General features: G+C 25.7%; 3 protein-coding genes across 3 annotated transcripts; 1 reads left to right on the forward strand and 2 right to left on the reverse strand.

The window, feature by feature from the left end:
- Window positions 1–33,249: 33,249 nt before the first annotated feature.
- LOC111679153 lies at window positions 33,250–55,894 on the reverse strand. Its single transcript, XM_023440666.2, has 8 exons — window positions 55,394–55,894; window positions 48,872–48,997; window positions 36,187–36,392; window positions 35,928–36,063; window positions 35,638–35,771; window positions 34,120–34,242; window positions 33,867–34,062; window positions 33,250–33,772 (listed from the first exon to the last, which is right to left on the reverse strand). Exons 2-8 carry the CDS (start codon window positions 48,933–48,935, stop codon window positions 33,603–33,605), a joined length of 1,029 nt encoding a protein of 342 aa, XP_023296434.2. The 5' UTR covers window positions 48,936–48,997; window positions 55,394–55,894; the 3' UTR covers window positions 33,250–33,602.
- Window positions 55,895–61,486: 5,592 nt separating this feature from the next.
- Window positions 61,487–67,799, forward strand: LOC111679106 (protein bicaudal C). Its single transcript, XM_023440615.2, has 13 exons — window positions 61,487–61,583; window positions 63,091–63,461; window positions 64,216–64,265; window positions 64,329–64,398; window positions 64,468–64,547; window positions 64,603–64,929; window positions 64,990–65,115; window positions 65,176–65,286; window positions 65,346–65,453; window positions 65,540–65,702; window positions 65,771–66,660; window positions 66,723–67,050; window positions 67,108–67,799. Exons 2-13 carry the CDS (start codon window positions 63,218–63,220, stop codon window positions 67,347–67,349), a joined length of 2,739 nt encoding a protein of 912 aa, XP_023296383.2. The 5' UTR covers window positions 61,487–61,583; window positions 63,091–63,217; the 3' UTR covers window positions 67,350–67,799.
- Window positions 67,800–71,586: 3,787 nt separating this feature from the next.
- On the reverse strand, window positions 71,587–121,120 carry LOC111679258. The gene is made up of 8 exons (XM_046956608.1): window positions 120,466–121,120; window positions 103,724–104,449; window positions 81,837–82,048; window positions 79,350–79,485; window positions 78,272–78,405; window positions 73,681–73,803; window positions 73,343–73,520; window positions 71,587–73,262 (listed from the first exon to the last, which is right to left on the reverse strand). The coding sequence occupies exons 2-8, from the start codon at window positions 103,902–103,904 to the stop codon at window positions 72,073–72,075; spliced, it is 2,154 nt and encodes a 717-aa protein (XP_046812564.1). The 5' UTR covers window positions 103,905–104,449; window positions 120,466–121,120; the 3' UTR covers window positions 71,587–72,072.
- Between the last annotated feature and the right edge of the window lie 13,870 nt (window positions 121,121–134,990).

Below are 134,990 nucleotides of genomic sequence, written 5' to 3' on the forward strand. Positions count from 1 at the left end.
TAAATATGATTTTAACACTATTTTATAATCCGCATGTAATCCATCAATTAAATGGAAAAAAATATAAATGCTGTTAAATGTGTAAGTATTTATTTATGTATGTAAATATTATAAAAACGTATTTTAAAATATAATTTAATTATCATACCATTGTCAAGAGTACTTAAAAATATGCATATAAATATTCGATATATAAATAAATACAAAATTAAATATTGAAAAAAAATCTCAGCAAAAAATAAAAATTTAATTAACAATAAATAATGAATTCGAATTAATTCATAATTTTCATTTTTATAATTATTATGGTAGTTTTTTCTTTACTCTTATTTATATATTTGTGATGATTGATTAATTTATGATTTTAATAATATGTGTTTGATAGAGTTTGTATATAAAGGGTTGTGTAATTATTTTGTAGGAATTAAATGATACTTTTATAATCAATATTTTAGTATTAAAAATTTTAAATAGTAAAACTCCCAATTACAGTTTAAAAAAAATAAATTATTTTAACAAGTAGAATATCTAGTTACTTGTTAAACGAAATTGTGATAACATACCTATGATAATATAAAAAAGTATAAATGTATAGTCAGGCATAGTCGACCATATTATACACTGCACTATTTATTATGTTAAAAATGTGGATTATTTTCTAAAAAAAAGCATTAACTTATCTTAGAAATTGCGGTCTATAGCATGCACAAAATATTTCCAAGGACACAAAGACGGACGGACATAGCAAAATCGATTCAGGAAGTAATGGTAGTCAATTGGTATATTTCAAGATGGGTGTAGGACCAATGTTTTTGGGTATCACAAACGCTTTATACTCTCCCTATTATTAATTTTACATGCAAATATATTTAAAAAAATAGTAATTTAAATTTTCTTATAATATATTTTTAAATCCGGATATTTTATTAAAAGACCTTTTCACTTTATTCTTGTTGTTTTCAAAGTGTTTTATATCACAAAAATAATTACATATCAATTTCAAAAAAGTAAAATAATTAAATTATGTTTATCGAGTAAAATATAATGTGAACCTTTTATATGTAATACATACATAAGTATGTATATTTGTAGGTATCTGTAAATAAAAAGGTTGTGGAGTATTTATAAGCATTTTTTTGTTTTTTCATCATTCGTTACTTAGAATGAAATACCATTTTTATTTTTTTATTAAACATATAATTATTCCATCAAATCATATTATACTATAAGAAATTTGGAAGATAAGTATAAAATGCAACAAAAGGTCATTTAATATATACATATAGATATAAATATTTTTTGTTCAAATTTACTTTGATAGACTTATTTAATTGATGATAATTGAATGAAAGATATGTAGACTAATTGACATCTATATAAAACATATGTGTCATCCTTTTATCCTTTACAATTTAGTGGCCAAATTAAAAGGATTTTAATTAGTTTTTAGAAATTCGTTGGGAAATGTTTTAACATTACTTAGAAACCTTACTTAGAAAGTTGGATTTTTTATAAAATATTAATATGTCAACAAAAAGAAAGTAAAAAAAATCAAAGCAACATTGTTGTTGTTTAAAAAAATCCTCTTACCAACAATTATAAATTTCAACTAATGTAAACATTGTTGCAACAAAATAGTTTGTTATTGTTTGTTACCACATTATAATATCTAATAACTGCAATAATTGAGGTTGTTATCAGCAATTGTTATGGTCATTATTGTTTGTTGTTGTTTTCTCTCAATAATTGTTATTGGCTAAAGACTGTTACTTTTACTGGAATGCATTTTATAATTGTATTTTTAATTTGTTTTTGTTGTCTTTTTGGCCACATTCAAAAACCACAATAGCTAAACAATAGAAAATTATAATTCGAATGTATTATGCAATATGTATTGCTTTAAATAATAATTAAATACGTTATATAAATTTTAATGTATTTACAAATGTACAAATTGTTATTAATTAAGCATTAATTTTCTAGAAAGTATTTTTATTGAAAATTCCTTAGGTTTAATTTTTATATAATATAAATGGTAAATTATCTAGTTTAATTTTTTTAATTATTGTAAATATTTAGATTAATAACAATTTGTGGTTATAAATCGTTATGGCCATAGATTGGTTTTATGTTTGGTTACGGTTAACCAATAACAACTCCTTTTTTGTTATTTTCATTTAGAAAAATATTGCACACTTTTAAAAGATTTACTTTTTAATAAAGTAACAATACATTTTTCAAAATGTCAAAAGCATTATCACTTAAAATCTACAACTAAGCAGATGCTTTTCTTTGTGGACCAGGAAATGATTAAATAATTTATATTACTTTATAAGCTAAATTTTCTAGTTCCTAACATCCTTCATGTGTCTATTAGCCTTCTAAAAAAAGATAAGAACTTTATTATGTTTATAATTATTTTTAATTGTTAAACAAACCACGTGTTAAACACCAACAGTAGGCACATAAACATGTCAACACTTGTGACAATATCTTAACACATACTTTACATTTATATACATAATTAAAAATACACACACCTACATAAAAATATATATATACAAACATAATAACATTAACTCACACCAACTAACCACAATATAAGTTAACAGCAACAATACACATTTTATACCTACAACAAAGAGGGATTTATATTTAACCATAATAAGTACAAAAATATACATGCTAGGATATATACATATACAAGTTTTGAACGTATGTAAAGTAGACATACATACAGATATGTACGTACTATGTCTTTGTTTATTAATATAAAACATAATTTACAAAAAAAAAAAAATAAATAAATAAATAAATAAATAACTGTGTAAAGTATGTAGAAAGTGAAAGTTTAAATAACTAACAAGCATTTATTTATTAAGGATAGTAATGCAAAAATAGCAATCTCCATTTGTTTATGTCCTTGTATATAATGCTATTTTAAAATTTTCAAATTTCTAAGAAACGTGTGAAACAATTTTAAAAAATTCGGATTGGATGGATCTATAATTTATTCAAACTAGGCCGCAAGATAATTGCGAGTTTTAAAAAGAATTGGTTGCTAGCATTGTCACACCCTCTGAAAATGTTGCTATCATTGCGAATTCGGCTTTATATACTTTGACTGTATTTAGAAAAGTGAATTTTGTAGACATGAGTATGAGTTATACATATTTAGAGTTGTGTAAATACAGCACATGTCATTACTTCAATTGCCAAGACGATTAACACCATTTTTCAGATTTTTTTATTTTTATTGTCTTTTTCTGTCAGTAATAACTTTAAAGCCCATAAATACGGGTTTTTGTTGTTAGAAAACCTCTTATAAGAATCAATTTTCAATATTTAGACAATTTCTATAACTTTAAAATCTGTATTTCTAAAGATTCTATTTCTAAAGTTATTTGGATATATTTATAACCAAAGCTTAGCAGTAACATAGAAAGAGTTCAAGGTGTCACTTCACATTTTTGGAATTGGTTGTCTAATTTTAATAGGATTTTAGTGGTTTTACACACCATTGTATTATTCCAACTTTTCATATTGATTTCTCTCTTTCTTTAAAAAATGAATTATTTTTTAATTTAAATGATTTCGTAAGTTAATCGTTTTTGCAAATAAAGTGTCCATATATATGTATATACACATATGTTAGTACATACATACACAAGTATGTGTTGCTCTTTAGAACTAGCTAGCATGTTGTTTTTAGAATTGTAAGAGTTTATTATAAAACAAACACAGCACTTGTGAAGTAGTCATTTCACACATGTCAGTTTGATGGAAAAAATAAACTGTTACCACTCACACTCATACAAAGCTTGTACAAAAAAGCAAACAATTTCACAAAGGTAGTCAGTTAGTCATTGTGTTGAAGAATTACTTTTTTGTGTTTTATTGTTTATTATTTGAGAACAAACCATAGACAAGAATTCTTTTATTTCTCTTTCTGTTTATGAACACTAACATATAAGCTCTCAAACTGACAAACACTCTTACATTCTGAGAAATCCTCAATGAGTCGAGGTGCTTTATTTTCATTTCAAGTGTTAACTTGTCAAAATAAAGCCAATAAAAAGAATGAAACGTAATAAAAACCATAAATGTTTAAACAATACTGACAAAAATGAACAAAATAATTATGTTTAACCGTAAAAAGACATGTTCAAATATTATTTCAAGGCATTAAGATGTTGAAACTTGTGAATTGCAAAAATATTAATATTTTCCTTTTTTATTTTGGCTTACAGTCGTTTTGTTATGGCTTAAGTTTTTTTATAAATGCATGTATTTGTTTTTGTAGTATTTGTCATTTGAAAACGCATCTTTGTCAGTCGAGGCAACCATTGACAGAAATAAACCGCCACCGCATTTACCATACATTATTATATACATACAAGTGCAGACAACGTAAAAAGCCTCAAACCGTTTTGAATGGTTTGGTATGAAAAGTGGAAAGTATGTTTATAAGCTGCAATATGTACTTTTTCTATTTAGACTATTAAAGATTATCATTTAAAACATAAATATATATTTTTAAAAAGTCATTTTATGAAACTTTAAATAATTTTAATGTAAAAATATACAGGTGTATACCGATGTGAAACCATCTGTACGTATGTCTATTTTACAATTTAGATATTATGTATACGCTAAGACTACCCGATTATATGTAATTACAATTGTAGTGGAAAAAACTTTGTTATTTAGCTTAAAATATGTAATAGTAATTTATTTAAAGTGAAATTTATTAAAAAAATTTAAAATGAAGTAGTCTGTAGAATTTTTATTGTTGTTAAAACTCTAATATTTATTTGTTGAAAAATGATTGTCTAGTTAAATGAGCACAAAATTTTTTTATTATTTTATGTTTGATCAATTAAAATTAAATAGATTAGATTAAATAAATAGTTTTTAGGTTGTCATAAATTTTTTTAAAATTTTTATAATTGGTTTAAATGAATTGTTTTATATTATTATTTATATTTAGTATAAAATACACGAACTTTCTAAGGAGTCTAAATACTTAGTTTTACATTTTTCACCATACAAGTGTAAAAAATAAATGTTTGTGTGAGTGTTAATAAAATCTAATGTATTTTATGTATCAATTAAAGTATTTGTGGTAACTAATACAAAGTAAAATCAATAAATACCAAGTTCAAAGGTTTTGATAACAATTGAAGTCATAATAATAAAATCTGTCAATAACATAGTAAACACGTTGGGAAAACATAAAAATTAAACGAATTAAATAAAAAAATGTTTAAATTACATTTTGTGAAACAGTTGTATAATGCAAAATATTTGAATAAATGGCTAATTGGCTATTGAAATGAAATATGTCTTTTGGAATTTGACAAACTTTTAATAAGTCTCTACAAATAAACACAACCGGTTTGATTTCAATCTATGATAAGCTAAGATTCGTTTTAATATGAGCTACAATAATTTGTTTTTTTTTATTCTATATTTCGTTTGTTTAATATTTTTGTGCTATTAATTGCTTAAGTAATTTCAAAAGAGTGTCCTGTATTTTTTATAATTATTTAATTTTACATTGTTTTATTTGATACTAAAATTATAAAAATTAATGCACTATTATCAATATGTAAAAGCTAATAAGCTGCTTTTAATATAACGTGACCGAAAAATCAGATAAGAATTACTAAATATTAATTCAGAATTAGATTTATCTCATGGGAAAATGTCCATATATAATAATAATATATTTTGATATTTTTTTATATTAATATATGTAATTTTAAAATTTTCTTGTTTCAAAAACAGTCTAAGTCATATTTTTATATATAAACTTATTGTTTTATTACAATCTACATAAACTTATGCAGTAACTAGATTTACAAAAAGATCTCTCATAAAATTTAATGCTGGTCACCTTATCTTAAGCTAGCTGTTAAATTTTTTGTTTTATAAATGTGAAAACATAAGCTAATCCTTATTTTAATACATTGCTTTATTTGTCTTCAATAGCATTTTCTTTAACGAGGTTCGGAGTAGAAGATACAAGTAATAATGCTTTATTCGGCTGTGCCGAATGTTAAATACCCTCCACCAGTAATTTTCTTTTTATTTAAACCTATTAAACTATCTAATTTTTTAACTAACTCCACAAAAGTTGAATGTGTGGAACTAATTTTGACAAGCTCCAGAAAAGATACAAGTAATAATGCTTTATTCGGCTGTGCCGAATGTTAAATACCCTCCACCAGTAATTTTCTTTTTATTTAAAGCTCCAGAAAAAATTGTATTGTGGATTTAGGTAAATTTGGTTGATATCATTTAAGCAGTTCTAACGTGATATAGGGACATAGCTTAATCGACTCAGAATTTCACAAGGACCCAAAATATATGTACTTTGTAGGATCTAACATGAATATTTTGTGTATATTTTGTTTTTGTTACACTAATAAAAAAGAATTAAAATATTTACTTAAAATAATAAAATGTTTTCTAGAAAAAAACATATTAATATAGAATTTGTTTACATTTAAAAAAATTAAGATAATTTTCTATAAAACCCCCGTATATATTTTTATATGCAACACAATGGCAATTTGTGGTCTTTTATATTCTTTAATGCTTTTTAAATGCCTTTATCTTGCTATTACTTTCATTGTAGTAGTTGCTATTTTTTATTATTGTTTTTGCTGTTATCATTTTACTGTTGTACTCTGATACAATTGAGTCAAGAAATTAAACTATTACTATAGTTTTTGTGGTTTAACTTTTGTGTTTTACTTTATTAAATCACACAAGAAAAGTCAATTACATGCAGATGTCCATACAATACAAAATCCAGCAAAATGGCAACAAATGGAGCTGGATAGCTGCTGCAGCAATAACAACAGCAGAATAATATAAACTGAAAAAGCAGAAGCATTCAAACTGATACAGGGAAAGAAAAGTTGCTGTTTACGTAGTAGTTGATCCAGAAACAGTATCCTCATCAACAACAACAGTAGCACACAAATACAAAATACCACAAATATAACTGTTAACATTTTTTAGACACACAATTAAATATACATACAGATACTTCTTAGTGAGTGTGTTAGAAAACACTTTGTTTATGTGTGAAAGAGAGAATTAAAATTAGTTTTACATAAATACATACATATTTATGCCTAATGTTTATGTGTTATTGTGTTTGTGTGTGTGATCATTTATCCAAATTATTTGTATGCATTGTATAACGGTTCAGTGAACTATTATTTCGAATGAATAATACTCAAATCTTCTTTTGTACAGATTTTATTTGGCAAATTTAACCAAAATTTACTTGTGTTTTGTTTTAAGCATATGAATTCATTATAAAGTACAACAAATGAATTTTTGTGCAAATTAAAAGAAAATAAAAAACAATTTAAAATCTTCAATAATATAAAATAGATCTTATACAAACCACACATAAATACAACACAAAAACAATAAAGAAAAGAATAATAGTATAATGTTGTAAAAAATTCAGAAGAAAGGCTTGTTGTGGTTTCAGCACAGTAAAGATTAAACATATTGTGAATGTAAAGTCACCATACTATATGGACTGCTCATTTGAAAGACTTGATTAACATATCTGATTAACCAGATAAATTATTAGTGAATTAAACATGTGTGTTTAATAAAGCTTAAATAATTGCGAAGAAAAGATTTTTTAACATTACATAATTTGGAGTCAAAACTTAGCTTTTCAATTTAACGGTTAATTATTTCCATTAAACGTAAACACTAATATGAATTTAATTAATTTTTATTTTTTATATGTTTATGTTTTGTTTGTATATGTATTATATTCTTTATAAAAATAAATTGAAACAAACTATTGTCTCTAATAACTTTTTGTATTATTTTTGAAAAGAAAATTGTTGCGCTTACTGAAAATCCTTTACACTTTCGTTGTATTGGCCATAAATCTAAAAACAAAATACTTTGTAAATAAACAACAAATGCAGCTTCACCAACAACAACTACGACCATATATTTGTGTACAATTGAAATGCTCATATGTTAAGCAGGAAACGGACGGGAGCAGTAAGTAGTTTACAAAAAACTATAACAAGAATAAAAAAATGAAAAACAATAAAAATGCATAAAACAACAAGAAACCATTTATGGTTAAGCTTAAATGTTCAACACAAGTTGCAAATAACAAAACAAAACACACGATACAAATAGAAAAAAAATGAAAAGATAGACGTTATAAAAACGTATAAAAAACAATAAAGGCAACAGCAACAAAACCATAATAAAAATGTCAAATAAATAAAACAAAGATTTATGGAAATGAAACAAGTAAGTAGCAAAGTCAAGCAAAAAATATTCAAGTGAAAATAATTTAAAGCAAAATATTATTTATATTTTTTGCGGTCAGGAAAGAAATATGTTAAAAAAAAATCTAATAAAGTTGAAAGCTTTTAAATGTTTATTTAAAGTTGTAATGCTAATGTTGATGATATCTTTTTAAGCCTTTGAATGTGTGATTGGTTGGTTACGTGTTTGTGTTTGTCTTAAACACTTGCTGTATTACTGTTTGAATAATTAACACATTCTGACAAAAAACCAAGTTGTTGTCTCATTCACAACATACGATCAGTTTTAAGACAACACTCATTTAAGAGAGTATTGGTTTATTAATGTGCCTTGTTTTTTAAGTGTTTTTGTGTTTTACTATTTTCCTTCCTTCTTATATTCAACTCTATTACTTAACAGCTTTTCACAATAACATCAATTCGGAACAAATTTCATTTCCCAAGTCCAATACGAGTTTTTTTGGTATTATAACTGCCTGACTACTAATACTTGCTGATATTTTTGTTGTTCCTTCCATCCATTCATTCCTTTATCATTTTATCGTTTTGTTTGGCTCTAAAGATGCATGTAGAGTTGCTACCACGAACACGTGTGTGTCTACGAGTGTGAGGGTGTCTTCGTGTCCATGTGTGACTTCTAATTTGTAAAAAAGAAAACAATTTTCATGTAAGGTTATGACTAGCCTTAGCTCAGAACAACAAATACTACAACTCAAAATGTAAATATGTATGTGTCGTAACCATGTATGTGTCAGTTCTGATATGTATTTTACGCCTTGGTGAATGCTTTCATTTGAGTGTGGGTTTGTTCGTGTGTATTTAAAAGCTTTTGTTTTCATTAGTACATGGAGAGAAAAAAATCAAAATTACGAAAAAGGAAAAGTTATGATCAGCACAAAAATGTTTTGGATTTTATTTAACTCTTTAATTTATCACAGAAGAGCTCGCGGAATTATTCTTCCTAATCATAAGCTAAATATATTAAAACAGATTGAAACACGTTCAAAGTGTTACATAATTTATTTGTCATAATCATCTTATCATTATAAAAACAACAAATAAAGTATATTCTTTCTTTGTGTGTAGTTGCAGTTAAAAATTTTTGCACTGTAATTGGACACGAAAAGTACTTTGTCTTACATACAAATAAACATGCATTCTATGTATATTAATACACAATATCAGCAGTCCAAGGAACAAACAAGCAACCGTATGAAATATGACATTTTTGCTAAGAAGACGATATGGCAGTGGTTTCTAAATTGTCATAATTATACCCTACACCACTATAGTGGGGAGAGTATTATGCGTTTGTACTGATGTTTGTAGCAAACAAAAATATTGGCTCAGGATCACTTCTGAGTCGGTTAACCTTTGTCGGTCTGTCCGTCTTTCTGTGTGTTTATATAAACGTTGTGTACTGGCTATAGGTCACAATTTTCAAAATTAATTAAGTCCAAGTAAATGGTTGAAATTTGTCCACTATTTCGCCTAGCCCCCATAGAAGAAAATAAAGAGCGAAGAACAAAGTTAAGCAAAATATATATTATTGACCGATAATTTTATAGCTTTGATTTTCATAATACTCTAAAAAAAACTTTATTTCCAAATTTCCATTACACGTATGAGTAACTTATATTCGATATTTCATATTTCATATTACTTATACGTCTCGTTATATTAACAAATACGTTTGAATAAATATCTATTGCTCATTTAAAATAATAAATTTTCGTTTTTGTTTATCAACAACCACATGGATTTGTTTACATTATTTTAAGTCTAAAAAATATATCTAAAAAAACATCTGTATTATTAGAATCATTAAAAGGCTTTAATATTTAATATGAACATATTTAAATAAGAGTACAACAATCGCGTGTTAAATTTAATAATGTCCAATGAACATGTAATTATTTAAACACGTACATAATAAATATATTAATTTTTCTGTAACATGCATGTTGTAAATTATTTCGTTTTACTTTTTTTACCTAAGATCCTTATACAACCTACAATGGTAAAAAATAACATGATAATTATCACTATTAGGGTAAATGGAAAATAATCAAAAAGTATAACAAAAGTAAGTTTAGAAGGACAGTCATAAATGTAAAGTTTTTTAGTCTGTTTACTTTCTCTTGAGTATTAAAATGTTAAACATTTATGATGCATTCTTTAAAATGTTTTCATATATCTTAATATATGTTGACACCCTGGTTTGTCCCAAATTAAATCATATTGGTGGATTCCATTACACCAGGCCGTTTAAAATATATTTTATTTGTGGTGTACAAATGTCAAATAAATAAATATTTTCAGTTATAAAGTTTTAATAATAAACTTTTTAACATATTTGTATAGTTACATTAAATATTTAACAATTGTAAATATTCTCGCAGGTATTGACTAAAAAAATAATTCATTTTGTTTTGTTGCTCTTTCATTTAGAATATTTTCTTCTTTCAAACAAATCTTTACCAAACTGTTTTCTCTTAAGGGAATGGTAGTTGCCGTTAAAGTAAATGCAAATCTAGTAGTGTTTCAACAGCAGCATTATATAACTTAAGTGTCAGAATATTAAAAGAATTAAATAAACTGTAAACTGTAAACTATTGTTAAAATATAAATGTTTTGAGACTTTTACATTGTATAATGTGGGTATAAATATTTTTTTCTTTTTATATTATGTGTAATGAAAAAAGAAAGAAAAACAGCAAATATATAAACTTTTTGAATTGTTGCAAAACAAAATTGTCTCCAAGTAGAAACAACAAATACAGCCAAAGAAAAGGACACAAAACAAAAAAACATGATATATCCCAAAAGGCCAACATCTTAATGAAAAAGATATATAGATATTATGGAGAAAATTAAAACAAGAAAAGTTTCTTGTGCCCATGGACATTTAAGGGAATTATTAAATGAAGTAGGTTAATTTGTTTTAAATGAAATTTAATTAAAAACCTTCAGACAATTTAAACAAAATTATATAAATTTCAAAAAAAAATTAAAATAAAATCAATGTTTAAGGTACACACAATACAATTTTATATTCATACTTACCAATAATCACCTGTTAGTTGGTAGGCTATACAACTCTGTCCTGTTACAATTAAAATTCATCCCCCCAAATACATACATACCTTCCAACATCCTTAAACTCATATAGATACATAGATAGATAAATGGTTACATACACTGTTTATGTCGGTTGTTATTGGCGCCGTCATGGTAGTGTCATTGCCTTAACAATGTCGCTTTTCAATATGAATTTGTTTTTATTTGTGTCTGTAGCAGGAAAAAAAGTATGCAAGATATTTGGCGTCACTTTTTTGGCGTCTGTTGCCAAACTAACAAAACTTTTTTTGTTTTATTTGGAAATCATACATATTTTGTGTTGAGGTTTTAATGAGCATTTCATAAAAAAAATATGAAACGGAAAAAAGAAACCTTTAATTTTTCCTATTTTAGCTATTTGGTAATCTAATAAAATATTTCTGTAATTTTATGGAAAATATACTTAGAAACTAATATTAAAATATGGATAACACTTATACTAAAATAATTAAAAGGGTCGAAAGTTGTCATGACCTATGTTATAAGTAAATTTAAATCGAACTGAAATTGAAAATCATTCAAACTTATTCAAAACAATATTACAGAATTTTTCTTGCCTTTAACCAATCAATAGTTTTATAAAAACTAAGTACATTGTTTTCATAGTAATAATGTAAATTTTTAATTACATTTTCAGTTTTAGTATAAACTTTACTTAAATAAATAATTTTTGTAGCCAATAAATCACAGTATGAAAACTGATTTTATCTTGATGCCAAACGTACTTACTGATGATTTTATCACACAGAAACCTTGACACGATTTTAATTAAGTATAAGAATGATTTCACAGTAAATTTAAAAAAAAAAAAAAAAAAAAAAAAACAAAAAATAAAATTAACCTTGAATTTAAAGTTAAAATAAAATAAAACAAAACGTAAACTAACAAAAAAATTTAATTGGAAAACATATACAAAGATAGATTTCATTAAATTGAAATATTGTTTATTTCATGCTTATTTGCAATCAGTTTATTTTTATTTGTAAATGTTGTAGCATATTTACAAATAATTGTTCTGTGATACTTTTTTACATTTGCAGTATATGAGTAAAAGCATTTATGTGGTTTCATTCTTAATTGAACATAAATCAAGTTAAACAATGAGATTTTATAAATCAAGTATTTAAGTGAAAAGACAAAAATTTATGAAACCACATACAAAGACACCCACAGAAACACTTATATATAATAACACTTGTGTAAGTAAGTATATCACATAGAAACATTTTTATAAACATTTTGAATAAACACCCAAACAGACAGACAGACAGACAGACAGACAGAGAAACAAACAAACAGCAGTTAAAAAATATAAAACAGACCACCTGTGGTGTAATGTTGTCAAGTAGTGAAGACTGTTGCATAAACATTTATTGTTCTTTATATATAATGAAAGAAAATAATGAATAAATAAAATATAAAAGTTTTGAGTTTTTTCGTTAATGTTAACGAAAGAAAAAAGATATGCAGGAAATTAAATAATTTAAATTTAAATAATGACATTAAAGATATATGTTATTAAATATTTTCTATATAAAAAAAATTAAATATTAAAAAATATTAAAATGCAAATAGGAAAAAGAGAATGAATATATTGATAAAATTATGTATATACATATTGCTAGCAATATTTGCTTACTATAGAATTTTTATACTCATCATGAAAACGATAAGGGGATCACTCGATTTGCAACACATTGAAATTCAAAATTCTAAGGCGATCTAGCCATGTCCGCCCGTCTGTCTGTTGAAAGCACGAACGGAAAGATTTAGCGAGTTAAAATTTACCACAAATATTCCTTATAGGAAATGTCAAAATCTTTTAACTAAATTTTATGGGAATCGTTCCGTAGTTGATCCTACCCTCCACATAATGTATCCTTCAAAAAATTACATTTATACTAATTTCCGGTTTAAAAGTACAAATACCTCTCATATATGGTCAAGGTTAAAAAATTGGACAAAAATATTTTGTTTTTAAAAATTAATATTTTCTTAATTCGATTGACTTAAGATTTATCACCCTGATGTTTACAGAGGAGCATTCCTTTTACGGCATACGGCACTCTTACTTGTCTTATTTAAGTTTAACATTTTGTTAAAATACAAAATTTGTTGGAAAATCTCTTTAAAATACAGTTACTTTTGTTCATCTCTCAATTTTGTACTTTCAATAGCCTTTTGTTTATACATCTATGTTAACATGTTTTTATTAAGCTTTATATCTAACGTTAACACTTTTCAATTTTGTTTTATTTTTCTAACAAAGTTTATCTTTTACCTTAGAATTTGGTATACTAAAACTTTTTAAGTGTTTAATTAACAAGTTAAATTGGGAATTGTTAGGAATTTGATAAAGGGTTTGTTTAAATTTCTACAATGTCTATATAAAAAAATAGACAAATATTATTGTTTTAACCAGGATAAATGTGACCGAATAGTGTTAACTGTTGAAGGATAAGATTTGAGTTTTTTCAAAATTAAATTTTTGTTTTGCGTGTAAAGCTTAAAAATGCAGGACCATCTTTTGTGAAGCCCAGCCAAACAGCAGAATCGACTTCAAATATACAGAAGAGGAGCAAAGATACCAAAAATCAATTACTTTAATTTGTTTTGTTTACTTAAAATTTGTATAGAACTTAAAGCTTTAATTTTGGTATGGCCTTTAGAAAGGTGTAGACGTGAAGTTTGGCTGACCCTCTTATAATTCAGATCTTGTGCCGATCGAATAGTATTTGTTGCAAAACATATACTCTCTACCTGCCTGGGATAAACGTTTTTGAAATTATTAACGGATAAATATTTAATTTTCTATAATGTTCCAAAAATATAAAATATAAGTCCTTTTGTTTATCTCCGCCGTTATATTTCCGTTTCTTTAAACTTTGATAATATGGAACAAAAACACATTGTCCTTCGAAACATTAGAATGATATTTTTGGTAATTATTCAATCTGCAAATGACACTTTTTAAAGAGGCCCCTTCCTTCAAGTACCATATTCAAAACTTACATTAAAATGTTGCACTTTATATAATAAAGAGAAAAAATCTTTTTAATTTTTAAATAAAAGAAACTGTAATGAAATTATAAAAATTTAATTAAATAAAATTCTTTGAATTACTTATATACATACATATACTCATATATAAAAATAAGTAAAAAACTCTCTTTTGCCTTATAACGCATACGTATGAAAAATATACATACATATGTATGAAAATACGTATACGTAATAGTTTTGCATATAATTCCTAAATATTTTTGGGATTGTTCTTAAATAAAATTAAGAAATTTAAAAAAATATGTTTGTTATGCAGTAAAACATTACGTATTAGAATTTCTATATTTATTTTTTAATTGTTTACATTTCTACAAATATTTTATTTTTGTTCGTACATACATATGTATGTACATAATAAATACTGAAATTGAAATGAATTAGGAGTAAATATATATATGTATATAAACAACTGTTGTTAATTTTTTACTAACAAAATATATATACAATTTAAATAAACTGTTATAAGTACAAATTTAATTTTGCACTTTTCAAGGTTTAAAGATATTTAATGATTTTGTATTTTTTTTATCTAACTAATAAATTATACAACAGCTGCATTATAAATACTAACAGTGATGATGACAATAGTGTTCCAGCTATTGCTGGTGGCATGTGTAAGTTAAACGTGTTGTCAATGTTAAGTACATAATACAAAACTTCTTAGAGTTCAAATTAAGGTGACTTAAATGAAAATTTATGCAAATTACTTTCTTATTTATATGTTGATTTTAATTTTCAATTATAGAAACACAAGAAAGTTTTTAAACTAGTTGTCAAATTGAACTTGATGAATGTACTTGCAGACAGTCATGATAATAAAATTAATTTATGTAGATGTAGAAGAAAATTAAAGTTAGATAAAAACAACTATTTTAAATTAATATCAAATATGGGTCATATACAAATTGTAAATGGAGAAGTTAATTTATTAATAAAAATGTTTAAAATATTTTTAATAATAGTTATAAACTATAAATATATTTGTTTCTTTTAAACACAAAAAAGCTAAATTGTTAAATTTACCTTCGATTGTGTGAATACAAATTTTACATTTATTTTTTACTTGCAATTTAACTGAAACTAATTTATTTTTCACACATTTTTTCATTCCTTGTTAACACTCATAAAGTCATTTAGTGTATTAACCACAAAAAAAAAGCATCTAAAATTTATATTGCCCTCTTTTGTCTGCCTTCCTTTTTTTGGAGTTGATGATGACTTTGGGGCAATCATTTTAGTCTAAAATACTTTAAGCTCATTTACGAATCAATCATCCTAAAGGAAACTGACTGTTGACCTTCCCCAAGTCAAACATCATGTTTATCTGTTATTTTTTTTTCAGAGCTTTTTATATATTTCTTTTTCTATGGTTTATCATTTTTTTATATATTTTTTTTTTGGTCGGAAATAGAGGTATAGTTAACAGTTAAGCTGCTGCTTTGCAACAAACTGAATGAATACATAACATTTTGGTTACAAACAAAATTTAACCTCAAAAGACCTAAAAACCAAAAATAAATTACATTTAAGTATTGATACTTAAAGTCCTTTTTTACGGCAAAAGAAAGATTGTTAAACGAGTATAAAGAAAACAACATTGAAAATAATTTCCTTAAAGTACTAAAGATAAAAACAGAAAATGGTTATGTTGCTAAATATAGCAGTTTAAAGATAAATGATTTTTTATAAAAACTTCATTACCAAGTAAGGGGTTTAAATACTAAAATTGTCTTGTAAAATAGCATTTTACGTGATTATTTTAACACAGTGATATCATTGGAGGCAAGTTAAGTTGTATAATTACATTTGTCTTATAAGCAAGAGGACTAATGAGTAGAAAGAATTTATACACATTACTAGTAAGAGCTTATTAGATTACTTCTAAAAGTATGTTCTTATGAATGGGTGTGTATTTATGTGATGTAGAGATTCTTACAAGTAAGTTTCCAAAAATAATTATTATATGAATTGTAAACCAATAGTTTTCATCAAGATATTCTTTAATGGTTTTTACAAAACTGTCGCTATATTTCTTAGCTTTCCTGTTGTGGTGTTTATTTTATTTTGGCAAACCCTAGTTAAAATCACATGCCATTTTCATTCAAGTAGGTCTCAAAAGCGTGTTAAATAAATACATACTTGTTTGAGTATTGTTCGAGTACACTAAGGAACGAAAGGACCAATTTATTTGGTATTTATATTGAAAACTATATATATATATGTATTTGCTTTTACTTATTTTCTAAATATATGATCTTAAATGTAAGTATGTATATTTATAAATATATTTATCTAAATATATACTTGTGTTATTCTATAAACCTTTTTATGGTAAATTTTTGTATTGGGTTTGAAAAGTTTTGAAACCTTATTTCCTTTTGTCTACGAAATCTTAAGTATTTTTGTGGTCAAGTGATAAACTTTCATCATCTGTTATGGCCATGGTTGCTGCTTATTTTGACCAGAAGCTTAAGGTTATTTGGTTGAATGACTTTCTATAAAATATTTACTTACGGCTTATTGAGAATGGTCATGAATTAAATTGACCTTTTATTTATGAAATTAAAAGATCAAGAAAAATGAAAAAATGGAAATACTTATGTTTATCAATAAAGTAAAATATGGTTAAATGAACAAAATCAAATTTTAAGTATGTTTTAAATACAAACTTCAACCATGTTTTGTCAGAATAAATAAGCATTTGAAATGATATTTCGGTAAGAAATAATGCAAATTTGTCATAAAGAAGTTATTGGAACTAGTTAATATCTGTCTTCTATGAACATATATTTCTGTTTTGTCGATAATATAAAGGATCCACCCTACTGTATATATGCTTTTAGATTTTGATTAAAAATCTCTTTCCATAAGCCATATAAAATATCAGAATATTTTTCCGTTTATGGTATTAATTACCATCATTGTCATTCATTCACTCCATCATTAGTCTGTCTATTATGCCTCATAAAAACTTCAACATTGTATATTGTATTGATATAGCAACTCCCATCATACCATGTCACAGATTTGGATCAAACAATAAGCAATCGTCATTAAATTTCGATAAATTCCGATAACTTGTTGTTTCAAAGTATTATAAAATTGTTGTATTTTATCTGCAGAGTAAATCACCAACCATCACTATTTTCATGTTTCGTATGAATATTTGTTCTGTAAGTTGTAATAGTAGTTTTTTCTTTTGTATGGTTGATATAATTGCTGTATATACGTTGATTTGACTTTTTGCAGTTACAACTTTTACTATGTGCTCTGACATCGAACATTCACTCAAACAGCAACTTCATGTAACGTATTTTAAATATACATGGGTGTATTGTTTTTTCTCCTTTTTCTGATGTTATTGAAGTTATATGTACAAAAGATACAAAAAAAAACTAAAGATCCAATATCCCAACACAAATGACATTGATGATGCTTTGTCATGTATGGGGATTTGATTTTTATCTAAAAGAAAAATAAATAAAATGAACAGATGAAGAACAAAATGATGAATTCACATAAACATACACATACAAGAGTAATTTTCTACTTCATAAAAAATATTGAAAATTTCCATCATCATTTGTTTGAAATGAAGATATTTTCCGTATTAATTTTTCTTTATTCTCATATTTAGGAAACACATTTTCTATGGCAGTTATATTTACAAACGACGCTTGAATAATTCTATGAGTGGTTGAGGGTTTGAATAGATTATCTAGTAAAGAATAGATATTTTACTTTTATTTTTTCTTAAAGCTATTGGTTGGGTAGAAATGACTTTTTAAATTAACGACTCACTGACGTTTAACATAAGGAATTGTTTTAAAAAGTTTTTTTTTTAATTTTTATTTAGAAAAGGTACAATTGCTGCAGGGAAAAAGAACACATGATGACAAATTTTTAATAAAATGATTTTTAAGATGAGATTAAATTGTCGATAAATTAATGTTGATTAATTGATATTGTTTTCTAAAAATAACAAAAATAAAAATTTATTTTAAATATGAGTTAATTTAATATAAAATCTACCTTTAAATAACAAATACTTTTAAACTTTTGTGGCATTTTTTCATGATAAGAATGTGTTGTTATTACTTTACTGTTGTAAGGATTTGGGTTTCCTTTTAGCTTAGTTAAGTTAGTAAAATAAAATACAAAACGTATGCGTATGGCCAACCATACGATACGTTAACCAGCTATATGTATACATATTAAAATATATAACTTTCTATAAAAATAGTTTTTATATTTTATTTTACCTTTTTAAGCGATCCACATAAAATTTTGAATTATTTCGAAATAATGGTTATAAGTTAATTATGAACGTTTAAGTTACTTTCTAAGCAGAATTTGTATTCAACTTTTTTTTTTTTGATTTTGTGAAGCTATTAATATGTTTGACACAACATGTAAATTAGTTTACTATAAACAACAATTTATAAAACCAAAACGTGTGAGTATTTCTTTTGAGTTTTATTTGTAAAAAACAAGAATAAGAATACATAAAGTAGTTGCATTTTTTTTTTTTTTTTGCATAAAATTTTGCGTGTCTTTATGCATAAATTGCAGGATATTTTAAAATACATTCTTTTGTTGTATAAACAACTGTTTATACATTTATTATAGTTTACGAGTATGTTTGAAGCAAAAAAGATGTAAAACTGCATAGATTCACATACAATGAGATACATGAGTTTGTGTTTGTTTATTGTTTGTTATTGTTATTCTCCTAAGTATTTGTTTACCTAATAGTAAACACAAACATAAACAACAAAACAACTGTATTTTGCTTTATATAGTATGCACTCTAATATTTAGATACAAATTAGACTAGCCCCGTTTGCTATCATCTTCAAAAAGACTGCTTTCATGCTTCAAATCTATTTTTGTTTGAGACTGTTCTAATTATGTTGCATCAATTTCGACTATAATCCACTTGCCTATATTTATTTTACTAAAAATTTCCTTGTTAGATACATGCATAGTCCATGATAGTTTCTTAAAAAATTAAGAAAAAAATTAGAAATTTTATTTAGTCTTCATAAAACATTAGCCATACTAATGTATTTGTATGTACGAATGAATATTTGCCGTTTTTTAAAGGACGTGTTTGCATGTGCGTTTATTTGTATTAGTATATAATAACTTTATAGTTTTAGTCATACATGCATATACGCAAACATACATACATATATAAAGACATGCCCATACATGTACAAGTACATTGTTCGTGTTTGTGTTTTAAGAATTTACTTGTTGTTAAAACGTGCGTAAAATTTTAATTAAAAACTTTTTCTTTCTCTAGTTTCTGCAGATCTTTTTTTTACCATTTTTTATTATTCTCCCATTCTTTTTCTTTTTATTTTATTTATTATAAATATACAAATAGTTATTTGTCTACATCTTCTGTGTGTGTATATGTAATATCTTTATGTAATTTTTTCACATGTAAGTAAAATACAGGAGTTACATGTATAGTTGTTAGTATAAAAGTGATTCTAACTGTAAACTTGTGTGTATATTTTAGTAATGTTTGAGATTAAGTTTAACTGAAGTTAGGTAAAATCACCACTATCATTTTATTGCTAAAGTACTCATAGTTATTGTATCTTGTTGAAAAAGAAACTCTGTACTTTGAAGAGTTTTTTCTTAGAACTGCAATTTGTTGTATTATTTTGTTATTAATTTCTTATTTAGAAATATTTTGTTATTTTGCAATTATTTCATAGAAAATAAGTTAGTAGAGAGTAATATGACAAAAAGTTTTTAAATTGTTTTTAGATCTTATTTTTGTAGTTTTGTTTTGTTGTTGTAAACACGATTGAAAAGTTTTACAAATATTTTACTCAAAAGGTTAGAGATGATTGAATTAATTACGAAATTTAGTTTTCTTATAAATTTTATAGAAAAGAAACAAATAAAATTAGTTATTGAGTATATTTTTAATTAAAAGTTATATAAATATAAATACATATGCTATTTTAATTATTAAAGGTAAATATAAAGTTTGGTGAAGAAAGAAATAATTTGCAAAAGAAATATTTATAATGGATAAAGTTTATACAGATTAAAAGTTTTTGAAGATTAATTTTCATACCATAGTGAAAATTTTAAACATATTGGCTTATTGGATTTCTAATTTAAAACTTAGTTACTATTTTATATTTCATATTTATAATATAAAATTATAACTAATATAATTTTTATATTATTGGATTAAATCCACTACATTTCTTATATTATTTGGTATAAAAATCTTTAATTTTGTTTGACTTTCTTTCCTAATAAAAACCACAAAACTGTAATATTAATTAATTTTAATCATATAAATGACTTTCAAACTAATCAAATAAGAAATCATAAACATGTTCATGCTTGTGAAATGAAATCATAAATATATAATTATATATAAAAAAATTAACATTATTGTTAGCATGTAGTGTACAATATCCTTTTAATCATAACAACCATAAATTTAATACCAACATACACACACACTTTACGTTTAATACTCACATGCAGTTAAATTAAATCATATTTTCTTATATACACATATCGCTCAGTTATTTTCAAATCTTCGTAAAACAGAGTTTCTAGGAAAAAATATCTTTTCAAATTTAAACAAAGTTTCTTTTCAAAACCTTGGCATGTCTTATATGCAATAGTGTCATGTTAAAATTTTTGTGTAACAACATTCTGAAAGAAAGCAGGCGATATGTACAGTTCTTAACTTATTTGTTATTTTATTTTATACATATGTATATGTACATAGTTTTATATCATTAGTCGTATTATTATTATTATTAACATTATTGTACGAGACTCTCATTAATATGTGAGACACATAACTTGCAGGTCATTAGTTGTCATTGTTTTAATAAAATTTTCAAAATATTTAATTAATTTTAGACATTAAGAAAATCATAAAAAAGAACAGATAAGACTAGAAATATATATGTTACGATGAACATAAAGTTTTTGTTGTCATCATCGCTTTTTCATTAGTTTCAAATAGGAAATGACGGAAACTATAAGATGATAATGATAGTAATAAGAGTTATTAAATTAAATGCTTCTAAAAGTTTTTATTTTTATATGTATTCTTAACTTAGTAATAGGTGAAAGATCTTATTTTTATATTTACAATAGAAAAGTAAATTTACTTTTAAATATTAAAAATGTTAGTTATGAAAATATTTGTATGTAAAAAGTTAATGTAGTATTCAAAAATTAACACCAAACATTAAAGTTCATAGAAAATGTCTTTTTAAACAGAATTCAGTGCAAAATAATTTTAAAGAAAAAAATGTCACGCCATTTTTTCATCAACTTTGTCATAATTTCCTTTTATCTTAATGAACAATATTTTTTATATGGAACATTATAAATTTACTGTATGAACAAGTACAAGTAAATATAGTTCATAAATGACAAAAACTTTTGTCAAACATATTGTATAGAGTTTTTCATATTTTGTTTTTCACATTTTCATCTACGAACATTAAAGTCGAACTTATGAACACAACAGTGAAGTGCTGTAGTAGTAATAGTTGTAGTATGTAATCATAATCACTAACATTGCTGGTATATGTAAAGAAGTATGGGGTGTGTAATGTGTTCTCTAGATAGACACCTGCTGTTTTGTCACAATTTTCAAACTATGCATGCTTTTGCATGAACCAACAAAAAGAGTAACATCAAATTACAAAGACATTTCAGTTTTCTTCTCTCTTTTATTTAGCTATGAAATATGAATCAAAACTTTTTTTGTTCTTTTTGTCTATATATTTTAAAACAAATGTTGTCTCTTGTTGGAATACAAAACAATATTTCATTAAAAAAGTTATCGTAACTCTTTTGAAAAATTTTAAGCCTTTAAGTTAAATAACAAGAAAAAAATACAAACACTAAACTATAGACATTTATCAAGACAATTATAGCTTCATTTGAAATATTTCAATAAAAGATTTTTTGTAAAACTCTTTTTCCATTTTTCTTTCGTTATTTTGAGTATTTAAAGTTTTTTGCTGGTTTGTTTTCTAAGCCACAAATCAATCAAGATTTGATTTTTTTTGTCTGCTTTTCTAGGTTTAACTGCCACTAAAATTCTTGTTTTTTTCCAACATCTCTTTTAATTTCGTCCCAAAAGATACATAAACACAAAAATTGCTATCGTTTCTACCTCTAAGACAGTTAGTTTCCTTTACAATAGATTTACATATTTCAAAAATTTTGAAAAATACCATAAGATTTTTTTCTTTTATGTGATAGAAATTAAGGTTTACTGGATTGCTTTTTTTATTTGTGGTTTGTGTTTTTCAATTTTAATTTTGAATATTTTGGGGTGATTTTTTAAGCCACACAAGATACCATAGAAAAGTGTTGACAAAAAATTGTAGAGTTGATTAACTCCTTAAGATTTGTGTGTCAGTTTTTTTTGAGTGTTTAACTATATTGCTATTTTATTTACTATTTACTATAAACAATATTATGCCCAATCATAAAAAGATTTTGATGTTGGCACATTGTTTTTAAATGAAATGGGAAATTAACTCTGGAACCTTATCAACAGTAGATTTTCATGGAATTCTAAATCATCTTCTATATCTATAATGTCGCAAATATATCTAAAGGTGCATCCTAAATGAGAATTTTGCAAATTTATTTGTATTTATGAACTAATCAAGCAAAAACCAAGTACATAGTAAGTTAGAAATTATTTCCGGGCATTATCTATTAATAATTTATTATTGTTTAAACAAAAATTAAAAATATATATTTTTTATCACTACAAAAATGTCTATAAAGGTAGCAAATTTCACACATTTGCTACAACTTTAAGCTATGCTGGCTTAGCAATAAATACTTAAATAAGTCTTAATAAATAAGGAGTTGAAAAGATATTATGTTTTACACAGAAAAAAGATGCCGATCTGGAATATGTTTTTATTTCTGATTCTCTTGCGGTAAACGAGTATTATGATAAACAATATTCAACAAAGTCAAATATATTACCTTTACTGCTTTTCAATTCAACTCCCAAATCACTTTTTTGTGTTTTCAAAAACTTTTCTCAAACACGTTTCTGATTTCCGCACATAAAAGTTTTGGGTATTGAGACAACAAATATGAAAAAAATACCAAAAAAAACAAATAAAAGTTGACCGCTTTTAACACTTTGGTTTATGCTAGTCAAACGTTCATGTTAAAAAAGTTTAAAAGTCACAATTTTACCAACACTTTTCACATGGTGGTTATGATTTTAAATGAAACTAAATCCATGAACGAGCTAAGTATACGTGTTGTTTAGAAGTTTTATTGGTTGGCGTTTGATTAGACAGATATTTAAAGGCGTTAAGTTAAGTATACAAGGAAGACTGTTGAATATATGCCAGAGTATGCATATATATTTTTTAGTGTTATTATAAATATAATTGTAATGTATGTATATTGCAATTTATAATATTATTTACATATATAGAATTTTTTTAAAACGATAGTAGCTTGATAGTAAAAATTTAAAATTCTATTTTACCTGCCATTTTCTAGGTTTTAGCAAAACATTTTCTTAGTTTTCTTTTCCTATTTTTTATTTTTTTTTTGTTTTTAGTTTCTTGCATTCAGTTATTCTTCACTAAGGCCAACTACTTTAAGCAAGCAACAACACCTACTTATCATTTATTTTACTCACGTACAACATGCATTTGAAAAGCAAACAATCATGAATATCAACTTTACCATGCAATCTGCATTAGAATTCACAATAGATGAAAAAAGAAAAAATAACTACGATTGAAATTTATTGAAAGCATTAATGATTTATAAAAGCCCCTAAGCTTAAATTACAACAATGAAAAAAATGCTGGACTTTAATTGTTCTTCCTATATACATATATTCAAATACTGTTAAATACATTTACACAGTAAAACTGATAGTAAATGTCTAACCAATGAACTTTCATATATTTAAATCATATGAGGAAAATTATTTATTCAAATTTTAAGTTGCAAAAGTATTTTGATCTCACATATGCTTTCTTTAGGGCAAGTATCATAAAATAAGTATAAAAATCATAGCACAGGAAGAAAAAATACATCAACAATGCTAACTGCAACATATATTTATAAAGGTACACATGTACATAAAATGTACATGTATAGTTACTTATGTAGGTGTGTATGCATTTACATTTACACTGTGAATAAAATGATAACTACTGCACTTAAAGATTTTCTTGAATTAACAAACTCAACCTATTAAAACAAACGTTCTTTTTTCAAAATTTTATTGAATTTATATTTTTTTTTCATTTATGTGACATTCAGCAAAAACGTTAATGCTAAACACAAAAATTATTTTTTTATTAATTAACTAACTTAAATCAAATTTCCCTCATAGAAATATAATTTTCTATTAAACTATTAAGCGCCTTATGCAAAAACGATTATGAAGTCAACAATAGTTATGAAGTTTAGTATATAATAAAAACTACATATTTTAAAAGTCGGTAAAAAATAATTTCCTTTTTTATTTATTTTTTTTTTGTATTAAAAATATTTTATTAAAAACTCGTATTCTTTCTGTGTAGGTTTGTAAGTTTGCAATGTTTGTCAGAATTGAAAAAAATGCAACTTACTTCCCAGTAGATGTGTGAACATTATATAAAAAGTATTAAAAGTGAAAAAAATGAGTGAAATGCATAAAATAGAATGAAAGAAAAAAATATTTCAAATCGTAATGATGTGTTGAGAAATCAAAATTGTTAAGCAGATGTTAGAAGAGTGATGCTAATTTCCAACAATGTAGTGATGAGATGAATTGCAAAATGTGTTATTGATTTTGCAGCCATTAGAATCTGTTGAATTTAAGTACTCTTTAATAATTTAAAAGAACTATTTATTGGGAGTAATAAAAACACTACGAAAATTGCTAACCATTTCGAATAAAGAAAACGTTAAGTTCTCTTCATCTTTTATATATAAATATCAAATAGAACAAATGTTATCAATTCTGTACTTTTAAAATTCGAATAATTTGATTATCTATTTAGTTCAGTACTTTATTGGATATTTTATAAACTACTGTAGGGACTTGTCTTTAGATTATCCCTTCTACCGAATATATTTTTACTAGTCTATGTAATGAACTATATATTAATTATTATTATCTATTTTAAAGAATAGTCTTTTGTCTATAGAAAAGTAAATTTGCTAGTCTTTGAACCACACAGGCCGACAAATTTTTAACCCTGAGTTCAGATTAAAGCTATCTTGAAGAAACTTTTAACTATTTTAGGTGGATTCTTGATGAAGAGCCTAGCAAGGGAAAGAAGCGGGTTTAAAGCAAGTGGAAAATATAAAATATGACATTCATGTTTTTGTATTTAAATTTAACTATAATTTTACAGTAATCTTAAAGTTCTTGACTAAGTTTTGTGTTTTGCCAGCCTTTAACAAAAGTACACAAATTAACTTCTAACGTAAGTAATTAAGACAATAGAGTTATGTTGACTACTCCTCCTTTTCAAAACAACATAAAAACTTTTTATTTTTAGGGGGAAAATCTTACAGCTTAAAAGAAGAAAACTAAGAAAAGCGTACAGAAGCAAAATGCTAAACAAGATATTTAATTTTAAAAAGAGAACATTTTCCTCCCATTTTAGCAAAACAAAAGTAAAATCCGCATTAATGTAGAAAACAACAACAAAGTAACAGCAACCTCATTGAAACAAAAATGTGCAAACAAAAGGGCAAATCGAAAAAAAACTAAATTTTCTACCTTAAATATAATTGAGTCATAGAGTTTTAATGGCTAATAATACAACAAACTACTGACTGTTTGTGTTTTCATAGAATAAAATAAAAATCAACAAAAACAGCAACAAAAATCACTCTACCAAATAGTTGTGTAACATTTAATGTCAGGAGTTTAGTTTCGTTCAGCTGTTGGAAAGACCTTTATATGCAGTAGTGTTTTATAGTTTATGGGTTTTTTTCTTATTATATTTTTCTACCGGAGTGTAAAGCCACTACTAAATAGCAAAAAATAAATAAATAAAAATAGGAAAAAGGTTAATTATGTGAACATATCATGTGAAATTTACACTTTGACTGCTTTCTATGCAAAGGTATAATTATGTTATAATTTCTGTTCTACAGTTGTTACTTTATGCCAAATACCAACATTAAACGAAAGAGAAGAAAAAATAAAATGAAAATAAAAGAGTCTAGAAAAACTTAAGGGAAAGTAAAAGTTTGTTTCACTTTGAGACACGTTCTTATTATTATTATTTTTAAGGTATAATAGAAAAACTAATTAAATGTTAACATTAAATAGATTATGGAATTAATTTGGTTTACCAACTTTTTTCTGCAATAGGAAACATGGGAAGTTAATGGTTTGTGATATATGTAGAAAGTTGTTGTAAAAATATAAATTTACTTTTGTGGATTTAAATTTTGTATTTTAATAAAAATTAAACGAACAATAGTACGACGTATAATCCATATTTAATAGCTTACATGAATTAAAAATTAATCATACGTAAATTATAATAATTTTATCTGTCGAATATATTAAACCAATTTTAAATATTATTTTACAATTTTCAATTCTTATTTAAACATAATTGAGTTAATTTCTGTCTTTCCTAAAGACATTTAAGATTAAAAAATGCAAAGTATTTGTGTGTTTTTTTCTAACATGTCATTTAGGACTTACATGATATCTCAATTCCGAAAGACAAGTACACAAACAGCTAGGCAAAATAAATAACAAACATTTTTAAATCTTTTTTACATTTTTTCTTTTCACTTTGGTTTTTCTATTTTTTAACTTTGACAAAGTCTATGTAAGCACGACTACACAAATTTGAATATAAATTAGTAGGTTTACAGCATACTAAACAAACGTTTGACTAACACATTTTTAAACCAACACAGATATTGCACTCACTCACTCAAATACACACTTATAGGAAAGAGGCAGTAAATTTTTGCTGTAGGAATAACTATTCCTCATTGGCGTTAAGTGTAAAGTTTGACAGAGTATTTATTCTTTTTTTCTAGCAACTATATACATATATATGTATGTTTTTGTTCTAACAACTCTTTAGGGCTCTTGCTGCTAGAATTACTTTACTGCAATTCGTCTGTTGCCTTTTTAAAAATTTTTCTAAAGGTCTTAGCTGCCTGGTTGTCTGTGTCTTTAATTCCCCAACAATTTCAAGTCAATATTGTTTGGCAAATTGTTGCTATTGCAACGGCAACAACAATTCACTGGCTGAAGTTTTTCTTTTTTCAAATCTATGTTCTTGGTGTCTTTTCGTTGTGAACATTTTCTTAAGTTTGAGTCTTTAAAAAGTTTTGTATTCTTATCTTAAGCTGTTGGAGTAACAATACAACCATACAGATGTATACAGCAAAAACAACAAAGTATTACATTGTATAAATACTTGAACATATTTGTATTAACATATAAGTTTATATGTATGTATGTATTTTCTTATGTATAGAACGACAACAGCTCTTAGAATAATATTGTATCCTGTGTTTTGAAAAATTTGTTTGTTGTTTTATAATTGTGTCAACATGTTGCAGCATCCAAGACAAGAAGCTAAGAAAGACATTGTGTTCCGTTGGAATTTACAGCGGAAATCGGTAGCTGTAGTTTGTCAAGACAATCCCTGGTGTATGAAAGTTGTAAAGTATTTAGAAAATTTTCGTATTATTTAAAATACAATTTACAGCAATATAAAATATATTTGTGTTAAGTGTTTAATGAATGGTTGTTATTAAAATAGAAAGGTATAAATTTATTTTAGGTGAATGTTGAAATGAAATAATTATGATAGGTTAGTAAGCTTTAATCTAAATATACTAAAATAATAATTTACATTTTAACTTTTTCCTTATTATAAAGTTTTCTTTGCCATTATGTTAAAAATAATTTAAAAAGTAAACTAAAATTCATAAAAATTAAAACTAAATTCTTTAACAAGACAATATTGTATTTGAATTTTATTATCACAATGTATGCTTCACTTTGTTAATTCCTTAAAGAGATTACTAAAAAGTGAGTGCTGTTATTTTTACATACATTTGAAATATTCACTAACTTTTTATTTTTCTTTCTATGGTACGTAATATTCTTTTTTTACTCCAAATCAACTCAAGTGATTGTTTTTTAATTGTTTACATCAAAAAGTTTGGTTTACTTTAGTTTTGTGTATTTTGTTTTTAGTACTAATAGTTTGTTTTGGAATACAAATTCAAACAACCACGCTAACACAAACCAAAAAACAAATACACCCACACATATTATATTAGCATTCAGAAGACATTCAGGAAAATAAAAAAATAAAAAAATTAAATTTTATAAAACAAAAAAAGCGGAAATGACAGCCTGTTGAGAATTCAAATTCAAATTTCTATTTCATCTTATATCACCCTTACCACTCATTCATTCTTCTTCTTCTTTAACTTATTTTCCACTAAATACTACAAGTATTTTTAACTCAAATTCTAATACACATGCACGCACATCATAGTTTGTGTTGCAAGTATGAGTATTTCGATGTGTGTATGTGTATGTTTGTGTTTTTATGTTGAAGAAAGTTCATATTCTACACAAAGTAATGAATAAAGTTGGCAGCAAATATTGCTAATGTTAGCAATTAAAATATGTCAAAAACCATTCTCAAGAAACACTTGTTGTAGTTGCTAATGAAATTTTTGTGTTGTCGTCTAATTGTTGTTGTTTTTGTATGTAAGGTTGCTTGTTTCTGCCTCAAATAGTTCTTAAGAGTATTATTTTCGAAAATAATTTACCAAGAAGACTTTCAATTGAATGTTATAACTTTGTGAAAAATGTCAGTATATTTTTTTTCTTTTCTAAATTTTATTGTTATTAAAACTAAGCAAAAATGTCTTCTCTGTGGACTGGTAATTATTTTTAAAAATTTAAATTTTTACTGGTTAAAAACTTCCGTAGTGTAATAAAAGTTAATGAAGAGTTTTATTTGTGCAATGAAAATTGTATATTTTGTAAAATAAATTTTTAGTAAAAAGCGACAAAAAATAACAACACGTTTTTTAATTGTTCATTTTATTTTGTAATTTTATAAAATGTTATTGAATTTTTTATTAAATTCCTTTTATTGGGGTTCTTCATTTGAACTCAAAAAGTCCCCCGACTTTATTTTCCTTAGTTTCATACTATTTGTCTGGTATTATTTCAAGTACCTGGTGCGTATAATTATTATTTTGTGACATTTTTAATACTTATATTACTCATTCGCCTAATTGTCAAGAAAAATGACTAAACTCACAGTGGATAAAATATGACAATTTCATAATAATTCATTAAAATTCGAGCAGTGGGCATCCTTTTTATAGACTTTATGGTACAGACTTTATATATTTTGATGAAATTTGGACCATACGTCTTTTTCCAACGAAGCTTATTGAAAATGGATCAAATCAGTCCATTACTTAAACTAACATCCATACAAACCTAACCCCAGAAAGGGCTTTGAGTTCATAATTATGTTAAATATTGTATTACCTCTACAAAAATAGACAAAACTTAGTTCTATATATTTCTTAATAATACTACAGATTTTCGTAATTATCAGATTTTATTTGACCCTAGAACGCATCAAAAGTCCCCTTCAGAAAATAACTTGAAGGTCACGATGAAATCCAGCATATATAACTCTAATGCAAAATTTGTAAGGATAGACCCCTTTTTTAGAAAATCATTTCTTTCAACAAATTGTTAAAATATTTCGGAATTTAGGCAAACAACTTAAATGCTTTATTATCGAAAATAATCTACTTTTTTAACATACTCAATGTTGTAGGGTATCATATTTTTTAATTTTGTTTAAGTAATATTTCACATTGTAAAGTCCTTTCTGAGAGAGACCGGTGCTCAACAATTTATTACAGAGATTTTAGTTGCTATAAAATTTGTTTAAGTCTAACTTAATTTCTGTACTCTAAGGCGTTTCCTGACATTATATAGACGGTTAACTATGGACCGGTCCTCACAAATTTTGGTATGGAGTTTATATTAAAATAATAATAGAATTATAATATTTTTGATTAATATGCCACATATAAGAGGACAAAGATGTTGAATGATTACAAAAAAGTTTTATAAAAATTTCCAAAAAAATTCGTTCTAATTTTAATAATGAAAAAAAAAAAAAAAAATAATAAATATTGTTTCGTTCAACGTTTTAAATATTCAGTAGATAATTTTCCTCTAAATACATGACATTGGATTTTCAACATCATTCTTTTGTTACAAAAGTCTTTATAAAAAATTCACATTAAACCAATTTTTTTTTGTTTGCGATATTAAGAACATGCGAAAAAAACTCATCATTTGTGACTGACATGTTAATAATGCAAGAAGCGAGTGAAAAAATACACTAAACATACGCGCAAAAAGTGAAAACATACTTTGCAAATATCCTGTTTTATGTAAAACATGTAACGAACAATAAAAAAGTGAAAAAAACAAGAAAAGGATTTATTTGTAATACCTAAAATATTAATGACATCTTTTCTATACCAAATACACTGACACATACTCACACTCTAATAATCAACCATAGATCATCATCAGTGACAATAATGTTATATTATATAATACATATTCCTATTTATATATATACATGCAAAGATAAATAGGTATTTCCCTTGCTCAAGTAATTTACTTATGTACATATATTTTGCTTGTATACGCCTTCCCCAAACTTACAATTGATGTTATTGTAAGTCACTTAAAGATATGACGTAATGTGAGATTCTCTTCTTTTGAGATATTTTATCCATTCAGCGTAATTTTCTTCAATCTTGCCTTCTCTGTTATGTATTTATTTTGCAACACCTTAAACCTTTGTATTGTTAACGACATTTATTTGAAATATTTACAGCAATATGAAAAGTGCCTTTGACATTTTCATACATTTACAGCAAGTAGTATTTGCCTCAGTTTTGTGTACATAAATATATATATTATTGAATATGCGTTTCAGAATATATATTCCTGTACTATATTTCAAATGGCATACCTTTACAGGTTAGTTTGTATAGCATGTTTTGATGTCTTGAGTGAAATAAGAAATAAAATATGTTTATAAGTTTATTGACAAGCTAACGATAAAAAGGTACATGTAAAAATATATTAACAATAAAAAAATAAATTGACAAAATGTAAGAAAAGATTGAAATACAGTCACATATATTTAAAAAAGAATGACTTCAATTTGAAATTTTTTAATTTTTTTTAAAAAATTTTAAAGAAAATGCATTATTTTTTTTTAAAATTCTTATTATGTGTACTCATTCCTCCACCTATCTACGTAAATTTATTTTTTATTTTAACCATTATAGAAGAAGTGAGGGTATTGTTTTTGTCATTTCGTGTGTATCACATAAACATTGGGACATTAGGTTTATAACTTTTATATTTGGAAATTTTAAAACGGTCCTATCCATTTCACATAGAGCATCAAAATATACATCGAAAAAGTATATTACTTTTATATAAGATTCCGCGGCAAATGCGTTCGATATTTACTCTAAACAGAACTTAAAATTTTTTAATACAAAACTGAAAATTTTCGAAATAAACTGGTGTCATGGTTTGAACAATATATCTATACGGAGAAAAGTCAAGAAAAAGGACAGTGGTTTACCCTTTTTCAAAATTATCTTCCAAAAATTTATATCGTTAAAAATTCATGAACATTTATTTGTAAATTTTTTTACAATCTATTTGCCGCGGAAATTCTTTGCACTAAAATGACCTGAGAAACAGGTTTTCGTTATCAGAACACCTCTGGCTACTACGTAATGATAGGTCTACTTATAACTCGAATGTACATTGTACATACATTCTCTATACTCATTCGATTCAAAGACGTCAGTCCGTTGCAAAATACGATATTGTCTAAAAAAGCTATAGAGTTAAAATTTTCCTTCTTATTGATGCAAGTTGTTTGGTGTTGAAAATGGCATATTCATGTCTATCGGTCTGTCGAAAACGCGAAAACGTTAGGTCTGTAAAAGCAAGAGCGCTGTCCTTCTAATTAATGTAAGTTATTTTGTTTTAAAAAATGACATGATCGATTTTCGATTTTAGCTGAACCTCGTACAAGTGCAATACCTTTTAAACAGTCGTCTTTAAAAAGTCATTAAAGCGATGAAATTTGACATAAACTAATTTCATTCATTCCGATATGCGCCCTAAGTCCTCTAAAGATAATGACATAAAATGCAATTGTGTAAGTAAATTTTAGTATTTCTGAGTTAGGTCACTTGAAATATATTTAAACTGTAAAGCAATAATAATGAATAATTCGATATTCAATATTTTATATTTATTTCAAAGTATCAAAAAATAAATTCGTTAAATTCATGCCAAAATCTCTTACCTTATTTATCAGTTGTCTTTAATTAATAAAAGTTGTTTGAGATTATTTAAAAAACGTTATATCGTTATTTCGCTTTTTTATTTATAATTAATTTGCTTAAAAAATATATTTTAATATTCAAACTAAATGAAAGTAATTAAAGATTATGTATACTTAAATGCATTAATTATTAATTTAAATTATTACGTTTTCTTTTTCATTAATTTGAGCATTTTTTTATATTTTCTTTAAAATATAATTTTATAATTCTAGTATATAGTAAACCATCAATTACCCTACACATGTTTTGTTTTTTTAATATAATTTTTATTATATTTAATTCTTTGGTAAACCCTCTATACATTTTAACACGTTAATTTTATTATACAATAGGAGTTCTTCATCTTAAATAATATTACAAAAAAATATACTTCTTTTTAGAAAGTGGCACTCTATGTTCAACTGAAAATCTTATAAATAAATCAGGTTTATATATTTTTTTGGTTTCTTGTATAATGGCTGTTGATGCTCTTTTTCACATTTTTTGTTTGTTTGTTTTTTTTTCTGTTAAATTTAGTATGCAAGACATCACTTTGAGGTTTCTTTTGAAAAATTAAATTTTTAACAAACATGTATTGATTTGAAATCAATAAGATTTTCATGATAAGTTAAGAAAACAATTTTTTAAATGCCAACACAAATAAAAGAGGGATGTTATTAATAAATTCAAGGAACAGCTAATCAATTTAAGCGATGGCGTTGAATTGGCAGCCGAAGCCCAGGCGGATATTTCAGCATCATTTGAGGGTATAAAATTGTAAAAGAAATCTGTGGAAATGAAAAACAAAACAAAAAAATACATATGTAGATAGGTTTGCAACAAATATTTTCAATGTGTTTGATATAAATAAACAAATTTTACCTTGTATTTGTGTTAAGTAATTATTTTTCTTTCTCAACATTTCGCTGTCCTGCAATGCATATTGATCATAATCCCGATCTGTGGGTATCATATTTACAGTATTTGTACTTTCATATGTGTGATGGTAATCAATATCAAGTATTGTTTTCTCCGATGACTTGTAGTAAATATCGCCAATTTGTGCGGTGCAACGTATCTACAAAACCGGTTTCATTAACAATAATTCTAAAATATCTTAAGGTATTATTCTCACCTTTAGTTTGCCATCTTCAAAATGATAATCATTAATTACAAAATGTATACCTATTGTTGAAGTTTGCATTTCATTGCGTGCATCCTTGTGGGTTTTGTAATGACGTACATGAGATGATTGTATCTAAAATATTAATTTTGAAATTTTTTTATTTAAAGCAAAAACAGTATATATTTATTCTTAAATATTTCTTCATTTGAATGCATTTAATACATGTCCATTGGATGCCAAATTTTATTTACTGCCCTCAAAGTAGAAAAGTTAATGATTCCATGTAAAACGTCAAAAAACCCGTTAATTGAGATAGCAGCAAGAGTGTAAAGTGTATGTAAATTTACTGCAGAATTCTAACTGAATATTGAATTTAATGTGCGTATTTTTAATTTACTCTCATGTAGACACTATCTACTATATTTTCTGCTAAAAGTGCATAAAACAAGTTAAACAAACATAGCACAGGGTATGCAGTAGGGAAATTTATTCAAAGATATCTGGTACTATTTCTTTAAAACTATGTTTATTAATTAGTTTTGTAATTTTTTAATGTGAAAATAATAAAAAAAATTGTAGTAGTTGTTAAAATGAAACACAAATGCAGTTCAAAAATAATTCCATTATTAAATTCCATTTACTTACTCTTCTAAAGAAAGTGAATTTCCAAGTACTAAACGAACGCCTACAGATTTACTAGAAAATCCATTTTTGTAACATTTATGTAAAGTCAATAGTATTTATTTTACTTTTCAGTGATTAATTGCACCAGCAGACCTACAATTCTAGCAACATTATTTCCTCATAAGTTCATACTATTAACGAACATACATTTTATAACTAATAGGTCTCTGTTTAAGTTTTCTATATTTGTAATTTAATAACAATTTGTTAAAAGACTGTTTTTGGGTCTCCCTAATATACATATTTGTATTTATGTTTACGTGCTACTATTTATGCTTAAATACTAGTATACATGCACTAACATACTCTAGTATATGTACATAAATGTCCGTATATCTGATAGTTTTAGTGCGAATATTGCGTGTATAAACTACACAAAACATTATTAGCAAATAGGGGTACTCAAGGGTTTCAGGCGAAAAAATTAAATACAAACATAAAATATCAACACTCTCAACATGTTGCATAGATTACTTGCAACTAAGTCTTGACTCACTATTGCTAACAAAAATACTCTAGTTGCAACTGCAAAAAAATTGTAACAGCTAACTTTATGTATAGTCCAAAACATTTACTTCGTTCCTTTTATTCACATACACCAGCAAGAGAGCAGTGACAAACTAAAATATGTGACATAAATTCTGTTTACAAATACACAAAACACACTTTCCTCACTAGGACTTAAACATCTATGCAAACTTGTATGTAAAATTTTACTAACGATACTTCATTTGCTTCTCACACCCGAAATAAGTTGGGAGGATAGTTGTACATCTACTAAGCAGTGTCTAAAACATGATCAAACCGTACAAACTAACAATCCGGCAAATAGTGAATACTTACCTCTTCATTATTCACTGTCCATGTGAGATTTGCTGCTGGTTTTGAGTGTCGCGATGTACAATTGCCGCGTAATATATCACCAATGTGGTAGCGTGGTCGTATGCCAATGATAAGCGGTGGATTGTGTGGCAGTTCTGAAATGAATATAAAGAACACGCACAAACATACATCAATAAAATGGAAACGAAAAAATGTATTGTAGTGGTTGCAAAGTGAAAAACTACACGTAAAAATGAATATAAATTCTAGGAAATTAACAGTACTGTTTTTGTTGTCAGCTTTATACTCACCTACGACTTCTAATTCGGCAGCAGCAATTAAGGTATGAAAGGATGGTGCATCGGCTGATACCTCACACGAATATTTACCCGCAGTCGCCATAGATGCTGAATCCAAAACCAATTGTGTTTCATTGGAAGCACGACGCTGTTCAAGACATAGAAACAAAAAAATGTGTTATAAACAAATGTATTACAAACAATGTTAATACTATTTAAGCCGTTTTTAATATTGTTTATTTAAAAAATTTTAAACATTTTGTTTACTTACATCAACTCGAACACCTGGCATTTGAAATACTTTTATGGCCGGCTGCTCATTGGGTGTAATTCTATAGAATTCCCTTCGTCCTTTGTACCATTTAACCGAATAAAGTGTGTCATCTTCAATGTCATAGTGACATTTTAATGTGATTTTCTGTCCACGACGCACTGCATGTGGCACTTTTACGCGAACATCACGCAACGCTAAAGATTCTAAAAGTAGCAAAATGAAATTAAAATTTTAATGATACTCTTTATTTTTTGAGAAACGTTTTAAAATTATGTATCTAGTTTAAATTAAAAAGAAACAATTATTTTATTTTAATTTTTAATCGAGTTTTAAATGTAATACAAAAAATCTTCTTTAAAAAAAGCATGTTACATTCAATACAAAATATCTAATATTTTGAACTTTTTGTATATAATTAATAAAATCTTTTACCATGTACATAGGTAAAGGTTCTTAAGATATTGATGTATGTACACATCCTATTGAACATTTGCTTATTTATTTTAAAGTTTATTTAAGCACGTAATAATTGTTATACCTTCTCTCAAATGTGTGTGTAAAATATGTTAATAAAATAACGATAGTTACAGGAAATAAAAGATTTACAAAATATACTTCCCCCAAAGAAAAAGAAAAACTTGTTATGAAAATTGAATCCTTCAGAAATGCCTTGACTGAGTTTATCATTTTTAAATCAATCAAAATGTCAAACAATTTTGTACAACCTTTTTTTCTCTGCCTCTTCTTCAATATCCACCAACATGCGCTTGTAAGAATATTTGCTCGTTTGTTTCATTTAATGTTGTTATTTGTTTCTTTCGGTTGAATTTTTGTTCCTTAATCCTTTTGCTGAAACTTTACTTATACTGCAACGCAGACATATGTACGTGTGTAAATGCCTGAATTTGGTAACATTTATAATGTTTCTTGATTTTACCCACTCACGTCTCTCCTTTTTATTCGTCTTTATTTGCTGCCCTTCATTACACATGCCCTCAACAAACCCATTGTGCGAGTGTTTGCTTTTTTTTTTTTTTGGTGTTGACACATTTTTGTCACAAAAAATTATTTGTCTGTCTTACTGTCTATCTATCCGTCTATCTACTCCTTGTCAGTCATTCGTTCACTTATTTATCCATTCATTCAGTTTTTGCCAGCAGAGAATATTTACCCCTTTTTTTAATATTTATCATGCATTCATTCAATTCATACGAGTACAAGTACAATAACTACAATTTTCCATACATCCTTAACAGTCATGTTGATATGAGACTGTGAGTATTCATAGTGAGTATTCCTTGTTGGTTTTGATAATTCAGTTGCATTTCATTTTGTGGCAATAAAATGCGATTTCATGTTGCGCCTTCTTACTGTCAGTTTTGTTAAAGTTTTTTATATCTCTTTGGTTTTTTTTCTTCACTTTATGCATTTTTATATAAATTTGTATTCAGGTTTTATATATTATTTTTATTTCATTTCATATTGTTGTTCACTTTTTTTATTCTACTGTGTCCTGTGTGTTATCGTCAAGTGCATTAACTTTCTCTTGGCGTAACACATGTGAATCAGATCAGTGAAGGAATTAAATTATCGAAACTGTTATCATTTATAATACTTCTATATTAAATAATGTAGAGAAGACCTAATTAGTTTAGAAAATATAAGATCAACTAAAGATCTTATATAATAATATAATAAAAGTATGAGAAATTACATATTAACGATAACAAGAAAAATTAATATAGATTAGTCCATATACCATTCTATCAAATAGTTTACAGTTTACTGCATAGAAAAAATCAGTTTGCGTTTTATCTTCAGGAAACCATATATCTTTGCGTCTACTGCAATCCTCGTTATTTTGGTCGAAAAAAATTGTTACAATTTTTTAAAAAGGATGTTGTTTTTATTCTAAAGGCTAAGTGGATTATAATTACGTATGTTTATATAATTGCTGTTGACTTAAATATAACTTAAAATTAAAAAAAAAAAAAAAAACTTTAAATGAAAACATACTTTTAAAGCATATTCATGTAGGTGCTTTTTTGTTGTCTGAAAATATAATAAAGTACTGAAAATGTTTGCATTTATAGTGACATGAGTCAACATGTTTAAAGATGTACGAGTTAAATGTAATAAATTTTAAATAAATTGAAATTATTGTAAAACGCTGGAAAGAGAGTTTGTGGGTTGTCAGAGGGAAAACAAAAGCAACACGATAAAAAAAAACAACAAGGAATAAAATCAAGGATAAATACTACTAAAGGGAGCAAAATGAAATGTATAAGCTAATGAAATGGGTTATTTTATCTTACACCACAGATAAAATTGATACACTTAATGTAATTTAAACGCTACAAAAATAATGAAATATTTTCAGTAAAATCTGCCAGCAGTATTTTAAAGCTTTAATAGTTCGATATTATATTTATAGAATATTGCCGTAAATTGTCTGAACTTTTGGGTTTAATGTTGTAACTTTCTTAAACCACATAATTTAAGATGAATTTGTTTTGTTTTAGTTTTGGTTTAAACTTTCAGAATATTTATTGATGTTTTTATATGTATTGAACAGTTATTCAGGGTTTAGGTCAGCCATTGTCTAAATGATTATCGTCTACTTATAAATTCGTTAAGCATAAAAAACATTTAAATTTCGAAATGTTTACTTGGGTTTATTTACGTATGAATATATGTGAGTGTAAAAGTTCCTTTTTGTTTACTTTTTGTATCCTAGTAAAAACCCATATCAAATTTCCAATTCAATAAGCATACAAATATTCGTGTTCGAACCTTTGGGTGACTATTGAACACATCGCCTTTCTTTGGGATTAAATGGTCAAAGGTTTTATTGTTTAAACGTTTGGCGTCTACAGGACTTGGAAGAGGAAAAAGAAATTTAACTTACAAAAAAAAAAACAGATTTGTTTTAGATTTACTGGAAATCGATGTTTAATATTTAACAAACCAAATATTTAGTAGTATTTAACAACAATATATTGGTTATCCAACTTAACGTATAAATATAGTCCTTTAACTAACAAATGTTATTTATATTGTCGTCCTTTATCTAAAGTTGTTGCATGTCTGCATTTAAAACATAAGTGTTGGCCCTTTTTATTTCTATACATGAGTCTTGGCTTGTTAGTATATTCTTTAAGATATTGTAAGTATATTTATCTTGTAGACCTTTATAAGTGCTTCTCAAGTCTTTAGGGAGTTAAGGTTTTTGCAAATAAATAACTAGTTCTTAATTCAAAAAACATACTGTGGAGGAACCGTGGGAATAACTAGATCTCAAAAATTTAAGTCAGTTATTTCCTAAACATAGTATATTTTTTAGGAATATTGCTTAACATTTCATCATGATCCAATCGTTGCTTAGGAACATAATCTCAGAATTAAATATATATTTTAATATTTTCTAGATTTAACTTAGTTTAATCATACAAACATATAACATTTTTAAATAAACTGAAGGATATAATAGAATAATATTAAAATAAAATTTCTTTCGTCTAATATTATTTTAGGGCTACTGTATTTGACTTCTTAATTTTATTGCTTTTAGGCCCTTTTTTGTTGTTATTTTTACCACAAAAAATATGTTTAGGATTATCATGTTGTACATGTTAAGTAGTCCACAATGATCATTTAATCTTTGATGATTGATTTTGATAACATATTTATATACTCCGACTACAAAACTAAACTTTTTCGGCATGAATAATTCTGTTTTAAGATAAACAAACCACATCAATAAAAAATACTAAAAACATTTCAAATATGTATTAAAAACAGAAAAACAAAAAAAAAGCAAACTTTTAAATATTTGTTTAAATCGTCCATTTAAACGGAATTTTTTCCCTATTAAGAAACATAAAGATATGATTTATTATACTCTACCCAATGCGTTTGTTCATAATTTTACCTTTATTGCTCTTAAATTTCTTCATATTTCTTTATTGCAAACAAAAAATCGTTTCAGAACTTAAGAAAATAAAAAAATATATAAGAAAAACTTTCAAGTATTTCATATTAACTGTAATTTTTTGTTGTTGTTTACAACAACAACAACTAAATGGTAAAAACTCTAGGGTCTACTTAGTTTATGTTGTTGTCCTTTAATAAAACACATTTTTGTGTTTTAGTCCTTGAAGTGGTAAATGCGTGTAATAGTTAGAGTATGTGTGTTTGTGTCTGACATATTTCTTTTTCTTTAAAAGTGATGTATGTGTAATTTGTTGTTATGTATGTTTAAATTGTTGTTGGTGTTATTTTCGTGTAACTTTTGTTGGTGTAAAGGAAAACACCGCTCACTCTGGTATCACTGAAACAAAGTGACATTTATGTGACAGTAAGAATATTTTCACATGTTGCTTCTTCAGTTTTGAAGACAGTTAGGAAAACTTATGCTCATACCTACAATCACCCAACAAACTTTGTTAAAATGATTAATTACTTCTACTACAAATAGTTGCACCACATATACAACAAAATACATACATATGTACATATTTAGAATTCATAGAAAAACGTGCGTTTTGGAAACAAAAAAAGGAAGCCATGAGGTTAACCAATCAGCGTAGTGGGACAAATTAAATTCAAACGTAAATTGTATGTTTAAGAATGTTTTATTGAAATAAATTGATATTTAAGTAAAATATTCAATTATAGCGCGACAGACATTTCTACAAAGATATAAATATTACAAACAAGTCATTACGAATGACATTTTAAGATGGTATTTACAAATTGATTAAGGGTTTTGTTGGCATAAAGTATTTTAATATATTTAATTAAAAATAAATATTAAAAATAGATACCACTTAATTAAGGTAATTAAAATAAAAGATTAAAAATCTATTGAATCAATTTTTTCACACAAATCAAAAGAAATAAGGAGAATAAAATTAGTAAATGACTATTAACTGTACTCGAATATTTTTCCTAGAAGTTGATATTACTTAAATATGTTTAAATTTTATAAAACTATTTATTTTATTTTCAAAAAAAGCTGTATTTGTTTCAAACAATACTGATCATATAGAATGCTTAATTTTATTCAAATAACTGCATTAATAGAAAAAAATCCAGTTTAATACTTAATATTTTAAGAGTATTCTCACTTCACTCCATTACCAACTAAAAAGTATAAATTGTATTATTGCAGCCACGAAAATTTATTCTTATATCCTCAAAATAATTTCCTTTTTAATAGTCTTATTTTTCTCCTCATTTAAATGAAAACTTTTTATATATGTATGTACTTTTTTTGATTATTTTTTTACTTTTTCTTTTCCCTCTTTCTAAAACCCACATAAAGTTTTAAATTTCTTGGATTTACACTAAATTAAACTTACATTACATTCACACATATTTCTGCTTAAACTGGTAACACATTTACTTGATAAGTAGGGGTTTGTGTGTTAAATAATGTACAAATAAAAAATGTCATAAATGAGGTCATATTAAAGTAGATTTTCATTAAAAGTTAAAGTTTAAAGAAACAAACAAATGCAATGGTATAAAAAAACATCCCTTCTTATTTGACTTTGTTTTATTTTTTCAGTATAAAATCGATGTTTACACTTGACATCACCATCATCGTCATCACCATTGACATAAGTAAGACTTATAAACAAGAGAAATTGTCTTTAAGTAAATTATTAAAACAGGAAATCACAGTTGATGGTGTGAGTAATCAAACATATACATCTTTATAAACAATAGCACATGCATTCTCTATTTATTTACAAATACATACATATAAAGAAATTATAAGGGTGAATTTTGAAAAAAAAGAAAATAAATAAAGTAGTTTATGTATGTATTTGGGTGTATATGTTAAAGTATGAGTCATTTATAATTTTTGTTCAAATTAAATTGTATAGAAATCAATTGATATATAAATATTGACTGCTAACTTTTATTTATATTCAAGGGTGTGTTTATACATCAATGAATTACTTGTCTTTACATTAGTTTGTCTACATATGTATGAATTTACTTAACAAATGTATTAAAGTTTATGTGGGTGTTCTTTGTATTTATGTTAAACATTCATATTTTCTATGTTAATTTATTTTTCTTTGGTTGTGTGTCCTTTTTGGATTCTGGAGGGAGGTGACCAAAGATTATCTTCTTGTTAGAATTATATAGTTTAGAAAGTTTTTTTTAACTTTATTTCATTCGACAGGGTGGGTTAATTTGTGTGTCAAACAATTTATAAAAGTATTTGGCTATGTATGTATAATCATAAAGTTTAAGTACACTATATAAATATTTGTATATTAGTTAGGGTGCCCAATGGACTACTTATGTAAAGGAATATCTCAATAAGCCCTCTGTTAACAACCACTGAAAGAAATCATTATATATTTGAATTTGTTCTCCAAAATTCTCTTTAAAAATTAATTTGATATTTGCAATAGCACTGAAATTAATTAAGGATGCGTTCGAAGCAGTAAAATATTGATTTTGTAAAACAAAATATTTTTGTCCAATTTTTAAACCATGTAAGCTTTTCCTTTGTTATTTGTATGGGGACTATGCGAAAACTGGACCGATATAGCTTATTTGTAATACCAAATACATAAAAGGTATATTTGTAAGAAAGTTTAGCTCTTTCCGTGTTATTAATTGTGGTTAAATTGCCGATTTTCTTCACAAATTATATCAAAGTCAGGATTTACAATTGCTGAAACTGAAGACAATCCCAAGAAAAAAATGTTTTACTCGCATTCAGTTCTTAAAAGGCTGTTTAGTCCTCGGGACACTCTAAATGTTTATTGACATATGTATATAGGAACACAGTAGTAATCCAATTTATAAGGAAAGGACATCTAAAATATTGTAAGTGGGGTGATAAAATATTCCAAAATTTATATAACGAAAAGAGTTTCAGTTGATTTAAATATTAAAAATATATATATAAATTTGATTGCATCGTGTTATAAATTTATAAATAACTAGTAATTTCGAATACTGTACTAGTTTGCTTCTTCAAAAGTTAAAACTATAAGTATTGTTGTTTAAAACTTTTTGGAACAAATTAAAACATTTTATGTTGACATAAATATATGTAGTTATAAATTTTCTGTTTTATGTAAAAAGCTTTTTATTGTGCATTAAGATAAAATTTTTAATTGAATTAATTACATTTATAATTCTTATTATATATATACCTATAGTTATTCACAGATACATACACACAGAAAAAAGATTGATTGGAAATCGGCTACTATGATAAATATTTAGTTAAATTAATTAAAATTCTATTGCTGTTATTAAAAATCAGTAAAATTAACAAACTTTCTATATTCAGTACTAAAAAAACATAATTAAAATCGAATGGTGGTTTTAACAATTTCCATATCAATAATTTGAACTGAATTGTATCGGTTATTAAATTTTTTTGTAAATTCAGTAAATGAAGCCGATTTTAATTTAGAATTAAATCGTCAGAACATCAAATATTAGTCGTTGCAACTGAAAAATAGTAGAGAGTTAAAAATATTGAGCACTGCAACCAATTATCAATGGAAACATTATTTAAAATTGAATGATGATTAGAGGAACCAAATTCGATGTTCACAACCAATAAGTTGGTGATTTTAGTTGACGTTTATAAAAATATATAAAATAAAATGAATTTATATTTAAAAAAAGCCAAATTGAATTTGCGGATAAATAAAATCGGAAAGATCGGATAGAAAAGGTAATGTTTAATATATTTTTTATCTTCTAATATATTTTGTGTTATTTAAGTTTTAATAATTTTACAGCCGCGGAAATGTAGTACTCCTTTGGACATGTTGGACAGGATGAAGAGCAAAATTTCCGACACATAAACATCAAATTTTCATCATCAACCATCATCTTATATATCTATATAAGTTTTGCAAGTTTATTCATTCATATTTTATTGTAAATATTTTAAATAAAATTAAATATATTTTAAAATACACAAAATCCACAAATTTGTTTTCAATAAAAAATATTTCAGTTGCAAATACCAATAATTTCAAACCACATTACCGAATAAATAACAAAAATAGTTATGTACACCACATATTCAGTTATAGTAACCGAATTTTTCAATAATTACAATCGAATTTTGGTATAGTTGTGAGAGCCGACTGAATTCGATTGGAAACAAATTCGGTTATCACAACGAATCTGTTTTCTCTGTGTATATGACAAAAATTACTACCATCCGCTATGCCAAAGCAATTTGATAATTTCAAAATGTCAAAGATCAGAAAATATTTCTTCATATTGTTATTAATATATTCCTTTTTTAATGGATTTGGAAATACGTAGTTTCAATGAGAACATAATGTTTTATATTATATAAAACATGTGATTTAAAGAAACTAATAAAAACATAACAAATAAATAAAAATGTGAACCATATAATATTATTGCAACGTACTTTAAAACTAATAACATTTTTATGTCAAAATGTCTAACAATTAAAATTGTAATTAATCCTGCCTGTGTTTAAGGACATAATTTCAAAATCCATCAAAGAGCAAAACTTTATACACTTAATAAACAGCTAAATGTTAACAAAATACTTACACACAAAAAGTCGTAATAAAAAAATTAACCTAATCTAAACAAGCACCAACTCACACATATAAATAAATAAAAAACATGAAACAACTAAATGCCAGCAATTAAATATAAATCAAATACTACTCAGACACAATTAGAAATAAACGAACGAACAAACCTACACAATCAAAATCACTTCAATATAAGAATACATATTTATGTAAACACACACATATATATATATACATATCCATGTATTAACCCACCTAGGCATTTGCACACATATACAATGCTACATACATATGTATGTATGTACATATAACAAATAATAAAACAGTTTAACACCGGGTATTGGACACAAAAACAAACAGAAAAAAAACATTTTCAACTACAATACACCCACTCATACATACATATGGTGTTAAATAAATACAACAGAAACAAAATACAACAATACAAAATAAAATGAAATTTACCATGGCACAAACATAAAGGAAATGTAGCAGGAAACCGTGGCAAATAAAGCAATTACCTACCATGACAAAACTATAATAATATTAAATTATTAAATAAAATATATACACAAACAACAATAACAGCAGCGACAAAAAAAAATAAATATAAACACAATCATACAGCTTTTTATTATCAACGACATTGATTTATACACACAAACGTTCAAATATGCACAAACATACACTAATGCATTAATTTAACTTTAAGGGCTAAAGGTTTATTCAGGTATTTGTAGGGGTGACAATATTTATGAGTGTCAATGTACCCTACAACACTATAGAGTGGACGGCTGTTTTGACGACTGCATTTAAAAAAATTACTCCTTTAATATTAGACCATAATTCTTCTGAAAATCACTTTCTGATTTTATTAAGCCAAAATGCTATTTTATAAGGGTTTGTTAACCGTATAATTATAGGTCATATCTTATGAAAGAAACGACCACCTAGTTAAGTCCAAATGATATTATTTTACTTTTCGGGCCGTTGATATAAGGAAATAAACTTAATTGAAATGAATACATTTGAAAACGTTTAAATACATGTTTCATAAATTATTCCTTCCAAAGCGTGATTCGGGAAATTTGGAGTAATGAATGATCATTATTATACTTTCTAGCTTTGATTCAGTAGCATAAAGAAATGAAGATTATATACATATATAGTGTATTATATATAGATATTTATTGGTTACCAGACAGTTATCGAAATTCACTGATATAATGATTTATTAGTTCGGGCATTGCCAACTATAATATCTTACTTATTATACACTGTGGTAATAGTGGGAGATTAAGTGAATTATTTTTTATATGATATTTGACCACTTATAATGAACAATTATTAATGTATAATCTAATTAAACATTAATTTATTATCTACATAATTTTAATGTAACTAATTTTTATTATAAGTTTGTGATAATAAACAAGTGAATGTGGTAAAGTTTTTAGTATAGTTTGTAAGTTTTGTAAAATTGCTTATATACCCATGTATATAAATAGTTAATATTGATTGGGATTTTAAAACTAGTAACTAGTTCCCTAAAATTATCGAAAAAATATTCACAGAAAAGTCTTATGAAATTTTAATATTTTTATGGATGAGTTGTCCAATCGGTAGGTTGTAAGTTTCGAGATGTGTCAACGAAGTCGTCGTTTCGTCAAATTTTACCAAATCACAACGACATGTAACTCGATTAAACAACTAACTTTTTAACAAAAACTGTTTAGCTAATATTAAGAGAAACTTCTTATTTGAACCACTGTCTGACTTTAGCTTATAAAATAGATCTAAATACATACATGTAAATTTGGTAACGGGAGGACATTTTATTATATTTTCGTTTATGCTTCTTTTTGCTTTTATTTAAATAGTGTTAAAAACACATTAGCACACGTTTTTGTGGTAATAGTAGACTAAACCAATAGACGTGACTTGATATAAATCTAATGTATCAAAAACAATAGTCTGTGTAAATCTATTCTACTCTATGTTTAATAAAAAAGGAACTATACGAATAAAAATATTTCATGTATAAATGCTGCTATATATACATATATACATGAAAATATAGTATGTTTGTATTTCCTGTGGTGACTATAAAATAGAATAAAATCATAAATTTAAATTAGAAAATGAAATAAAATTTGATTTTTTCCAGCCTCCGAACAAACACCAATCAGTTAAATGTGTAAGTGTGTGTATGTATGAATATTTTAATAAATTTTCTGTGCGTTGTTGAAAATTAAATTTGATTTGTATGTAAATACGTAAGTTAGTCAGTAAAAGTATGTATGTACACAAATAAATGTGTTAAAACACGTGTATACATTTATTCATATTGTTTGGTTTTACACCTGATACTATTTATTTACATACATATGTATGCATAAGTTAATAAGTATGTGTTTTTGTATATTTACATATGTATGTGTGTGTATAGTTTAAACTACCTTGAATATCTTGTGCTTTTTCATTTTCCCTTTTAATATTATATTTTTTAATGTCGCTGTCTTTCTGACAATGAAATCCTTTTTGGGTCATAAATTGCTGTGATATTTATATGTATTTCAAGGATCGTACTTAATAAGGATTGCTTTATTCTTCATACTTTTTTCTCTTTTAATGCTTAAATTGTAACAATACAATTTTTCGTGACTGTTGGAGTCGTTATTATTACTGGTGTCATAAATTATGTTAATTTATTACAATTTTCATGTGTGTATGAGTTTAAATGAGCACAGTGGTCTGTGGTAAAATTACATTGTTCTTTATTAAATGAATTTAAAAAATTTGAAAAATCTAATTTGTATTTGTCAATATTGAAAACATTGTTTTTTTGAAAAGATTTCTTATTTGCCAAGTAAAGTGTAAAACTTCTAACGGCTTTTTAATCTACTGTTATCATTAAATGTTTATTTACATGTTTTTACTTTTATGTTTAATTTCCACGCATTTCCTTTACGCTTTGTTTTTGTTTGCCGTTTCCCTTAACACTTCCGTTGTATTAAGTTTGTCTTTGTTTTTTCTTACTTACATAAAGCAACGCAGAATTTAAAAGTTTTTTTCTTGAAATTTTTATTGTCTTTTTGTTAAGTTGTTTGTCCATCTGTTAGTCCGTTGATTATTTCATCTGTGTTTTTGTTTATATTTAAAAACGTTTTAATTTCCTTTTCTTTCGCTTTTGCCTTACTTTATTTATTTGTTATTTGTTTTTAACTTTAATGTGTTTATTTTTACATCTCTTTTACAGTTTTTCTATAAACATTTACACTTACTTATACGCACAAACATTCATGTGTATGTATATGCGTGTAAAAGAGCTTTAACGGAAGTCATTCTTAAGACGTGATTGCATTATTATGTGTCTTTAAACGAAAAATTCTTTCACATTTTCGTACCAAGTAAACAATATCATTTTCACTACGTTATTTTTTAAAAGATTTAAGAACAATATACAAGAAAAAAACTTTCTTACGCCAGAACAAACACAGAAAATGTTTAAGAAAAACAATGACAAAAGTTAAGAGATGATGGAGCAGATGAAGAAAACAAAAAACGAACAAAAATCTTTTAGAAGTATTAAAGGATTTGGGAATGTAACCATTTATTCCGTATCGAAATCTAAAACCCAAAATGTGTGTAAACTTAAAGAGAATTTTGTGTATGAGGGAAATCTATTGACATTTTTTATAAGTCTTATAATATTATTTATAGTATTACTATATTTTTAATAGAATATTTGTGTGGTGGAATATACAGAAAGTTTATTTCTTTTAGGAATTAATATAGAAACTTTTGACAATCAACTATATATATAGTTGGTTGTAGTGACATTTACGAGTTAACCAATATAAAAAACAATAGAAGTCAATGAAAAGAAATAGTTTTTAAAATATTTACAGGGGAAATTGAAATAAGCACAAACATTTTTAGTAAAATCATTACGAAAAAAATTTCGGCAGTTTTTATGTTGACTTATTTCTGTATATACATATATATATTTATTATCTTGTTATTCGTACTCATTATCTATATTAAAACAGTTTTAGTAAAATTTTGCATTATTATTTTCAGTATTTTTTTTATATATAAATACTTACCTTTTGTAATTATTGCCATTAGTATGATCCATATTAGTTGTGTTGTACTATATACAGCTTGCATTTTACTTCTGTTTTTAGAATAGAATTTATACACTTTTTTCTGTTAGCAAAATTTAAAACTATCTGCAATGAAACAATAATTTTGAAAAATCTTTAGTATTTAACAGAAAAATAACATATTTAAATTGTAGACTACTATTTATGATAAATTTTAAAGCAAAGGTTTGATAAGAAGTTTCCATAAATATAACTACGAAACAAAGAGATATTTAAATTTACTTTTAGTTTCTATTTGTTTTTATATATACTTTTTCTCTCCTCTTTATAACCTTCCTTTGAAGTAATGCTAAGAGTTTTTTCTTGTTAAAAAATACAAAAAATTAAAAGGAAATCTTAAAATATGAAACATAAACTAACTATACATACATATGTACATATTATCATAAATAATAATAAATCAATGTTGCCTGCAACTGTATTCTTACTATTTTTAGTTGTTGTATGATGGGATTTTTGTTATAGTATATAGTCATACATATGTATATAGACATAGATAGTAGAAACAGCGAAAGTACTTTTACGTTTGCATAAACATAAATATAAGTCTGCATACATATACAAAAATGTATGTATTTACATTCTAAATCAAATTGTTTGCATTAAGGTTAGACGTTAGATACCAAATAAGTTCTATAATATTTGTTGAATAAAAAATCCTATAAATACTTTAGTTGTATATAAGATATTATAAAGATTTAGTTGTGTTTGCATAGATATAAAGTAAGAATTTTATATTTTACATTTTATCTCTTTTATAGTTTAAGAATTTATCTTTTGTAGTTACACTCATTAAAAACCATTTGTTGGTATTGAAAGAAACATTAAATGCTTACAAAATATATGAATGTACTGGGGAAAATCGGACTATGTTTAATACACCATGTCAATAACCTTCATTTTAGAAAATGACTTTATTGAAAATAATAAAATTTTAAATCTTTGGTATAAGTTAGTTTTGATTGAAAAGCAAATATGTGTATTTAAAAACATACATTGATCTGTTTGTGTGTCTGTCTATCTATCTACCTGTCAGTCAGTGATCACTAGGTTTATGCTATACAGCTTAATATGTAAATGTTCCACTTCCAGATCCCTTACAAACTCCCCATTATTTCATAATTGTTTTTTGGCATAAAGTTTCTATAAACAAAATTCCTCCTCCTTGGCGACGATCGGTCGCCAAACATTAAATTCAGTAGCAGTATTTTTAAATATTTTTTGAAGTCTTTAAAAAAAGACACAGGATCACGAAATGAAAGTTGGTAGAGACATTTATTGCTATATTCGTATCTTTTAGCCAGCGTTAAAATAATTTAAAGGACCTTGAATGGGCGGTAGGGTCAAAGATGGAGTGATCCTCATAAAATTTGGTAGAAAGATTTTGGCTCATATACTTGTACTTCTAAAACAGCTATGACCGTTTAAGCTGTTTTTTGGAGGTCCACTTGTATGGGGGCTATCCGAAAATGTGGACCGATATTGCTCATTTTTAATGCCAAGGAAACCTTATCAATAGGGAATATTTATGTATAATTTAAACTGTCTAGCTCCTCCCGAATGGTCTCTATCGTAATTTCTACAGACGGACGGACATGGCTAGATCTTCTTAGAAATTAATGTGAACTTAGATAATATATTTTTGTTACAAACGAAATGACAAAATTAATATAAACCTTTTTTGATGGTGGGTATATTTTTATAGTGTCAGACGTACAATATTATCTGGTTCGTGTCTAACGTTTTTTTTCTCTTTTTGTCGGACGGTGTAATAAGGCCGACCATGGCCGACTAAAGTTTTTTATTTGTATTAGTTATACACACTATTTGTAGCTGCTATTACCTAAAAGTAGGGTTAGGAATAATTTATGATCCAATTTGGATTTTTTAATTAAAAAATAATAATAATTATTTGCAAAATAACAAATCTTTTAAAATAATAATAAAAATCAAATTCGCTTTAAAATATATTTTTACTAACATATTTTCACTAGCGTATAATACCATTCCATTTAACAATAAATCAGCATGCATGTCCAAATAGAGAAAAAGGATTTATTATTTATATGCATATACAAGGTAACTAAGAATATATAATAACCTGTATTAAAGTAAGAAAAAAATATGTATTTATTTTGATCAATCTTTATGTGAATAACAAAATAGAAGCACCGAAAACAAATCACACAGAACAATTGTTAAAATATCCATAAATATATTAAAAAATATGTTCAATGTTATCTGTTTCATTTAAAACTCTTAAATATTATGTTTGATTTCCTAATCCCAAATGTAATTACATTTTCAATGACCACAGTAATTTTAAAGATAAAATCCAAACAAATATCAATAAAAATAGCCACTGCAAGCAAGTGTACATAATAGATGCAAAAATTTCTCTTTATACTAACACACCTGTGACATTGTTAAATAATACATTCATGCAACATTCTATGTAATTGTGTGGTAGAGGAGCATTGATGGTGATTATGAAAAAAATGTATTTTTTTCATTTTCATGTTCGTTTTTATGTTTTTTTTATTTCTATTTATAAACATTAAGGGATTTAGTTATTTTCCATTTTCTAGCAATTTCAGAAAACCTGTTAAGTATGCAACAATTTTAAAGAAAATCCTGTAATTTAACATTAAAGTCTTAATGCATATACTATGTATGATGTCATATGTATGTTGTTGCAACAATGTAATAAAAATTTACAAAATATAATAATGGGAAATTGTAGCTAAAGATGAGTTTAAAGGTTTTTGTTTAAAAATTGATTTTTTTAGTCAGACTTAGTTCTTAGGTTAGTGATTGTCACATGGAATTATAGTTATATATATAATTATATATATATTCTTTAATGTTACCGGGAGTTATATTCAGTATTTATAAATGTTTAATAAAATTATTAACGTTGCTTAATTAACCATAAATAAGCGATTAATATATCTATAAGTAATTAGTCTCGCTTAAAATATTTATGTATATATTTTAATCATTAATCGCTTCCCTTTAATATTCTTGTTTATTCTATAATTTTTACTTGTTCTTTCTAATAATATTTTGTGTTAAACTGAAACATAGCAAATTTGCTTTTTAAACTTTGCTTTTAAAATCTTATTAGACTATAAAGTCAAAATCTTATACAGCATTAAAATGCGTTAAAATATTTGACAAGCTGTGATAAATAATAACAAAAAAGAAACAACAAAAAGTAAATATATAAAAACAGAAAAAAATATCTTTATGAATTAGCACTACTGGCTCCATCGAGTTTCCACAGTTTGCCACCATCTACAAATAATAATTTTTTATAACCTCCCCAAGCACTAAATAAAAAACAAAACGAGAAAAACTTTTACTCTCAAATAAAAAATACACAAAAAAATACCTAAAAAATAGCATTGAACATCTAGACCAGATGAAAAAAAGTTAAAAAGAAAACCAACAACCACAAAATATTCCATTTAAAAAACGCGTAAAAGAAAACTCACAAATACGATTGCGAGTGTTACACAAATTCACAATAGTACAAAATAAACAAATAATAAGAATAAAAAATAAACTAAAAAGTATTTTCATGATGAAAAAGTTCAACAGCAACAAAAACAAATACAAAGTGATAATATTTTCTTTTACTTAAATGAAGTAATTCTAGAATTGTAAAATTTTTATAAAAAATTTCCACGAAATTTAACAATTTCCACTTAATTTTACCAGCATTGTAGTAGTAGTTTGTTCACTTCCTCTTCCAGGGATCAAAATTAGTTTTATTTTGAATTTTTAAAGAAAAATTTAAGTTTTTATGTAATTAAATTTATATTTTTTTTCTAGCAGAAATGTTCATTTACTATCAATGAAGTAATCAGCGATAAGTTAAACAAACGTATGTAATAGAGTATTTTAGATCCCTGTAATGTTCTTCATTTCTTTTTAGCTACTTAGTATCTTTAGTAAAATTCTGTAATTCTTTTTTGTAATTTTATTAACATTTTCCCTTTTTATGTATTTTGGTTGCAAGAAATGCCATTTTGAAGAGAACAATAATTTTGATGAAATTATTTAACAAATTTATAAAAATGAACACGTCAGAATGTTATATTCGGCTGTGCCAAATCTCATATACCCACTGTCAAACCGTATGCTGGAAAAGGATGCCCCATAAACATTACTTTGATATTTGAAATACGCCTTAAATCAATTATGGACTGAAATATTTTGAACTAACAAAATATTAATTAAAAAAAAAACAAAAAAAATTTGTTCAATTTTTAAACTGTGAGAACCGATACTCATAAAATTTTGTACAAAGATTTTGTTTTGTATAGAACTTGTTTTTTGCAAATTTCATCGCTTCACTCGTATTTTTAAATAAGGAAAACCCGAAATTGTAATAACCAAAACACTTTCATGAGTGGAACATTTTATGGGGTTTGTTATAGTTCAGTTCTCATTAAATTCGGAATTATGTTCCTAATTGTAAGCTTTTTTATGTCAAATTTCATGACTGCACTAGACATTTTCTGAATCCTGCCCAACAAACCTTATACGATGGGTAAAGTCAATTATTCATCTTTTAGAGGACCACTTGTATGGGTGCTATCCGAAAGTGCGAACTAATATTGCAATAGAGAATATTTGTGCAAAATTTTAACTGTCTAGCTCTTTCTATATCGTGATTTAAACACACAGACGGACGAACACGACTTTTTCGTCTCAAAATTCACTATGGACCCAGAATATATAATATATTAGGTCTATAACCAATATTTTGATGTGTTACCAAAGGATTGACAAAAACAATATATTTCTCATCTTTTTGATAGGTATAAAAAAGAGAAAATTTTGTTTTGCAATCATAAAATTCTATTATTTTTAGTTTTATTTTAATTTTATATATGATTTTGATTTTTTGTAGTTGTTTTTAAAAATATTACTCATGGTATTATATAAAATAAACAAAAAATTTAAAATTGACTTTTTAATTGAAAATGGTTTATATTGAGAAAACGGATTTTAAAGTTTTGAAAAATTCAAATTTTATATGAAATTCGCATAAGTAGACCAAACCCCCGATTTGTGTTTTTTATAATATACTCGTATATGATGAAAAAGTTGTTCAACTATGTGATATACATCCTTTGATGACTCTGACGAATTTTGTAATGATCGTGCCTCATTGTAAAGTCACCTATCAGAAAATTACTTAAAAATCCGAAACTTGCTTAAATAAATGTAGGGTATCAGCTTGTCGGCCTCGCCTGATTATAATTTCCTATTTGTTCTCCATTGAATGTTATAAGTAAGTCAAACAATAATACCGGTTTATATATAATTTTTTACTTGTTCTCCATTGATTGTTTTGGGTCAAACAATAATACCGGATTATATACAAAATTTCCGATTCCATAGTCTATAAAACTTATAACTTTAATTTGTAAATATATTTAAGAATTTGCTATTGTTATCTTTAATATTTTCCTATCTTTCCGACAGAATATGATCATCTGCTCCCAAGTGAAGCGTAATACAAAGATATTCAACAAGGTGTGAATTTTTTTAATAGTTTTAACTGGTGTTGCAACAGGTCTTAGAGCGTTGTCATGTCTGACCGTATGTTTTGAGACCAATGTACGCAAATTGATATTTCTGAATAAATAGGACCTTAGAAGAGGGATATTTGCTTTTGGTAAATTTTTCTGATTGGCCGCGACTTTTCCATTTTATGGTTTCATGCAAATTCATTTAGTAGCCCGCCTAATCCCTTTTTTTTAGGGAATAAGTCAGCTCGAAAACGTTGCAATTAATATGTTTGCAAACCATCGTCGTAGAGCAATGCTCTTTTACGATTTTTGTTTTACGTACCAAGTACACTACATTTGAATGGCACAAACCATATCTTTGACATTCGTGAATGCAATCAACGTCTCTTTTACAAATTAAACATTTAAAGCAAAATATTTTAAATTTGATAAGTTCGGATTAAAAAAAAAAAAAAACAAATAACAACAATAATTATTAAAATATGATTTCTTATCTCCCCTAATGTTTTAAATGTTTTTAAAAACAATATTTTTGTTTTTGTTATTTTTTGTTTTTTTTATACTTGTGCATAAATATGTATACATATGTATATTTAGCTGTTATAAATACAACAATTATGAAAGTAATGTGACATGACCGACTATATGATACACTACACGTATTATAAGATTATTTCATATATGATTTATTTTTTTTTTTATTTAATAAATCATTTGTGTCCAATTTTGTTTTAATTCAAATATCTTTAAGCAATTAATTTTTTATGATATAAAATTTTGGTGTATTCAATTTAAGTAAACCTTATCATACATTAATAAGCCGGAGATGTCCCAACGATTCATAATTAATAATCGTGGATTAACGTGGTAAGGGTTTTTAATTTGTTATTTAAATATTTTATTAATTTATTCATACCTTTTGTTAGGTTTTCCGATTAGCAGGTATTAATTTTTTCAAATATGTTCCACTTTTAAATATTATGTTATTTTAATTTTAATATTTTTATTTATATCACATTAAAAACGCGCACATTTAAAACATAAACTAACAATTTATTTAACTTTCCACACGATATTTATGCTTGGACTCTTCAAGTTGCATTTGTAAACTTTGTTGAAGAATGTTACCGGCACGTAACCACATTATTAAACATTTAAACAGCCATAAGAAAGATGCAAGACATTTTAGTTTGCCCACAGAAAAAAAAGAACTGCAATATTTCAACAATTTGGGTCAAACATTTGAAAAAGAATAAAAAACCTTAATAATGTTGTTGTAAGAAGAAATATATTATTTTCTTTTTTGTTTTATAAAAAACTATTTTAACCGTTTAAATGTAGTTAACGAAATGCACAATTTGTACGATTATGACCCGGCTACTTTTCTGGTGGTTAAAAAACACAACCTTTACCAATAAACTTAAAAATTGAACTGATTTTGTAAATCACAAACAAGGGTAAAGATGTGTGCAAAAATAATGTCAAAGAAGAATTGGCAAATTATAAAATGTGGTGAATTGCTTCAGCAACATAATTTCATATAAAATCAACACTCTCAATTTTACGAAGTTGTGATGAGAGCTGCCGAGAGCGAAGCAATGTTATTATAAAATTCAACACAATAGTGATACAAAATTCTCTGAGTGCAAACCTAACAGGATTATTTGTAATAATAAGCTGAGAATGCCAACAAGATAGTCTCTATTTATTTATGAGATTTGTTATGGTTTGTTTTTTCTTGCTAGCACGTGTTATTTATTATTGTTTACATCAACAGGTTGTTTGTTTTCATGGTAGTCTACAGTTGGTGGTGGTTTTAGTTGATGCCCTGGTGATAAGGAGTATTTCTATTAATTTCATTAACTGTTATACGGTTAGTGTTGAATTTAACATTTTCAACAATGGTTTGCGTATTCTCTATTTTGTTTATTTCTTCATAACAAAAGATGTCGCTGCTTAATTTTTATAATTAGATTTTTTTAATTTAAAAACAAAATTCTACAATAATTTTAAAAAGGTAAAGCAAATATATAGTTTGAAATTTCTTTTTTTCCTGACCAAAACAGGTATTACTTTATGTTATATTTCGGTCACCAAGTAACGAGAAGACTGAATTACATAGGCCAAAAAAAATTTAAACCAAGAGGCTAAAGTATTTTTTCTGAAGCGCTGAAATTTAAAATTTTTGTAAATAATCGAATTACTATGGTAAAAATCGAAATTTAATTTTAAATCAGATTTAATTTATTACAAATAAATCTAGACAATATAATAAAAAATTTAGTAGCTTTTATAAATTATTTATAAAATTATTTATACGGTATATATATTAAAAACAATATTTATTACTTGAAATTATTTCGTATTACATTAATTTCCTTGAAATTGCTTAAATTTACTGGAAAACCATAGTTTTATTTATTCGCTTACATATGTACATATATATAGATTTATAAAATAATTCAAAGAACTTATTTTAACTGTATCAGATTAAAATCAAATGGCACTTCATAAAATGTCAATATTAAAACTATAAATCAATTGCATATACATTTGCCATACACGTCCTTAATAATTGTAGAAAAACAGTGTTATTTGCACTGGCATTTCGTTATGTAAAAATATGTACACATTTCCACCTAAATATGTTTACGTTAAACATTTTATTTAATATCAAGTTGTATAACATCAAATTGTTCAAAACCCATTCTACCGACTTCCGTTTAACACTTATTGCCACTTTACGTGACATAAACTTGCCATCCTACTTGCACTTTCTACTTTACATCCTCGAACACATTATATTTGCTCGGTTTAATATTGAATAAAAAGACGGACGACAAAAAAAAAAACGTAAAATAAAATAACACAAATTGATTTGATTTGACAATTTTTTCTATACTTCTTGAATTTTTTGTCGTTTGTGTCATGTTTTGTTGAGCCCAAGTAAAATATGAAAGGAAGGAATATACCTAAAACGCATGATGTCATTTAAATTGTATCTACATACATACTGCAAACAAACATACTCATACAATGATTTCAGAATTACAGAAAAAAAAACATGAAAGAAAAAAGGTGTTACCTCTAAGTATTTTATGCTTATTTTTCCTTAAACATCATACAAATTTATACAGGTTTTTACTTTGAAACAGTGGTATGGAATTTGCTTTTTATGGAAATTTACAATTACATAAGTTTTGCTATTATTGCGGGATTTTAAAATCAATTAGGAATAACTTCATAAGTCTTAAAATAAAACTCCATATTTTAGTTTTCTTGTTATTTTTAAAAGATTGCTATCTAACTCGAAACATTTTCAGAAACAGTTATTGCTTGGGACTTTAGATACAATATTAGTCATTGGTTGAACTAACATATTATGAACCAAAAAATATTATAATATTACCACTGTCCACATTGATTGAACAAATGCTGTTTTGTTGTAAATTGACAGTTGATTTCTTGTGTAATCATCCAATGTACACACAATCTCGACCCCCTCACACCTGGTATGAGAGGGTAAGTACTTCAAAAACAAGCTACAGAAATCAGCAACAAGACAAGATGTTAAGGGTTAATAAAAATATGTATAAAAAATATATTGAACAAAAACCTAAACAGTTAATCCGAGGCAAAAACGTTGAGAATCGGAAAGCTGGAGGGAGTTAACGACAACAATAAGAAAAACAAGGTCTATCTTTACATAATAGACGTCGTTGTTGGAATGTCAGGTAAAGTTAATATACAAAGTTTATTGAATTATATTATTTTATTGGAAAAAAAATTCTTTTAGATTTGTCATCGTTGCTGTCATGCAATTGTGGTAAATTAAATTTTGCACGAAGCTAAAATTTGTTCACAATTTCATTTCAGTTATTTTCTTGTTCCTCTTTTATTAGAAGAAACACAATAAAAAGATTTGATTTGTTTACGTGCGGTATTAAAAATACCGGATTTTATTTTAAAATTAAGTCATAAATAAAGTTTATATTCAATTTTTAATACATTTCAAAATATTTATTTACGAATACCCATTGAGTGCAGATGAGAGCAATAAACCTTTCTTTTTTTTCTAATATCAATAGAATGTATAAAAATTGTAATTTAGTTTTATGCAAATCTAAATTTCCTTCATTTATCATTGTCTTCCTTAAAAATAATGTGCTTATAATAAAATAAAATGAGAAAACACTTAAAATTATAAACATTTTAAATTACATATGCTGATTTTATATTTTCAACGAGTAATTTTGAAAAAAATATCAAGTTATAATCTTGATGACATTATTGGCTCGATTTAATAGTCATTAAATAAAAATTTCTACATACTAATACGTATGTACATATGTATTTAAAATGCAGCATTATCCTTTTATAATATAATGTATATCCTTATTACTCTAATGTATAACTTCTCTGACGCCATACAAACTGTAATTCATAAATATCTATTTATGTTTGTATCTATGTGTATGTGTTTGTCTAGTTAGCATAAATATTTTACAAACAATATTTGTAATATTATAATGACTTAAGTTTTATTCTATGGGATTTATGTTTCAACTCTAAAATTTGTTTCATATTTTTTTCGTATTGTGTTTGTGGCCCATTTGTTCATTCACTAATAATATTTGAATATACATTTATGTTATTTATTGCCAGCATGAAAGAATTTAAAATGAAAAAAGTTATTTGTTATATTTTTAATAATTTATTAACAAATTTAATAATATTGTACACAAGTTTTTCTAGTTCATAGATAATAATTTTTATTTCAATGTGACTGAGAGGATATGCTTTAATCTAAATATTTAGTTAAATACAACTTCGTAATGTCAAGACTACACCGATGGCAAATCATAATGTCCATTGACGTAATGACACATAAGTTCCATAAGTTCCTCAATGTCCTTGAGGAAAGTGTTTAAAATAATTCAACTTTTTATACCCACCATCAAAAAAGATATATTGTATATTGTTTTTCATTCCGTTTGTGATACATTGAAATATTGATCGATATACCTAGTCAAATATAACACTCTTACTTATTCGATCAAACGAGCTCTGCTTCGTTCATTCAGCTGCTTCATTAGTATGGATTTGCTTTTGTTTTGATCTTCCCTTTTTTTGTAATTTAAAAACTATAGTTGCCAGAAACTTTTTATTTATATGACTTTTATTTTAAAATTGATTTTGTTATTATATAGTACGTACAACTAAAAAAATATTAAAGCATCCAAGCAAGAACGTGATAATGACTTTTACTTACTCAAAAGTCATTACTAGACTTTCTTTTAATATGATATATAACTTACACCGTTGTCAGATCTGGGAATGAAATGTGCATTGGTAAAAGATGAACATTTTGTTAATTACAAATAAATTCAGACGATTGTAAGAAAGCCTTACAATTTCATTGTCAGTCAAATCACAGCGTTTTCGAATTTTCATTTTTTTCTGCCAACATTGTAAGATCTTACTAACTAACAAAACGATTTCCCTTGTATGTATTCTTGCTGCTTCTTTTTATATTACAAGTAGTTTTTCAACTCCGTATTTGTAAGCGAAGTACTTGCCCCTAATGCCATCACCGCGTTCAAATAATGAGTTAAAATGCTAATGAATACGTGGTAAAAGGAAGTGTAATTATCTTTTTAAGTCATTACTTTTTACAATGTAAGTTTTCTTGAAAGTTTTTTTTAAAAAGTATAAAAAATCTATTGCTCCTATTTTTTTTAGAGATTTTGTGTGAAATGTAAGCCAATTATACTGTAATCTTTTCCTATTGTACATAAATGCAAATTTTTGTTGTTGACATTACCATTACCCATATAGGATATATAAATTTGTATGGACACATAAGTATATGTGGCAATTTAAAAGTGTATGTAAATATGTAATCCAAACATAGGAAGGTTAAAGCTTGTGCTGTTAACTGTCTTCCTTAATTTAAATTATAGGATTTTATTACCCTCGATACATACTCCAAACGTATCATCTTTTATACAAAAAGTTTTGCAAGCATAGTGAGGCAGCCATGCAATCTGAGGCAGAGTGTAAAGTTCAATCGCTTCGTTTGTATGCTGTATGTATGTTTGCACTTGTTGGGCAACAGCATAATTGAAGTTAATTTTCTTTAAATCGATTTATAAGCGCCATAAAAGCCATGTGATATTCAACAAAGTTAAAATAATATGCGAAGGTTAAGGAAAATGCAAATTTACAATGAAAATAACTGAAGACATTTTTATATAAGAATTTGTTAACTTAGCTTTAAAGAGTCTTCAATGACTTAGCTATACTTCCCCTGTTTACAGCAGCTTAACATGTTTACTTGTTTTTATTTTGACATATTTTTTTAAACCAACTACCGTTATTCTTCTCGTTGAAATAATTGTCTTTTGTTCTTATTTTCTTTTTAAAAAATCACTCAATGAATTAAACATCTTTTAAATAATCAGTGTTTATACCTATTTGTAATATTTTTTAGATTTTAGTGATTGCCTACACCTTCTATCGCTCACAATATACGGTCACTCATTGAAACAAAATTACGCTGCTCTAAATAAATCTTAAGCTAAGAATTTTCATTAAACAATATAAATTAAAAATATATATATAAAACATTAAAAATTAAAAAAAAAATTAAATAAAATAAAATAAATATAATTTGTGTTATTACACATTCCTGACTAGACGATTTTCAATTTACCGCTTCTTTAACTTTTAAACGCGTTGACTTTTATTTGACTTTGTATTTAGCCCCTTTTGTTATTATTTTGGAAGAAGTAATTTTTATTGTTTAAAAATTCACTTGCTTCCCTCTTTAGGTTTTTCCACAATTTTTATTTTATTTATTTGACCAATTGACATTAAATTAATGTTAAAATTAATTTTTTTATGTAAATTGTAAAACAACAACAAAAACATATTAAAATTTTCAAGTGTTTCGACTTACAATTATTATTTTTTTATTATAATTCGCGTGTTCCCTTTTACGTTTGCTTAAATTTTCTGTATCGACAAGTTTGTTTTTCATTCTACGTTTCGCGTTTTAAATTTTTGTTCTTTTTTTTCATTTTGGTTATTGAGCCACTTTCAAAGTAAGTACGAAAAATATTATTCCTAATAAAAATAATTTAATGAAATGGAAACTCTAAAAAATGAAAAATGTAATATAATATGTGCAAATAAATGTTTATTCACATTGATAAAAAATTTTATAAAATGACTGTAATCATCCTGCTGGACGTTTATATTAAAATTAAAAAAAAATAATATTCTACATAATTATTAAAAAAATAATTATGGTTTACATATGTACGTAAGTATTTTTTCTGCATACAAATACGCGTCAATGATTGTGAATTGGACAAATGTTTGAGTTTTTTTTAATGTGAAAGAAATAAGATATTTTTGACCATTCGTTGGTTAGTGAATTCTCTGTCCCTTATTACTAACATTAAACGATAGCATCAAAAGCTCATGTGGACAAAGCTATCACTAATTTTTTAAACTTTTTTATGTTTAATCCCTCAGTAGTTTAAGGATAAACATTTTTTATAAATGTTTCTCTAGAAACGCTTTTATCTTCCTAAAACGACAATGGTTTACATCACTGCTTTCACTTTTACATTACATTTTTATTTATCACCCTTATTTTCTTTATGTTACTTAACATGAAAATCTCTGAGCTAAAGCTTTTATAGTAACTCTCAGGAAAAAGCAAAAAAGCAATAGAAGACAAACCATAAAAATTATCCAGCGCTTTGCAAACTGTTGTATTGAAAAGATGTTTAAAGAAAAAACGGCAATAACATAATTCAACAAAAAACATATCAAAACACTCTCAACGGTCATTGAACTTAAAAACCGTTAAATTTATTTTTGTTAATACTCAGAGAGCATAAATGAGATCTTTTACTATTAAATTAATATTATGTATTGCAATTTATTGGCAGGTCTAAGTACTTTGAATATGTTTAGTTTAACTTGTGAGACCTTAACTAGAACAACTAGAGTTTATTTCGTTCTGTTTTTTTAAGACAAGTGCATTTTATTTTTTTCCATTAAACACATTTTTCGAATGGAATTGCTTATTAAATTTGACCACAAGAGCACCAGTGAAAACATTTTTTATAATTAAAGTGTTTAATGAAACATAAAAAAATAAATAAATTATTATTTCTAACCTGAAATAAATTGTAATATTTTAAACAAAATAAATTAAATTAAGATTTAATTTTGTTTCGCGTATTTAAGTATACCTGCATAAATGCTGTTTTATAAAAACTTAAGACAACTTTGCCAATTTGTCATGAAATTTTGTGTTTTAGATATTAATGTAATTTTACAAAATTTATTATTTCATCCTGTGTATCTCTACTTTCATATTTTATTTAACATAAAGTGATTTACAATTTTTCATAACAAAAACCAATAATCCAAGGTAATAATTCTTTAATTTAAGAAGTCTCCATATTGTTTTTTATTTATTTTTCCAGTTCTAAATTTCCAAAAATAAAACCAGTACTAAATAGTTCTTGTCTTGGTTGAAACAAATTTAATTAATTTAGTTAAGATTCGTAAATTTTCTTTAAATATTTTCAGCTTTTCACTTTTATAATTGTGAAACTAAACTTCATACCACAAAAAAGCTTTAAGGACTTTATGTACTAAACCTCGAGTCTTCTTTAGAGTACTGTATTCTATTCACAAACCTTTTTCAAAAAGCACCATGATTTCTTGTATCAATAAACTTTTGTACCCTACTGCTGCCTCTGTTGCGGCTGCTTCAGCTGCTGCTACATTGGCCCCATCGAGTGGAGCACCCAGCGAAACTCAAAGTGAAATTTCATCTGTGGATAGCGATTGGAGTGATATACGAGCGATAGCCATGAAATTGGGCGTCACTAATCCAGATGACTTACATACCGAACGTTTTAAAGTGGACCGACAGAAATTGGAACAAATGATAAAAGGTAAGATTTCTTATAAATAATAACAAATCTTAAAGTATATTTTTGTTTATGTTCACCTTTGTGAGAAGGTTATATAAGAGTTAAACATTTGAAAATTTGCACAAGTATTAAGTTGATTATACAGCAATCGTGACTAATGCTCATGATTTACGTGACAAAATTCAACATATATGAGCTTTATAGATACGAAAATCCTTATATTAAAGTTTGTGAGCATCGGTACAAAAACCTCTCATATAAAGCTGGGTTAATAATATCAGTATAACGGTGAAATAACAAATGTCATATGCGTTTCAGTTTATAATTGACCACATCTAACATAAAATGATTGTATAGTTATGGAATTAATACAATTAGTTTATAGAAATCAAAATATCTCTAAAACAATTACAATTGACCCTCGTCAATATAAGGCTCTATTCAGAAAATGACCTCGTCACTCACTTTCACACTATATTCAACATAAACATGTATTGTAGAAACAAATGAATATCGAACCGGGATCGATCCAACTACCTATACAGGGCCAATTACAAAAAATACTTTATGGCTAATAATTGGGAACATACATAGGTAATTGGAAAGTATTATTTACCATTTTAAATTCTGTAAAGATTTTGTAAAGCCGCAAATATTTTCCGTAATTAATATTCATTCATATTGTGTATATAATATTCGATATAGCCGAATATAGTAAAAGATGGAAAAACTTTTTACTTTACGATAGAAAATAAATATACATATATATTTTTAGCTGACAGTTCTATCGAGGGCATGAATGGAGCAGAGTACTTTTTTGAAAGCGTAAGTGATATATACTTTACCAAAATAAATCAAACACAATTTTGAAAAACTTTTTCTTAAAAGGTCATGAAAACTACTGAAACTTATATAAGCTGGCCTTGTAGACTTAAAATTGGCGCAAAGAGTAAAAAAGGTATGATAACATTATTATCAGAAAATAGATTTCGTTAACTCTTTTTATTCTCTTTAAATGAATAAACAGATCCTCATGTTCGTATAGTAGGTAAAGCTGATGAAGTAGCAAAAGCTAAAGAACGTATTTTAGCTAATCTAGACTCAAGAGTAAGTAAGGCTAAAATCTCTCTATTTTCAATGTTTAAAATATACATTATTTAAGGGCACACGAGTTATTATGAAAATGGATGTCTCTTATACGGATCACTCCTATATTATAGGACGTGGTGGAAATAATATTAAACGCATAATGGAAGATACAGCGACGCATATACATTTTCCCGATTCGAATCGTTCGAATCCTACCGAAAAATCCAATCAAGTTTCTTTATGTGGTTCCTTGGAAGGTGTAGAAAAAGCCAGAGCTTTGGTTCGTTTATCTACACCATTATTAATTTCTTTTGAATTGCCAGTTATGGCACCAGGACGCCCACAACCAGACAGAGAAACTCCATATGTAACAATGGTTGAGCAGAAATATAATGTGCAGGTAACAAATTTTAACTATATAAAGGTAACTTTAACTTTAAATACTTAAAAACTTCTTCAGGTCATTTTTTCTTCTCGTCCTAAATTGCATTCATCTTTAGTTTTGGTCAAAGGATCTGAAAAGGAAGCAGGAAAAGTCCAAGAAGCCACACAAACACTTATAAATTATTCTTGTGAAAATATAGCAGTTTGTATAGTTTATTCTTAAAATTTTCATTTTTAAGCAACAATATGTCTTTGTTTTCAGAATCAAATCTTGGTGAATATGCAGCTGGAAATTTCTCCGCAGCATCATGAAATTGTTAAAGGAAAAAATAATACAAATTTATTGAGTATTATGGAACGTACAAATACTAAGGTAAAATTTATTATGTATATCATTGTATAATTCAACTTTATTTTCGTTTTTCTGTTAAGATAATATTTCCCGATTTATCGGATATGAATGTTAAACCATTAAAAAAATCTCAAGTGACTATTACTGGGACCATTGAAGGTGTCTATAAAGCACGACAACAATTACTCGTAAGTACTTTTCCAAGTGAACTATACGTTTTCGGTATTATTAAGTTTTATTAAAACTTACTTTTCAAACGATGTCTTATTTTTAGGGTAATTTACCGATCGCTTTAATATTTGACTTTCCCGATAATCAAAACGATGCCTCTGAAATAATGAGCCTTAGCACTAAATATGGCGTTTACATAACGTTACGTCAAAAGCAACGACAAAGCACTTTGGCCATTGTTGTAAAGGGTGTGGAAAAGTTTATAGGTAAGATCAATTCTTCTCCCACTTTGTTTTTAATTTAGCATATTCGCATCTAATGACTTTAATCTTAGACAAAATCTACGAAGCCCGTCATGAGATTTTACGTTTGACAACACCGATGATTAGGCCGGAAATACCGGATACATATTTTATGCCACAGGACAAAGATCTCAATTTGGTATATCGTACCACATTGACGGCTTTGTTGGCTGGCTATACAGAGAGTCCTAAGACTCCGAATGTTATGCCAACAGGGCAGGTACAAATATCACCCTATGGCAACAATAATAATTTGTTGCTTAACCACAACAATAATAATAACAATGCAAATAATAACAACAATAACAATCACAATATGAATCAATTAAATAGACAACAATTTGGAGGTTTATACCCCAGCACTCCAACGGGCATTTGCTCGCCGACTCAAAAGTATTTGCAGATCCACAACAACACTTATGCCCGGCAGCAGCAGCAACACCAACCACCACAACATAACCACAACAACAATTATCTACAAGTTATGCAACAGCAACATCAACAACAAGTTCAGCAACAACAAGCTCAACAACAAATGCAACCTCCTTCGCATTTGCAGCAACAGCAACAGCAAGCAGCACATCAAACTCATAATGTTTCACCTCGCAACAGTTGCAGTAACAATACTAGCGGTTATCAAAGTTTCAGCAGTAGTACTACATCTTTGGAACAGGCTTATCCACCATATGGAAATTCATTAGCGACCGGTTCAAATGTTGGCCCTAATGGCGCCACTTTATTAACGGCCAATAGACCATCACCTTTTTCGCCGGATTCGAACTATAGCAGTGAAGCTGGTTGTAGTCGTTTGGGTAGGAGGTCGAGTGATGGAGTTCTGTTGGGCTTGAATGCTTCTGGACCAATTGGACCTTTGATCCCCGGTAGCGCTGAAAGTTATCGTAATTTACATTATGACTTAAAGGTTTGTCTTAACATTCTAAATTTAATCCAACAAATCTTTTTTTTAACAATAAATTTTTTCAGCACAATCGTACTTTTGATTTTGACATTAAGCGCGCCATGGGTTTTAAGGCTATGGAACGTCCTCCCGTTGCTGGTGAGCTACGTACACCCACACCTAATTGGATGGGTATGGGCTTGAGTCGCACTTCACCTGCTCCAATTGAGACTGTTGATGATTTAGCACCTTGGCAACGTGGGCTTGCAGGAGCTGGTATTCTTGCTTCACCATATGGTTTGGGTGCAACAACTGGAATTGTTGATTCGACGTCCGCCAGCCGTCGCTTACAATTAACCCAATACAAAGACATACATTCATTGCTGACAGCTTTGGGATTGGAGCATTACATTAGTAAGTTTTTTTTAATGTGTTAGAGAAATAGTTTATACTTCTAAATATTTTTTTCAGAAATTTTCGTTTTAAACGAAATTGATTTGGAAATGTTTTCAACACTTACTGAAGAGAATCTTATGGAATTGGGTATAACAGCATTTGGCGCCCGCAAGAAAATGCTGACGGCTATACACACCCTACAAGCTAATGAGGCAACCACATCGACAATGCCTACCACATCATCCAACGCCTCATCACCACGATTTTCTGGATCTGCAGCACCCGGTGCTGAGCGTAGACCTTCAAACCAGTGGTAAAAAACCCCATTAAAGTTTGGAGTTGAACTTTGAACTTTTTTTTTTACTTTTTTCTATTTTTTTATAAATTTTTAGATTTTTAAGTTTTTTTTTTCATTCTATTGCATGCTTTAAAAAAATGAATTGATTTATTCTACTTAGTAACCATGAATTTAATTAAACTTTCTCTTTGTAAAAAAGGACTTTCGTAAAAGAAACTATAAAATTTTAAATCCTAATTAAAACTAAAATCAATTTTTCTCTCTTCGATGAAGTATTTAAGCTTCGACTGTTGTCTTATGAAATTTTATTAAAAAATTTTATTAACTATTTATTTTTTAACATAAAAACTTTCTTCAAACCTTTAAATGACTTATACTCGTATTTGTACACAAATTTCTTTTAAAGCATCAGTTGATAATAATTCTTTTTTTTAAGAAACAAATCTTAGGAGATAAATTGATTTTAATTAAAAACAAGAATAAAAACAATATTTAATGAAAGTCCATTTAGTTAAACTATTTATTTTTTTATTTGTAATTATTTATTTATTTAATTTTTATATTTATTTTTTGGAAAAACCAACCTTGAACTGCATGAAATTTTCAAACTTTAAAAATAGTGCCGTTAACTTATTAAGTCGTAACAAATAAAAATGTGAAAAGATATGTAATTTAATTGAAAATAAAAAATATGAACATTATTTGAAAAAACTATTAAAGTTCAGCTACTTTAATTTACAAAATAATTGAGTGAAATAAAGTATTATGTCCAAATAAAAGATTTAATTTTTAATCAAACTTATTTTTTTAATTGGCTAAGTTTTAGTAGATTTGAAAAGTGCTATGTCTTCATAAAATAGTTCATTATATCTGTTACATTTAGGGAATTATTTAATATGCTAACTATTTTGCTGTATGTAGAGCGGTTGGTCTTTAACGCACAACGGAAAATTTTGTCAAATTAAGAGATATGGTTTTCTTTCATTGATATGAAATCTTCTTAATACAAACAACACTTCTGAAATTATAGAGAAATAAAAGTACGTTTCAACAGTTTTGTATGTATAGATTGCGAAGTCCATTAAGAAATGTGAGTCAGTACATCTTTCCTGACTGTCTATCCATCTAGTTGTGTATTGAAATCAATTTTTTGAATATCTTAGATATCTTCGAAATCCAAATCTTCAATCACATTCTATCACATTTCAATTTTTCAATAAATTGCAGATGCTATCTTTCTGCCTGTCTATCTGTGTGTCTATCCGTCTAAATGTATATTGAAATCAGTTTCTTGAAAATCACATATACATTCAAGATCGAAATTATATATAATTCTATCACATTTGCTTTTAAGAAGTTTTATATGAAAATCAAATCAAATCCAGAATATATTTCGGATGCTTTCGTTTATTATGTGTAATATTCTGGAAAAGAATTATATTCGGAAATATTATAAACAATATGATATGATATTTGTTAGTTTTAAATAAAATACTGTGAATAATTTTTGAATACTATTCCTTTCCAAAATATGGTGCATAATAAATATAAGGTCCTCTGAATATGTATCTTTACATTAAAAAATATTTTAAATAAATGAAATTAATGCACTTCGTTGATTTGGCATAGCCTTGGTACTGATACTGATTTTTTTCTTTCCGGAGGAAATAAAATGATAATTTTTATACAAAAAGCAATACCCACCAATACAAGATTATATAAAAGATCTTTAATTTTTTTTTTCATTATTATTCTCATTAAATTTTTATTTATATTTATTTGCAAAATTATGTTTAATTATAATTTAATTATTATTTTTACTTCTATGTTTATTTTTATTTATATTATATTTAATTTTTTATTTGTTGTTGTTATCATTATCATTTATATTATTAGTATTACTTGTATTTAAGATATGACTATTTTTAAATATATTTATTTATTTTATTTCTTTTAACTATTTTACAATACTATAATAATATACTATATGTGTAAGTATGTTTGTAAGTATTTAATAATTATGATTTTTTTAATACATATTTTTTTACTCATTACTTTGTTGTTATTGTATTTGTTTATATATTTATATAGATTATTTATATTTTTATAGCATGTTTATTTTATGCTTATTCAGAATCAATTTACATAAATTTTATTTCAATTTATTATTTATTTATTTATTAATTTATTTATTTATATAGTACGTCTAGTTTTATTTACAATTTATTCAATCAATCAAACAACCAATCAATCAAATTAGTATTCATAAATGTATGATGGTACATACGACAACTAATTAACTATAGATTTTATTTATTTAACATTTATGTCTGTATGTATATTTGTATGTGTCATTTTGTGAGTGTATATAGTGTTATTTGTTTTAATAAAATAAATAAAATTTATATAAATCTTTAACGGTTAAATAAATTAATAATGGGGCCACATTTGTGTTTAATAAAAAATAATTAATTATGTTTATTTTTTCTTGTTATTTTAATAGCAATTAACACCATTACATGGAGTTAAATTAAACTATTACATTTTTTTTATAAAAATTACTATTATTTTTATATTAATTTATTTTGGTTTTTTTACTATTTTAAGGAAATATAATCTATATTTAGCCATGACATCAACCTGGTTATATGAGCGTTTTTATTCAGTTTGATTTAATGAACTTTTGAATGTATTTAACATATAAAAAACTGTTTAACTTCTAAAATAAAAATCATATATTATAATTCATTTTTCATATTTATTTTCATATAACTTAAGGAAGACAATTGGCACAACACTTTCGCTAAATACTAGATGAAATTATAATACAATTATATTGTTAAAAAGCATATATTAAAAAATTACCTGTTAAAAAATTTACATATGAATGCAAAAAATATTATGTTTAACTTTTGGAAATTGAAAATGTTTTCAATATGTTTTTATTAAACTTTTTACTCTTTGCCGGGGTTTAAATCCAACAGGAGTGTTGGATTTGTAAAACTAATATTTATCTCATTTCGGAAAATATAAAAATAAATAATTGATAGATTTTATAGTCACATATTATTCTCAAAAGACTTGGAAAAAAATGCTATAAAATCTATAATTAGTATTAAATATTTCATTAGGTTTTTGTATGTTTTAAATGTTGGTTATGTTTATCTCTTAATTTAAGGAACTAGTTACCGTTTTTATGAGTTTTTTTCAAACTAACCAATTATTTAATTTTTTATATCATTTTGCGGCCTAAAAGTTTTGAAATAATTTTTACATATTTTTTTCTTTATAATAATATTATTTATTTTTTATATACCCTACACCAACGTACCTTATATTGTATTTGTGCTGATGTTTGTAACGCACAATAATATTGATTCTTCACTCACCTTAAAGTATAACAATCAGCATAGAATGATTATCTAAGTCTATTTAGCGTTAGTCCGTCCATCCATGCAAACCTTGTAATTAAACTATATGTTGCATTTTTAAAGATAATTTAATAAGATTATGTACGTGGTCTTCTTCTGTTTTAGGGATGAAGCTTATTGAAAATGGTTAAAATTGTTTCATTATTTCACACTATAACTGAACTAATTAACTTTATAATCAAACTGCAGTTCGCAATATTGAAGCTAATTCAATGAAATTTGGTACATGATTGCTCAGTAACTAAATGGTAAAGATGGCTAAGATCGGTATATAATTTCACATAGCAAACATATAACTAAACCTACCGAAGTTTTATACTTGCGTCTAACGTTTTTGTTTGTGACCCTACTGAATTTTATAAATCACATTATATTTTCTTAACTGGTGTTGGGTATTTTATGGTCGGCTCTATCCGACTATAGTTTCTTACTTATTTTGTGCCAAATTTTTTATTTTAACGGTAAATATTTTCCCCAAAACATAGTTTTTTTTGTTATATTTTCAAACATACCCAAACTTGTTTTAAAACTCACATATTATTTATATACATATTTACAATTTGAAATTCAATAAAGAAGATTAAACTTGGAAGTATATGTATTCATGCAAATTGTAGCAATAGTGGAAGAATATTTTTAATATTCAGAATTAAAAGAAAGTGTAAAATATTTAAAGAAAACACTCCAAATTATTTCCTCTTAAGATTTCTTTTTTAAGTCTATGCTTTGCTTAACTTTATAATTTTCACTTAAATTTAACGTTAAGGCTTAAACAAATTTAATATTATTTTAAATAGTTTTCTTATATAATTTATTTATTATATTATTTTTATGTGTTTTTTACTTATTTTGTTTGTAACAGTCATAACATAAATTAAACTTGTTTTAATGCAGTTGTATTTTTTTTATTTAATTCTTACAAAAAATTATAACATTTAACACTTAAAACCTAAACGTACAACACTTTGTAATTTTCTAGCGAATTTGTCATTTCACTTTTACTCTTCTCACAGCTTGTCAATTACTCCTGTGCAGTTAGTTAGTTCACTTTTACACTTTGTGCTCCAAGAGCAGTTGCAGTAGTGTAGCTTATCAATAAATACTTCCACTATTTCTTTGACATAATGCAGTTAGAGAATTAATATTAAAAAATATAATATATTATTAAGAAAAATAACTGTATATTTCATAAAATAATAAAAGAAAAATTTATATATTTTTCATTCAACGTTGTTAAGCTTATTTTGTTGTTGTCAAAGATTGACGAGAGTCGAGCAAAGGAAAATAATATCATTCATCATCATTTTAACATCAGCATTGATGCAATAACAATTCGCCAATAAACGCCATTAAATAGTTATTCCGGGAAAATGTTGGCGATAGTGATGAGAATGAGTTTGACGATGACGACGATGATAATGATGATGGTATTGATGTTTCTTCTACTATTACCAGCAGGGGTAGCACAGATGTTTGTAATAAGTCTGACTCTAAAACTAATGCTCTCACTGATGGTGCTGTTGCTGTTGAGGGTGCAAAAGCACTTGGCGTTTCATAAGTTGAATTTAAAGTGGCAACAACTACAATGGCCGTTACAGCTGCATTCGCAGTAGAAGTCATCAATAATGTTTGATCCATTGACATATACTTGGCGTTATTGCTTTTAGATGCATTTACAGTATATAATGGAAAACTATCATGTGTATGTGTTTTGCTATAACCCAAAGTTGTTGACAATGATAATGATGACGATAATGATGTTGATGCCAATGAACATGATGATGAAGAGGTAAATGCCGTAGGTGGAAAAGTAGCTGCATTGGTGGAGAATAGTGTATCGAAAGCAAGTGTTTGTGACATCTGCTGTTGGCCATCAATGGTTGTTAATGCAGCAGTAATAATAGTGTTGTTTTTTAAACTCCACTGTTTTGTAGTAATATTTGTTTCTTTTGGAGAGTTCTCTTCGTTGATGACATTTTGATTTGATACTAAACAGTGTTCGTTTTGTTGTTGTTGGCGTTGTCCACATTTGGCCTGACAGTCATCATTATTGGCATCTTGATAACAATTTTCATTTTCTTGTCGCTGTTCTTTTTCTTCAATGTAACATGTATAAGGCCATAAATTCTTTGCAAAAATATTCTCTTTTATTTTTATCACCACTTCAATGCAATTATCTACCATTTTCCTGTTTTCTGTCATTTTCTTTTGAAGACATTTCCTTAAGTAGTTTTTTTGCTGTATTTGAAAAAGCAACACCACCAATAATATGATAAAAACCAATATTAATTTTATTAGCATTAAAAATAAAACATTAATGTGACTGATGCTGTCCAAACTATTTTTCATTTTATTGACAACTGTCGTGGTTAAATCATTTTGAGTTATGTTATCGACTAATAAGTTCAACTGTTGCAAGATGTCTAATGTTTTGTATTTAAAAATTTTAAGTAAGTTATTTAACATAAAATCGGCAGTTGGAGAAGCTGAAGATTTAGGAGCTAGAATGTTAAAAAGATGGTAAAATTTATATTTTAAAAAGAAGGTTTTTGAAGAACATAATCTGTTTATATATACTAACCAGAAAAATATGTCAAATATGACTCATTATGCTCATAGCCATCACTGTCAGCATGTGAACCATAACCATGATCAGGAGGATAGGATTGGCCGGAGGCCATAATGCGTGGTCGATCTTCTTCGATAATACTTTCAATTTCTTCTTTGAAAATATCAAAAATACTAGCGGTACATTTAAGCTGCAAATACAAATAAGTTAACGTGCACACATAATTATTACAACAAAAGGTTTTAAGTATTTTATTATATTTATTTTCTAAAAAATTCTTAATTCTTAATTATTATTTAAATTTATTTGACAATCTTATATTGATATTTATGTATGTTTTTAAAACTTACTCTCATTTGTCCCTTAATAAAATGCTGTGTGGTCACCATAAAATGAACAGCACTCATTACAGATTCCAAATTGGTTTCCTCATACTTTTCAATTTGATAGGTTTTAATATGGTGGGGAGGTACCTTAAAAAGGAAAAACAATTAAAATCTTTTTAATAACAAACATTCTGTAAACAATCATGAATTTTCAATTGTGGTTGCTTTCAAATTTGCGGTCAATCAATTTTTTCTCTTTAAAATTCTTCTTAATACATATTTTCTGAATTTTATTTGAGTCTCTACTCATCTGCGTAGAGTGGTCTACACTTTCAGCAGAACATTTTTTGTGTTTAACCAAAATTGTCACACTTTATGGAGTCTGCTTTTTTACATCAACTAACATGTTTTATGAGTTCCTTTTATAGAGAAATTTTATGTCTACTTTTCTTGATTTCATTACATATTTCTTTTTGTGGGCTAATATTTTGTTAGTGGCATGAGGAAGAAGTGTTGATGTTGAATATTTGTAGCATACTTTATGGGGTACCAACAAAGCAAATAAACAACAATATCACTTGAATAGGTCCTTTTTTAAGTATTTCCTGTGGCAATGTTTGTGGAAGAGCAAAAAAATTTTAGCATCTTTTACTACTTCAAATGAATTTTGGAGAGTTTTTTTAGTTGCTGTTATTATTTTCTTACTTGAATGTCCTTGTCATCCTTAATGAATTATGAGTTTTTGTTCCTAAACTTGACAAAATTCTAAGAATATTTTAACAAATATTTCATCGTAAATTTTAAACATTTTTAAGTTAAAGTTTCTCTTTATTAAATTGGCATTTGGCATAAATATAGAACAGCAGTAAAAGTTTTGGTTTATTTTTAAGAAAATATTTATACTCAAGTATATTTTTAGGAAAATTCTATAGCAAATTTTTAAATTAAACATTTTAAAATTTTCTGAAAATTTAACTAAAATGGTTGAAAATGCATATATGTATGTATATCTAGTAATATTAGTATTAAATTACTGTCTGAATTAGTATATGTATATAAAAAATTAAATTGTACACAATTTAAAAACAAAAAATTATTTTATTAAATTTTTTTTTAGTTGAAATTAACATGTTGCAAAAATAAATCTAAATTTATTCCATAAAACAATTTAATTTATTTTTTATTGTTAAATTATTTATGTTTTATATAAAATTTTTAAAACTACCAAAACGAAAAAAATATACATATATGTATTTATATTCAGTGCAAAATGATCGGTTGCCAGGAACTTTATTTACCCTTTTTCTTAATATACATTGAAAAAAAATCATATAAAATACATTGTTTTATCTGCATAATATTTTGAATAATATTTCCAAAAAAGAAACCCATTGTTGATTTTTTGTGATTTCTTTAAAAGAAAATCATTTCCAGCTGTCCGGATAATACGCTTCAACCTAAGAATATTACGACGATTACAAAAAGAATGACAAATTTATTTATCGTTATGATAAAGGGTAAAACAATTTAAACATTGAAACAATTTATGTATTCTAAATCTGGCCTGAACAGATTATTTTGGAAAAAATAGAAATAATTTCCTGTACATGATTCACACACAATAAAAAACTACTAAAGCATGTTCTTTTTTATTTTCTAAAAAGCAAAACGAAACATGACAAATAGCGAAAAAATTGTTTGCAAAATAAAAAAACGATTTTAGAGCACAAAATAAAGATATTTAATAGCTTTGACCGAAAAAAAGGGATTGAGCACAATATGTGAATAAAATAGGAAAAAACAACAATTGGAAAAAACAAATAATCTAAACAAATAAAACATTTTCGATGTTTGTATTTTTTACGCCTAGTCCGAGTTGGGAAAACTAAGATAAATAAAAAGTGGAATATGAATTATGTTTTAGAAATAGCAACAGATTTGAAGTCATAAATGCCATCAATACAACTGAAAATTATAAAAAAAAACGAAAAATGGAAATCAAGTAAAGCGTAAAAAAGTTGACTAAAATGTCTAACAGTTCATGCTAAAATGAAAATACCAACTCGACGTGATATCAGAGAAAAAAAAAAGTTGGGGAAAAATTAACATCCTGTAGTTGCCTCCCTCAATTTATAGGCCTGTAGAGTAACACGCATATATCCACAAAATACTGGAGGGAAATCTACAGCGTTTATTTATTGTTGAATACTTTTATGGAAAAAACGAAATGGAAATATTTTTCATTTTTTTTTTTTTTTTTTTGAAGATGGTATGTAGACTTTCATTTATTTCATTTAGAAGGCACTCTAGTTGGAAATTTTTTTGTTTTTTGGAATATTATCTTTAGTAAGTGATACAATGGTGGTCGTTGTTATTAAGTTTTTATTCTGTTGGTTTGTTTCTTTTTTTCGTTTTTTGTTTTATGACACATGACCTTTTATATACTTTTTTTATTGTTGTGCTGGCTATTTTTGCAAAAATATTTCTTGGTGGTTATTTGTTTTGACAGGTGCGGGTACGATTTACAGTTTTCATTTTTGCTTTGATTTCTTGTCCATAAATCGTATTTTGTAAAATTTCTAGATAGCTTTAAAAAACACATATACAAATGAACTTAACAATTGTCCAATTCACAATCGATGTCGTATCGTTGTAGCGTTGTATGTCATAAAAATTTTTCAAATAAAATTTTTCGAAACAAAAACAAATCAATAATAAAAAAATTACGACATACTACGATACAACCGTACAACACCGATTGTGAATTGAACAAATGTATATATGCAAATGCATATGTATATGTTTTCATTGTTTACATACTCTAAACTATACATCGAACAATTCCCTTGTAGTCGTTGTTGTGTTTTTAAATAAACCATAAAATATAAAATCAATTTATAAATACAAACATATTTATTATTACATATATACAAAAAACTAAGACGAACGAACTACTTGTGAATAAATTTACTATATTTACTGAGTATACAAAACTTAAAAAATGTAAACTTATTCCCATACACTTAACACAAAAAAATAAACTCGTCGAAGAGAAATTTTATTCAAGCGGAAATATTTTGTTATAGAAAATATAAAACACAATAGTCGAAGAAAAAATGCACAAATATAAACCAAACAAAAAACTTTTGAAAATTTCACATATCTTTCTACTGTCGGATGTACCGGAAAGTGAAAGGTGATCGTGACTATGTAACATACGTTTTAATTTTCAGAATACTATAGACATTCTAAAAAGAAAAAAAATACATATTTCACATTAAAGAAGTTTTACTTAAAAATATTTATTTCGCTTTAGCCGCAGAGTTCTAAACAGTAATGCATATTTTTGTTAACATTTTTCCTTGTTTGTATTTATTTAAATATTTATACAGGACATTCATGACCATTACATGGTGCGTTAATTCAATGTTGACGTTGTGTCTTCTGTATAAGAATATGCTAAAAATTGTTGCTGTCTGTGGCGTCTCAAAAAAAATCTATAGAATATTTATTTTTTTGTATTTCTACTTCAAGTTGTTGTGCTTTTTCTAATGTTTCAACAAAAGAATAGATTTACGGTTGAGTGATTAAGTAGAGCAAGGAGTAGTTATTCTCTGATTTCTTCTTTATTTTATTTTCTTATCCCTACTAAAAATAGTGAAAAACAATGTTATTGCGGTTTTTAAGTTTAACCACTGTATCGTAACAAGTATAAAGTAAATCTCAACGAAAATTTACAGTATTTTTCAATGAATCAACTGCCACCATTGCTACTGCCATCATCATCATTTTACTGTACTAGTGTCTATCGAATGACTTGACTTTGACTGGTGGCGTTGATGATAAGAAAAAGTACTGGAATTTGATGGTTTGTATAGTGTATTCTGTTCTATTCTGTTTTCATTCTTTAGTTTATGATGAAAAAGTACTTGTCAGAAGACAACTAATGATGAGAAATTTATTTGTGAAACAATGAAAGAGTGGTAGTTAAGAAAATAATAATAAAATTGTATAAGATATGTATTTAAGAGAATTTATTATTATTATTTTTTCTATTTATTATTAAACAATGACATTTTAGTTAGCAATGATAAAATTTAAGATTTTTTAAATGCTGTAGTTATTTAGTGAAAATAATCTATGAAATATTTATTGCAAGAGCAAATAAATATTTAAATAAAATATTATGTTTTTTCTTTAAACCGGAGATAAATCCTGCGTTATTTCGTAGAAATCAACAACTTTGTCTTATAAAAATGAAATTTTATAAGATCAATATTTGCATGATTGACTAAAAAATTTAATTATTTTAATAAATTTTTCTAATAGTACTTTACTTTTATATTTTTGACTTCATTTTTATAGAATTTAATTTTCAACTTTAATTTCATTTGTGCATAAAACTTGCCATAACCATTAATCTACAATAGACCGACCATTTTTTTGTTTTGTAAAATACTCTTTACTTTTATGTGAGTATTTGATTCAATGTTGAAAAAAGTTCCTCATTGATTTTAATGCCATCATAAAATGTGTAATAAGCCTTTCCATGTCATTTTTAGTATAAAAAGAGTGAAAAAATATTTTGTGAGATGTGCTGAACCTTAATACTTACCACTATGCCATTAATAGTCCATGTCAAATTAGCAGCTGGTTTAGAGTATTTAATTGAGCAATTGCCGTCAACCAAATCACCGATACGATAACGTGGCTGTATGCCCGTTACGGTAGCCTGCTCTTCGGGTAATTCTGTGTCAAAATTAATTGAAACAAGATAGAAATAAGCAAAAGGAAACAGAACGTTTTACAAAAATGTACAACAACATAAAGCAATAGTAATGATTAGGACTTGGTCGAATAATATATAAATCATTTTATCAAGTTTAAAGATTCCTGTCAACGTCTGAGTAAGTACGAGTATAGTAATATAATTATTTCTAAAATTTAAATTTATAAAGAAAGCACTTTTATATGTATTTGCATATTTATTTTTCGGTCACACTTTTACAAAGTGATAAATTTCTTTTTCAAAAAACATCTTCATTTTTTAATTTTAAGTGAAAAGTTTTACACTGTTTTTAACGACACCTGTACGTATACGTGTTATTAATTTACAGTTATTAAAATATTGTGTATACGCCTAATTAAGATAAATATTTTTTTAATACTTTAAAAATCATTACTTTTTGCAATAACAAGAGGTATAGCCTTGCTTCAGAAAGTAAATCAGGCCTCAAATCTTTGGGCCCTTAGAAGAAGAACATGACTTTGGGCGACACGAGTCATTTTGTTTTAGTCTTTTATCACGTAGTGGTGTCCGTATTGCTATATTTTGTGTGCAGTTGTAATAGTGTTTAATCAAAATGAGCAGCAGTTGTAAATGTTTTACAGGGTAATTGTGGTTATTGATGAAAAGAATAGGAAAAAAGAAAACACCCTGTAATGGTTAGTACAAAAAAGTTTGAAAAGAAATACCACAAAAATTCATTTGTCTAATTAATTTGTTTTTTCACCCTTCTTTCGAACGTTCATAGTTTTCGTTTGTTCGTTCTTAACTTTTACCCAGGCCACTCACATTTTTGTTTAACACATTTTCAAAATTTTTATTGGTTTCACACCCACCCAATAACCAGTACATACACAGGTTCGAATAGAAGTTTTTGTATCATTTGATAAGAATTTATCATACTCACCTACAACTTCCATTTCACCGGATACCATTGCTGTTTGAAATGAAGGTGCCTCAACGGATATTTCACAAGTGAATTTGCCTGATATATTCAGAGGTACGGCTAATAAAACGACATGACTTTGATTTGAAAGATTGCGCTGAAAAAGATGCCAAGAAAAAATGAGAAAAAAAACATGAAATCATTTAATAAAGGGAATAATATTGTTAAAACATAAATTTCCCCATTACTGGCAGGGCAACTGAAGGTAACAGGAGCTGGAGTAAATGTGGAGGCACAAATTATTCACATATTTTTTTTGATTCTTTTACTACATTGGTTTTTTCAATAAAGCTTTGAGTTATAATTTTCAACAAAATGCAAATTGCAAGTCATGAAAATTAGTATGCTGGTAGTTTTTACTTCTTCTAGCTGTGGTTTTTCATTATATTCATGGCAAAAAATGATGAATAATATATTTGATTCGTTCCCTTCTTTCTTTACGTTTTACCACAATATTTTTTGAATTAGAAGAGTTTTTCAGAGTGGTTTTTTTTCTATTGCTCGTACTTTTTTTGTACTTTAGTTGTGATTGAAAATTGTATGTAAAGAGGGGCTGCAAGCACATTTGTCCGAATAAGAAATTTTCCATTTGAAACGTGTTTTTAGAAATTATTCATGTCAGTTCGAAGTTTATTTCGAATTCGTAAAAGGAGTTGCTTGAATAATTGCTTAATGCAGTTTTCCGAACGGTGATTAATTTAAATTAAATTAAGAAAAACTAATATACTCATTTGTATTTTTGGAATATAAGTTTTACCATTGATATGAATTTTGAATTATTATCTGAATACAATTGTAATACTAATAAATATGTTTGTTATTTTAGTGATATTAGCTATTCGTGTCGAAGTAAAAAGCATTCGAATAAAATAAAAAAGTGATTTAGAATCAAATTTTGGGAAGTTATTGCAGTGAAATTGAAAATTGGGGGTAGTACTTTTGATAATGTGATTTAATTAGAAGTACTTTATCACTATTTGCAGGTATCTTTTTTTTGCTAATGAATGTTAAAAATTTTGTTCTTTAGAACAGATTTATTAAGTTATATTATGGGCTTACATTTTTTAATATATTAAGAAGTAAATACTATAATTTAAATAACTTTCCTTTATTATTGTATATTTAATGAACAGGTTAATACTGCGAATCCGCTTTGACACTATTCGTTCTCTTATATAATCTCCAATTTAAAAATATAAATTTATTTTTGTCTTTATTAATTCTCTACATAATAATATGTACTATAGATTTGCAGCAAATAAAAAAATCATTATATTGGTGTTGAAAATGTTGCTCATTATAAGCAAATAAATGTTGGTATGTGAAAAAAATTAAATATGAATTGTAAATTATGGAAAAAATAAGTAAGAAAATGTTGTCGATCATGTCCAACAATATAATACCCTTCACTGGATATGAGTGTATTAAAAGAAAGTAATGGGGTCAACGGGTGTAGAATATGAGAGAACATATATTATAAAATAGGGGCTTTGGTATTTAAATAAACTGTCTCATACAATTTTTGTAGGTTGTATCCATCCTGTATATACGATTTATATATCGGAACAAATTAAAAAATCGTGTCTAATTTCATCCCATTAGTGATTTTGGTATTCTTTATGGTGAATATACAAACAATAAAATTGACGGTAGGGTATAATTACAAAAAATATTGGATTATTAACAGCTATATTATCTGTTTTAATTTTTGTTTTAATTTATTTATTGTATGTTTTTTTACTTAGCATTAATAACACACAGGTATTGCAAATATCGCTTATATGCTATTGAATTGTAAATTAAAATTGATAAAAAAAAGTGTTACAAATGAATATTATGCATTTATTGCGGTATACATGTATTTCATTTGTTTGTGCAATTTGCTTGTAAATTATTAAATGAGAAAAATATAAAGAAAAAAAAAATATATATATATAGATGAGGAACATTTTTTTTTACAAATATGTTGTATATGAAGTTTTGTGTATTGTTTATTAAATGTAATCGATCGATAATGCATTATTATGTAATGTATTGTTAATGAGTTTTGTTTCATTTTTGTTGATGTTATTCCTGTTATTCTTGTTGCTCTCCTCATTAAACAACAGTTGCTTTAATTACATGCAATTTTTTTGCTTGTTGAAAAAAAACAACAACAACAACAACAATATCGATGGTTATTTGTTGTATTTTCATAACATTACAGTTATTTCACTCATTTTCGCATTCATTCGGTTGGAGTATTTATGAATAAAAAGTAATTCGGTATATTTTCTCGTATTCCTTTACCTTTACGTTTTACTTTCGATCTATTATACATTTTTTTGCTCCGGTTTGGGTTTTGCAATAAAGTTGTGCGTACTTTGGTTTGGATTGTTATGCCAATGTACTTTAAAGTGTACCGGCATTAATTTCAAAAGCAAAAAAAAAAATAGTAGAAAAACTTACCTCTACATTTAGACCACTTTGGCTAGGAAAAACTTTCATTGCCGGATTTTCCTTTGGTGTATAACGATAAAATTCACGTCGTCCTTTGTACCATTTCACAGAATATAAAGTATCATTTTCCATATCGTAATTACATGTTAGCATTGCATTACTACCACGTTTTACAGCTTGTGGTATCGTTACCGAAACATCCTTGAGTGCTACAATGAAATCTACAACAGAAATAAAAAAGACGAAAAATGGAAAAATGAGAACAAGTAGAAAAAGAAAAAGGATGAATAAGAAAAAGTTGCCATGAAAGAGTTATAATGGCCGTTGTAGTTGTTATTTTTGTTTAACATTAAAACATAAAAATATGAGAGTATAAAAACTAACGAAAGACAAACAGGAAATATTGTTTAAAAAGTTATATCTTGAAATGTAAATGTATGTATATTTATATGCATATATTTGTATGCACATACATACATATATAGATACATTTTTATGTAATTATAATTGCATGTGTATACATAAGTAAGTTTGAAAATGCCTACATATGTTTTATATTTATAGTTGTATATATTACTGTACAGTAATACTGATATTAAACTTTGTATTTTTACCGTAATAAGGATATGTAAATTATTTTCTTTTACTAGTTCACATGAGTACAAAATTTAATATGTATGGTACAAATTATTTTAAAGGTCCTGCAGTTTTTATGAAAAGAATATTTGCAAATTCTATAAATTTTATGTTTTTATATTTATTTTTTGGAATAAAGGAGAAAGTTTTAAGTTGTAGATATTTCTAGGAGAATCCTAACACTAATTTTAGGATTTTAGGGTAATTGAGAATTTTAAGTTTCTTTAAATTAATACAGTTTTGCATTTTTGTTCTACAAAAAATTTTAGAAATATAAATGCAATAAGTTTTATCATATTATGTGCATAATAAATAAATGAAGTTTTTTTAAAATATTTTTAATTAATACAAGATACTTGTGATATTTATTTTTAATTAATAAGATATTGAAAATGGTCTTGATCAGTTTACGATTTCACCTTTCTTGCATTCATTGGAATAACTGTGGAAAATACAATTTTATTGATGAAATTTGACATATTTTATTCTATTAAAAAACAATATAAAAAAAAAATAAATAACAAAGATTTCTGTTAAATCTTATATTATATCCATAATTTCTATATATTATAAATATACATATACATTTTAAAGCATTATTAAATTCAATTTACAAGCTGCTGGAAATTCTGTGTTCATTTGTTTTATTTATTTATAGTTATTACCCTTATGTCCATTTTACATATTTACATAAGTTTTGATATTGAGTCTCTAAACTCTGGCTCCATTAGTAGTGTACATTTATGTTCATGTCACTTTTTTTGCGGTTCTGTATTATGTCATGTCTACAGCATGCATTTACATGCAATATTTTTCTTTTGTACATGAAGGAAAAAAAGAAAACTTTTGATTATATGTAGCTGTATGTATTATGTATATATTATAGATTTTTTTGCATACTGTTAACAAATCATAAAGTTTCCGTTTCCGTTAAATACATATACATACATACTCATGTATAAGTGTATACTACAATTTATATTTAGAATGATGATAGAGAGATAGAAAACTATCTAACATTTGAACATTAAACACATGCATATAATATATGAAAATATATGACTGTGTGTTAGTATTTGTGTAGAATAATAACAGGCAACATTGTGTTGTGCACATACAGATATTCATACAAGCTCGTGTTTAAAATATAAATAATAAAAAAACAACAAGTCTGACATCATGTTTAGTGACATGTGCATATGGTGTTGCTGATATTTTGCTTTATGTATGTTGCCGCCGCTGTTACTTTAGTTTGCAACTTTTGAATAGACATTTAAATACTCAATGTATAACAACAATAACAACTAGTTGCATGAATTTTACATTAAAGCCTTATAAAATTATATAAAACATATTTATGTAAGTTTATAGATTATTTTTTATACTATTGAATGGTGATAAAAATGATTTAGGATTATGAATTTAAATTTATTACAATTAAAATATTTAATCTTTATTGAAATTTCAGTATTACTCTTTACATGTTGTATGTGTATTTATTAGAACGCCGATGTTAATTAGGAGATTCAAGTGGATTGTTATGTAGATTTAAATTAAATATTAGACTGTAAAAAACTAGAGTTTATAAACAAATCGATGGACAGGCTAATGGATAGAAATGTTTTAATCTGAAGTTAATTCTGAGTCGACTGGTAAACTTCAAGATCAACACAAACTCACAACACTATCCCTAGTTTCTTCTCTCTAAAAAATAGTATTAAAAAAAAAGATTTTTTTTTTGTTTCCGAAATAAAATTTATAGCTTTCTTTATTTATTCCATTTTATTTTTGAAAATTTAGTACTTTTATTACGTTTTTGGTTCTTTTTATTTATAATTTGTAATTCTAAACATTTATCAACAACTAATTAAAAAGACACATTAAACTAAAACTTTTCTTTTGGCTAGAATAACAAATTTTCTTTCTTACCATTTTGCTACAACCACATAAAACTTTGTCATTTTTGTTGTTGTCGTAGTAATACATATAAAAACGGTTTGTTGTTTTTGTTTTGGCTGTTGTTTTTATTATTACCAAAACAAAGTATCATGTGTATTTATTGGAAGGAAGCAAAAGAAAAAATGTTTTGTTTGTGTTTATAGTTTTCATTACTTTCGGTGTGCAGGAGTTTTTTTTGTTTTGTTTCGTTTTTCCAGTTTTATAATGGTTTAGTTGGTCTTTTAGTGATGACAGTTTTTATATGTTTGCAACAAATGAACAAAGGACAGAAAAGCAATATTTATGTATGTATATATATACACACATTTATAAATATAGATGCAGAAATGATTTTAGAAAAACATTTTGTAATTCATATACCACAAGGGTTTATTTTCTTTTTTTTTCAAACAAAAAATTGAATGTTTCAATCCTTTTTAAATCACTAAACTGTTCATGATTGCAAATGTTCTTAGTTTGTGTATTTGTTTCTCTTTTATAGTTTCCCTTTGGTCAAGTCCACCATATTTTTTATTTTTTATTTGAGAAAAAATAACAGTTAAAAGGACAAATGTAGTCCTTTTTAAAGCATACAATATCGAAAACTTTATATTGCCTGTATAGAGAATACAGCAAATATACAGCCTTTTTAAAACAATATTTAGATAAAGTTTATCAGTTTGTTTTGCAACATTTTCTGCATAAAAGAAATGTTAGTTTAGTAGTTTTTAAATCTTCTTTTTTCCTTTTAAACCAGCATTTTGTCTCTAGTTTTTAGATTTTATTTTTGGGTTTTCTTGTTGGTATTACGTATAAATATACATTTTTCCCTCTCTCTAGTTTTAGTTGTAACCACTGGATATCATTTGCAGTTAACCTTCACCTGAACATATCAATTTATAACTTTTTTCTGTTGGTTTCTGTCTAAACTTTACAGTTATTTATTATTGGTTATCAGTTGTGCTGTGCTGTAGGTATTGTTGGTTTTGCAGGTGAAAAATACTAAAAATTTTATATTAAGCTTAAAAAGGTTTGAGGTAATATTTGTAATGAATCTAAGGTAAAACATTTATTCAAATTCAAACTAAAAAAATAAATATTTTTATCTTAAATTTACATTTGCATTTTTTATTTCTTAAAAAAGGCAATTTAAAAGTATTTGTAAAGTTCTTGAGTTGAGTATCATAGAATTTTTAATTTAAAATTATTTATATTAGGATTAGTACAAATCGTACTCTTCGATGAAATATTAAATCTAATTTCACATATAATTCAAAAATACCAAATTATTTTAACAAAATTTTGAACATATGTAGGTTTATTTTATAAATAATAAAATAAATAAAAATAAGTTAAACAAAATTGTTGAAGTCTACATATATGTCAAAAATAACGTATGCGGAATATTTAATTGAACATTAATACTCATACGTAAGTATGTCCAAGAATTATTTTTTTAAATTATATGCAAAATTATAACATGAGAATGCATTGAGGAAAAGGTACGACATATGCATGTTTCTGAATTTACTCTTTTAAATGGAAATACATATGCTGAAGTAATAAGTATTTACTAATATTTATGTGGCAATATGAAATTATTTAATATTTATATAATATATACCTAAAAAACAGTATCATAAACACCACATCCTTAAGGACTCTTAATAAAATTCTCTATATATGATATTCACTAAATTTTCAGCACCAAATTTTCACTTAATAATATGTTCACAATAATCAAAATGAAATAAAAAAACTTTGTTTAACTTTAACTTTTTTGTGAAACAAAACCTTTGACCAATACACCAATGACATGTTTATAAACAGACACAAACAACAAATAAAAAATAAAGTTTTTAGCATGTAGTAAAAAAAATAAACAATAGTAGTAGCCAAAGCTACTTGCAAACGACAGCAGTAACAACAACAATAATGCCAATAAAAGCAATAACAACAAAAACAACCACATGGCGCCATATGTATGTTTGTATGAAGCATAACAAATAAGTTTGTAACTCTTAACAAAAATAAACTGAAAATCAAATATTCACATAATAACTACACAAACGCAAAAACACATACATACATATGTATATACAAAAACACACACCACTACTCATACATTTAAATGAAAATTTAACAAAAATAAAGCAAAAAAATAAAAAACATGAAATTCATAAAAAATATATAATAAACACATGAGTACGTGCATGAGTGTGTAAATGTGTTCGCTTGTATTGTATCTACATACATACAATTTGATTTCATTTTAAATGAAATAGTATAAATGTTGATGTGGGAGTGTGGGGTTGTTATAGTGTTTTCATAGAAATACTGAACATACAAAGTATTTATACAGTTTACAACCAGCAGAAACCAAATGGAATATTGTTGCATAAATGTATGGTTGCAAGTATGAGTGTGCTATATACTACACATCTGTATTATTCATTTGTAGGTTGTAGAGATAATCTAAAAAAATAAGTTCCAATAGTTGTGTATTATTTATTTTTCCATTCAGTTTTTTTTATTATATTTTACAGTGATATTGACATAAACATGTAATATGTAGTAAATAGTTTCGTTTATTTAAATTTTTATTATAGCATTTTATATTTTGTGATAAGCTTTATTTTTGTTCTATTTTAATTTGAAATTTCATTGTTACTGACCATAAGGGAGGTTTTTTTTTCGATGGGTGAACGAGATTAATTAAGATCAACTGCCTGCCATTTAAGATGTGTTTGTACAGTTTTAAATTAAACTTTTTTACATTAAAACGCTATTACAATTTTTGTATAATTTTTTTTTTATGTGCGTTTTTTCGGTTACTTTGAAATGTTAAAAATGGAAACGGTTTAAAAAAAATATATGTTTGTATGTATGTACATAAAATGAGATTTTAATATCCGTTTTATCGTTTTTATTATTTGAAATTCGTCAACACTGTTGCCCAGGGAGTATTTGATGTAAATACTTATTATTTCATAAATATTTATTTGCAAGTTAAAAAAAATAAATTAGTCAATATTTTTTAAAAACAATAGAAGTAATTGTTTGTTATAATTATTAAATGGGATATTTTAAAATTAAGCCAAGAAATTTTTTATGTAATATAAAGCTTGTAAAAAAATTAAATATCAATAATGAAATTGTAGTGATATTTTAGTAAAGCAAAGTAAAAAACAGCATTATAAATATATCTTATCTTAAAAATACCACAAACTTGTAGCATACTTAACGTGAAAGTTTAAGATGTTTTTTGCATAAATTAAAAAAAGTTTGGAATTTTTTATTCCAAAAAATATTATTATTTCAACGACTTATTAACCTGTCTAGACTAAACCCACAAATTTCCATATGTTAACAACAGATAAGTTCATATCAACCGCAAAAATATGGTGGCCCTCAAAAAACAAGGTCAAACATGTTCCATTTTGACACATGAACAGCATGGCATATTGAATTAAGTATTTTGTTATTTTGTATGTGTTCATTGATCTTAAAAATATTTTTTCCTTAAATGTTGTAAACAGAAAATTCTTTAAACATTTTTATTTTAATGCTGCAAAAAATATTCTTATAAAATACATTCTTGATTTTATCAACCACAAATGGTATTTAATATCTTCTTGAGCCATTTGTTGATGTCTCTTATTTGGTTTTTCATTTATTGCCTTTAGATTTGCATTATTTGTTAACTGTCTATAAAGTTTGTGGCTTTTTTCTGCTTTCAATTTTTCGTAACTGAAAAGCTTAAGATTATTTATTGTTTATTATTGCTTTAGAAAGGCCTTAGGCTAAGGTATTTTAATTACAATGAGTATTGTATATACTGAGTATACTATAAATAATTTAGAATTAATGAACAACATTTTGTATAAATTGCGATTAACAAGAAACATTGAATTTACAAGCAATATTAATTTCTTATTCTAAGATTTGTAATTGTTGAACATTGTTTATCAATTTAATTAATCGTTTAAAAGATAAGGTCAAATTGTATTAAAAGTAAAATTATATTTTAATAGTTTAATAACAAGTTTAAGAAATAATAGATGTTACAATAAATTTTACATCTTTTTTACTAAAATAGTTCATTTATATAGATTATTTTGCTATATTAATGGTAACATACATTCATTTCATATTAAATTATAAATTATCTTATTCGAAATAAATATGCAGATATATATCATTATAATATGAACCCATACGAAATAAATTGAAATCAAATACTCATTTCAGTTATTTGTCAATCAAAATAAATGGTTTTTCTATTATTGCATATTTGCGTTTCGTTTCATAAACCTTTTCCTTTCAGATTGATGATAGTTCTTCGTGACCTCCATTAAGTGTCCTAACACGTTTTCCCATTTTAACAGCGTAAGAAATATCACTTTAGTGTTACGTAAATAAGCATGATTTGCATACGTAAGACATGAGTTAAAGAAAACCCATTATCAACAATCGTATGAATTGTTTGAAAAGCAAGCGAAACGTTGAAGCTAGTCTAAAAACTAACTGCGATAAACAATTGTCACACAGGAAGAAAATTTATATATGTATTTACATACATATATATAAAAAGTTTTTGTTACAAACACCCTTTATTTTTTTTTTTTTTTTTGGCAAAGAACAACTTGACACCACTGCTAAAGGTGAAGTTGAGAAATATTATTTTCACATTTTTAACATTGGCACATACACTCATCAGTGATAGAATGTCACGTGTTGATAAGGTGGTTTTTGGAAAGAGGTTACTTCTAACATTTTGTTGTTTATGGTCCAACTATCCCTCCATACCTAACCGAAACAACAAGTAAAAAACTCTTCTAACAGCAAGTGGTGGAAGTTTAAACAATCAAACTTGCATTTAATATGAGGGCATACATAAAGTTGTCGTAAATTTTACCTTTAACGTTTATATATACGTTTTTTTCATATAAAGCTAGATGTTACAAAATAACAATAACAAAAGCAAACACCAGCAGCAACATATGCAGATAAATGTTAAAACGATATAAATTTCCACTTAAAATAAACTAAATTCCCTTCTCAAGAGTAAAAGCCAAAACAAGTACAGGGCGTGAGTAAATCCGAGTGGAAGAGACAAACATATTGCTAGTGATAGCTTTAGTCGGAAAAGGAAGTTAAATTGTCAATGTATGTGTGAAGCAAAAGTGCAACAACTTTTAAAAAAACAATTGATATTGTTATACCCACCATCAAAAAAAAGAGGGTATACTGTTTTTGTCATTCCGTTTGTAACACATCGATCCTTATTAAATTGTAAGACGATCCTTCACAAAATTACTTTAACACATATTACTGCCTTAAGAATACGAGTACAGGTACATAAACAAGTTTCGTTCTAGCCAAAATTATTCTACCAAATTTTATGGGGATCGGTTCATAATTCACCCATCCCCATATATTGTCTTTTTTAGAAATTTAAAAATACCAGTAAAGCGATGATTTTTAACATAAAAAACATCTGTATGAACAAAAATGTTCTACAAAATTTTGCGATGATCGCACCATAACTATTCTGAGCTAAATCTGGAAGAGCATCATTAAACGCATTCTTCCAAATATTACCTTAATGTTTAAATTAATATCGATATATGTATGAAGGTAAAATTCTATATATATTGTTTTGATAATAACAAAAGTATCACTTCTTAAATATCAAGGATTACTTATAATAAAGTATGGCTTCTCGGCAATGATTTGATAGTGGGTATATAAGATTCAGCTATAACACACTAACTTGTTTTAGAAATTTATGTGCCTTCAAATGTATTATATTTTTTAGAATGGATAGAAAAATAACACCAGCTCCATATTATTAATTACTTATAAACATATGTATAATCATAACTTCTGTATAAATGTATTTGATTAAGTTTAAAAATGTTTACATTAAAGAAATTCTCCTGTATACATTGTGACATCAGTTTGACTGCTTAATCAAGGGAAAATTCTATTGATAGAGCCTTAATTAAAGTAAGCTTACTGAAAAAGTAATGTAATAAAATGTCTTTTCAATAATGTCTACAACATCAAATAGTCAGTGAACCCAACCTCCAACAAAACCTATATAAACAGATTAGTCTAAGTGAGCAGTATGCACTTTTTTATATTTTTTCTATCTATGTATATTGGAATTGATGAAAGAATTTAGATTTAAAAAATGTTTTCTTTTTCAACCACTTTTTATCTTTTTATAGCAATGGCTCTTACTGCTGCAGTTGTGCAGTCATTACAATGCACAACTGTAAAAAAAGTTATTCCACACTTAATTAAAATTTTGTTCACTAGACCATCACAATGTGTGGTGGCAACCCTGACGGCTGTATGACTATAAATGAAAATGCACATGTTAAATAGAAAAAAAATAATAAAAATGGAATAAAAATAAGAGCAAATCACAATAGTAAAAGCGAAACAATTAAATTTCTTTGCATTAAATTCAGTGGGCTAAAGGACTAGTGAAGAGGCGTTAAGAAATGAAAGAAAAAGTTATAGATTCATAGGCAATGATAAAAATCCCTTTATGGTTTTAAGGATTGCTGGTAGTAAATTAATTTATCTTTTTTGTTTGTAATTTTATAAGGATAACATTTTTACTTTGGAATTAAAATGATGAATGATTACAGAATATTTAACTATTTTACAAAAGGAGTCTGAAGGGTATTTTTTCTGTAATCAATATTTAAAAAGTTAACATTTTCACAATCGTATATCATATTTCAAGTTTAAAGAATACAAAAGTCTCTATCAATTTATAAACTTTTTGTTTTTTTTTTTGTCATTCATTTATTTTACCTTTCAGAAATTGCTATCACAGTTATCAACATTTGACATTATTATTGTGTGTTATATTTTTGTTGCTGCTGATATTGTTGATTCAAAGAAATAGTCAATTTTCTGTTTGTAAAGATAATTTACAACATTTGAATAATGTTTTGTGATCATAAATCATTTGTTTTGAGCATATCAAGACAACAATAGTCCTACAAATACGCATACAACAAACAGAAAATAATTATACGTATTGTATATTTTGACACACACACACATACAAAAATAAAGGACATCAATAGCACTTTTCATATAAATATGTATGTATACGATATGATATATGTACATTTACCTGGAAAATATATGACAAAACATATTGCTTGATTATATGATAAATGATGATTATTCTATTACAAACAGCAAACAATTTATACTCATTTAAACACACATATATACATACATAAATGTCTGTGTAAATGTAAAAGTATTAGAATGTGTTGTTTTATGTACACTAGACATTCATAAAAACCAGAAACTGTTATCAAATCTTATATATTCACATACACAAATGTACATATGTGTAGGTATGTATAGAAACATATAGTTAACTGAACTAAAAAAATTTACAAATTTCCTAAAACTATACATAAAAAAGATATACATACATATCTGATTTTTTCTTTTTATGCAACGATATGAAAATCTAAAAGTGTATACTTATGTGTATGAAATTTTGTGTATTTAAACGTAAATAACAATCAGCAAAACAACAATAATTATACAACAATAAATATTTCAACAGCACAATATCAGCAGCGATACACATACATAACTATGCACAAATATTTTAGTACTTAATTTTTTTTTGTTTTGTTCTTTTGTTTCAAATCTTTTATTGTAAGTACTTTAACGAACAGTTTCTATTCAAAAAAGAGCATTAAAATCTAAACAAAAATAACATTATTATATTATTATGTTGAGGGTGCTAGTTTAGTAAGCGCCACTGCTGCCACAGACCAACATTGTCAAATGCTTCAATAAAACATTTATGTGTGAGTGAGCATAAATATGTTTAAATACTCTTGTGCATACATAGTTATGTACATGTGTGTATTAATTCGCTAAGAAATGTTTTAGTGTACAATTGTAAATTTCATAATCAGCATTTTGTTAACTTGTTTTGTAAAGCTGGCTGTATTGTATGTCTAAAAGGCCATTAAAATCCAATATAAATTATTATTTTGTCATTTTGTGCATTTTATACTTAACACTTAACTTGATTTAAGACTTTAAATATTCCTTTATTTTGATATACGCTGTGAAATTCTTAAAATCCATAAATTGCAAAATTCTTTACATCACATTATGCAAGTGCTGTAGAGAAACAAAAGCAACAGAAATTATACACATAATGTGAGGAATTAAAATTTTAATTAATTTTGTATAAATTTTAATCTATTTAATAAAAATAAAAAATAATTATAGAAATTATTTGATTCATATTTAGATGAAAAATTTTTGTTTTTATACACTACTCCTTCGTGAGAAGGGTATTTATTCCATTTCTATAATAAAATTTCCTACTCTATAAAGTATTTATATTCCGAGTCCTTTTAGATAGCGGAGTAGATATGTTCGTCTGTTTGTCTGAATTGAAAATCAGCAAAGATCTGAGAAAACCTCATAAACAATTTAAGAAAAAAAAAAAAACAAAAACAAAAAAGCAGTTATTTTTTCAAATAATGTGGACTTATTTTGATCTTTTTTATGGTTTAAAATTTTCGGTATAATTCGTGATCGAAAAATCAAATTTAAAATTAATATTATTTTTAATTCTATTTTCTATTTCATATACATATTTTATTGCTTTGTGTTAAGTCAAAATAAAATGTTCTCTTAATTATTAACTTTTCATAATATATGTCTTTGTAGCTCTCTTAAGTGTTGTTACTACAAACAGTAATTTGAATATGAACAACCGATGTACTGATGAGAGATATATGTACAAGCAAATAAACACACCTGCTTGCAGATACATATATGTTTATTTAAATAGGAATTTGATTATTTGTTATGTTTAAACTTATACATGAATTACACCAGCCAACGAAATTGATGTTTAGAAAATGTTTTAAAATGAATCTATCTCTTTTAAGGCACTGGATCAAAATCTATTGTTAGTTTCTCTTTATCACTTACAAATTTCCTTGGAATATGGTATTAAATATTAGGTTAAGACATTATGGTATTTTTTTTAAATTATAAAAATATACCAAAATTATATTTCACTATGGAATTTACCAATATTGCTTAGCTTGAGTTTGGTCATCCGAGTTTATGGTTTTGTTTTTTCTAAAACCTCAGATGTTTTTTTTTTTAATGTAATTCTTATACGAATGTAAATTTATTTTTCGTCAATATTCGCAATTTATTTAAAATGAAAGAATTTAATATTTGAGATAAAATCACGGGGACTGAAATATCAAAATTTGGAAAATGGGTGGATGATAATACTTTTATGTTGTAATTTTTGGGATCAGCACACCTAATAATAGGACTAATAAAAAATGATTAAAAAAGTTTTATCTCGTTGGTCTGTGTAATCAACAAAATTATCTACAGTACGTGTGTGTGTATATACATACATATATGCAATATATATAAATACATGTATGAGCGACTGGCAATAACAATTACTCATTTACTTGCAGGCCGTCATACCTCGAAAAATAAAGTTACCAGTAAACCATTGTCTTATGATATAAAATTTTTGATGGCAAATAATAAAAAAACTAATGGATTTCATAATAATGGGATTAGTAACGATTTTTTTACTTATAAAATTATTAAAAATAAAAACTGTACATGATAGTAAAAAATCAATAAAATTGTTCTGTGTCTACTAACCTACGAATTGAGGAATTTTATAAGGATAGATAGACCTAAAATGTATTTTTATATTGTATAAATTGAAGTCAATATAAATTAAAAACATGAAAACAAACTTTTCAAAGGAAATCGGTTTTGTCGGGAGATGCTCTTAAAATCGGAGTCGTCGATGTATGAAAGTTGAAACATATTGAGTTATGACACTTGTTATGTAAATAACTATACTATGTATCTGGAATATTTTGCATGTACTCAAATGTAGATGATTGTTTGAGTGTGAGTATGTATGCGTTTTATAAATGCAGTTATTTAGTTGATTGAATTTTGCGTAGTTAGTTGTTGTTAGAGTGTAGCAGTAGTAGTATTGAGTTTTGCGGTTACTATGTTTTGGAGTAAATTTATGGTTTTTCATTTTATAGTCTACTTATTGCTACTATTACTACCACACTACTACTGCTACTACTACCACTACCACTCTTATACGACAATTATAGCAACAAGATTTTGTAGCAGTTCTACTTATAATAAATATAACAACATTTATATACAACAAAACATGCTGATGCGGTAATATAATTAAATAAATAGTTCCAATGTCTAACATGTACCCAACAAATATTTGAGATACATAACTATTGTCAATATCTAAAGACGTCTTAGTTGCTTTTATTCTGTAAAATATTTAGAAAATTGAGATATAAGGCTCGGATTTGTAAAACATTGAAGACTATGTAATTAAAAATTTCTGTAGTTTATATGATTGTGTAGATTTCTACATTAGTTTTTGCTGCGCAAATTTTATGTTGGGTTATGCATGTATAAGAAGGAGTAGTTGTTTGTTACTGAGATTTTTGGTATTGTCATAACTAACAAAGGAACATTAATTACATTGACATTTTATTAATTTTATAAATGTTTTACTTTCTGGTTGCTTTACTACTGTTGCTATTTTTGTTGTTGTTATTCTGGGTGCTAGATTATTTAAATGTAGATTTTTTTCTTTGACTCTGCAATTTATTCGAAAACCAACATGATATTAATTTTACTTGAGGTCTACGAAACTTTTTGTATACTAATCACTGGAAGAAAATCTGACATTTTTAGCAGTAATAAATAAGATTTATTTAAAATTAATTTAGGTTTATAATTTATCGAAATATCATGTGCATTTTTTATATACATATATTATTTTTGGTATAAATTTGAAATTTGTTATTGCTCATTATTTTAACTTTATAATAAGTAATGTAACTGAATAAGTAAACTAATTTTATTTAATCGTACCTTTTTTGGATAATTTATGACATTAAGCAATTCAAATATTTAGTAGTTTTCAGCAATTTTTAAAATTTTGTAAAATAAACTTTTGAATTAAATTATTATAAAATAGTGTTTTTAATAGCTAACCTTCTTTATGGCTTTTAGCAAAGAAGGAAATTAATTTATTTAATGTTTTTATCTTTTAACATTAAATTTATATAAATTATTGTTGATTTCCCACATAAAATATTTAAATTCTTAGTTTTTTAGAACATATTAAAGTTTACTTTCATATATAGTACGATATATGTATTTTTCAAACAAATATAAGTAACAAGGACAACACATAACAACAGATTTAAAAATATCCTCATTAACTATGTTTACTGGTGCAAAACAAAAACACAGTTCTTATAATTTGAAATTATATTAAAATACTCATTTTATTTTATATTTAAGCTGATTTGTATTCTATACGTAATGTTCTATGTTAAAAAACTGTACCTTTCAATGAAAAAGCAAAAAATAATATTGGCAATATTTTAAACATTGCAACACGTCTCGGAAAATTGATGTGATAGAAAATTAACTTCAAGTTGAACGAAACACGAAAACAAATTGGAAAAACAGGAATTCAAAAAAATACTTATTTATAAAAGAAAAAATATATATATATATATAAAAAATAAACAATAAAATATTGTCACTATGTAACAAATTAGGAATTTGTGTGATCTAAAGGAATTAGACAACAAAAACAACAACCAGAGTAATAGCGAAATAAAATAATAATTGTACAACAACAGAAAACTACCAATAAGAAGATAAAAAACAAAAACACTTGAATAAATACAATTTTTATGTACTTTTACGGAGGGGTGGATCAAATATAAACTGTGGGTAAAAGCATAGAACAATGAAACATATTTTCTTTTCACGATTTAAATATAGGTAATTATTTAATTTCGAGTAATTATTGTATTTGTTTTTATTTTCGGTTCATAATCGTTATATTTTTAAAGTTAGCTTGTGTGGTTATATGGAATCGTATTGACTTTGTGACTTTTTAAATTATTAAATGAAATTCTTTAGATTTATTTATTTCCTTCCACTGTGCCTTTTACAAGGAAAAAATTTAATTGAGAAGAAAAAAACAGGCAAAACAATAAATAAATATTTTCATGTTAAGGCATTAAGCAACATTTTTAAAAGTTTCGTTTTTTTCATCTAAGTACTACTGATAACAAACATAAAAAAGGAAAACAAAAACATTTTTTTTGTGTTTTATTAATTTGCAAGTAACACGCAAAACACTTGAAATCAATTTGAAGTGTGTTTTTTATGTTATGTTTTAAATAAAAATTGAAATTGGGTGACAAATGAACAGGAAATTCTTATTACCATCTTTCCTTTGCTCATTTCATTTTTAAGATGGTGTTCAAATATTTGAAGTGGTAAACAAATTTCAATTTCATTTCGTGTTGTTAAACTGAGACAGCTTACTGAAGTTTTAAATGTTTGACACATGTTTCTGTTTTTAGCTTTTTTGGTAGTCATTTTAGGGCATATATTTGTTTTACAATTTTGTATAATTTCCTTTATTGTTTTAACCTAAAAAACCTTCAAGAACAAGAATCATCTTTAGAAAAATCTGTCCCTAGTATAAGTGAAATGTTTGTGAAAAGTTTTTTTTTAATAAGTAATTTTTGTTTGTGTGAGTTATAGAAAAACATAAGAATTATTTTGTGTAATTTTTCGCTATTTATTTTATTATACAGTTCCTTTTTCTTCATATTTGTTTTTGTCATCATTTTGAATAGGCAAATTACTTAATGTTATGGAAATTACAAATTATGGCATATAATTGAAATTATTTTATATCAATCAGTAAAATAAAGAACATTTGATTTAGATTTTAATGGGATGGACAAGAAATTACACAAATATTATATTTGTAATAATATTCAATGAACCATAAGTGTACAAAATTTGCTTTTTAAATAAATTTCAGATTTAAAAACCCTCATTTCTGGATTAGTAAACTAAGTCAAAAAAATGTTTAAACGATATGATTTTTCTTCCTTAAGCATTACATTTTCCTTTCAAATACTTTTTGGCATTTACAAAGCATTTAGTATATAAATAAATAAATTTTTAATACCTTGATATATGAATATGTTTGCAATGCTGTTTGTTTAGATTATTTTGTGTATTTTTTTTTACACGACTAAGAAAATATTTCCAGCTCAATGAAGCTCAAATAAAGATTGTCAGTTAAAAAAGAAGTAACTAAGAAATAAAAAAACAACCTTTTTATAGCCATTGCATATGAAACATATTTACTTTACGTTTTAGTTGTGTATAGCAAACGTCTACTAATATAACAAATATAACAAAAAACAAACAACAAACTACTTACATACACATGTGTGTGTACGCTACTCACTAGTCCATTCATGTACGAAATAATGTAAAAATGCACTTTACACAGAAAAATAAATGCATATTTATATCTGTCAGCTCGAGAGAATAAAAAAATAAAAAAGAAACATGGTTGAGCGAAATATCTAAGGACAATGAAATAGTAAATATAAATATATAAAAATCTACCCTCGAAGAAAGTTATTTCAGTAACTAATGTCATTTGAAAATATCATAACTTTTGCCACTGGTAAAATAAAATTATATTATAGTTTTTTTATATATTATGACAGTTACTTAAACATGTTTTAATTCTCTAGCCATTTTTATAAAATTATTTTATTTTACTAACATTAGTCTTCGAGCATATTTACATATATGTACATTAGGGTAGCCAAAAAATTAAAATTTTCGATTTTATCATATTTCTGATAAATAAAATATATTTAGAATCATTTGATAGGTTTTTAAGTTAAGATTACAAATATTGTAATTTTTCGGAAAAAGTTTTGTTTGGCTGGAACATCTTTAATTTTAATTTCGGGCCTTGCTACCTTATTTTTTCTTCATACAAGCAAGGCCATTCTAATATAAATATGTAATTTATACACTTATACACATTGACATTTCCAAACCCAACAAACACTAAGCTAAAAGAATATATTATTTTAATTTGATATCAAAAATAACTCTGAAAGGATTTTAAATCTAAAGAAATGTTAATCTGTTTCAAATATGTTTGCGATTGCAACGTCTTACGAAAGTTTTCAATTTGAAATCATTATAAAAAATGTATGAAATGTAAATATAGATTTGAGTTTAAAACGTCTTTTAACAAATTAAAAGCAATATCAAAAAAGTTTTTAAAAAAGTATAAAAACTAAAAAAATTTAAAAAATTGTTTTAATTAAAATTAGTAACAATAAACTCACTGTAAAGTTTTTAAAATGTATAATTTAACCCAAACTCTCGTGTTTGCTGGGCAAATGCAACGTGTATGCTGGTACTGTTAGAAGTATACATGTAGTTTCAAAATCATCTTTTTAACTAAACAATACATTATTTTCTCCATTTGCTGATTTATGAGTTTTATTCAATGTTATGGACTTCTATAATGTGAACAATAAAATTCGATTTTTCTACAGTTCATTTTTAAAAATGACGATACATTTCTATTTTATTTTTTTTTTTTCGTTTTATTTTTATTGTATGACAAATATTTTAAATTATATAACAAAACATATTTTTATATCTCAAACATTTACAACCATTATCAGTTGCTTTTTATCCATTTGTCATACATACATAGATGATTTTATTTTTTGGCATGTTTAGTTAGCCATGGTATTTTTATAGGAAACGAAATATATTTATGTATGTACATATGAATGTATGTGTATTTGTTTATCAGTTAACCTTTAGTGGACAAAATAGTTACAAATATTGTAAGATGAAACTAAAGTTGTTTTATTGGTTAGAATCATTTATAAGAATATAACTCAGAATGATTGAGAATATAAAACTCACAATTCCTACATAATTAGACCCTATTTTTAGGTGGTAACCAGTAAAGTAACCAGTAAACGTCAAAGATGAAAACACAAAAATCTTCTAACTTCCTATAATGGGTTAATTTTTAAACTTCTAGCAGTATTAAAGTTTATTTGACTCCACATCGACAATAGGTAACAAATAATATTTTTTTCTGTTTTTAAAAAATAAATAGGAAAACAACAACAGCATAATATACAACTAAAAGAAATAAATATATATGTAGTATCTAAAAACACGAGCTGTCATGTTTGTGTCTCCGTGTATCAACTCGTATTTACGTTGAGGTATATATAAGGCTTTAAGTGTATAGAAGACTATGTATGTAAGTACGAATGTATATACATATGTATGTATGTATGCATTTGTGTTATAGTTTCGTTATAATAGTATTAGTTAGTTATTGTTCAATATCTGTTAAATTGGAAAATGTCCAACTATACAACAAAAGTAACTATAAATACAACAAAAATAAAGAAAGCAAAAATGTTTTGTGTCGTCCAGTTTATCTTCCAATAAATATTAACAAAATTGCAACAACTATACCAATATCTATGACAACAATGGTAAAGTAAGTTTTTGCAACATAAAAAACACCAAAACACCAAAATAAAAAATACCATAAATATGGAATAATAATGAACAATATATAAAGAAATAAGAAACTTGTAGATATTTTCAAAAGTTACAATAGTTAAAAGTACATTTAAACTTTAATTAATAATTTAAGTATAGAGATTTATGTATGTGCAATTTAATATATACAACTATATGTATATTATGAATACTTAATTAAGGGGAAAAAGTGCTTAAAATTTATCCCTAAATATTGTTATCAACAATTCGTAGTTTATTTCTACTTAAATACAAATTACTAAAATAAAAACTAAATTTTATTTAAACATAAATTCATTATATTTTATAAACAGCTATCTGTTGCTATTGTGACATAAAATAAATTAAATTAAATTTTTCTGTAATTAAAATAAAATCTGTTATTAAATGGAAAAAACTTTTTGTGGCTTAAAACGTCTGGTGTTAAAACTTTTATTTCCGTTTCCGTACTGTGTTTTTTAAAAAGTGCTAAAAAATTTACTATAAAATAAACATATGATGATTGTAAATTGAATAACAAACAAAAAATCAATTTACATATAAAACAGAAAAATTAAAAAAATATAATTACAAAGAAGAGAAAAATAGGTTGCTCATCATTATATACAAAATCACTTTCCACTTATTCTGATTTTAACATTGTTGTATGTTTTACATATTTTGGATACCCTAATACAAGTGAGACCTCGCGTAAATAATCTTTTTCTTAATATATTGTCTCCTTCTAACTCGTGGATTTTATGTCATTATGAAAAAATTTTAGACTTTTTGATGTTTCAAAATGTAAACTATATGTCGAAATTTAAAAATCACTTTACGAATAAACCTACCTATATTCATTTTCAAGCCTTTCTATTAAAGTCCAACATAAGTTGTAAAATCACAAAAACGGAAAACATTTTGTTTTTTAAAACGAAAGTATATATGTCATATAAGGAAGGGGCTAAGGTTTCGAATTTTTATAATATTCATTTGAAATATAGAATTAAATTTCCATAATATTTATTAGACAGCAAACTGTTTTACAGTAAAAATGTAAATAATATGGTACAAAACCAAAATACATATACATACATAAATGTATATGTATATAAATTAAAATAACTTATTTTTATTATAATATGAAAAAGCCGAAAATAATGTATTTTCATTAAAATGTAAATGTTATTTAATTATTGTAATTGAAACTAATCAAATAATTATGTCATATATGTTATGACATGCGGTTTACATTAAACAAATAATACTTTTGTAATGATCAAATTATGCTATATTAATTTTTAATTTAATTTAGCCCAAAATGTTAATATTAAAATTTTTTATTTTGTAACGGTAACAAATAGAAATTTAATATATTGTTAACATTTTAACCTCTATACGAAATAAAGGAACCAAAAAGTAAAAATTAAAATACTTAACAAATTTGAATGTAGTTGTTTTTACACAAATACTAGATATGAGGGTGAATGAATATACATTAGACTGACTCACAAAAAATGGTGAGTTGCCCCCTCAAAATATTCGCTGTTATGTAATATGATGTTACCCAAAATATTTTAGGTTTAGTGTTGTCCATTCGTGAGCTGGACAGTTTTAAGGAAAATATCGTATGGGGGACACGATTCTTTTTGTTAAATTCAATATTTTAACCAACTTCAAAAGATCTGTGTTATGTTTTGTAATGGTTCCCAAAATATTTCTAGTTGATCGATGGTCGTTCGTGAGCTGGACCGGTTACAAAAAGTCCCTTTTTAGTTTTTTTAATTATACAGTATTTCTTCAACAATATATACAGTATGAAAGGTTTTTTGAAGTGGTGCGCAAAATTTGCAAAATTGTGCATTAATTTTATTTTTCTTTTGAAAAATTTGACAATTTTAAATATTTTAAAATATGACAATTTTAAGCAGACTGTTAGTTATGATTAACACATCATTGGACGCGGCTTTAAAATCCCTTTTAAACGATACCAAGTATTGGATATTTTGTTTCAAAACAAAACAAAAATTAAAAAATAATTCGAAAATACCTTTTTTGATTTACTCCGGACTATGAACGGCCATCGCTTGACTTAAAATATTTTCGGAATCATCATAAAGCAAACCAAGGTAAATTTTGAGAGGCGTAACAAAAACACATTTTTGCTTTCCATACAGAGTGAGTCGATCTAATATACATACAAGCGCTGCAATTTTAATTTGTAGTTTTTATTTAAAAAATTCTAACAAGTTTTGTTTCCTGCTTTTTTTGTAAATTGTACTTTATAATCTTTTTTCCCTGTTATTGTCAGAACTTTTTACAGAATTGTTTTTTCTTTTATTCTACAATTTCCATCTTTCTTGTTTGTAATACAATAACAATGACAGGTGAAAGAGTAATGTAAAGTCAAGAAGATAACGAAAAACTAAAAATTCTTGTGTACGTCAGCAGTTACATTTATACATGCATCATTTATTCATCTATACATATATAAATACATACATATATTTACATATATATGTTTGTATGTGTGTGGTTGTGCGTACTTTTACACTGCAATTCAATTGGGAGTTACTCTATCAGGGTTTTTATGTTGCTACATTTGTGGTTGTATTGCATGTAATATGTTTATATATTCTTATTGCAACTGAACAATATTCTGGTGCATTGTTCGTAAGAGTACATACATATATGCGTATCTATAGTTCTTATTACTAACCATGGGTTACTGTTTTTTTTTTTCATTTTTGGTTTTCAATCCAGTTTTGTTCTTTATTATTTTTGCATAAACATGAGATGCCATCATATGGAAAGTAAAAAAATATACAAGACAACACCACACTGAAATGAACTAAACACAATATAGCACCAGCATGTCGATGTGAATGAAATGGCATAAAGGGTGAAATGTATTAAGAATAAACAATTTCACTAAATAAACATTTAGAGAAAAAAGGATTGACCTCAAATATTCTGTAATTTCTTACTTCAATTATATCGAAGTCAAAGATCTAAAGTGAAATTTTAGTTTAAAAGTATTAAATGTTTGACGTAAATTAAAAAGAAGACTTTTGTTTCTAATGGAAAAATGTAGTGACTAAGAGACATACTGTTAAATAGCAAGTGTTTGTTTCACAATATCGAAACATCATTTTCTTTTTTATAAATATATTGAAAACAAAATCAAAATGTTAAATTTGTTTTTTGTTTTCAATATATTTATAAGAATGAAAATGTTCTTTCGCATTTAGAAAAAAAGGGAGTACGTTTTTCAAAAAATATAAATAAATTTATGATTATCATACTACATTTTCCAAATGATTTCGATTTCTTCTTAATTATATTAATATTTTTATTATCATGAAAAGTAAAAAAAAAAAAAACAAATAATTTAATTAAATTTTATATGCGATTATGAGTAACAGCTGGTTCATAGAAATTTTTTTATTATTAAAACGATATTTATTATTTCTGCATTGTTTTCAATCTTTAGCATATTTTAATTTTTACTTTTGTCAATATCTTTTTAGACAGTATTTTTAAGCATACTCAAGAAAAGCAAAGGAAACAGTAAAAATATTAAATATTTATGGATTTATTTATAAATTGAAAAAATGGACAACGAATTTTATTAATAAAAGAGCATAAAGAATTTTTGAACTTTATTTGAATTAATTTACTTTTGTGAAAAAGGTAAAACAATAATAAATAAGTGTTGTTTAGTTATTAAAAGTCTTATTTAAAGTAATTGCAATATGTGTTTTTATGACTGTAAAATCTGTAAATATTTTACTTACCAGGCAGCCAACATAAGAAGAAAAATATTGATATAACACTGTATGTTAACAAATGCTGTGGACATTTCTTTATTCTAAAGCTTCCTCGGCCACCATCATCTCCTCTTCGTTTACAGTATGGTATGTTCTGTTCCTGCTGTTTATGTTCGAGAGGTGTAGCAAAGGTTATCGTAGAAGTCATATTGAACTTGTCGATGTTGTGTTTATATTTGTAAGAGGAAACAAAACAAAAAGAGCAAGTAACGAAAGAAATATTACAAAATAATAAAAAACTAAAATAAAACGAAGACAAACAAACGGAAGTGGCAGTAGTTGTTAAGGGGTATTTATAACTGTAAATGTTTGTTGGGTTTAGGTAGTTTGGCTTCCTTATAAGTTTTCTTTTTTCAATTCTCTTTTTAGTTATATGGCTCTTAGTGTGTTTTTGGTACAATTTATTTTTTTATTTTACAATTTCCGCTTCCGTTTAAATGTATACTTTTTGTATTGATGTTTGTATATATAAAATAGCTTATTTTTCTGTGGTTATTTCTTTTATGGCTTTTTATTTAGATTTATTTAAACCAAATTGTCAATTGAATTGTCTGTCTGTATATATTCACACAAATAATGATGTGTTTCTTTTTATTCTTTGTCTTTTTTTCTTAGCAAAAAAAAAAAAACGGATTTTTAAATAAAATTGTTAAATTATTGGTAGTCCTTTGAAAGTATAAATATTGATGCAGTCTGAAATAAAGCAAGAGAAAATAATTCAGTTAAAAATATATATTTAATAAAATTTTAATATTTTGCAAAATAAAGACTTTCTTTACAGTTTTCTAATGTTCCATTTGCTTTTTAAAAACAAAATTTAATTTCAACATTTAATCATTTTTACTTAAAAGATTTTTTCAGCATTTAATTCATTATTATCATTGTATTTTTATTTAGTTCTATCCACTTTTTTGGGAGGTCTTAAATACATGTCAATTTCATGTCTGTTTAAATGTCATTTAAACTTTTGTTGTTGCTATTTGGTTTTTATTGTTCTCATGCCTTTTTGTTTTCTGTTTATTTGAAAGTATTATTTTGTAGTGTTTATTTGTCAAAGTCTTTTACGTTACACAGTTGCAATTTTTCTTTTTTATTCATTTTTTCAATTTGTTTTTATTTTCTATTATATGTGCGATTTCAATCTTTTGTCATTTTGTTTTATTATACAATTCACTTTTTTCTATTTTGTTGTTTTGTAAAATGTATTTTGTATTTTATGTGGTAGTTTGTTGTTGCATTTTTAATTACTTTAATGAAAGTTTTAATTGCATAATAGTATCAACACACTAACACGTACACACAAACATATATACATAAACATTTAAAAAATTTGAAATCCGTAATGAGTTTTACTATCATGGCTTGTATATTTCCCTTTTCCTGTTTCATTGTGTGTGTGTATGTATGTGATTTGTGTTAACGTAAATGTATGTGAATATGCATTTGTAAATGTAGTTGCATTTGTTATGGTTGGTTTACCATTTTGTTGTAGTTATTTTTGTTGTTAATGTACTGCTATTAGAAGTTTTATTTAGTCAAAGTATCATTTTATTACAGTTGTTAACTTGTGTAGTAAAAACAAAAAATGTTTACCCGTAGGTTTTCATACATACATTGCAATAAACTCATTTCTAGTTAAAATGTAGCTAAGTACAATTTTAACACTTTGTTGAAAATTTTACAAAATTGCAAATAATTCCTTTATTTTTTACAATAAAAAGCTTAAAAAGTTTTTTGACTAGGGCGATTAATTTAATCCGTTTTATAAAATGTTGCAAAAAAAATATATACGATTTATAAAAAAAAACATAAACTTAATATAATTTATTTAATTTAAATTAATTCTTAAAAACTAATCTGAAATTTTTATTGTTTTTTGTAATGAAAATAAAAGAGACGAAAATCCTTCTTTGACCTGTTTATCTTAATTTATCCATAACACAACTTCTGGATCTTACAGATCTCATTCTCAACAAAAACATGTTTATGGACACTCATAAATGTCATTATATTTTGTTATAAAATATCTTTACATGTCATTAATTATTTAACTTTTTTCATATAAATACAAAAATTGTATTTCATTTTATTCACTTGTTTATTTGTTTTTTATTTTTTGTTAAATGTATTATTAAAATTGCTTTTCAAAAGATAAAAATACTTTGATAAGAGTTTTAGCAAAAGACATTATTTTGCAGTTTTCACATTTCTACTAGGTGATGTACACTTTCTATAGTGGCTGGCACCGGTCATGAATACAGTTATAAACGAAAATGAAAATAAGAAAAAACACGATCAATAAACCACAAATGACTGTTAAAATAATAAAAAATAAAACAACATTTTTTCAAAATGTATATGTATATTTATATAAGGACATATAAATGCCGGAACTATTAAAACTTTAATAGCCAGAATTTCTACAACAAAAAATAAATAAAAGATCTGTGCAAATGCTGTTAACAAAAAATGTTGGAAAATATTTAAAAAAAACTTAAACGTAATGTAGCAATCAATGAGCCACAAATGTATCTGTGGGAACATGCATATAAGTATGAACGTAAAAATGTACAAAAACCCAAACCAAAAAATACATATAAATATTTACTATAGTTAGGTATTTATCTTTACATGGAAGTACTCGCATAGAATAATGGATAATAAACCTATATAAAACAACTAATGGTACAAAATTATGAAAATTAAGTAGAAGCGGAATTCAAATAGCACAGGAAACTGAACTGAGCTAGAACTAAACTAGAACTGAACTAGAACTGAACTAGAACTGAACTAGAACTGAACTAGAACTGAACTAGAACTGAACTAGAACTGAACTAGAACTGAAGTAGAACTGAACTAGAACTGAACTAGAACTGAACTAGAACTGAACTAGAACTGAACTAGAACTGAACTAGAACTGAACTAGAACTGAACTAGAACTGAACTAGAACTGAACTAGAACTGAACTAGAACTGAATTAGAACTGAATTGGAACTGAACTAGAACTGAATCTACTATTATTGCAATTTAGTGAATAGTCTACATTATCTGGTTTATTTTTCATGTAATTTTTTTCGATTTTGCATTTTGGCAAAGAAAAATTAACAAAACAATTTGCAGACTACTTGAAAGCTTTTAGCATATATTTCTTTTAAAATTATATAGCCTAAATTTATGTTACAGTAAGAAAAAATTAAAAATAGGTTCGTAATTATTTTTTATTTAAACGTTAATTTCATTTCTTTGGATTATTTAACTTTGAGCTAAATATAAATTCTCTTTGCAGTAGGTTATTTTTTGTTTTCTATTATTGGTATTTTTTGCTGGCATTTGGCAACGTTTTTTCTTTTAATTGCATTTGTATGCACTCATTACCTTAAATTTGTCTACATTTAACTGAAATTTTATGTGTGTGTTATTTTTGCTTTTATCTTTTTGTTCTTTCGTTTTTTATGGTGTAATGTAAGACTTAATTTATTTTTAAGCATATCCCTTTCGCATAACCAAGAAAGAAAATGTTCTGCTAATGTTCTATTATACTGCTGTGATTCTTAGTTAACATCTCTGAGCAGAAATGTACCCTATGTATATGTTTTAATAAAAAAAATATTTATATGATTGGAGATTTACTTTAAATTCTAGGATTTTTTTTCATATTTTGAAAATTATATATTTTTAAATTTATCATATTTCAGTTATAAATAAGTAGCTATACCCTGTGTGCTTTGCAACCCTAAAAGCAATGTATATTAAAAAGCACCATACCAAAATGTTCATATTGACCTCAAAGTTTTCGTCTAAAATTCCATTCCCCCTAATGAAAGTCTGCCTTTTTCTCCCAAATGTTCATAAAGATATTAAAGTTCTTCGTGTGTAATTTGAAGAATCTAGCTCTATTAGTTTCCGCCCCCTTTTTTCCTTTAATAATCATATTGACACTAAAGTAATTTTGAGAATTCTATCTGTTATATTTTCTTAATATGGCAGGTGCCACGCCCACTACAGCCATTCCGCCCATTTTGTTCAAAATATTCTTATGGATTTCAAAGTTGTCCATACAAAATTCAAGGACTCTAACTTTTGCAGTTTCTTTCTAAACTTTTTTTGAATGTGGACATGGCACGTCGACCACTTGAAATTTTGAAGTATAAAGTAGCCCATAGTTCCTTTGTGACATACGGGAAGAGGCAGTGAAATTTTTTTATAAAAATCGGTTCAGCGGTTCAGTATATAAAGTCCAAACAAACATACAAATAAACAAACACACATTCATTTTTATATATATAGATAAATAATTTCTATACATATTAATTTTTTTGGAAGGATCTAGTTTAAAAATCTTGATCTTTTTTTCAGAGCCTGAGTTTTTAATGGTATGATAGTGAGATTTACTACGTCGGTTTGCCCTAAAACTGAAACCTGACTTGTTTTGTCGCTGTATTTACTGTTGCCAACATAGTCACTAATACAATTACATTTGCACACACTTCCACAGAGTCATTGTTAATGCCAAACTTGGCAACTTATTGTTAACTAAAGACACTTTGTTTGTCGTTTTTCTGTTTTGTTTTTGCCGTGGTGTTTTCATTTTGATATTTTTTGTTAGAAGCTTAAAGCGCCAACAAACTTTTTGCAAGTGTAAATTTCTTTCAGCTAAAGGATTATAGTGCTTGCCTGCAGTATAATGTACTAAATACTATGAGTACTAACTACAAACACTACAATCAGCTTTAAATGTGTGTGAGGAAATAGTATGGCGTTTGTTGGTTAGTATATGTATATGTTAGTATGAATGTACAACTTTATCTAAAGCATTAGTTAAGGCGTATACGGAGCATTTTACGTTGCTGTTGTTTTTGATTTTTCAATGCTGTTATGTTTCAATATGACGACGATGATGATGATGCTGTTTGGTTTTTTTTCCAAATTCCCAAGTGCGTATTTTTTCGGATAAATGTTAAGTTAGCAAAAAGTGAGAAATGAGTGTTTACTAACAAACTCACATATGAAAAATATGTACAGACAATTCTAGTATATACTCTCATTTAGCAAGACGCTTTTCATTGCATGCCACATGTGTATGTTGTTGCAAATATATACACATAAATATATACACAATGTGTTCTTTCTTGCAAACTGTAATTAAATGCGGATTAATGCCTGTGCAAGAACATAATGAAGAAACAATAATAAGTACTACAGCTGAAGACAACGAATGAGACTAGAACAGGAAGGATACTATTTCTGGTAGCAGCAACACGAAACCAACAGCAATGTTGAAATTAAAACAAATTAAGACTTTAGCACAAAAATAATTCTTAAGGAGACATTTAGTAGATAAAACACTACAGAAAAAAATGTAAATGAAAAAGACAGTTGAAAAATCTATCTATATATATAAATGCCTTGTATGTTTACATATATTTGAGATTTTTTTTTCAATGAAAATATAATGAAAAATTCTTAAATGTAAAGTCAAGAAAATTAATAAAAATTACTTATACAACTATGCAGTCTAAAAGAAATTAATTTCTAAGATAATTAGGGAAACATTTTAAAAATATAGCCAAGCGATTTTCAACTTTTTTTTATAACTTAAAATAAATATAATTAATAATATTTATTAAGTTCTACATAAGTATTTATCATTACTTTGTAAAACACTTCATCTTTGAAAAACAATTTCATGTAAATTTCGAAAATACCAAACTATTTGTAGTAATGTAAAGTAAAGTTATTTATAACATTTGTAGACGTATGTATAAAAATAGCTCGATTACTCATAACATGAGTGTAATCTATAGAAAAAATTCTGAGTTATTTTATTTATTTTTCACTTTATTATGAATCAGTTTTTATTTAGAATAAAGTTTTAAAAGAGTCTAGCTACTTGAGTTTAAAAACTTCATAAAATAAATCATGATCTATTTTGATGAGGTCACGCAATAACTTTCAGTATGACTCTAACATGTGCAATATTATAAATGATTTAAATTATTCTCAATAATTTAAATGGCATTATCATTTTTACTATTTATAGTAAAATTTTATATATAAATCTTCTACGAGAGCTCTTGAAGAAAAATCTTATTGATTTAGCAATTTAAAAATATTATCTTAAACTAACCATAAAAGTTCCATAATAATACAAATACACTAACACATACTTATAAATACCACAACATTATAAATATTACTGATATATGTATAAAATGTATATGTAAACTTGTCACTATATACAAGGAAAATTACACACACACACCATTAAATTTCATACTTGATTTTAAAATATTTCTCTGAAATAAAGGAGAGAAAAAATAAGAAAAAAAAAACAAAGAAAAAAGGCTTAAGGCCTAAAAATTCAAACAGTAAATTTTGAAAAATTTTAACACAACAGACTATAGACTACAACAACCAGCTACTAGAGAAATCATTGAACTATGTAAGAGCATAAGAATCACAACAATACTAACAACAGAAACATTTAAAAGTGTAGTAATAAACACAAATACGTATAAACATATATATAACATCTAGAAGTAATGGCCATTACTTATGTATACAATGTGAACAGTATTGTTCAAAACATTATTAAATGCAAAATAAGAAAAATAACAGAAGTTAAATTTCTTAAGCAACTGTTCGAAATTAATGTATATTTGAGCATATAAACTATAAAAATATATATTTTAGTGTATGCTAAGCAGATTATCGTGCAATTTAAAACTAGGATTTTGCTAATAAATCTACAACTGGAATATCATTGCATTCTGAATAGCCAATTATATTCGGCGTTGTTGTTATAAGAAAAAGTTGCTAATGTTTTGAACAATATTTTGCATACTCAGATATAAACAAGCACATATTATATGTATTGTATCGTGTGTGTGTGTGTGGGTAAGTATAGATTATGGTCCTAGAAGGCAATTGATTAAGGTTTTTGATGAAAGCAAAGGATTTTGTAAGAAATAAATGGAATAGGGTTACAACATGGTTTGATGTTCAATATGTAAGCAGAATCTTTTGTTAAAAAGGTTGTTAATTCCTTACTTTTTTGGTACATCCATTCTTTTTCATTTATTTTAATACAGTTTACTTAGGAGCTACCAGGGCCGAAAAATAAAATCTAAAGAATAAACTATTGTATTGAAAAATATTGATTAAAGTTTAAATATTAGCTGAACATAAATTATGTGCTCGAATAAGTATCTGTTGAAGCAGTACACTGAGCTACAATATGTGTTTTGTCGATGAAGAAGTTCACACTTAATGCTATTGGAATGTCAAAAACACAGACTGTCTTGGAGAATTAATTTTAACAGGCATTGACATTATAATACAGCACCAAAGTATGTAAAATTAACATAAAACAAATAATTTTCTTCTTAATGCATTACGAATTATCAGACTTTGCTTATTTAATGAAATGTATTGATAAGTAAAATATCTACTTATATACATATGTATGTACATTTTCTTCTCGTTTAATTAAAGTATTTTTAACACTTTTAAATTTAAAGAATTTCTATAATATTATTAAATTCATTAAAATTTCTTTGTACCAACTTTTGTCTAAAAAAAGCCATTACTTTGCTGAGTGGTTACTTGCTGTTACCCACCCATTTTATATTTGACACCAAATGACGCTTAAATAAGCCTTGGAAATTGTCGTTAAATAATAAGCTTTAAAAAATTTACAACCCACACTTATATATTTATATTTATATTTATTTATAAGTACATATACATTGAGATATATACATTTAGACATACATTTCACACTCAAAAGAAAGTTATTTCTATCGTATTATTATTATTTTCCCGGCTGTGCTTTTATTATTTTACATACATATTCTTTACATTGTTGTTGTTTTTTAGCATTTAATCGATTTTGACATTTTAAAGTAAATGCGTGAAAATTAGGAAATTATTTAAATATACTTACAAACAATTTTTTCGTCTGTCTGCTGCCATTTGTTTTTTATTAGCATCGTTAGGCATTAGATTTGAGCGAATGGGTGGTTCTATATTTACATTCATACAAAGAAGGCTAATAAACCTAGATTTTGTTTTTAAAATAAATATATGTATTTGAATTGCTGCTAAAGATGTTGTGATTTTTAAATAAAGACTTTTATTATTTGAATTTAAATCCATGACGTATGAGTGATAAAAGTTTGTGGTATATTGGACTAGTATATTTATTACTCATACGTATTGGAGTAAAATCGTTAAAAGAATAATATGTTCATAAGTAATGTAAAAAATTAAGATTTTCTTTACTATCAAGTATATTTTATTGTTGTTATTGTTTTATTTTTTTATATAATTGTATTAGATAAATAGAGATTCTATAGAGACTCAAGCCCATTTAATTATATACAAACCTTTGTTATCATATTAAACTGGTCGTATGTTTTCTCGAATTTGTAATTGGTATGTAACTTAGTATACATAAATATATAGGTCTAGATTTCATATCAGTGTATACCAGGTATATCATTTATATGATCGTAAATAAGTAAAAATTTCGAATCTTAGATATATTCGAGAATTATTGTATTTATAAATATTTTAATAATTTAACAGTCACGTTTAAATCAACCACTATCACTACTGTATTCCTTACGAATCGGTGTATTTTGTCTTGTGACGTACTTTAATAGTAAAACTACTGTAAGAAGAAAGAGGACTTAAAAGCGTTTTTAAGTGTTTCTTGTATAGTGTTTTTATGGTAAAAGACATAAAATTTAACAAAAAGTATATTTTAAAATGTTGTACAAGTATTTTCTTACAAATATGTTGCTTTCCTTTACTCTCTCTGTCTTTCTCTTCTGCGGATGTTTAAGAAAAGCAATAAACTCCTGAAGTATAAACAGCAGCTATAAAAACATAAACATGACTCTATTTTAAAATGATTTTTTATTTACATTTTAACAGAAAATAAAAGACGATCAAAATGTTTTACAGATTTTAAGAAGAAACAAATGGCAAGTGATTGACTATAACTATGAAGCAAGTTGATTTATTGAGGCGTGAATGCGTAACAAATATTTTTGCACTTACAATGTTTGAATGGTACAAGTTATTTAGCTTATTGATTTTTTTCTGCAGTATGATAAAAATACTTTATTACATGCTACCGTCACATTCGGATCTAGTTCTGTGAAAGTGTGTCGTCTACACACGTTCTATGGAACGCTTCTGAAACCAGGGGTGTTACTCTGTTATTCGATTGGAAAGAGAAAGATTTCGTGTTTTTTTAAATATAAATTCGAAAAAGTTGGATTTCTCTATTAATGGAATTTGTTGTAGGGAATATTTCGATTCGTTTATATATATTCGATTTACTTTAAAATTGTTTCTTAGCATTTTTTCATTATAAATTACTAAGATTAGTATCAGGATTGAAATGCTATCAAGGAGTAACTATTATTGTTCCAATTTTATTCAGAAAAAATATCTAACAAAAACATTACAATTTTAATTTAATACTAAGCATTTCCAATTTATTTTATTCTACCTGATATCGCGCACCAGAAATAATTAATATGTATATACTATAACAAACCAATAAATGGTAATTGATTTAAATTTGCATAAACTACACATGCATACGTATTATTAATATCAATTATGTACAATTTCAAACAATTTTATATTACTCATACGCATACATCTACATAAATGCCTGCATACTTATACACAATCTCTTTCGCTCTTAATTTTAATCTTCTTTTAAATTTGTTAACGTTGTGTTTTTCTGTATAAATCTTCTTTCACATTCGTTTATATGGAATTTTAATTATTTTCCTCTACTATTTTGGTTTAATTATGGTTTATTATCTGGATGACTGTTTTATTGAGTTCATAGCAAAAACAACAAGCGAAAACTGTCTTGTTGTTTTTATTATTTTTATTTTTATTGCCATTTGCCTTCATTATTGTTACCAGTTAAACAATAAATAAATGAATTTAAAAAAATATTGAAAACATTAAAACAACAAAACACCATTGCTATACAAATGTATATAAACAGTCTGTAGAATAAAATTGTTGAAGATTGACAGACATTTATTATTTCTGTTAAATCATGCAAATGCAAATTTAAACACAAATTAATTTGTTTATTTATATACATATTATTTTTTTCATTTAGCGTTCTCATTGTTTTATTTATTATTTTTTATATTCTCTTAATGGTCATGGTGGCTTGATATGCAAATGTTGGACTATAATAAGTACAAAAGTTTTAAATAAAATATAAATAAATTATAACAATAAATTTTTGGGTGATTAAAACAAATTCATGAGAAGACAAACTGTCAGTATTTATAGAAACATCGTATATCTAAAATTAAGAAAGTATTTTATTGAAGTTATAAAGTGATTTAATTATATGTCGAGTAATTTGGTTTGTTAATTTCACATGAAATCGACAATTTTTATTGCTTTTCTAGTTATTTATTGTTATTTAAATTAATTGTTTTTATTTTTGTTTTACAATAAATTTCTATTGTTAAAAAAAATTGTAAGTATTAATTTTCCTACATATAATTGGTGTTATTCGAATAAATTTCCAATACATTAAAATTTAGCAAACTTAAAAATAAATAAATTATTTTATTTAAACACTTACTAGTGTACAATTGGTTCTGGCAGCATAAACACAATTTTAGTAGGATTTTATTGACAGAACAAAATTTCGACTTTTTGTACTTTTTGAAAATTTGTTTTTCTAATTTCTTTCAATTTGCTGTAAGATGATTTTTCTACTTTTTGCAATTTCAAAATTGCTAAATATATATGGATTATAATTGATTTTTTCGGTTTTAAGACTGGAATTGAAAACTGTTTTAGTTATCGGTGCAAAAGATCAGTTTTTTTACATCGTTTTTTTTCCAACCTCGAGTTGTTTTAGCAACTTTATAAAAAAAAAAATAAAAAAGAGTACTTCCACGTTTCGACAAACACTGGAAACATTCATTATTACAGCGTTTACTTCCTAGAGTTTTTTAAAGTTAAATATCTTCTCCAACTATCAACCATTTAAAGTATTAGTAATTGGAAACATCAACTCAGAGAAAAGTTGTTCAACAAAGTCGAGCTATCGACAATTTACTAAGAGATGATTATTCAAATTTTCTATATATTAACAAACATGCACATATTTAGTGTTATTTCAATAAACACAATTTTTATATAAATTATCTAATTGATTATGAAATACATTTTTGACTATATATTACATGCCTTTCGCTGCCAAATTATAGAAAAACTCATTAACTTGTAGTTAAACTTTTGGTTACGTTTTTAAACTTAATTTTAGTATTTGTTTTATTTTGTTCTTTTTTCACTAACAAAATAAATTATTTATTTTATTCCAAAAAAAATACACTTTATTTGTTTGTATATTTAAATTATCACTATATTTAATTAATAAATATTTACATTTCATCATACTTTTAATGACAATAAATCAAATAGAAAATAAGACTATTAAATAATATTTCATAGGTTCTGCAAATAATGTTCTACTTTTTTTCAGAATTCTAAAAAATATGCATAAATATGCTTTGCAAATTACCACAAAAATTTAAAACAAAATAATGGTATTGCTTTTTCATAAAAAAGAATGAGTAATTGAATACTTCATATATACATATTTATTTAAGTACATATATATGTGAAATTTTGTATGGGAGTTTTGTTTTTCAAGAGCAATGAACTAAATTGACCTATTTATTCAAATACATTCGTATTAATAATTGATACACATACATGTGAAAATGCTATGGTTTTAAATTTGTGTGTTACTTATTGTATTTAAAAAAATCTATTGTAATAAAGGTTCTTAATAAAAAAATGCATATAAGTAAAAAAATATACATTTACAACATACATGTATAGTACGTCTAACAGTTTTCTATTTACTGTATTTTGCAACAAAAAACTGCACGTTTTTATATACAATTTTCAGTTTCACAAACGATATACTTTTAAATATATAAAATAACAACAACTATTTGTTTTTAGTTTATTGAAAAAAATGTGTGAAAAGTAGAAAAATATAATAACACAACTTCAAATGTTAAAAGCTTCTTTTTTGTAATATAAACAACTACAACATTATAGCTTTAAAGCAATAGTTGAAAGAGAAAAAAGCAATACAAAAAATATATAAAAAACGAACTTGCACAACTGTAATAGAAATACAAATACTTCTTTTACTCTAGCATGTAACACACTCACACCAACTAATTCCCACTCTCACTAACAAATACCCAAACATCCATATAAACACTCTCACATTTAGATATTGTTTGTATGCTGTATTACAGCTACGAGTACAATCATTTGTGCCGAAATAAAAGAAAAAACTTCTGTTCTAAAGCAAATTGTTAGTAGTTTACTATATAGGGATTACTTTCGAACACAAATATACCAACTTACAGTTAAATTTAACAACCACATGCACTGACATATACTTTCTTGGTAATACTGGTAATGGTGTCAGGTATACGTATTTATATAAAAGTGTACATACGTATATATGTTATTAGGATTCCACTACTTTAGCACAATAAATATTTTTCTTAATATTTTGAAAATATGTTTAAAAAATAAGATTAAGTAGGTAGTGTTTGAATAAAGATATCCAGGTTGCCTGTGCAAATTCTAAAAAATATTCGAGGTATAGTTACTTAAGTAAAATAAAGTTTCATTAATTTTATTTTTGGTTAAGATTATTTTTTTTTGGACTACCCTTATGTACACAAACATTTTGTGCATACAGTGGGTAACAACACTATTGTGACTTATTATTAAAACAAATTGTGTGTAAACGTCTCAGGCATGTTTTAGGAAGAAATAATTAATCGGGTTATATTACCTAAACCTTTGACAGCTAAATTTCTAACGTTTATCAGATATATTAAAACCAAACGTACGTAGCATTAATTTATACTTCAATATACATCTGGACATACGTGTCCAGTGACCCAACTCAAAAAAATCGATTTGAATATATTTGCATTCCATATAGCGACTTTAAAGCTTTGAAGGAAATTTATAAATAAAAAGGACAATTTTCTGTGATCAGTACGTTTAAAGTTGCACTCATTTTAAAAAATCTAGTATTATCAAAATGACCAGTATGACCCCTTGTAACTCATTCAGCTCTTCACCAAATTCCATTATAATTCTAAAATAAGAACAGTAATTGAGTATATTTAAAATATGACGAAAATACATCATATTTCATATATTGTGCGTAAAATGCTTTATTTTTTATTTTTTAATATATAAAATATTAAAATGCAACTAAGTGCATTATTTATATAATTTCTAAATTATTGTTCAATAAAACAACCATCAAACACATCCAGCCTACCATTAGAAAATGCTATCCTGAAAAAATGTTACTTAAAGACCACGATTTTTATGTTGAATTTAAAGGTCTTATTTATAAAGTAAAGTGGGATATGATATCTATTTTTATATGTTACTGTAAGCAATTCATGTGTTGTTACTGGTTTAATGTTTTTGTTATTATTATAAAAAATAGTGCGTTTGAGTTTGTGGGTTACTCTCAAGAATTTATGCATTAAAAAAATAAACACAAGAAAAATGATTGCATGCAAGTGTACCACCATCACCAGCAAGAGTGTGGTATCATTTTTAAGTAAAGCAAAAAAAAATCTATTATACATAGAAATATAAATGTTTACAAAAATGGTTTTTTCATCATGGTTATAATATATGAATTTATTTTATACAAACTGTATATAAACACATTCAAATATACATTTTTGAAGTATGTGTATACATATATTCACAAAAAATATGCATTTTTCTTAATAGTTTGTATGGATTTCTTCAAGTGCATGTGCGCATTGTAGCAAGTAAAATCTATAATCACTTTTTTATTTTTTTTCATGCAGTCTGTTTGTTTTGGCTGTGTATTGTTATATTCTTTGTTTTTTTTTTTAACCTGCATCAGGTGCAATGAAAGTTCAAAGTGCAATGAAATATTTCTTTTTTACTTTTCAGCAAAAAATATATAAATAATATGCATACTATATAATATAAACAATTTCTATTCAATGATTTATATGCAATGCAACTAAGTTTTCTATTTTCAACTAAAACAAAACATTAAAATGAAAAAATTTACTGCTATTTTAAATTAAATTTTTTATAATATCAATACATGATAATTTAGTTCTATTTATAATTTAAATAAAAATTTATTAGTAATAGCACATTTTTTAAAATAAATTTTTAAGTAAAAATACTCTTGCTTACAATAAATATTTGTAAACCGTTTCATTTTTATAAAACATGAATTATAATAACGCCTGAACGCTTCCTTTAATCTAATTGAACTTTTCCTAGAAAAATAAAATCTTATTTGCATTTCAGCATTTAACTTTTAACGTAACTCTCTTGTATTTAATACTATAAAACATCAATCATTAACACTGCTGTTTAAAAATCTCAGCAAAATATTTACAACAACATTAATTAACAATGATTTAAAGACATTAATCATTATTAAAAATTTAACTTCGAGATGTGCAAATAATAAGGGATGATTGAATGTAAAAGCTTTTAAAGAGCAGGAGCAATTTGTTAAAGGAATTTTAAATATTTGCTATTTATGAAAATTTAATAAGCAATCGTTGAATACAGAATAAAGCACACTGATTAGACTTTTTTAAATGTATTGGTCTTGGGGTTACAGAAAAAAATATTTATATTATTAATAGTTGGATTTTTATAAAGATATTACAAAATTCATTAATTATTATAAAGTAGGTACTTAAAAGCATTTTCACTTTTATAATTGCAACTAATTAATTACTTAAAATATGAACTGAAACTTAATAAACAGACAAAGCATTACAATAGTTTGTTGTACAAAAAAAAAAAACTGAAAATGTTTTTCAATTATCAAAACAATTATATTTAGCATGTTTTGTACCTAACTTTAACAATTATCATGTAAAAAATTAAGAAACAATCAATAATTAAAACTAATTAGTTAAATAAATAAATAAAATAGTTAATAAAAAATAAAATTTACAAATAAATTATTTAAAAATCACACTAATTTAACAGTTCAATGAATATCTATTAAAAATTCAAGTGATTGAAACGATTAAAGTATTAATTGTACACTCAAAGTGTTAATGGAATGCTAACATATCGTCGAGGTATTTGAAAATATCACTTTGTTGCCAAGAAAATTAATGAAGTGTATAAAATATTATAGCCTATTTAAAAATTCTCTGCATGTAATGACATAAAATTCTAAAAAATAACATAATTTTCTTTGGAAATAACGCTCGAAATTAAGAAAAATTAAAAAAAATTAAAATTAAATTAAAAAATCTTAGGACATCGGTGTCCCTTATATGTGAAAGAGATAAGAGACCAAAACATAATATTAAAATAAAATATAAAATCCAAAATTTTAATTAAATTTTAAATAAAAAACTTAAAAAGAAATTAAAGAAGTCAATTGGAAATTAACTGCCAATATTTTTTTGCTGTTTACTTATTTCAGAGTATTTGCTTGTATAATTCTAATGTAATCTTATAATCTGTTTGGCCAAACGGATTAACTGTAAGTATAAATATATTTTATGTTTTTATAATTAGTTTATAAGTCGAGCAGCAGTGTTCAACGGAAAAGGGTTCAATGGCTTAAATTTTTTTGTAGTAAAACATAATAAAAAACTTTAACAGCAACAAATTTATAAAACCTTTGAAAAAAATCAGGATTAGTTCATAAACAAATTATAATTATATATTTTTTTATAAAAATCAAATAAGTTAATTAATTAGTTTTTTAGAAGGTTGTACATTTTTATCTCCTGTTGTGCATAACCTTTACTTGTGCCACCAGTAAGAATCGAACCCACGATCCCTCTAGTCTACTTCGAATTTCATAGATCTATAGAATTTAGTATATAATTCATTTAAATATCGATATATGACAATGTGTTGGTGGTCATATTGTTAATTGTTGCTTTCCAACATTTTTTTGGATCTAAAATCTAAGATGCAATTAAATGGGCCATATCTGAATTGAAAATGGTCAACAAAAATAAGTTTTGTTGACATGTCTTGTTATTATCAAATGAATTTCCATTTTTCGAATATTTTATTTTTTATATTGTGTATAAACATTCTGTGATATTAAAAAAACTGCTCAAATAAAAAAAAACATTTCAGAACAAAATTTTCCCTGATCAAAAATTTTTATGCAAAAAAAATAATGACACCACATTCAAACTAACACGTGTCATATATATAGTATATAGGTAAAGATATCTAGATAACATTAACTCTGAGAGATCAATTTGATACAATATTTAAAAAAGTAAAATGTTTAAAGATTCAAATGTTCAATTTAAAAGGTATTTTCGCAATAGCCGAACTTTCATTCATTTTAAATTTTTCATTATTTTCTAGCCGACATGAATGTTTTGATAATTGCGTATGTGTAAATTTGTGTTTGTAATTTTATTTCAATCTGACTTTGAGTGTAATATTCTCTGTACTAAGTTTTTCCAATTTTTACAGTAAAAATTCCTATTTATATCCAATATATGTTTGTATGAAAAATTGCAAAAATATATATTGGCTAGCTTACTCGTTTATATATATGTATATGGGCATGTCTGTAAGTATGTATTTACCTTTGGGATAACAAATCATAAAGTTTATGATTTGTGGGCAGCAGTTTTACTAGAGAGAAAATAACTTTTGGTATTTTGTTTGTTTATTTGTTTGTTTCTAGTTGATGTTATTTTTATGATGTTGCTGCTTTTGTTGTTGTTAAATTTTGTGCTGAAGACCCTGGCTGTTTATGGCCGTTGAAGTTGATAATGATGATGATGTTGCTGTTGACTTGACCATCATGTTTGGGTAGATGGTTTTACAAAAGTTTGGCAATATTCGTAGTAACAAATTTTCAACATTTTCTTTAAATGATTTTATTTTCAAGCATTAAATATTATTTCAACACAAATAACTTTTTTGTAATATAGTTAAACTCTAAAGATTTTTTATATTATTGAAAATTTTTAACAACACTTTTTGCAATATTATTGTAAATTTGTTATTTAATGAAAATATTTATTTACAATATTTGTTTAAGGCTTTTAAGATATTTCCAGATACTTAATTTTCAACCTTTTTTATTTCTTATGCATTTTTTTACACTATTTAAATATACTAATTGATCTTTGTTTTATATTTCTTTTTACAAAATTCCGTTTTAATTTAAAACTTCTTTGGTGTGATTTTTACTTTAAAATTATTCCGTGTTTAGCTCAACATCTATTCGTTTAGACATTATCATTATAACTGAAAATAGTATTTACTTCGTGTTTCGTTTTTTCTTTTCTACTACTAAAACGAGCCTCATTTTATGATGCTGCTTCTGTCAAACACTCTTTTTCGTTTTGGTACTCTGTTAGAGATGAAAATACCCAAAATAACTAATACAATAGAAAGGTATATATGTATATGTAAATTAATATTTTAGCATTCAGATGTTTCACTTTCTCATGATTCCTTGCTAGATATATATATAAGGAAGAGTACACATATTTTTTAGTACATTATTCTCAAAACACGTAACATAAATATTTGCCTTTTATAGATGTGTTTTGGGTATTTGTTGACAGATAACATTTCGTAAAACATTTCAACATTACAATACATGATATATTGTTTGTGTAGTAAATGATATAATGTTGAGAATATACTGAAAAGGGTGGTTGTTGCTATTTTGTTACTGTAGTAAAATAAAACATTTTAAATTTCCTAAGGAATATATTGGCATTGAAATTAAACGTTTCGTTGCCGGGTAACTTCCTTCCAGTGTATTTAATGTTATTAAACATTTGTCTGTAATACAGGGAAATGTTAGTAAAATTTTATAGCATGTTAAGTTGTTTATCGTCATAATATAAAATTTTTCCAGATAACAGAAATATTCCTATTACCTGAAAATATATGTACTACAATTTTCTTTGAGTGAGTTCACTTTCCAAAAGATATAAAGTCTTAGCATTTTCTAAAATAAATAAAAGAAAGAATCTACAATAAAAAAATAAGTTCCTTACTTTCGAAGTCAGTCTAAATAGGAGATACACCAATTTTCTGTGTCGATGTGATCAAGTTCCTAGCCTCTATATAAAGTACACCTCAAAAAAGGGAGTTCAATGTCCATGACACATTTATAAACACTAATATCGCAATTCAGAAAATTTTTTCAGAATTAAGGAGGACCAAACCCGATTTCATATTTCTTTATACGAAAAAAAAAAACAAACAAATGATATTTTGTCAGAATTTCTGCTAAACCTTGAAAATTTAAAATGATAAGTATTCATAGCAGAAACTTACAATCTACATTACTTAGAAGTACTCCGGTTGGAATTTTTTTATTCGATATAGATATTTTCGGCTTTGTCATTTTATTTGCAAATTTTATTTAATTACCTGTTAAGAATTGTGTTTACAAGAAAACTTGTATTTAAAAACCATTTTTGACAAGCAATTAAATAGCTAAGCAGTTGGTTCGTATTGTCGTTGCCTTAACAACTTACTGAACAACTTCTTTGTAAGAGAATTTGCAAGTACTTCTTTAACTTAATAAACACAACTTAATAACTCAAGCCTCATTGGCGTATGAGTATTAAACATATTTGTTTATTACGTATACATACACGTCAATGTGCAATTCATTTGGTTCAAATTTCCCTATTTTGATATAACTTATGTATGTGTATGTGTTTTTTTATTTATTTAATTATAAAGTCTAAAATTATACTTTGGCTTTAATAGATATTTTCCTTTTTTTATTTGATATGTCTGCGCATTGTTTATGTTAAACGTACCAAAGTGTAAAATAAAATTACAATTAAAAAACAATCCTTTTATTATTCCCTTATCGCACAACAATTACAATAGCAAAAACAAAAGTATGATTGGTTTTATAAAGAGCAGCACTTCATTCGTGCTTCACTCTAGATCACCATGAATATTAAATTGGTCAGCAGAAATTTACACTGAAAGCTGAAAAATAAAAACAGCAACAATGCTGAAAAAAGATTTGATGGTAAAAAGGGAACGCTGGTGCTGTTGGCATAATTTGTGGTAATGTTTTATTAGTCCATGGGGAAGCATTAAATTTTTAAATGATTTATATATTCGTGGTTGAATTGAGAAACGAAATGAAAGATGCCAACAATAACAAATGCCAAGAAAACAAAAGGGTTTCCAATAGAGACATGCCCAAATAAAATATAAAAACGAGTTGAAAAATAGAGGGATTGATGATTTATTTAAATATTTTTTTTCAAACAACAGAATTAAATATGAATTGACAAATACAAAGCCTAAAATTACAATTTTATAATGCAAATCACGTTCATATAAGAGTTATGATCCTTTTCTTTTATATTTATCCATCAGTTATTTATTTATTTATTTTTTTTTTTTGTAATAAAAATATTCATATGACTTCCCTTGATAAGTATATTTTTATAATTGAATACAAACTTGTCAAAGTTTCTATGAAATTAATGTATAAATAGCAAAGCAAACATACGCTTTATTTGTTTAAATAGATAGATGATACATACACAAATTTTCCATCTTTCTCACAAAGATGACATATATTTATTTTATAAACGTAATTAGTTTTAAAGTATAAATTTATTACATTTAATATAGCTTCAAATGTGAACAGAGTATTTTGTATATTTGTTTCATTTTATGTAAAAAAATCTAGACTGAAACTGTTTTATTAATTTTTATGTCATACTACCTGTTTCTGACTTCTCAATTCCTGTTTTTTAATAAATTCAATTTTATTTTACGAACTAAACATTTTTAATATTATTAAATGTCAAATTGCATAAAAACTAAAATCAATATCAATTCAATTTAATATTTTGTTTAGTTTATTCCAAATTTATGTTTTAAAAATTTCACTGACGGTTCGGTTGGTAAAGATTGTGCAGCTCTAGTTTATTAGTACGAAATAAAGTTTTGGCAAATCAGTTTGTATAGATTTTGTAATAAATTCCATTACCATCGTCATATTTTAAAATGCTTCATTTGAGAATTACGGTTTAAAATTTTACATAAGAATTTGATTAAAAATAAAAATTTTAGATTTACTTTTTAATTTATTTTATACAATTCGTCTCATTTTGTTTTTATTTATTCACAACTGGGATTTTTTCATTCTATTCAATAAATTTTTGTTACCAGAGTAAAACATTTTGTTGCCACAATTTTCATTTTTATTTTGCGGTGTATTTTTTGTTGTTATTTTACGTTTTCGTGGTAATAATAGTCACTGATAGATTTTTGTGGTTTACAATTATTTACCATTTTTTAGTTTAATAGTCAATGTTTTATTTGTTCCATGAATTTGGAAAAGAATAAAGTTGATGAACAATTTTTAATTAATATACTCTTAAAATTTTAGACTAAAAACTGGTTTAAAAAATTGCCGAAATCCTGTTAAATTTTAGGAGACAATCAAATTGTGCTAGTTGTGTTATTCTGTATAGATTTTGATAAGAAAATCCTGCATAAAGTGCCTTTTAATTCTGTTCGTCGAATATAAATTTCTTTGCGCTTATAAACCTATAATTTTGGTAAGAACATCAGCAACTTTTCATACTAGATCACATATGAGAACATCTGCATTTAAGTTTTCTTCACTTTTGTATCACAGTGTAATTTTCATATTATAACTCTCAAAAGCATTCGATTTTTTATTTTAATTCTTAATTATTCAATGTCATATACAAATTGAGTTATTTTAATACATGTATAAAAATATATAACAAATTTAAATTAATAAAAATAGTATATGATTAAAAATGTGCAGTAAAAAACTATAAAGCAAACATGATGCTATTTTTTTGCTTTAACAATCAAAATAATTTGATTATTTATTTTGCTTTTTGTTTTAATCATTTTTTTATTTCTTTGTGGAGTAAAAAACAAGGACACGCTATTTTTATATTTTAATATGATATTTTTACATTATGTTAATATATGAGGCTTTGTCAACTATTTTTAAATAAAACGAGCCTAAATTTATTTTTAAATGCAATGATACAGCTTATACAGCTGCATCAAGGCAATAGAATGTTTATATAAAATATTATTAATAAGACGTTATTAAGCTACTTCAATGTGTTCAAAATGACATATAAAGATTGTCCAAGTCTAACCCCATTCCAAAAAATACAAATACAGAAGTATAAATAAATTATTATTTTTTTTTCTTCAAAATTAAATTATATTTTAATAGTTTTAAATATTGTAGAAGCAATTTTCTAAATATTTTTTATTGCAGTTTATTTTTTTTTCTTAACAATTTTTAATTATTCAAATGATTTTTTCATTTAAAAAAGCTCAACTTATTGGTTGTTGAAAATGATAAATCAAGCGCCAAAACGCTAAATGGTAACGTTGAGAAATGCGTTGTTAGTAAATAATATTGACTTTAATTTTAAATCTCATCAACCGCTAACGCGATTAGTTTTATCTGTTTATATAAACAATATGCATCACAGTTGCCTCTGACTTTATAATTTTCTTAAGAATTGTAAGTTAAGTTACTCAAGATTTTTTACTTTGGGTAATACTCCAATATCAGTTTGCTGCCTTAAATTGTCCAGATCGTTATGCAGTTGCTATAAGCTTGAAATTAAATTTTGTTTTTGTCGCTGTGCAAGCGTTTGCTCATGGTATGGCAATGACGATTTTATTTTTTTGTGCTTCTTGATTAAATTGAATTGTATTAATCTAATAGTATTATTAAAGAGAAAAGAAGACAAGCAGGTCTAGGTCTTTTCATCAGTTATCAGTTGTTCATTCAATCTTTATAAAATTCATAGAGACACTACGCATGCTCTCTATATTATTATCAAATAGAATATTCCCTTTGTTTTTAAACGCTGCATGACTTGGTTAAAATATCTTTATGATGTAAGATGAAAAGAAGAACTTATTATTTGTTTTTATAAGGTATCATTGGCGTTCTGGAATCATTGTATTTGCTTTAATATGTCATATTACTTAAAAACACCATCAAATATGTAAAAATAATACTTTCCAATTTCGCTATTGTGTTTTTTTATGGAATTTGTTGTATTATTTAATCAGGATTGATGATATCAAGACTAGGGGTTGTGTATTTCTATTTAATGTACATTTAATATAATTTGCAAGTCTTCGTTTTTTCTATAGAATTAAATAGTTTATAAATTTTTGGTCTTCTGTCGTATACTGTCTATACTTTCATGTGTGTAATTAAAAACAGTGTAATAAAGTATACAAGGTGGCCAATATCAAAATCTTAATAGACTCATAAGAAAAACGTTTTTTACATATATATTTGTTGCATTTTTAATTACAAATTGTAAAAATAATTCGATGAAATTTGTGAAATAAACTAATTTTAATTATAGAAAATCTTATATGAGACGACACCAGTTGTTAATATATTTCCTAATAATATCGGTAATTAAATAAAATTATGATGCAGTAATTAGCTTTATAAATTTCGAGTTAAATTTTTAGTTGTTAATATGAATACCGAACTTTTTTAACTTTATATTTGTTTAACAGCTAGTTTATTTTGCATTCAACGTCTAATTTTTCAAATTTGAGTTCCTATTTTCCTTTGCATTTGTTCATATTGCTTTTTTGGCAATTTTAATCTTCTTTATTCACATATCCAATAACATCAATTTGCAATCAATGTTGTTTTTCTGTGTGATATGCTTTTTACCACAAAAGTGATTCTTTTGTACGACAAACAAACAACAGCAACAAGGCCAAAACAAAAACAAAAAAGGATATACGAAATACTACAACAACAACTGTGTTTACAGATTGTATTTCTGTTTTGCGTATACGTTTAATACTGTTAGCATTTATTGGAATTCAGACATGTAACACACACATATTCACACAAACTCGCAGAGACTCACACATACATGCATACACCTCATAAAACAATTTACAATTTGTTTGTTTCAGTTTTACATTACACAAAAGATTTTCTGCCTGCTTTCGTAATCCTTAAAGTACAAATTTTCATTTAACAGAATGCAATCACTAACTAACACATACATATATACACACATTTTCCTATGGATATGTGAATGACTGTGTGTGTAAAAATTAACAAGCAATCAGATACAAACACATGCTCACTTACATTTACGTTTATTTCGAACAAACTAACACTCAGATTCGTCGTACGTACTAACAAACATGATTATGTGGTCGAATCAATGAACACTATGATTTGTTTTGTGCCAATAACTGTGGAAATTTCTATTGAAACATCTATAAGTAGGTGGCAAAGGGATTTATGTTTTTTGCTTATTTTTGTTCTCTGCTCTCTTCTCTCTCTAACACATTCTTCACAACTTTGCATCAACTAAAATTGAACAAAATGAAATGTTAATGAACGAAATTGATCATTATGGGGAAGCGAATAATATTTTGCAAGTTGTTTATGCAATATTTTTTTTAAATTTTCATAATTTTTTGTAAGTTTTGGTTATCATGAAATTTTAGTTTTTTAATTTAATGTTTTGCTAATTTGTGCATCTTTTTCACACCTAAAATCAAAAATAGCCTCTCTTAATTCATTTATGAATATTTAATGAATTTATGTATATACCAGTTGACCATATACGCAAAAATGCATTCATACATATGTATGTATATTCATGCAAAAATATAGACACATATACATGGCAAAAATATGAAAAGTAATCCTAAATCACCTTTACAACACAGACAATGCCAGCAGCAGAATCAACTACAAATGCAAAAACCACCGACATCATCACCACTGCTCCTATTGCTACCACTTTCACCATTATCTCTATACAAAATAAAAGTATCTCTGACCATACAACGAACCCTCACCAGCAGACACCAAAGTATTTTCAGTTTTTCGAATGAATGATTGAATGAATGCCTGAATAAATGAACGAATGCATATTATAGATACATATACACTAACATAGATATGAAACTGTGATCCTCCAAAAATCATCAAATTAAAATCTCATAATTTTATACACATTTTATTTATACGCGTACATATACATACATGTATATACATATGTAAATTGGGGATATAACTTTTATACAATATTTAGGTCGTATCCATTCTGCAAAAAGAGTATACAAATATTTCATAAACGTATATTGTTGATGTTTGTAACGCATAATAATATTGGTCCTACATTTGCAGTCCCATTTTCTGGAACTTATTTGGTTTGTGGGTCAAGGGACCTATTTAAACTGCATGGATAAAATATGTATACCAACCACAAACAGCAGCAGAAACAAATAATATATAGAATTTTATATGTGACCACAGCAAAAAAACTGCCCTACTGTAAGCCTATAAACAGAAAGAATTATAAACATTTAGTTGTTTTATATAAAGGAATAAATAATGTGCATTTGTACTTATGTAAGTATATTTATTTTTAAAATGTCAGTATTTTACATAATAAATATAATCATTGCAACTAATTATGTACTAAGTGTAAAAAAATTCGTATTATATTTTTTCTAATATTAATATTTGAGATATAAGTTTGTGCTTATATATTTTTATCATTCAAAACCATTTTCTTGGTCGATAACAGTTAATTTACTATTCTGTAAATAATTCAGCAAAACTTCGATCATACCTAAACTCCTATACGTTAATCATTTGCTTCATTTGAATGTAGACAGACAAATACTAATATTATGTATACATATATATATATTTTTTTCATAGTGTTCAACATCTTCTAATGCATACTAACGTTGGTTTTAGGTATTGAATTTTAAAATCATGCGTTAATTTTATTTTGAAAAGGCTGGCTAATGAAAAATCCTAGAATGCCAAAAAACCAACAACAGGAAATTATGATAGCTGGTATACTATTTGTGTGTATATACATATATGTATACTTATATAACATATTAACAAACATTTACATACAAACAAGTAGCATAAACATACATAAATACATGATGGGTATATTATCATGATGATGACGAATATAACGCTGAGCAATAATGCCAACTGCTTGTCTGCCTTTAATAGTGATGATGAAGGCGACGATGACAATGATGATGGTAATGGTGGCATGCATCCATTGGTTGCACATAAAGCAACCACAAATATGAAAACACTCTGTATATGCAGTGAATAGTAAACATATAAAATTTACATATGCATACTTAAATATATCAAAGGCATTATTAATAAAAAGTGTTATTTTTTTAATAAATTATTAAATATGACCTTTTATATTAAAATTTTGACCCTATTAAGAAAAAATGCTTGTTCAAAAACCCACGTAAACGTATGTTCTTGATAATCTACCCTAGTTGCCTAATAAGAGACTAATGATCGATGCTACATATATAAAATTTGGTACGTATTTTGAAATGCTTTAAATAATGTCTAACGGTTTTGCTATATGTTGGCATTTTATAACTTATAAAAACCCCTTTATATTAAGTATGTGTATATTTATTTACACATCGACCAAAAGAATTTTTCCATGAACATGCATTTGAAAGTAATGACACAATTGTGAATTGTCTGTACAAAATTGTAATTTATTTTTTTTAATTCTGTACGCTTCATATTTTAAAAGTTAAATTTGGTGAAAGGGTACCAACCATACTAGGGTAATTAGCTGGAAAATAAATAAAAAAGTATATATTATTGTCAGAATATATTAAAATTAAACACTAACTAATACATTAAGTTCTGCAAGAATAGAAATAGTAGATAGTACTTACTAAATTGCAGCAATTATTATATATTGGAGAAAGATATGAGTGTTAGACACATACATATGTATGTTTAAGTATTATTTTGATAATGAGAAATAAATACTTTAATTATTATTAAATTTCCTCAACTTTTATTTAAATGTTTAACTTTGTTTTTCATTATTAAATTTAATATTATAAAATTAGCCACTATTATGAATTAAATTCAGTTTTTATTGTTAAACTACTTTCAAAATAACCCAGTCGGATATTGTCTTAAACTTAAAACTAACTCAAAATTAAACAGAAATAAAATGAAGACTATTAAAACGAAACAAGGTTAAATTGGACAAGGTTAAATTGGCTTAAATTGTTATTTTAAGCTGATGAGTGCACTAAAATGAGAGAGGTGATCCATTATTTGCGGTGTCATTTTATAGAATACTTTCCAAAAAAAAACTTTGAAAGTGAGGGATTAAAATGCTAACATTTAAAATATATTAACTTGATTTTGAATAAAGCATAAAAATCTGACTGGGAATTTATTGAGTTTTTGCTTTTATTGTAATATTTGGCTTTACTCTCTTACTCTTTATTCAATAAAGCATACTTTTTAAATTTTAATCTGTTGTCATTTGATAATTCCAGGTAATAATAAAGACAATGGAAAAAAGAGAAAAAACATATTAGAGCAGACAATGTATTTATAAAATTTACAAACTGTTTATGACAGCAAACAGTAATTAAAATAATTGTGCATAAATTACAGATTAACAAATCGCAACAATCAAAAATCTATTTTATAATAATAACAACAATAATATAAACAAGTAAAGCACTCACAATATATGTATGTACATACGCATACAATTTTCACAGTTTCACAAACAATCACATAGACAAATCTAGTTTACATACACACCATCATTATAATTATAAACAAAACAACAAAAAATGACTGTGAATAAAAGAATAATAATATTGAGAATATATTCATGAATACACATGAATGAGCACAACAACATAAACAATTGACAACAACAATAACAATACGTTACACGGTCTAAAAGACTAGAAGTGAGGAAAGGAGAGAAACAAGGAAAATGTTTTACAATACAATTTACAGAACTAACACTACGGCAAATACGTTGATAATTATTTTGTTAAAAAACACAAACACACTTATTTACAATAAGCAAACTATTAAAAGAAATAAAAAAACAATGATTACATCGTGATTTAAAAAAATGTTTATATTTCTATGCAAATTATTATGGTTAGTGTTGAAAAATATTAAAAAAAAAACAAATAACACTGAAATGAAATACTAATAACAAAATAATAACACAAAAATATTTGAGGCCTTCACAGTTTTGACATTATTAAATTATACAGCGCTTTTGAATTTAAATTTTATTTTTTAATTTTATCAGTTCAAAACACAAATAGAATATTTATTTTAGGTATAGACGTAATTTTATAATTTTGTATATTTTTTCTAGGAGAATAAAATTTATTTTCGTCGAGAGTAATAAAAACTGGGTTCTGAGTTTTATTTTTTGTTTAAACATTTTATTGTTTAAAAACGTTTTTAAATTTTACTTTATCGGTGATTTTTATGAAAGCACAAAAAATGGTCTTAAATCTACTTCAAATAAAATTTATTAAAAAATTTATTTTTCATTGATATATTCCTTGTGGCCAGATCATAATACTTTTTTACTAAATCTTTCAGTTAAATTGAGGCAATAATCGTTATTTGCAATCCCTGATTTAAAATATGTATATTCATATATACATACATAAAATTACAAAATTGTGATGGCCTTAAATGTAAATTGTTATTAAAAAATACTACAATAATAGCAATAGCAGCAGTGGCATAATAATAATAACAAAAACTATTCTAGTTAAATATTTGCATTATTATGATTATTACTGTTATTGTTTTTCTATTATATATCACAGAAAAAATCCCTGAAATGAAAATTAGAAATAAAAACAACATAAATGACAAAATATGTATAAAAAATATGAATATAATATATTTTTAAAGTAAAAGGATTTATATAATATCCTTTAAAAGCCATAAAATCAAAAGTAGGTTAAACAGATATAGTTTTTTTTTACTTTTTGCTATTATGACATATTGGTCCAGCCCATGAATAAACGTTTCTTGAACAAAAGTAATTTAAGAAAAACCTTTAAACAAAGATAGAGTGCTTTAATTTGGGAAAAAATATCTTAGTTTATTTATTAATTATAAAGTATCTTTGATGTAAAATCACTAAGTGACCGCAATAAAAATCTTATAAACCTTCTTTTGAGCAAAAAAAAAAAAAAAAATAAACAAGACGTTCATTTTTAAAAAAAATAGGTAGAAATTAAAAAGTCTTATTTTTGAGTTAAGAATTACAATTTTTGTTAGGACCAATAGGTGAAAAGTTACACCCATTTGAATAAAACCCTGTATGACCAAAATGTCCAACTTTTAAGTTATCAATTGCTCCTATGAATAAAATCCTCTATTTTAGTACACACAGTACGTATGACCAACATATATATGTAAATACATGTATTCATACGTACTGTGTGGCTCATTTTTGCTATTATGATTTTTAATTTTATTCTTATACTTAGACAATCAACCATAAACATTATTTAACAATAGACTTATGATGAAAGAAATATTTGCTTCTTTAATTTCTTAAGTACATCAACAACATATATCATATGTTTTTTATGTGTATGTATTTATATTAAAAGTTATATTGCATTAAGTGGACTTTAGTTGCCATGGAAGAAAGTAAGTCCAGTTTCTTTTTTACGCTTTTTTTGTCTTGCATTTGATGTTATATTTACATTGAAAAAAGGAAGCAGAAAGCTCAAAAGGACGTGTTTGTAGATTTAGTTTGAAAAGTTGTACATGACTAAACTATATCAATCTTAATATTTTACATTAATTATAATATATAAATTTTCTGAATTACCTAAAATATTTAATTAGTGCCACATATTGAAATTTAAAAACCATATTATTCCTACCGTTCTAATACTTATATATGTATGTACATTAGAATTTCAAGAAAAAGAAAAATTTTAAAACAATAAACAAAGAAAAACTAACAAATTTAAAACAACACTTTTGCATATATGATGAGTATACATATGTGAATGAATACAAAGAGCAAAGCATGTGTTTCACATGTACATAAATACGTATATCTTCACCTGTATAGAAAAGGGCGTAACAACACTTTTTAATATTTTACAGAAGAGACAAAAATCTAAATAAAATTAATGCAATTATTATTATTAAAACTGAAATTTCTTACACGTATATATACAGTCAATATATTTTTTGTTGCACCTTTTCCAGGACCATTCAGGTAAATAAACCCGGTGTTTTTAACAATAGAGTTCTACAAATTTGGGATATGTATTTTGATGTAGTGAATTATTTCAATAAAAATGCCGAGTTTAAATTCTTGTTATGACTTTTTGCATTTCAGGTGACGATATGTATGTAGGTATGTAATTTCGAACTCACTCGTTGTGATACATGACCCTTTAGCTAGGAAACAAGTATTAGATGTTCACCATTTACATTATTATACTAACACATACAGACACTTATTTTATATAGGAAACATACATATACATATATATCTTTAATACAACCAATAATAGCGTGTTGTTGTTACTCTGTCTTCAGTAAAAACATATGCATACATGGATGTGTGAGTATGCTTGTAATGTGGGTGTATTATATGGAGCGGTTGAGTTGTGTTGTTTAGACGAACATAAGCTTTGACATGATGAACAACATGGTTTTCTGCAAATTCATACGTTTATGAAGAAGACACAGAAAAAATAAGGAAAACAGTACATTGTGTTATATTGAAAACTATGTGCTATAACTTTTTTAAACAAAATTACCAAAGTATTTCTAATATAAGTGATAACCAAACTTACTTGTAGGACTTGTAAAACTGCTACTGTTGTTACTTTAACAACTAGCATTATGGAAAATTCAACTACTGTTACTACTACAACTACTATGCTGCTACAAAAGACGAGTAGTTTTTGTTACAAAAATTACCTTTTTTTATTTGTTTTGGTCTTATGTGTTTGTTCTTTTTGTTAAGAGTTGCCAGGCCTTAATAATAAAAGTAAATTTGATTCCTATTTCAGTCATTGGTAAGCAAAAACAAATAAAAAAAGACCAACAATTAAAAAACGTTTCAAAATATTTCCACTAATTCTAGTAATTTTTTGGTGTGATGAATACGATATTTACAATAAAAAAGACGTATCATCGTATCGCCATATTTTAATCCATATTTTGGAAAACAAGGTTCCGAATGGGATAATTCCTTTAGCAAATGTAGTATTATTTAAATGGAACGAATAGAAAAAAATATTTTCCAAGTACTCCTAATTTTACAAAATCTATGGAATTGTCCATATGTATATATTAAATGGGTATACACATACAACAAGTGTACACACACATATCGGCGTTGTTCCAACCAATTCAGTTAGGCAAATTTTTATGTTTTAAACATTTTGGAGATTTATTGCTAATACCTAACAAACACAAGCTTTTTCATATAAAGTCTACTCCCTAAAATGTCTTTAACTATCAAACTCAATTTATACTACCAGTATTTCTTCAAGAACAGACCAATTTGTGGTAGATTGGCCACATTACAGTGAAAATTCATTCTTCAGCCGCACGGTTTGTATGTGAAGTAAACTTCCTGCGGAGGTATTCCCTGCCACTTTAGATATAAAAAGATTTAAATCTAATGTCCACAACCTATTTTCCTAGTTCTAACACAATGCTTCGCATACGTAGGGGTCATGCTCTAAGTGCTAGTCCAAATAAAAAAAAATAAATGCCGGATTAATAATACCAGTATAAAGACGAAATTAGCAAAAATAAATTTTATAGAAACTAAAATAATTTTGTTGAGGTCGGTTCATAATTCACCCCATAATCACCTTATCATGATGTAAGTGCCTTTGGAGAAAATGATATTAAAACTTATAACAGACTTAAAAATAGCAGACTATTGGTGAAATTTTTTATAAACACATTTTTTTAAATTAAACTCGCTACAAAATAGACCTTATCCAGTATAATAATCTTTCTCGTATTAACTTCACGTGCTTCATTTCAGTTAAACCATATGTACTATTTAAAAAGGGAATCGCAGAGTTAACAGTTTTCTTACTCTCCTTAACACCTTATAGAAACACATAACAGTTTTAGTCCGAACAATAACGGTATACATATGTTAAAAAAACATATATATAATAATAATTCCTGACTCCTGATGATTCTATTAAATTTTTACATATGGTTTTT

The sequence above is a fragment of the Lucilia cuprina genome, chromosome 2 (assembly GCF_022045245.1).
Source record: "Lucilia cuprina isolate Lc7/37 chromosome 2, ASM2204524v1, whole genome shotgun sequence".
Lineage (NCBI taxonomy): Eukaryota > Metazoa > Arthropoda > Insecta > Diptera > Calliphoridae > Lucilia > Lucilia cuprina.

Coding starts and splice junctions, on each gene's coding strand:
- LOC111679153 (XM_023440666.2), bottom strand. CDS start 48,935: ATGCAAGCTGTATATAGTACAACACAACTAATATGGATCATACTAATG. Junction 36,064..36,186: donor TGCCAGGTGTTCGAGTTGAT/GTAAGTAAACAA, acceptor TGTCTTGAACAG/CGTCGTGCTTCCAATGAAAC. Junction 34,243..35,637: donor GGACAGTGAATAATGAAGAG/GTAAGTATTCAC, acceptor TTAATATTTTAG/ATACAATCATCTCATGTACG.
- LOC111679106 (XM_023440615.2), top strand. CDS start 63,218: ATGATTTCTTGTATCAATAAACTTTTGTACCCTACTGCTGCCTCTGTT. Junction 64,266..64,328: donor CAGAGTACTTTTTTGAAAGC/GTAAGTGATATA, acceptor TTTTCTTAAAAG/GTCATGAAAACTACTGAAAC. Junction 64,399..64,467: donor TGGCGCAAAGAGTAAAAAAG/GTATGATAACAT, acceptor ATGAATAAACAG/ATCCTCATGTTCGTATAGTA.
- LOC111679258 (XM_046956608.1), bottom strand. CDS start 103,904: ATGACTTCTACGATAACCTTTGCTACACCTCTCGAACATAAACAGCAG. Junction 78,406..79,349: donor CGGTGAAATGGAAGTTGTAG/GTGAGTATGATA, acceptor ATTTTGACACAG/AATTACCCGAAGAGCAGGCT. Junction 73,263..73,342: donor ATATTTGACATATTTTTCTG/GTTAGTATATAT, acceptor TTAACATTCTAG/CTCCTAAATCTTCAGCTTCT.